Consider the following 128,347-nt stretch of genomic DNA (forward strand, 5'->3'; position numbering starts at 1 on the left):
GACCAATTTTGTAAACACATTGAGGGCTAAGTTTGTTGAATTTTTTATACTTAGAATCAAATTGATAGAATGTATAAACATTAGGGGGCTAATTTTGTTATTAAACCAATAAAAAAAGCCCACATCATTTCAAAGTGACTAAAATATTTAATTTTGGAATGTTTTGTGACTAAATCGAAAAAAATTATAGGTGTGTGACCAAAATAGAACAAAAGGCACAGTTAAGTGACATTTTTATAATTTTCTTATAAAAGAAAATTTCAATTACTATTTAAAAAATAAAATTTAACGGTGGGTCAATTTGCATGTTTCGAAATGTATAAATATTAATTTGTTATTTTTTTCTATGTTTGTAACAACCTAATTTTCAATGGTGTCGGAAACAGTAATTCGAGATCATTAAATCCGACCAATGAGTTAAAATTTAATAAACTAATAATTATGGGTCAAGTGTGAATTTAGAATAATTTTTGAATTAGTGAATTTTGTGATTTATTGAATTTTGTGATTTAAAAAAATTAATAGGTAAATTGGGTCTAAAATGAGGTATCGAGACCTCGAGTTCATAAACCAAGCCATAAATATTTTTAAAAATATTTATGGAGTGTCATTGAGTTAGTATAAAAGTTTCGTTAGAAAATTTTAACGTTTGGATAGTCAATTAATTAAAAAGGATTAAATTGAAAATAGTGCAAAATTTGTTAAATTGTGATTAAATAGCTTAAGTGACTAATAAGGAGGGATTTAAAAGGCAATTAGGCCCAAATTATATGGGCTGGACGGTTGGGCAAGAAAAATCAGCAAGAATGTAAGGAGAAACAACGGCAAAATTAGAAACTTTACAAATTAAATATATAAAACAAAGATAAAAGTGAAAAATCTAGAGATCTCTTTATAATTTATCAGCAAAAACGCCATAGGAGGTCTGAAACAAGTTGGTTTCTCATATTTTTATACCATATCGGGAATTCGAAGATAAACGAGGAAAAGAGAAAGTATCGAACTAGTTTCTGAACTTTTACAATTTCTACGAATTGGCCCAGGTAAGTTCATATGGCTGAACTTTTATGATTAATTGTTAATGTGGGAATGATATAATGTATCAATTCGTATATTGTTGTTAAATTATGATTATGGTAAAAATGAGAATAAGATGAGATCGTTAGTTCAAATTAAGGGATACGTAGGATTGAGTACATACCTTCGGTAACCAGTGATGAATTGTCGGATAAGTCCATGGTGGATCCATGGCAAAGTGTGAAACGTAGGTATGGTATTTCAGTGAAGAAAACCATATTGAGTTGTGAAAAGTAGGTATGGTGTTTCAGTGAAGAAAACCATACTGAGTTGTGAAAAGTAGGTATGGTATTTCCGTGAAGAAAACCATATTGAGTTATAGCAATGTGAAATATTTAAGCAAATCGTGGCACTGGGCAAACGATGTACTCAAATCCGTAAGACGATCCTTAATTTGACAGGTATTTGTAAGTGCAATTGAAGCTAAATGTCGGAATTGAAGTTGACATCTGATATTGAGCTCGATTGGATAGATTCATTGTTTGAGATTGTGGTTGGCAGGAAATGTTGAATTTTTATTTGTTTATTAATGTTGTTAGTGAAATTTTGGTAAGATTTTATTACGAGCCTATGAACTTACTAAGCTTTCTGCAAGCTTACTTGTGTGTGTTTATTATTTCTTGTAGATTGATATATATATTCGGAGGATCGGATCTACATCAACGATCACACTATCCAGATTTACTCCGGTAGATTTTGTTAAACAACTTTTTGATTTATATGGCATGTATAGGGAATTGAAGTAAAAAGTAAAAGAATGAATGACTAAGTAGGCAAGGTAAATCTGAATGTGATGGTTGTGTTAGACATTGAAATATACATGTTTTTAGCTTGAAATGGTTGATTGGTTGAACTTTATTAGTATTTAAGTGAAGTAGTTGAAATACTAAAATTGGTTGTGAATTAAAATTTGCAGGGAATGTTAGATAATTATAAAGGGGTTATATTGAATTTTAAAAGATAAAATAAAATTGCAATGGAACAGTTTTTGGACAGTAGCATTGATGTAATTTTGAAAAATCACCAAAAATAGTGTAAATTGAATTAGAAGCTGAGTGAGATATGAAATTAAAGCTTAATGAGTCTACTTTCACATGAAAGAAATATAGTAAGCAAAAGAGTTATATATTTTTAGATATTTGAATTTTAGTGAGACAGGGTAAGAATGGTTTTTGAAGTCCCCTGTTCTGAATTTAAAAATTTATTAAAAAATTTACAGAAGGAATTATGAGTTATAATTTATATGTCTAGATTCCTTAATGAGTCTATTTTAAGTAGAAATAAGTGGAAGCACCATATGAAGTCTTTACAATGAGATAATTGAATTTTAGTGACGAGAGGTCAGGATAGTCGATCAGTGAAACATGGGAGACTTTAACTAATAAACTGTAATAATTGGCTGAATAAAAAATTCTGAAAAATTTATGGTAAAAATATATATGAGTCTAGTTTCAGTAAAAATTTACGGATCTAAATTTCGAGTTTCGTATCTTGAGTTATAATTAATTTAGTGACTGCTGCGCAGGTGGACAACCTTATTATAAACAGTGAAATAACTTTTAAAAGTAAATTTTATGCCCCGAACTTTTATGCCCCGAACTCTGGAAACGGGCTCGAGTAAGGGGTGTTACAATGTTAATCATGTAAACCTGAACATAATATCTTCTTTTGGTTATTTAATGTATTAAAATAAGGAAAAGATTATTATTACATAAATATTAAAATAAATTTACATTTTTTAATTTAAAATTAGAAAGATAAGTAAAACTTTAGTTAAAAAAGGTTTATTCAAATTAAATAAAACTTTTTTTTTCGTTACACTAAAAACAAGTTATGCGAGTAATTAAAAAGTATCAAGCAAAATTTTATTATTAATTTATGTAATATTGTTGTTGCAATAATTAAGAGAACGTGGGTTGAACACATACTACATCTTGATTTAAGGGAATTATGAGTGGTAATAAAAATTATATAAAAGAAAGAAACTGACCAAATAGTAAACTAGGGATAAATATTTTCAAATGCAAAGCAGAAATGGAATTCATATATAAAACATATTGTACAGTATCTATTTTACTATTTTAATGTTTATTTAACATATCACATTCTTGTGTTCTTGTATGGGTGTCAAAAAAATATACGTATTATCCATAAATAATTTAAATTACACCCCAACCACCAGCAAAGAACATGACTGCACTCACTGCAATATATGTTGTGTTAGGGCCAGCCTGAAATTGGGACCAAGGATTCCATCAGCAGATGGTGAAGTATGAGCAGCTCCCAGGGCCCGTTCTGTAGAGAAGTTTGGCCGAAACAAAAAGTCGACGCTAAATTATGGAGGTGATATCAATATGTATAATTAAGCTTCCACTTGTGGTTTCTTTTTTGAGAGCACACTAGTAGTTTCTTTAATAGTAAAGCGAGAGGTTGATTTTTAAGGGTAGGGTAAGAAATCCGCCTGTGATGCCAGCAGCTGCGAGGCTTTCGGAGGTTATGATTGACATTGCACATGTTAATCGGGAAGCAGGGGTGGATGAAATTGGTGGGATCCATAGAGATAGCGGAAGCTATAGCAGTCAAAGGGGAATTTTATCATCCTCTTCCTTGAACGTTCCCTGGAGATTTGCTGCGTCCTTTACAAATGTTTGTTTCTTGTTTGCGGTTAGAGAATGGCTGATAAGGTGCCAAAATGTAATATTATATGTAATAACTGTCTCCGACTTTCCACGTCAGTTTTTGATGAACCAAAAAAGATTAACCGGCCTGAAGATTGATGGTTTGTCAGCATCTCCCTCACGATAATAGAAACAAAATCAACTGCAAAGTTTATATTTATTTATCTATACAATTTATGGGTGAAATTCAGTAAAAGATTTAGCTTCCACTTCAAACTTCAGCTCATGCGATAGATTTTTTTTTTCTCAACTTGGAATAAAAGATGAATAATATCTGAAATGGGGGAAAATAAACTCAGTTACAAAATTCTCGTTAAAAAGGAAAGGTCAAAACGTAAAAAGAAAGAAAGATTGTATAATGAAAACAAAATTAGAAATATACATCTTCTTTGGTTTCTACTCTTGTGAGCCAGACGCGGCTTCCTTCAAGCATGTCCTCATCACTTTACCAAGCTTATTGCAAGCATCAAGGCAAAGCTGCATTGCCTGAACCAAACATTACAACTGTTAGCCTCATAACTATAGCAGCTTATGTTATCTAGACAATGAGCATTTTACGGGAAACAAATATTGAAGAGTCCATGGTACTTTTTAAATGACTAGCATTTTGATTTGCAGGAATCAGTTGCCTGAATTTTCAGCAAATCCTGATGAGAAGTAGATCAAAACACATACCTCATTAATATCTGGGGTTGACCATTCTCCTGTAAATGTTAGTTGAGTGACCTCATAACGAGAAGGCATACATGTAAGCATTAAGCTTCCATCTTGGTAGCTTTCCTCTTCGAGAACAGGATCAATCACAAGGTTTTTCCCTAGACAGGACTTGAAACCAAAATTTACACATTAAACACATGTGAAAAGATAAAGTTCTTCAAAGTGGAACTAGATCAGTATTCACTGTTCAACTTTAGAAAGGACAAAACCATTCTATCATGGATTTGAAGAATGGTATGATGCCATGCAGCAAAGAACAAGCTTCTGAATATCAATGTGCCTTTTTGTTTTCCAGTTTGTAGCAATTTGTTATCAATCATACTTTAATTGTCACACAAACTCAAACACCAAATACATTTACGTATAAGACCAAGTCTGTAGGCATGTAACTGATATACTTGCACTAGCATCATAATCATAATAGCATAGTCATAAGATAGTAATGGTCTATGTTACTAGGACCCAGGGAATGAGTACCAGAAATGGGTACATGTCTGACATTGACACTGGCATGCTCTTTTTTCTTATTTTTCTATAATTTCCATATATTTAGAGGACTATCCCTTATGTTTCAATACATGTCAGGCACATGTATTTCAATGAAAATGAAGAATTGGAGTAACGTAGCAGCCAACCTGAACTGAAGCAAAGTAAAATGAGTACAAATGAGCAGGAAGGAGGGCTCAAACCTATGCCTGCATAATGATAACAATGCTTAATGCAAACCAAAGACATTTACCACAGAAACTGCAGCAACAAGGTCATACATCATGATCCCCGCATCTGCAAGGGCAAGACTAGCACATGATATCACCACAGGAAGATCACCTGTAACCAATGTTATGAAGCTTATCAAGAAATGGCAATATAAGAGTTTAGGGCATATCCATAGCCCATAAGAATTTTGATTGATTAGATAAAACTTTTGACGCTCTACAACATTGTTAAATATTTATTTGCTAAAAAGAACATTACGTGAAACACTAGTAAGAATATGAGAACCAATTTTACAAGAGGCCATAAGAAGGTGCAAAAAAATAGATAGGTTAAGAAATGAAAGGAAAAAAAATTACTGATAAAGGCATCTGAATCAGAAAAAATAATAGGCCAATTTCAAGCCTAATTACTAAGGATCAATGAGAAGACTTACTGCCCCCAGATTCCAACACCAATGCAAAAACATCCACGGTGGTCTTGGGGAATGTTTCCAACATTATTGCACCTTCCAAAGCTTTATGAAGCATTGACGAAAACTCTTTGTGATCCGATCCCTATGGAAAGGGAGACCAAGAAATAGAATCAACTAATTTGAAGAAAATAATTAAAAGGGAGATAAAGACACTAAATCAACTACGTTATGCATATAATCTAATAGCACCACTAAAGCTTCACACTTCCAATCATCTCATATACCTGTCCTCGAACTGGAGTGGCAAATGTTGTATAGCTGACATTACAATTTAATCTCCCAGTATCACTGTACATCATTGCTTTCTTACTTTCTCTTGGCCCAAATCTAAATAGTTAAACACAATTAACAGATGAACATGTAAAGCAGTCTCAGTATTTGAAAGAAAATTTTACTAAAGAACGATAAGGATTATAAAATCCCAAAAATAGTATCAAGAAGAACATGACAATTTAACATAGATATGCACTCACACAGATACAATGACCTTGGTACTCCCAAGCTCTGCATAAGCAGATCCGGAAGCAGAATTTACTGCACCTGTCCTGAAAACTACAAATCACCAACATTTTACGATTAATTTCAACTCAGCACAGCAGAATCTAAGAAAGCTTCATTTACAAGAGGATATGATGAATGATCCATAAATTTTCTATGGAAACACATTTTCCCTAGCTCCTAGGTGCCTAAAAACTATAAGAAAACCCATTATCGTGGTAGTAATGGGAAAGATGATCACACAGCATGACAACTATGCCACTGTGGAAACCTAATGCTCTCTTTTATCATAAGCATGAACATTCAATTATATATAAAGTAGTCAGAAGAACCAAAGATAGAATATGCTGGCACAAGTAATAACAAATCATGAAGAAGCATAATCACTTAGCTACTCATTGAAATGGCCTTAATCTAGAGAGCAATGGAGAACGCTAGCCTATTCCTATACCCAGGTAATGAATCAAACTAACATACACAGAGGCACAAAAGAAAAATGAAAAATTTTTCCCCATATGGATGATTACCAAAGAATGGATAGAAAGCTTACTAATATCAAAAAGATATCAAACTTTTCAACTTTATTAGCAAAATAAAATGTAAAATTAAAACCCAAATAAAAATAACCATGGTAATGTTAAAAACAAGAGAAAAATAAAAAGGAGATAGGTTTAAAAATGAAAAGAAAAAAGAAGGAAGCTTTACATGCTGGTCGGCACTGGTGGAAGCCACGGCCATCAGGTCGGACCCAATCGAGATCGTTGTCTTTGAAAATAGGGGGGCGAGTTTTTTGGCCAAGATTCGGCGAATACGTTACCGGAGCTGAACCGGGCTTTGCGGCCATGCTTTTTCTTCTTCTTGTTTCTTTTTCCTCTATTTACTATTTTGGTTTCAGTCGCAGCTCTGCTCTACCTTTTAACTTTCAAGTTGTTCCAGGTTTTATTGCTTCTGATGCCAGGTCAAGACGCAATGCGTTTTCACTAGGAAAGGCAAAACGGTGTCGTCCAGCTGATATTCTCATGCTTACCTTCCCTTTAGGAGTGTCAATGAGCCACGTGGAGCCGAACAAAAAATTTTAAGTTCATTTGATAGGCCTAAATTCCGTTTAAAAATGGACTTAATTGCATAAATTCAATTAAGATAAAAATGTTAAAATCTGAACTTGCCCTACCATGTTTATATTAAAAATTTTTATATGATTTTTTAAAAAATATATAACACATCAAAAATACTAAAAACTAGGGGTGAGTAAAACTCGATTCGACTCGAAAAATTCGAAAAAAAATTTGAATTTCAAGTTAAACGAATCGAGTTATTCGAGTTAATCGAGTTATTCGAATCAACTCGAATTTTTTTTTTCGAATTTCGAGTTCGAATCGAGTTGAGTTTTCAAATTCGAATAACTCGAATAATTCGAATAATTCGAATATAAAACTATAATATTTTACATTTTTACCCCAAACTCCCAAACCTTTTTACTTTTCCCTCAAAACTTTTACTCCTTTCCACTTTTCCCCCAAAACTTTTACTCCCCTCCCCTCTCAACCCCCCAATCTACCCAAAATCCATTTCCCACCAAAATTTTACTCTCCCATTTATTTTTTCTCAAATTTTACTCCCAAAAAACCCTCAAAACCTTTTATTTTCTCCCAAAATTTTTACTCCCTCCCACTTTTCCCCTAAAACTTTTATTCTATTCCCATCCCACCTCTCATCTACCCCAAACCGTCCCCCTCCAATTTTTTTAATATTTTCCCTCCAAAATTTTACTCCCCCTATTTACTTTCCCTCAAACTTTTATTTTCCAAAACTTTTTTATTTTCCCCCTAAACTTTTACTTCTCACCTTTTACCCTCAAATAAAAAATCAAAATTATCCAAAAAAAATTCACTAAACATAAACATAAATAGTAATAATTTTATTTATATCTACTATTTATATTATTAAATTAAATTTCACATTTTATATTATTTATATTATTTATATTATTGAATTGTTTAGTCATATTGAATATTTATATTAAAATTGAATTATTAATTATGCCATAAAATATTCTTGTTAAAATTTTATATTGGTATCAATTTCACATTTTATTTTTAAAATAACTTTTATTAAAAAAATCATATTTTTACATTTAATATATTTTTTAATTCCAAAATACATAGTGACAAGAATCTGAAGATAATTGAAACAACTAAGCAAGCAAAGAAGCTAACCAATATATAAAAAATTAATAAATAAATTATGAGGTGATGAAAGTTAATAAAAAATTTGATTAAGGTGGACAAATTTTATTACGATGGGTGACAGTGGTTACAAGGACCCAAAATTATTTTTTAAAATTTAACTCGAACAAATATATTCGATTCGATTCGAATTCCATCTCACTCGACTCGATTCGAGAAAACTTCAAATAAAGTTAGGATGATAAAATGAGATTCGAAAACTCGATTAACTCGAAAATTTTCGATTCGATTCGATTCGATTCGATCGAATGCTCACGCCTACTAAAAACATTAAAATAATTTTTTTCTAAAAAATTAAAAATAATATGTATACTTAAATAATATTAAGATAGACACAACTCAATAAGCAAATACCTCTAAAATAGTAACAAGATTAATAATAAAATAAGAATTATAAAATATCCAAATAATAACAAAATAGTAGTAACATAATAGTGAAATGGTAACAAAATAGTGAAAAAAACAACAAAAAGTAGCAGCAAAACAGTAAAAAAAACATCAAAATTTTTTTTGCATATTTGAGCTGGGCTTGGGCCAAAAAAGCCTTACTTGAGGCCTGGCCCATTTTTTAAACGGACCTTATTTTTTTTATCCAAATTCATTTTTTAGGTCTATATTTTTACTCAAATCCTCACTTTTCAAGTGGGCCTTAAAGCTGGGCCGAGTGGCCCGACCCATGTACAAGTTTACAACCATTGTTGGAGATTAAAATCTAGCTTAATCCACATTTAGGGTAATTCTAAAATAGCGTTATGTTATTTTAGTCATTCTAGTTTCTATTAATTTAGTCAATCTGATTAATGTAATTATTTGAATTAGCTACTGCTGTTAAAATTTTCGTTAATCTATTAATAAATTAGTGGTATGACACATTAGCTTGTTGAGTGGCTAATATCTAACTCTTATTTTTACCAAAACTTAGGGACTTCCTTATAATTAGTCCAAAATGTTTTCTTTTCTCCTTTCACTTTCTCATTACTTCATTACCACGTGTTAGTCACTCAACGGGCTAATATACCACATCAACAATCCGTTGGTGGATTAATGAAATTTTTAATGACAGTAACTAATTCGAGTAAATATCTTAATTAGAGTGATTAAAATGATAAAAAGAAAACAAATTCTATTTTAAAGTGACCATGAATTTAATTTACCATAAAATCTATTTATCTTTGTATTGTGATATGTGAATTCAATTTTCTACGATGGATTTAATATTTTTTAAAAATTGAAAATTGAGTCTCAATTTAGACTGGATTCATTAAATTCATTAATTAAAACTATATGATAGTAAACCCGGATGTGGATGTAAAATTTATATAACAAAATTTAAGAAAAATTAACATGATAATCAAATATGGTTTTGGTTGAATTGATAAAGTTAAATTATTAAAATTTATGATGTTGGTTTCGAATCTTATCTTGTACAAGTACTTTTAAAAATTTTATATGAAAAAACAAAATTGCTCTCAAAATAATATTTATTGTGTTGTAAAAGTAAGGAACTTTTAATAAATGATCTCTACTATATTGAGACCCAATTGAAGGGTGACTTTAATTCAATAAAAATATTAATAATATAGATCATATTACTATTTTGCAAGTATTATATAGAAATAAGAATCGGGTATGGCAGTATGCAAATGGGAATATTTTTGTTGCATGATATTTTGGAAATATCAGCATTTAACATGATGAATTTAATTATTTAGGTTAAGATTAAAATTTTAAAATTCGAAAAAGTATAAGAGTTAAAATGGATGAAATTAAATTAACTGATAACAAAATTTAGCATAAATAGAATACGAAGCTTAATTTGCTGACAGGTTTAATCAATTGATTCCATGACTATTAACATTTAAACGACATTGTTTTTTATCTTTAATATATTATTGAAGACATAAAATTACAAGAAAGCTATAAATTCATAAATTTTGCAACTCTAATCTCAGTTGCTACATAGATTAGCAGATAATAAGAAGAAGAATGACAAACCACAAGAACCAATCATCATGTTCCAAATGATTAAATCCTTGTAAAATACTCATACATTCCAAAAGAGAAAAAAGAATGCAGATCTACGGAGGAGGTGGCCCTGGTTCAAACAGTGGAGGGCAGCAGCTTCTGAATATTCCACAGCAACACAGAAACCACAAACTGCAAACAGATAGGGAACCAGGCAGCAGCCCTTGAAATGTCAGAAATGTTTCCCTGTTTCTTTCTTCACGCACAAGTAAAATGCAATAACAATGGAGAGAACATCTTACCATGATTCCCATAACCCTCCTTCTGGAGGTGACGGAGCTAGCAGCGGTGTCGTCGGTGGTGGAGTTGGACGTGGAGGAGGTGGATCCATGTTGGTTGTGGAGATAAGACTTTGGAAAGATAGCTTATATCCGGTGAGATTGTTATATAAGTTGATGAATTACCATCCTTTCTCAAAGTCATATGACAACTACCATTCAAAGAGAGATTTCAAGTCTCTGCAATAATAATAATAAATGACACCCAACTAACACAGGAACTTTGTACTGGTTAAAATTATTTTTTTAGAGCAATGGGTGGAGTGAGACGCAATTTAAAACTTGGGAGTTGAATATTTGATGACAACTCATCTGGTTTAAAGCTCAAATGAGGAGAAATATGACAAAATTACCAGTATATATTTACTTAGGAACAAGCTAGTGAGGTCCATCAAGAAAGCTGAAAGAGGATCAATGCACTCTCATCTACAAACTTCATTTGATTTTTCATTTTCTGTACAAACGCATGAAATCCAATCAAGGAATCAACTGTGACCTAGTCCCAACACAACCTACCTATGTTTGGCCTATTCTGCTAAAAATACTCTCCAAAACAAATAAAATAACAAATAAATATTTTCTCAAAAACCCAATGGCTAACTTGTGTATACAGCATGTTAAGCCAATCTGTAGGATTGTTCTTCTCTGAGGGACTTGATAGTTGCCACATCGAACAATTCGAGTCGAGGTTCAGTTAAGTCCACTGCTTCATCATCAGGGACACCCCAACTCCTAGTATTGGAACTCAAAAGAACCAGTCTCTCCAAGCACTCAGCAGAAAGGGTGTCCCTCTGTTTTCCAACAGTTCCAATACCGTCTGTGCATAATGGCAGTGAGTTTTCGGTTGAGTTTGTAGATTCAGTTGGCATATACTCATCTGTGTCGTATAAAGCCTCAATTACACTTTGATGTCTTTCTACAAGAGTTTCATTCTTCATGTTATGGGCAGATGACATCTGCAGAGTTAACAAAAATAGTGGTATTATCGGATCCATTTAGAAGGTCAGCAGATTATGTATCGGCTTCTAAAACCGATTTAAAATCATTACCTGGAGAAAGTTGACATGAACATTTCTTCTTTTAGATTTATCCGGAGCAATAGTTGAGAGGATTTGAACAACTTCACTCATTGTCGGTCGAGCATCAGGGTCCAACAGCAAGCACTCCTTTGCTAGGTAAGCCATTATCTGCATCTCTTCTTCTGGAAAATTGCCTTTCAAACGTGGGTCAGGTAACTCTGGGGTCACCTGCTTACAATCCTGTAACCTAGGGGTAGCCTGAATGGGAGACAAAGTGTAAACAAATGTTTTAAGCATCATATCAACCGACATGCTGGTATTGTAGCACGTGAAAACAAGCTACTATACCCATATAACAAGACTTTCTTCTTTATTGTTTGATTTATGGATGGGTTGTCGACCAGTGATGAGTTCCAGAAGAACAACGCCGAAACTGAAAACATCCGACATAAGTGAGGCTTTTCCAACAATTGCATATTCGGGTGCAAAATAACCAAAGGTTCCCTGCATTCTTGCTGGAGAACTGGAACAGCTGGGAACTCCATCAGCTCTTAAACGTTTGGCCATACCAAGATCAGTTATCTGAACATGTTCAGTTTTTTTATGTCAGAAAAAAAGAAGAGTTTACAGTTTATGTTAGCCTCACATTATCAAGCGTACTCAGTATGTGTTTATGTGTTTATCCTTACTTTTGCTCTCCAGTTCTTGTCAAGAAGAATGTTTGTGGATTTTATATCTCTATGCAAAATTCTAGGAGCAGCCGCTTCGTGGAGATATTCCAAGCCCTTTGCAGCATCGATAGCAATCGAAACACGAGTTTCCCAGGTCAGATTCTCCCCCCAAATCCCATTCAAACATTCCCTCAAATTACCATTATGCATGTACTCAAATACCAGCAGTCTCTCAGCATGTTTCCCGCTGAATTCCAAACAGTAGCCAAGCAAAGGTACAACATGACAATGATGTAGCCTTGACAACAGCTCAACCTAAGCACAAAAACACTGTAAAATACCTTGTTGTGCTGGAAGTATTTTTTTTTTAAATTGAGAGTTTCCATTAACCAAAAAGTTCTAGGAAAACAAAAAAAAGAAAGTTGATATTGTACCTCTGTCGAAATGATAGAATCTGCATCAGGACCTCCTTGAACTTTAAGTCGTTTTACTGCAACAATTCTTCCATCCTTGAGCTGACCTCGGTACACATAACTACTTCCTCCAACTCCTATGAGGTTGGAATCGGAGAACTTATTGGTTGCATTTTCCAGTTCAGAGTAGGCAAACTGGAAAACTGTCCAGAGTACAGTCCCCGGGTTGCTTGGACAAAGGAATGAAGCCTTCTGAAAGCAACCTGGAAATAACCAAGTTCAGAACAAGGTTTAGAAGACAACATAAATCCAGTCAGAGTGATAATATTGCGAAAAATGATAAAATTGAATCATAGCTGAAAGCAAATCATGCTCATCAAAGAAAGGGAAGTTATAACATGTTACAGCTTACATACCTGCAACAGGCCTTGTGGGGAAGCCGATGTTAATCTTAGTTTCCGACAGCAAAGAACTCTTCTGACTTAGTAAGTTGGTAGCACTATTGCAACAAGTTTCTTTATCTGACAAGAATATTGAGGGTTGGATGGGGCATTTCGGACAGTTGTCTTTCCGATAGAAATAGCATGTTACCGAAACAATAAATGCGAGAGTTGTGAGGATTACAGAGACCAATAGAACAATTACTACAACTCTGTTAGCGTAGTGCTTTCTTGAAGCTGGCACCTCTGGAAGAGACCCTATCAAAAAATACAATAAAGTTCCACTAAATAAGCTAACCCTTGATCTCAACACCGGCCAACTTCTTTGAATAACAAGCCATAGTATTTGTTCTAAAAGCTTCTTTTATCTAAATCAGATCAACCGTGAGGTTCACGGCACAAAACAGCAGCTGAACTATATTGGATTCTTCAAAAATAAACATTTATATTTGGACTTCGGAGTCGGAAGAAAATACCAGCAGTGCAGTTGCAGGCTGTAAAACAGGTAGTATCATGATTGTCGACTGCTACTTCGGGAAACCCATTAGTGGCACATACACATGTCCACCTATCTCCACTTGATTCAACTGTCAGGGTGCCACATAATTTGGTGTTTTAGATACAACAAGATGGTGGTAAGATATTACATAAAGCATGGAACATTCTCAACATAAGTATTTATGCTTCGAATCTTATGCAATAATGTTCTTTTCTTTTTTCCATTTTTGCTCAGGCTTATTTAACCCAATGATCTACTTTCATCTGTCAAAATGCTACTACTTCGGCATTTTCATGAGACTGTAACTTGGCAAAGCAAAGGAATAAGCACATGGCTAAGGGTGAAGTAAAAAATGTTTATAAAAGGGGCCTATATATTTATATAAAATAAGCTATTCAAAGTAGGCTCGGCTTAGTATTTTTAAGTTCGGGTTAATCTTGGCATCCAAACTAATATCTAGAGAACCAAATAAGGCGATTATTTAACCTTATTTTAAATTCAAGTTAATCTTGACACCCAAATTAATATCTAGACAATAAAAAAAAGGCTATATTTGTTTGTATTAGTTTATCAAATTAAACTAATTAAAAATGTTATCTAATTTATCATATAAAATTTTATATTCTATTGTCAAAAAAAAGTTTTATATTCTATAAAAGAAATCAAGCTAATAAAATCTTTTGAAAACTTTGACAGCTAGACATAAATTATCATATTTTTAGACATTAATTAGAAGGTTAAAATAAATTTTCAGAAAAAAACTGAGTTCAAATGACAAATATCGTTACAAAATTTATAGGGGCAGGCCCTGCTATCCCCTAAATTCGCCCTTCCTAGCGCCGGCAGAAATATATGAAAGCGGTTAGAAGGTTTCAGAATTAATCTACCAAAATAATAAGAAGATATTACCTGGATTGCAATCACAGGACCTAGAACAGTTAGATTTAAGGATATAGCTCTGGTTTCCGGAAGAGCATGTGCATGTCCAGTTGCTTACACCCGATGTATTAGAAAATTCATCTGCCATTAAGTAATCCGAAAGGAAATTCAGCTAAGCAGCATTTAAATAAATAGCAAACAAACCATGAGAAGCATTTACAATTCTTCAGGTCTGGAAATGGTTAAAAGGAGAGCTAAACTTAGGTTGTCAACACATAACCTAGCAAAGGTGCAGCCAGAACCCAGTGTTTCCAATGGTAATATGGTATTAAAATTTAAAAAAAGAAAAAAGAAAAAAGAGACGAGAGAGAAAGAGATTTAAAGAGAGTTTTATTCATACTAACCACAAAGGCTTTGCTGAATCCAAATCAAACTAATGATACAAACAAGAACAACTTCCACTTCGAGCTTCATTTATCCCGATCCGAACACTAAACTGGAGAAAAAAATCTAGTTATCTCTAGGTTATAAGTCCAGAATGAATGTGGGGTGATGCTTCAACAAGATACAAATTGACCGCAAATGTGAAAGCAATGTGACTAAGGAAGGAGGATGGAATGGGCATATCCGCATTTGAATTCTTGGCGGAAGAAATTAAAACCATAAATCTTGCTTTGCAACGAAGAGACGGGCAGATTTCCCTTAAAAATTCGTAAAACACCGTGCTAAATGCAGCATATTGGTCAAGGTATTCGTTTCTATGCGTGAACCAAATGGTAGACTCCAGTTTCACTTAGACTGTTGGAATGGCCATTATGACTCTACCTAAATTCATGCAAAACCTCAGTTTTTGCATGAAAATAGTAATCTCAACTACGAAATAGGATTTATCTGAAGTATTTCAGATGCGTAACTAACATGAAATAATAAAATCAATAACCACATAAATTTATATATAAACCTTCATTAGGAGCCAGAGGATGGACACTGTTAAACTTCCCTGATTTTTGAATGCCTCCAATCTGCAGAAACCAAATGAGAGAAAAAAGCTTGAAAACTGATGTGACAAATGAATCAAATGATACCGTAAATTTGCAGATATGGAAACAGACACAAGTAGCAGAGATGAAACACAGACTAAAAGATCGTATATGATATAGCATTGAAATCTCAAACCAAGTAAAAAAGATGCCCCCACATTCGTACCCAGACTCTTAAATCTGATGATCAGAATACCAAAAAGAATGCAAATAAATATAGCATGATAGGTACTGCCAAGTTCATGTTTGGCCAACCAACAGCTTACGTTGATAATTCTGTTGTTTCAACCCTTGAGTAAATCAGTCAAGCAAGCAAATAACACTGAATACCGGTATTCTCTACCAAAAATTCTATAACAAACTTCACAAAATTCATTCGTATCTATCTACGGTCCCGGGGAAAGCAACATCGAAGCAAAAGAAAGTAACGAAAAGGCCTCCGTTGCACAGGTGTCCTAAGGGGAAACATACAAGCTCTACGGCTGTTATTTTAGTATGGGTTTTGCTTACGATTGCGGCACTCTTTAAGACTACCTGATATACTATTCATAATAATAATATTGTCTATATACCATTTGCAATACATTTAAGTAAAAATATTATATATAAAGTCCTAAGGCAGTCATGAAGAAAACCCATGTAGTTACTTCAAACATGTGGTATTATTGATTATCAAAGTAATGACATTGAAGGCATTACTTCCCCACTCCACCAGTCCAGCTGCAACTGCATTAATGGAGTAAAAAAGACACATACCTAGCTACAAAACTCAATTATGGCTTGTTTCCAGACCTTACCAAACCCTGAACTCAACATGATACTTCAAACAATAGAATCACCAAACTAAAAGAGAAAAAAAGAATCTCAAAAACTAGAATAAATTGCTTGGATGTTTAAGTTCAAACCTGGGAATATATATATAGAAAGGCAAAAGCTGAAGCAAAAAGAAAAGAAAAAAGCCAGTGTAACCTCCAGAGAGAAGCTCAAAAGAATGGAAATGCTAGCATTTACCAATCAGAATTAATATTTAGTAAAGTAATTAAGTTGAAAAAACGAACTTTGCAAATGAAGAAGAGACAGAAAACAGCACACATAAAAAATGGACAAAGACTGATGATGTTTTGAAACCATCCAGAAAATAGAATAAGAAGAGAACAAATCCATCAACCACCTCTCTGAAAACTATCCATTTGCCAACATGAAAACGACTTCTCACCCATTTTCAGCCTTCAGGTTCAGGATAAGAAAAACTGGGTTCTTTTGTAAAAATTAAAAATATTAAATAAAATTTACAACTTTGCGGAATTTTTTCAACGGTTAGAAAACGGCTTAGTTTAGCTCAAAGAGATAGAATACCGACATACTCTGCTAATGCATACGTTGGGGAGTGCAAGTAAAAGCACGTTTGTAGAGTTAAAACTTGAACATGGTTAGAGGTCCCACTTTTTGTCGAGTGTCGTCGTCCTGATTTTGCATCATTTGTGGGGGCATAAAAGTTGATATAGACCATTGGATCAAAGAGTGTCAATCATTATGATCACGTGGTTTCGATTTCTAAAAAGATAGGATTTATGGGTAATCTATACAAATGTCATTAAATTACTGCTGTAATTACTAAAAAGACTCAAAAGCTAAAAAGTCAAAAAGAAATCATGAAAATTCGGCTTACCTCTACTTTGAGAAAATAATGGCTTTATTTATGTCCTTCACTTCACCTAAAGCAAAATAAAACACTTTCGGGAGAAACCCCTTTTATTTTAATTTCTTGAATTAAACAGATAATAAATCCTGATTGAAATCTCAAATTGAACTAATTTTAATGAAAACTTAATTTTGTTTTCGAACGTTGCGTGTAGCTAGAGACAATAGAAAAGAGGTCAAATTAATTGATCATGTCACGTAGATAAAATCACTTGCAAAGGTGCGGCCTTGCGACTCCTGACCGTAGGATGCAAATCTGAGTGCTTGTGAAAGATTGGTCAACTAATCCAAGGGCTTGGATTAGCCAATTGACCATGTAGTTTGCTGATATTTTACATCATTTCTTGAAGAATTCATTCCTAGAGGAAGAACTTGAAAATGTCTCAAGACCAAAATTTGGAATCAAAGTCGATTAAACATGGCTTGCTCTTTGTTTTCAAGCAAATTCTCAAGGAGTAATACAAAAAGGTTGTGGAAAAGAATAAAAAACAGATATACCACCACCATATCATATATATTTAAGTGAAGAATTCACCCCAAAGTATCCCACAATTACATGGCTATACCTTGTTTTGAGGACAAAGGAAACCATTGCTCCCTATGTACAATGCTCCATTATCAAAATAGGTAAACAACTAAACTCCCAGATTCTCCCTTTTTCTCACCTCCATTAATCTCCCAATCCCAAACCAGTCATTTCAATGGTCTACAAGTTTTTATTACTTCACATATCAGAACAAGAAAATATACCCACCAGTTGAAAAAGACACCAAGCCTCGTTTCTTTCTATTACTCCATTTTACACCCTGCTTTCCCCAAGCCACAAAAATTAAAATGTAAATTTTCCACAACACAAAAAGGTTATTGGATATAGGAAATGATAGGTTGAGGATAATTTTCCAAGACTTCGCCAATGATTTACCTTGGCTGTGGACATGATGGGAATGGACTGAGCTGAGCTTGTCAAAGAAGCTTACGTTTACCGTGGGTGTGGACGCGCTGGGAATGACTGAGCTTGTCGAAGCTTTCGCTGCGGTGGGTTCCCAAAGAACATGGTCTGAGAACGAGTCACCATGTCTGTCATGGTAGGGGTCTGGTAAGCTTGAATAAGGCTTGTACTATCGGTGGAATCGCCTCGTGCAGTCGCTCTTTGCCAGGAATGTGAGCTCAAACCTGACAAAACATAAGCCCTTCCAGATGACTCATACACACGACGGTTTGCCATTCTTTCTTGCATCTCCTTTAGCTCAGCACACAATGCAACACATAGCCTGTCACCAGACCGTGCAGAAATTGTTTCTGATAAAGCCCTGCGACAACTCTCGAGCAGAGAGACTGCACCAGTTAGATCACCATGCTCAGCAGCGGCTCTTGCCTCAGCCATTGCCTCTGCAGCACGGAGCCTGTTTCGCTGCCTGTCTACCTCCATTGACACTATTGGTTGTCCTATTACTGTTGCCCTCTGGATCTTTACTTCATTGTCTTCTTCCAATGACACCATTTCTTTTGATATGGGGTCTCTGTAAATACATCTAACCTTCAGCAATGACATCTCATCACAGGATTCATCAACTGGAACATTGACCGTCACCAAAAAGTCTCTTTCTTCTTCAGCATACAAGTCTCCTACATCAATAGAACCTGCTTTAGCATCAGCCATCACACTGGTTCGATAACTCCCAGCCTTTATCGAATTGATTAGCAAGTTTGGGTGAGCACACTCCAGTTTAACGCATGCCTCCTGCACTACCACACTTAAAAGCCCCCCAATGCATTGAGCAAAAGCATCTTGGATGACACCCTCAGCTTCTATGAAAGAAAAGGTACCCCCAGATATTTCAGAAATCGAATGCATTGAAGCAGCATCATGATCTGCACCAAACCCGAAGGTGTGCACAGGGACACGGAGACCCGTCCCACCATTGCGCTGAATTGAGGGAGGAATAAGTGATTTATAATCAGTCCGGGAATGAGATCCGCTAGGACTTGAGACAGTATAAGTATCCTGCCCATCCGATAACAGTATGATGCTTCCAACCGGGTTCTTCCATTTCCGATCCACTATCAACTTCGCACCTTTCCTAAGCCCTTCAGCAATATTTGTCCCACCATTTGAAGTAAGAGAGTTAACAGCTTGCAACGCTTCCTGCCGTCCAGTCTCAGTCATCCGACGAAGAGGAAAGAGGCGACGGGCTGTGGAAGAGAATGCTATTACAGACAGACGGTCGGAGGGTCCAAGGTGCTGTATCACAAACCCCATAGCTCGTTTTAGCAATGCAAGCTTGGTACCGGCCATGCTACCACTAACATCAAGGACAGTGACAAGGTCAACTGGGGCACGAGAATTTTGAGTTGAGGGGGAAAATATAGTTTGGTTTCTGCTATTTAGCCCTCCACTTGAGTGGGGAGCCTTGAGATGGATTAGTATGGCAAAATTATTGTGACTGTTAGCTCTTGGAACGGCTGAAACTTCGGGATATGTCTTAACTTCTATTGCTCCAATGGAATTATTCGTAGAAGCATCCTTTTCAAAGACATTTTGTTGAGGATTCTCTTGCTGCTGATCGAGGACTTCATCATCATCAAAGGTTCCTGGCTCAGAGGCTTGGAATAGTGAAGAAACGTGCCTAGTTGAATCTAATCTAGGGGAAGGTAGGCTTCTAACAGCCCAGGCGTCATCCCGGGGCCAATCTGCTGGATTGATTCTAGATTTTCCATTGGGAAGATGAGAAGCAGGCCTCTGAAAGGGGATTTCCTTCCATTTTGCTCTGCAAACTGGACAAATCTGATTTCCATGTTTTACATTAGAAGCTATACAGTGAAAGTGGAAAGAATGGGAGCATTCTGCTGTGAAAATGGCATGGCCTTGACCTAGTTCCATCGATGTCAGGCATATCGAACAGGTTTTCTGCAGTTTGAAAGTATCAGCAGGTAAGAAGATGATACAAGCAAGGTCTAAAACGAAAGATTTAAAGCACTTACTATATCAAAATCTTTCTTTACAACATTTGCATTATTCCAAATCATTCTTTGTAACATTTAATTACTCCAAGATTACAAAAATGGCTTCACCTTAAATACAATCACAGCAGAGTAATTCGTGCTTCCTCTTTTTATAAACCATAGCAGCACCAAGCAATATACCAGAAAATCATTTATCTCATGTATTCCCAGCACTATTCAAGTTGTTATCAGTAAGATGTTAAATTAAGTAAAAATGGTGTATCAAATTGCAACAACATTTCGCAAAACAGGATCTTAACTGATGCATAGCCATCATTAACCATCCCCACAAGAGCCCATAGATTTTTAAAAAAGTAGAAAAGGGAGCAAGTGGGAATTCAAGGGCATCAAAATCCACATCTAACATCTAAATACTACTTTTATATAAAATAATAATAATAATATAGTTTGGAGGAACGTGAATATTTCAAAGGTCAATGTACGGTGCCCATCACTGGCTCTTTCTCTCTGTCATCATACAACCCTATTATTGAGACTGACTGGCACATCAAAAGAAGAAATATAATGCAACCTTACCTATCTACATGATAAAGCCTTAGATAGGGGTTAACTTTAACTACTGTGAAATCTCAAAGAAACTAAAGCTAATAAAGTAATAAACCATAAATGTATGTCAATGGTAAATAGTCAAAGCATTGTGAAGGATATATCAGGAACTCAACAAACTAAAAACTAAAGGGGTGACTTCAAAAGGCAAAGAATAATCAGACAAAACCCTCTCAGGCTAATGATGAACCTTTCAAACAAAAAAATAAACCCAAAAAAAGAAATAAAAAAATAATGTAAAGTTCATCAAAAGAAGTGGAAATGATGGGGTTTGCCCCAAAATTTTTAATTTCTATTTCCCATCACTCTTTCTTTTTTCTGAAGCTTATTAGAGCAAAAGCTCACCAATCAACGGTTCACAAGCTTTTACGAAAACGATCATCAAAAGTAGAGAGATAGAAATATTTGTGTGGAAAAGTGGTGTTATGCCGAGCAGACACAGCACTTTTCCTTCAAGGTGGAGAGAGAGAGTACATTGTACAGAGTAGAGACGCAGTAGGGTATTTTGTATTTCCTTTTTCTACTAAGGCAAAGAACAATGGTCCTTAAAGGGACTAGTCCACTTTATCCCCAATTGGCTCCATCTATGGCCTTATTGTTATTGGAGAGTTGAAAACAACACAACAACAAATACACATCCTACTGAAATTTCAGAATCACCACCATCCATCCCTACCCCACATGATAATAACGCCTTCATTGTTCAAAATTATTATAGTGATAAGACAAATGCTTCTTAATAATTACTACAATATTTTATCACACCACGAACCCTCCCAAATTGACACCAACAGTAATTTGTATTTAAATGATGTAAAAGGTAAAACCATTCAAATAAATGATAGTGCTGTGTTAGATTAAGTTAATTAAAAAAACAAATAAGCTAATCACTGACAACCAGAATCTGCTCTAAGATCTTGTTAGAGATCACAAAAACAATAAAACCACAAAACCATAACTGCATCTGCATATGAAATTAAAAAGAATCAACAAAAATTAGCCAAAAAAACACTTTAGAGAATATAAAAGAAGATAAACAAATCCTTATTCCTAACTTTTTTTTAATGAAGATATGAGATTGGTAATGAGGAAAAAAATGCAAACCTTGGAAGATTTAGGGACAGATTTGGAGAGGCGGAGGCCGGAAGAGGAAGGGGTAGGAGTAGTGGGGCGACAGTCGTTGGGTGAAGGAGACAGAGGAACAGCATCTGAAGAAAACCTTGAAGGAACATTAGCAGTATCAGGGTGATGCTTAATGGACGATGATGGTGATGAATCTTCAAGTTTTTGGTGAGGTACATACAAACACATGTTCAAGCCAAGAGCCAACTTTGCTTTCCTCCATTTACTCCCCATCATAACCCCAGAAACACACAAGTTTTTCAAGTTTCAAGATTTCTCCTTTGTTGTAGTACAAACCAGTTGTTGGTTTTTAGGATGTTTGAAAACCAGAGATGAAGATGGTAGGCAGGGGTAGCATTTTGGTTGAGAATAAATGAAGAGATGGTAGTTGTAAGAAGGCAAACATTTGTTGCAGAGGATTTGAGGTGTAAATAAAAATACTATAAGGTTTGGAGTGAATTACAAGTGAGGCTAATTGTAGTACTTAATAGAAGAAGAGAAGAGTTAGGGGAAGCTTTTGACCTTTTGGCTTTGGGAGATTGGTCAGAGATTTAGCAGCCTTTCTTCTATTCTTATTTATCCTTCCATTCATTTACTGAATTTTTTTAATCTGGTTTGGAGATGGAACCAAATTGTAGTTATAAATAGAAAAAGGCATACTTCCCAATAAGCATATTAACCTAAACTATTATTACTCCGTAAAATCTTGCACAAACTATTATTCTATTTCAACTTCCATCAATATTTTTGTTTGAAGTTTAAAAAATCGATTAAATATTTTTTATGGCCTTGCAACCATTTCTTATGTTTATGGCTTTGAAAATTGGCCTCAGCTTTTGCTTCGTTTTCATCATTGCCACTAACTAGTGCAGGCCAGTTCATGCATTATCATATTCCTCTCTATTGTTATGTTTATCAGTTTATGCATCCCCCATATGTATTACAGAATTTACATTTGCATGTCATTTTATAAATAAATCAAACTCAAATTCAACTTTAAAAAAAATACGTGCAGTTACTGTTAATGTAACTCAATAGGCATGGTTAACTTACAATCCCATCAGTCCAAGTTGCTAATTAAGATGGTCCAGAAAATTCCAACCAGTCATTTTCTAAGCTTTATTAGGGAATTGCTGTTATCATTTTACTCTAAAAGAATGCTGCTTTGTCTTTTATGTATATTTTGATCATAATACCAAAATAAAATTCATATAAATTAAAAGTACTTTTAAATTTTGAATTTATTTCTCATTTATTTACTGAGATTATGATTAGTCAAAAACTGAAAGCAAAATCCGATACTTCTCCTTTGTCCAAATCGCCGTTTTGAAAAGAAAAAAATTTGTTGATGACAACAAGATACCATAGTTTTTTACTTTCAAAATCAATTGTTACACTAAAAGTGAAGAATGTTAATCTAGGTTGAATGACACTGTTCAATATGATGTTAAGAAGAAGAAATATTATTAGTCCATTTTTTTTTTTAAGATTTAATATTTCTATTTCTCTACGACTTTGATCCTTATTTTTTTTTCCTTTTTTTTAAAAAAAAAAACGAAATCCGTAATGTAATACGTAAAGCCAACTAAGCAACCCAAAGTCTTACCTAATAAATCACCGTAATAAATAGATATAATTAAAGAGGGTAGATTGGCTCATCCAACTTGGAGGTATTCAAAACCAAAATGTTGGATTTGGGGAAAAGGAAATCCATCAACTCGTAGGCTATTAAAGCACCACGCATCTATTTCGGTTTTTACCCAAACTTTCCTTTATTTTGCTCCCTAACTTCACAATTCATATACTCCTATTTTAGGTCAAACTAATGCTTCATTTTTGCATTTCTTTTATATAAGATTGTACACATACAAACACCAAATTTTGGATTCATTTGAAGATCTTAGAAATTTGGGTTGCAATGATAATATGATAATTTCAATTTTTTTAAGAAAAAGTAGCATAAACCAATAATCTAAAGGCATATAAAGAGATAGATTTGTCTTATCTCACAACTTCGTAACCTCCTTTTTAATAAGATTGGCTCTTTAAATTTCATTAATAATTAAAAAAAACTGCTGGATTATGACTATATGACCCTTGAAAGTTGAAACAAAGATTTTATATTATAACAAAACTTTATGGTGGTCATTATGTCATATGCACTAAACTGTTGAACGCATAATGTGTAGTTGTTCTGGAACCAAAAAAAAAATCCCATAATGTAGTTGTTCACTGTGTTTTTTGTCCTTCCTTGTTAACTCATTTTCCCAGCTTCTTAAGCTTTTAGGTTAGATTTCAATTATCATAATTACTTGTCTATTCTGTTAAAAGCTTTTGCCTTTTAAACGTACATTCTTTAAAGTTAATTAAGTACTATATATTTTAAATAACAGTTTTGTATTACTTCATACTTACTTGGTTTTAATATATATTAGTTTAATCATAATTAAAGTTTTTTATGAATTTAATTTTGCTGCTTATTCATTCTAAAATTTAGGTTCTATTGTTAACATTGTTAAAATATTTTTGTTAAATTCATTGGTGTGATATTTTGAAATAATAATAATAAAACTCACTTAATAACTATGTATAAAAAATAATGTTGTAATAAACTTGAATTTAACAAAAAACATTATAACGATATTAACAATAAAATTTTCATTTTTAAATTCAAAAAGTAAAAATATTAAATTTCATGAAATATGAGTAGAAAATAATAGTAAGGAACTAAACTCCAATTGTAAAAAAAAAACATATTTTAGTATATATTAATTTTTTTATATAAATCTAAAACTATTCATAATCCCTCGCAACTCTTGAATAAGAGAATAAACGCGCTTTAACACGCTCAAACTCACGTCCTCAAATATTGACAACAATCAAGTATATATTAATTAGATATAACCTTTGAAATATTTTAATTGAGTCTTTAAAATATCAATATTATATCAATTAATTTTTTTTTGTCAACCTAACCATTAGATTGAATGTTAAATACCATCTTAAATAACATGAAGTATACTTAAAATATGTGATCCAGCTGCAAACATACATGTATTTACTAATTAAATAACTAGGATTTGACATGTTAAATAAATATATAACCTCCTAAATTTTATTTATAGTATGTTTTGAACATGTTAGGTTCAAATTGTCTATACGGTAGATGCACTATTCGCTTGATTACAATTTGATTCATGTGGTTTAAATGGTCAAAATATGTCATAACTCTTTGTACTGTTTGTAAATTTAGAATTTAATTAGTCTCAATACTTGTATTTTTAAGAATATCATCATTCTACTTTTCACAATTTAAAATTCAAGTCCAACTGTTAACATTGTTAAAATTATTTTGTTAAATTCAATTTCATTACAAAGCCACATTTTTAATTACATGACTAACAAGTACAATGACTAAATTCTAAATTTGTAAGAAGTACAAAAGCTTATGATATATTTTAACCATTTTAAATATGTTTTAAGTTCAAATTGAGCTAACATTTAAGGCTGAAAACTAATGATTTTGAAATTTCAAAGACTCAATTAGAAGGGCAATTTAGAATTTAAGAGATGGTTAGAGGATGTTTGGTTAAATTAACCACAAATTAAACGTATTCTTACAGATATAGGTAACCTACTGCTACCTAATAAAACCATGAAGGGGAAAAAATGGGGTGATTAGGTGTAGGAGTGTATTGGTTATAGTACTAACCCTTTGAGTATAACTTGCTTTTTCATTTAAATTTGGTGAATGCGTTAGTGCGTTTAATTGAAGTCACGTTCGACCTAAAACAACACCATCGCACTGGCATTAACAGTTTCAGTGTAGGTTTAATTTTGGAACGAGAGTGTATGCAGTGAATAAATTTTCATTAATGAACCCATCAATAATAACATAGCAGATCTGATATTTAATTAATTTGATTGGAAGGGTGATTGTGATGATTGAGGACAAAAATGGGTGGTTTCCAAATAATGGCCACTCATGGTAATTGGGTTTTCACTCATTACTCCCTTTGCAAATCAAAGTGTATTCTTTTTTTATATCCTTAACAATTCCTATCACCCACTTTGTCTGTGGGTGATAGTATTCATAACATCATTTTTTTTTATAATTTTTAAATTGATTATAAATTCTCCAAAATTTCAAACTGAAGATAATTTGCAGTTAAATATGTACGAATAGTTACCATAACAACTTAATTGAGTTAGGACTTAATTGATAAGTAATTAATTATTTTAAGTGAATAATAAAATGTTTGTTATTTATTATTATAGATAAAAAGATTTAGTAGGTTGGTTTTTTAAAGAGTGTATAATTCTTTAAAAGCAAATTACATATTTTATCTTTATTGTATTATGTTTATTGATAATTTCACTATTGAGTTGGTGTCAACGAATTAAGTGACACTAAACTCAATCAACCTTTTGCAAATAGCATTAAGTTATGGCATATTTGTAATGTGGGTGACAATTTTTTTTATAAAAAAAAGATATTAAAACAAAATAAAACTTTAGTAAAATTTAAAAAATTAAATATTAAAAATAAAAATATTAACTCAATCAAACATTTATTACATAAATACTTATGCATCTTTTGATTATTAATGTAATTACATGAAAAAAAAAATTACTCCAAGGAAATGTATCATAATATACTTTGCATTCACTAAATGTAGGTTGGACATAAGTTGAATTGGATGGAATCCAAATGCCAACAATTTTTAATATTTATTTTAAATTCAAAAATCAAGTTGGTAATCATTAAAAGTTGATTGTAGAGGCTAATATATGTGATATGTGTTAATAACATATTATATAATCCAATTGTGACATTCAATATTGAGAAATAATTAAAGTGGTGAGTCCCTCGGTCCCTACCGATACCTCGTAAGCTTAGCCAAAGAAAGATGTTCATCTCTTTACTATCACTCGATATACATTGACTCTAGACTTCAATTATTAATTAAAAAAAGATTAGAGATTAAAATTAGAAGTAAATTTAAAATGTGTAAAAAAATACAAAAACTGAGAGCACCGTTAGGTCTTATTAACAACTCATGCAAATCAGTTCATAGTATTATTTAGAAAGAAAAAAAGGTGATAACAAACCTGAAAACTCATGTGATAAAGTATAAAGTTAAGCTTATGTTACGATCTAGTTTTATAATTAATCCATAGGTCTAAAATTAAATGCAAAATTAGGGACACAATTAGGAGGGGATATTTGATTGTCTTCCCTCGGAAAAGCCTGCATTTTTCTTTTTTTGTTGACTTTGCCTCAGAAAGTGTAGCAAATTTAGGGTTACTAAAGACCCACAAATAGGATTCCTTTTTTACTTATTAATGATTCTCTTTCTTTCTCACCCACTCACTGCATATATAGTGTACAAGGGACATGGGAAACGAGTCGGAAAAATAAATGGGATCTCAAAAGGAGTAAAAGGATGGATCCCACTGTCTTGGGTGCCTTGTGCATGTTCGGAGTAGCTTTATTTATACATCTACAATATAAGCCTATTATTTCTCTTTTTTAAGGGCCCCAGTTCTATATACATGAAAACAATTACATAAACAACTTGGGGTTAGGATTATATAAAGTAATCTTCTGCTTGTTTCCTTCTAGACCCCTTCAGACAATCTCACATGATTTCTTTTTCTTTTTTCCTGCTTAATTATTCCAATAATTTCCTTGATTATCGTTTTGACTTAATTGATTACTTCAAAACGATAAGTAGATGTAATCATTAAAATGTCAATTTTATGTTCATTTAAGCTACTAAGAAAATAGTAATATGATGAATGGATGTTGGTTATTAATAGAGCGTTCAATTTATGATTTCATTACTTTTCATGTAAAATAATATTTACTTTGATATTTGTGAGGTGAATAACAATTTTTATTTTTTTTAATACTAAAAAATTATTCACATTTATTTTTAAATCCTTCAAACATTTTTAATACCTATTCAACCGTTGGACTTGATGCTAAGCTTCGATACAAGTACGGGGTTTGCATGGGAGAGCCGAATTAATCCTTCATAGACACGTCCATTTTTGCAAATAAGTGCTAAGAAATCTCACAATTAGTGAGAAAATGATTAGGGACTGTTTCAAGGGCCGAATAGCACAGATAACATGTTGTAGCTAGACAAAGAAGAAATCACCCCTTTTTGGCTAATTTGCCCTTCGTGGGGATCCTCCCCCACATAAGTCTCCACATGGAAAACTCAACCTTCGGAGGAGCTATTCCAGCCCAAATAAGATCCCAAACGGGACTAGATTCATGACCCCCATAGCTACAATATCACAATAATCTTTAGGGGAGTAAGCCCCTGCAAGCAACTATCTTCACAAAAGAGGATTAGATCATCAGCGAACTGAAGATGGGAAATCCTCAGTCCCCCATTACCAATCGGAGCGCTCCTAAATACTCCAATTGACACCGCCTTCAAAAGAATGATATTAAGGGCTTCAACAACAGTATTAAAAAGAAAAAGTGATAAAGGGCACCATTGACGAAGACCCCTTTTTTATGAAAAACGAAGATAGAAGTTGATGAAATGCAACTTCGAATTCAAGCACACCCCTTTAGGTCCAAACGTTGTTCTCTCAAAGATGAAATCGAGGAAATTCCAGTCGACCCTGTCATACACCTTCCTAAAATCTACCTTAAAGACCACCCCCCTTCAAGATCTTCTCCTCTTCAAGTAATCAACTGTTTCATTAGCAGTGAAGAGGAAATCTAGAATCTGCCTACCAGGAATAAAAGCAAATTGGGTCTCCCCTACGACTTCATTAATGCATTTAGACAACCACTTGGCAAGCACTTTTGAAAAGATCTTGTAGGTGCCCCCAATGAGACTTATTGGGTGATAATCCTCGACCGACTCCGGGGAGGCCACCTTTGGGATTTAGGTAATAAAAGAATGGTTAATGTTATTATCCAATATTCAGATGAGCAAAAATTATTCAACAAACGCATTTATCAACTTTCAGCTTACTAATAAGGTTAGTTCTTGAGTGAACCAAAGCGAAAAGATGAAAAAATATCGTATTTTTGTTTCGCTTGGGACCTTAAAGGGATGAGCAAAGTAAGACTTATTGGTGTTTTTGATAACTATTAAAAAATTTCATTTTATATTCAAATTCTTTTAAAAGAAAATATATAGATAATTAGTAAAAAAATTAAATCGATTTTATTTCTAAAAAAATATATTCAAAATAAATTATCTCAGTTAAAAAAAAAAGAAACATTCCAAAACTATAAAAAAAATATATAAAATATTATATTAATAAAATCAAAATTATGAAAATAGTAATTTTCAACAATCAAGATTTATTATTATTAAGTAATATAATTATATTCAATACTTAATTCTTATTGAACTAAACAAATAATTTTATGTGTTGATCGGAAAGAAATATTTAATTTTATATAAGATTCGTCCTTGACGGTCATTAAAACTCTTGTTGTAAATTTAACATTTTTGAGTTTATAAAAAATGTTAATGTTTAATGGAATTGAAGGCGTAGGCGCTGTGTATGTAGTTGATTCATAAAAGATAGTGATATTAATACATTCAGAATATGCATGAGATATGTTGTAATATTTTTAAGTAATACATTTATTTATTGGTGGGGTTTTAGAGAGATTTTGTTGAGAGTAGGTTTAATGAAATGGGAGACTGGGGGAACATGCATATGCGATGCCTGGATATGTGGACGGAAACTTTGAATGCCCTAGCACCTAACTTTTTAATTAAGTGAAGAAAAGTCGCAAAGTTTGAATAGGAGTGGGATGATGACATGACAGTTTGTCACGCATGAATGTAGTGAATACCCCCCATTCCATTTTGCTATTTCTCAACTCTTGGTCGACTATGGAGGCAGCCTGCCTGTCTCTGCCACTTTGTTGCTTCCCAACCAAACCAAAACCCTAAAAGGTGGAGAAGTCAATGGCAGCCACATCCACAAAATTCTTAATTTCTGTGACTCTGAGATTGAAGTTGATAAGGTCTTATTTATTATTTTAGATGATGTTCCTTCAACTCAAATATTACATCTTTGTCAGTCCAAAGTCAAATACAATCAGATTTAAACAATACATCCCAATATATTATGGAATTAGGATACAAGCAACACATCTACAGCTGTTTAGATCTTTGCTTTTGACGACAGCAACACCAATTACCCACTCTGAACTATAATAGGTTAATGGTGTACTCAATTTTTTATAGCCCACAAAAACAAACTTAATACAAATGTTGTTACTTTAATTCAACTTTTATTATAAAAAAATCAATAAACCTTTTTGCCAATTAAATCTTAAAATTTACATATAAAATATGCTTAAATATAGATATTCGAATTCATTTGAATGTAGATATTTATTTGTTTAAGTTACGGTTTAGAATAATATAAAAATATAAGTAATTATAAAAGTGATGAAATTTTATAAAATTATTAATTATTTAAAATAACAACATATATCAAAATAATTTATTGCACATGATCAAATAATCACAGCTGGTGTATGTTGGTCTACAATAAAGCGTGACTTTTGATCCTGTTATGTGCAATTTCGGTTCTGTTTACAATTTTTAATAATTTTATGATTTTTATAATATTTTGATTCTCATCCAAAATAAATTTGTTTAAATGTTTATATGATGAAGTTCATTTTTTAAGTGCAATTTTTTTTTAATTTTTAAATATATATTGATATAGAATGACACGTGTTATTTATGTGTCTCATTGCTTTCGTCAACTACATCAAAACTTGTTAATGGTCAAATCGACCAAACGGGTCAACAACAATTCCCGTTAAGAAAAAAGGCTAATTAATTTTTTTGTCATTAAAAATTCAATTAAAAACATTTTTTTCTTTAAAGACTCAATTGATTTTTAATATTTTAATAAGAGCTTTTTAGACCCTTTCTGTCATATAAATGATTGAAATTTTTTGAAAATAAATAATCTATTTATAAATGTTATATATAAAATGATTAATTAAATTGGTATTACGATCGAAACTAATTTAATTAGAAAAAGTTTAAAGTGAAAGACCACACCTTTTAATAGCTTATATAAAATCTTTAAAAAGGAATACTTAAAAAACACAATACTAGAGTTTGAATCTTAAATATTAAAAGTGATAACAAACCTCAGCCACTAATTTCAAGGAGTTTGAACAATTTTAATTTTAAAAATAGATATATCCATTTTTTTATATTTTTCTTGCATTCAAATTATAAGTATCATGTAATTCATGATTATTTTGGAAGTGATGGGGTTTATTTATGGTCGGGTTAGGTCATGAATAAATCTATTTTGTAGGATATGTTTTGTTTAAATTATCGATAATTTCATGATGAATTGTAATGATATCATGATTTGAATAAAATTTTGACGTATAAGGATTAATTTAAAGTCATTTTTAATATGACTAAAAATGAACTTTATATTGTAGTATAAGAATTTTTGATAGGCTTTCATCATTTTTGTGAGTGACACCAAACTTAGTCAAGAGAATTATATATATAAGAAATTCTATCACACGTGTCTGTATTTAGAAATTTTTATTGGTTTTTTTAAATAAAAAAGACAAAATTATGCTTGAATAGTATAGTTTATTTTAATTACAAAATGATTTTTTTTTTGTAATTTCTCTAATTAAGTTGGTGTCCGGTTGACTCGTGACACCAACTTAATTAGGAGATTAAATAATAGTATAGATAATAAGTATAGTATAAATAATATATATATGGTACTATCAAGTTGAAGATCAAAGTTGTTGTGGACAACTTATTTTAATGGATGTGGATAACTTTTATGTTAAATTATTATATTTTTCGTATCAATTTTAAATAAATAAAATCTGAAAGGGTTATATAAAATTTTATAATTTTTACATGAGAAAATAAAAAATTATGAAGTGTTTCAAAAATATGAAAAAGAAAATAAACATAAGAAAGCGATTCTCTTTTGTAATCTTGTTTTCAAATTATATATACTTTCAAGATTTTTTTGAGAAATATTAAGTAATTTTAATAGGGTATAGTAAAATATTTAAAATAAATATTTAAAAAAAGAGTATATGATAATTTTTTAATATTACTTGTGGAATAAAAAAATTTCCCACAAATGTGCCAAATACTAAAAAAAGCACATATATTATTATTTTTTAAAATTTAACCCAAAAAAAAGATACATTTTAACTCCAGAATTGTTTTCAAATGGAAATACTATTTCAAAGAAATTCTTTTGAATTTTTAAATAATTCCAATATCTTTTATAATATTCTATAATTTTTAATAATTTTTATATTTTTTACAAGTTTTTATTTTTATTTTTTTAATTTTAATTTTTATATATTTTTTAAAAAAATTAATTAATTATTGATGTGGCATACACGTGTATTGCCATATGGATATCACGTCAGCAACGATTAAGCAAATTTAAAACCTAAACAAATAAAAATAAAAATATGAGGGGTGCAACACAAGTACTCTCCAGGAGGTCACCCATCCTAGTAACAAGAAATAAAATCATGGAGCTACTTAGAAAAACCCTAAAAACTTTTCTCTTTTTTTCTCCAAGCCGCCAGCCTCCAGGCTGGGTATCGCCCATCTTTTTCTCCCTCTCACCAACCTTTTTTTTTCTTCTTCTTGTCATCCACTCCACATGTCTTCGTCATTTTCAATTTGCAGATCTATTTTGTGAGTATCTTTGTTGTCTTCATAAGTTGAGATTGACAGATGACAGTGCATGTCGTTCATTAAATCTTTAGCAACCACCAGTTATTTTTCTTAGAAAGTGAGTAGCTCTTCATCAGCTTCTTAATCTATTTTTGTTTTGAGAGTTGAGAATAATAAATGATTTCACTAGTCAATTTGGGCTCATATTATCTTAAGTTTTATATGTTTGTTTTTTCATTGTTTAATAAGTTTTCAGTTTTAAAAGTTTTTTTTGCTCTTGTAGCATTTTTTTAGTTTACTTATGCATGTAACATTAGCTTTACAAGTGATTTTAGAGATCGTTTTGTTGTCGTCCTCTCTAATTTGGTGAATACTAGACTCTTTTGTCGATTTTTGCTCGCCGCTTTGGACCATCTGGGCTGATTTTTTTATCATATTAAGTGTTTGCAATCACTCCAGATATGTCGGGCTTGAGTTGTGACAAAGCCAATTGTCAACGTAACATGATGTTCTATTCATGCTGAGAGTAAAGCCTTTATTGTGTTGATGGAACTTGTCATTCACCATCTATGACAAGTATCTGTTATTTTTTCTCGCAATTGTATCGTTCAATTGAATGAACTAATGAATTAACTTTTTTTTTTAATAATGAAAAATCAAAATAAATTCTTTTGTAAAGTTAGTGGGTTAGGTGTTTTGGAATGGACAAAAAAATGCTTCTAAATTGGATACGAGTTTGGAATAACAAAAATATTATACACATTAATATTACTTTTTGTATTCCTATTAAAAGTATGAAGCACCTCATAGGACCGCAAACAACGGCTACAAAACCAAACGATTTTTAATTCTATTTGTCTATTATGACGATGTTTAGAACTTTTATTTTCTCCAGTTGCTTGTCAAACCGGCCTTTGATTATTCCTGATTTGAAGGTCTCTCAAGTTTTTAAGCCCCCAAGATTGCATCTTTTTTTAAATACAAAGTTCGTCTTTGACATTAATATATATGTCTGTATATTTTCAATAGATCAAATAGTATATATTTTTATTTAAAATAAACAGCCTAGCCTAGCCTTGCCCAAGTAAGCCGAAAATGCATTTGAAACCAGTAATCCAACAAAGACGAAGGAATACAACTGATTTAAGAAATTCGTCTGAGCCCCCGAGAGTAATTAGCAGACACCGCTCTCTCACTCATGCAAATTTCAAACTATTTACTTATTGACAAATAACAGTAACTAAATTAATATATATATTACAAATTGAATAACTATTCACCGCAAATTCCCACTTCAATTTCTGACCTTCAACTACTACCTCTTGACTCAAAATGGATCGGGCATTGCATATAACTGCATCTATGTTATACAAAATTACCTTTTCTGGTTATGGTTAGTCATCATCTGATAAACAAACAACATCAGTCGCTCCTCCGCCTCGCTGTGCTGAGTTAGACCGACTACTTGGCATCAACCTTGAACTAACATTTGGCAGCAAAAAACCTGGTGGATTTGCATTGGCACCAGGTGAGAAAGAACTTGGTGGAGCTGCCAACCCTCCAACAACTTCATGTTGGATCCTACCAGATTGGCCGGTAATTGATGCCTGCCTACGTGCAAGGTGGTTAACATGAGAATGCAATGGGAGACTGCTCGGGGAAATGGATGATGAAGGCCTAAATGGCTGTAAATGTGGGGCAGGAGCACGAATCTCAGTGCCTATTTTAAGGTTTCCAGTAGAAGAGATGTTGCTGATATGGGGAGATCTAGTTGGAGTGCCTGAGAATAATGCCGAAGACTTAACAACCTGCAAATGTGGACCCATGGTTTGTGCATTGACTAGAGCAGGAGAAACAGTTCGCATGCTAGTAGCTGAGCCAGTTGAAGGGATCCCTGAAGCAGTGGAAGGCTGCAAGGTTTCTGCATTGCCTACAGCAGGTGAAACAGTTTGCATACTAGAAGCTGAGCCAGTTGGAGGGATCCCTGAAGCAGTGGAAGGCTGCAAGGTTTGTGCATTGACTGCAGCAAGTGAAACAGTTTGCAGAGTAGAAGTTGAGCTACTTGAAGGGATCCCTGAAGCAGTAGAACGCTGCAAAGTTTGTGCATTGACTACAGCAGGTGAAACAGTTTGCATAGTAGAAGCTGAGCCAGTTGAAGGGATCCCTGAAGCAGTAGAACGCTGCAAGGTTTGTGCATTGACTACAGCAGGTGAAACAGTTTGCATAGTAGAAGCTGAGCCAGTTGAAGGAATCCCTGAAGCAGTAGAAAGCTGCAATGTTTGCGCATTGACTACAGCAGGTGAAACAATTTGCATAGTAGAAGCTGAGCCAGTTGAAGGGATCCCTGAAGCAGTAGAACGCTGCAAGGTTTGTGCATTGACTACAGCAGGTGAAACAGTTTGCATAGTAGAAGCTGAGCCAGTTGAAGGGAGACCAGAAGCAGCAGGAGGCTGTTGTACCATCTGTTGCGATGAAAGTTGAACCTGCTGCGGCATGAAATTAGAATTTGCCTCTGCCAAGGGGAAAAAAAAGGAACTATTTAGTCCTAATTTGTACGGTAAACATTACAGAAAGGCAAATTTTATACATGCATGCATATAAGGCATACGTATTTGTATCTTTGGTTAACTTTTTAGCAATCATTTCTTGCACATGTGGACATTAGCCTATATGCCAGAACTCACGCAGAGAGAGTTAACAGGCACTCTCTTTAAACTTGCAATATAACAAGTAGTGGTAACCAAAGCAACCAAGTAACTGTAAGATTCACCTTTCTTTATTCCTGCTGAACCAGATGCCCTATTATCCATACATTTAGACCTGAAAGCCTCAGCCAAGATCTTATGCAAGAGAACTTTGTTGTAAGTTTCACTGAGCTCCGTTCTATGCAGAAGAAATTCTGCTTCTTTCTCTTTAAGTTTAGCTTCATACTTTTGACGAATCTGAACAATAACCTCCTTAATCTCCTTCTCACACTCCAATTTCAGCTGCAGCTTCTGCTCAAAAGAGAGGAAGTTCTCAGCGGAGAGTAAGCTATATATCACTGTTAGTAGATAAGCAAACAGGAACTAACCATGTCTTCATGAACCTTAGCGGTTTGCTCTTTTTCTTTCAGTATTCTTTCCATTTCATTTTGAAGTGGGTCATGATAAAAAGTCGGATGCATCCGAGATGATAGAGCAGGTTCAGTCTGCAAGGGAAGGCCATTAGAAACAAAAGGGACTGAAGCTGTCCTCGTTTCTGAAGCCTGTCTCACAAGCCTGTCAACAGCACCATCAATGGGTGAATGCAGAGGCTGCAAGACATCTTGATTGGAGAGCTCAATCTGGTTTGCCACTGGTTGCGTTGGAGCCTGAGAACTCTGGTTGGCAGTTTGGCCTTCATTGTTTGATTGATGTTCAACTGCAGTAACAGAAGGTAGATCGGGATGAGAGAGGTTGGAAGTTGATTCAGAGGATCTCAGCTGCTGCATTTGCTCTCTAAGCTCCACACCTGTGGTGTCAGGATTGGACATATTGCAGGTTGCATCAATGGTGCCATTAAATGGTGAAGTTTCAGCTAACTGAGAAGCATTTCGCATTTCATTGTTTGACATGCATCTTGCTTGTGCTTCAGAGGAAGCATATGGAAGAGGACCCACATTTGGGGATACCTGCCCAAATAAGAAATTGTCACTATATTGGCAGCTCGCCATAGCTAGGTATTGAAAGTATAATCTCTCCAAATCTCAAAACAGTCTCCTTACCACAAGTATAGATTAAATAAAACTACAATGTAGGGCAGCCATAATAACAATGCAGATATCCATTGCCTTATTGTTACTATTTTGCTTTACTTTTTTCGGTGAAAAGCTTTCAATAGAAAAAGCCCAATAGAATAGTCCAAAAGAATCTGTACTCAGAACCTTAATATAATAAAAGGTACAAATAAAGATTTTACATACCAGATCTGGTGGCTGCGGACCACCTTGGTCCGAGGTAGGCACGGGCTGCATTGAAGATAGATCCGCCAGAGATGGTTCTTGGAATTCAGCTTCGCAGTTCATTGTGCATTGTATGCCATCCAGCTGGTCATTTTCGATGGGACTTGTTCCATCATTCTCTCTTTGAACACTGATTTCCTCGAGGACTTCACTCGGAACAGTTTCGGGTTCCACCAAAGAGACCTCTTTAGTGGGCATAGAACATGCAGCTGTATCAGGTATTTGTTCTTTAGATGTAGAGGAATTCGTGCAGACAATAATATCCATACCATCACAAGAAGTTGCAATCACAGCTGTGCTCCTTGGAATTTCTCCATCAGGCAGATTCAACGTGGCTCCACCAGGAATCTGTTTCTCAAATGAACAGTTAGCAGACATGATATTCTCCTGACCTTCAGTAGAACCGATAGCTTCAGGTCTACTAAAGGGAAGCTCCCCCTCAGCCATGTTTAACGTGGTTCCACCAGGAACTTCTTCAGATGAAGAGACAACCACCGATGGTAAATTCTCGTAACCTTCACCAGAACAGACAATATCAGGTACTCTCAAATGAACCTCGCCATCAAAATTGCTTAATACAGCTCCATCAGTAGTTTCTTCATATGAAAGTGCTTCTGTTGAGGCAAGGTTCTCCTGACCTTCACCGGAATTGACAGCAACAATTTCTCTTAAGGGAACTTGCACATCAGTTTCCCTTAAATTGGATTCCTCGGGAATTTCAGCAGATGGAGAAGCTTCTAATGAGACAAAGTTCTGTTGACCTTTACTAGAAATGATAGTTCCTGATTCTCTCAAGGGGGTCTCCCCATCAACCTTTCTTAATGAATTTATATCGAAATATTTTTGAGATGATGGTGCCAGCAACGAGGCAAGGTTCTCCTGACCTTCCCAGAAACCAAGATTCTCAACTGATGCTACCTCAGAATTGTCCTTGAAGGGTCTAGCCTTGTTGATGGGATCACCGTATGCCATAACTTCGTCATTCACAATGTGAACAATTTTCGATGGTCTTACCTCACTTCCAGAAGCAGAATGAATAATGCCTGCAGAACTCCTTCCTTCAGAAAGATTCGCCAGACTTACAGGTGGCTTCACTAACTCAACCCTAGCCCAGGACTTAACTGATTCTACCCAACGAGTCTTTCTTTCTAGAAAATTGCTTCTTGCTGCCACCTGCAGTGCCTCAAGATTCTTGAGATGTAGATCCATCTGCTGTTCGAGTTCATCAAACTTCCTTGCATATTCAGTGTCCAAATTATTGAGCTTATCAGTCCTCATAGAAACATTACTATGCAAACGGATAACCGCAGCTTCTGTCCTTTTCTTATTTTCCAGTTGTGCCTTTTCATATTCATACTTCTGGTTAAATTGTTCCACTTCCCGCTTATGTTTCTCAATTAGTTTTCTCATCTGCTTATCACATTTTTTCTCAATTTCTTTTATGCTTTTCAGAAGATCTCTCTGTGCCAATTGAATTTCTGGGGCAAGTCTAGACTCTGAAATGGCCTGTATATCAGAACCTTCTCGAAAATCCGACAAATCTTCAGTCTCTGCTTTTATGTTATGCTGGTAAGAAGCTGCACTGGAATAATCTCTTCCAACAGATTTACCTGGTAATCCAGAAGCTTTAGGAGAGCTTGGGACCTTCAAATACCCTGTACGGTATAGAAACATTCTCTTCAAACACCGCAACATTGAATAAACATAGTCAGCCTCTTCTTTCTTGCAAGTAAAACCTAGATGCTGCTTTGCAAGTGCAAGTGATTCTTTGTGATCAAGTTTCTGCTTCAACAAAGAAGCAGCACTCCAACACTGAATACACAGAGACCAGAAGTATGAGATGTTAAAAAAACCAGAATACCATTAATGTATGCTTACATATAAGCACCATGCAACAGAAAAGGTTTTAGAAATCTAGAATATCTAATAGCATATGACACAAAAATGCAGCAGCAGTACATAATCCCAGTAGGCGCTCAATGTTCAATGAATATTTTTATGCATCAAAGTGAACTCATAGAGGGACATACATAAGCACATATAAATAATATATTAATAAATAAATCCAGACAAGGTGGTTTATATCAAAGGATGATGGGAAGGGAAAAGAGTTACAGACATACCAGCTCATTTGATTATTTTTTAGACCAAAGAAATACACAACCTATGTAGTTCTTACCTCCCTCTCTCCCTCTCTTTCTCTCTCTCTATATATCAGTAATTCTCCTCAACTTAACTTTCACTTGCCTACAAATGAAATACTTGATATAAATCTAAAATAGTTCTCAAGATTGAAGCTCAATGTATCAACTCATTCCAACAAAATTATATTCTGTCTTACTTTTTTTGAGTTGATCACTAGAATTCAATAGCAAAAACTTGGTAGAACATTTTGAGTGCTAGCTCTAATTAAGAAAACGACTTTCTCAAAGGTATGATAGAAGTTTCATCTACTTTATTGTGTTAGCACCATTTCACACCAAGATTAAACAGCAATTTTTTTCACAGAATATTACAAAATAAAAACATTTTCACAGATTGACTACAACAATTGCAAACTCATCAATTAGGAATTCCACCAGGACAATCGCCACAAAATCGAAAACAGATTCAAACATATTACCAAAACAAGGAAAAATAGCTCAAATAAAAATCTAGGCCTGAAAGATGCAAATTCTGAGTCCTAAGCAAGGGGTTCTGTATGTACAGCACTTGCAGTACAAAGACACAATTGCAAATTCTACAAAAGCTGTCAATGAGAAAGATGAGTGGACAAATTTGAGGTCAAATTGCACGAAACTTGTAGAAAAAGGTACAATTGCAAATTCTGTGGAAGCTTTCTATGAAAACTATGAGTGAACATAGAAGTCAAAGTACATGAAACTTGAAGAAACAGACAAGCATAAATAAAAGCAAAACATGATCCTCTAGTGCATACAGGACTGCCTAAAACATTCAATCAAGCATATAAAAGACACCATTATCAACAATTGCAGTATGAATTTAAGAATACAAGAGAATAAGTCTCTAACCAGAGAAATTTGAAATGCCTGTAAAATGGTTGCTGGTTCCTTATTGACCAGATGATTATTCATAACATATTCAAGAAACCTTTCAACCATAGCCTTGACATCCTCCTGCAACACAAATAAAATGTACCATAAAGCAGGCTGCTACAAATACTGCATTCACATAATAGTAAGGCATTGAGGTAAAACCATGGCAGATAAAGAGAAGTGCAGGCCACTATTAAAGAAAATACATATAAAATATCTATAATTACTAGCTCCTTGTATTAGAAAATAGACAAAGATCCTTTTTTTCACCATATCTCCATGGGAAATTGACAAACAGGGTAACTTATGCACAAAACATGATGCTAAACTTTTCTGTATTGCAAAACCCCATTGAAGAACTTTTTCCATTTTTAGTCACATTAAGACAAATGAATGAATTACTCAGCCAGGAATTTTTTGTAAGAAAATAATAGACAATAATAACTGCAGTTCAAGATAGAGAGTATTTATGAGGACTATATCTATAACCAGATTTTTGCTGCCTATTCTTGTTCTACTTTCGGTACTGAGAGGGAACTCGATCTCAGCAAAAACATATTCTGAAAACTCTAACCTCCTGCCAAAACCCTTTCCTTTGGTTTATTTTCATTCCAGTAAACAAAATAGGCTGACAAGGTAAAAAACTAACAGCAAGTTTCGAACCTATTTAAATTTAATCCTTCCAGTGGTAAATAAGGTACATACTGTGAGATGAAGGACTTCACAGAGTTTGGCTATTTGTGGCTTCAAAAGAACATGGAGATTCTTCTGTGAGTCACGCTGTTTTCTTCTCTCCCATTCAACTATTTTTAGAGCTGGTATTTTTGAGACATTATTGTCTAGATGAAGTGAGTTAGAGGTTGCGTGAATTGTATCACTCCCAGAAGCTATTGATCTACTCAAAGGAGTAAAATCATATGGTAGGGTTCCTGAGCTTCCTGCAAAAGTAAAAGAGAGAATTGGAAAGAGTATTTGTGAAGGAGAATTCTCTACTAGCAATACTGCACTTCATTGCATTTGCATTGCCCATTACCTTTCCTGTACCCAGCAGCCAATTTCCCCTCTTGCAACACAGCTTTTGGAGAGGGATGATCATTGCCATCACTTACAACCTTCTTGCGCCTCTTTGCAACTTCAGCACTTTCAGCCTCAGGTTCTTTTTGCAAATCTTCAAAATAATGAACCCTTTTCCGATTCCTCTGAGATGAAGAAGTACAATACTTCCACCTTGGACTCTTTCCCTCTAAAAGCTTTGTCCAAAATGTGTGAGGTGGATCTTCATTCATCACTTGAATTTTCTGCACACCAAACAATGGCATTTCTGTCCTATACATTCCTTGAATTTGTTTGGCTTGTAAAATTAGGGACAACTTGCTTGCATCATCATCAATCCCAGCTTGGTGCAGTATGGTAAAAAATTCTTGAATCACATATTTTAAATGTGATTGCTCTGACAAGATACTTGCATCCGGTATTGTAATACCATGAAACTTATCCAACTGACTAAATAGGTATGAAGCCCCCCATTTAAGCAGCATATGACTACTACTGGGGGATATGTACTCTATGTTGCTATCAATTGTCTTATCTTGTTTTGAAAGCATCAAAAGTTTTTCCTCCACGGTAAATGATGAATATAAGCGAAATACTTTTATTTGTTCGAGCTGAGAATCAAGTGTTATTCTCTGCAGGGCTCTTAGATCATTCATTGGACTCCAGTCACTTCCAAATATTATGACAGTACCAACTGTAGATAACTTGATGCTGGAAAGACAAGCACGGGTTTCTAATAGAAAGACAAATCTCTGCTTCTCATTATTGAATCTGTTCAAAGCAGATTGCTTCTTTGAAGGGGTGACACCACCATCAACACGTTCATAAGAATCTATACCAAATCTTTGACGCAGAAAGTCATCCAAAATATCTCCCATTAAATCCCTTCCAGAGCCTCCAATGTACTGTCAATCAAACAATCTACATGAGAAACATAAAATAGCCTAAATCTGTTCCTGCAAGAGAATTATTAAATTGTCCATATATATAGTTTGGCCAGCTGCAGTATCATCAGAAAATGCAGCTGAAAATACAACTATTCCAAGAGCTGTTATACTAGAATTTATCTAAGATCACTAAAAATATAACTTGTTCATTAAAATTCTCACAAAAATTGTCAATAAGTTTCTCATTGCAGCTTTGCTTTATTGTCAAATTGATCTCTTTGAACTTTATAGCCTCTAGAAGCTCATATTTAACTTCTGCAAAATCTAAAATTTCATGCTCAAGACCTTGTTGGCCACTTCAGCTTCTTGGAGCAAGAAGCTGCTCCAAAAACAAGGTAAAAAGGTACGAAACTTCACATTATTTTTACAAGTTCGACAAGTATCACATCCTTTTTTCCCTTTCTGCCACCTGCCAAAGCTACAAAATAGTGTGGCAGATATAGAACTTGAACATATAGAACCCAGGGTATTTAAGTCATCTGCTTTTTGCAAACTCATAAATGGTGATAAAGGTCCCGGTCAGAAATATTTACAAGCTTTTCGTGTACATTAATCAATATAACTAAATACAATTGGTTCAAAACCAATTGTGATGAAAATGTACCTGGAAAAGAATAAGCACTTTTAACTCTCGTTTTTTGATCTCACAAAGCATTGCATCAAGAAGTTGTAATTTGCCACTCGCTTTTATGCCAACATCCAAAAACTCAACCTCTCGGAGGCCTTTAGTAAGCAACAGTTGAAGGGATTGATCCACAGTATACGGATGATCACAACACTGTCAAGAATTACCATGGAAGGAAGATATCAACCCATAATATGATGTCAAAGTAGTAATTTCTATACAACTTACTCATCCTCATTCTAAGGTATCATGAAAAAAGTTCAATGAAAAAATTATCTAATTCAACAGTACGATAAAAGACAAACCAAGTGGTATTTTATGCTTTTGGACATCCAAAATAAATAAACTAAGTTCAAACAACAGAATTCAAGTGGTAAGGCTGGGGTGAGTATTGGGTATAAGATCCTAGGTTTTAGCTGTCACAAACCATGGCGGTCCAAAATATAAATAAATTGAATTGCATTTCGAGATTTTCCAAAAGCATCATCAGATTAATAACTCCAAATGGAAAACCTTAGTATAACGCGTCCAAAATTTCCAAGATTATAGTTGGAACATAACCTAGTCCTAGTTTCCAAAGTCCATACAGCAGGCAAACACAAAATGTCAGGAACGCAAGATGAATACTTTAATTAGATGACTTGATAGTTAAGGTATAAATTAAGAAAAAGAGCCCAAATCTCACAGAATCATGTGAATGAAGCAAAAAGTTAAGTAACAAAACCTTTCGGTTGGAGATAAGAATGTTACGGAGAACTCCAACAGGATCACTCTTTGAAGGGGAACAAAGAGAGAGAGAATTTGAAATTAGAGTAAAACAATACTTCTCTAGCTGCACATTGGATAAGAGTACAGGAACCCAGTACTCTAGAAACCTAGATGATTCTAGCTTGCGCTCATAAACAACATATTTTGCCAATCTCTCCTTCAAAGTGTCAATATCATCACTTGAATCCGTTAGCAAGCTCTCACTACCATTTGAACCACTTTGAGAATCAAGCAAAGAAAAAAGATTAAGGTACTCAACCACATTATCCTGCAGAAACCATGTAGCATATATAAATCAACCTGCATAAGAATATAACAGCAAAAATAAGCGAAAATGTAGAAATGTCAAACCTTCAGTTGACTGCTGATTATTAGAAGCCTCTTATTGGAAGTTAAAATCTTAATTTGTTCAAAACAAGAAGTAATTCTTGGACGTTGGCACTCATCCACTATTATTGCCTCCCATCCTATACAAGAAAGCAAGTTGAAGTCCTGCAAAAGCACATTAAAATTAACAGCCAAAACCAAGTCGAACAAATAAAAATTGTAACAGATTTTTTTCCCCTAATTGGTAATAGGAAAACTAAAATTCAAGTAAACCCATAACCTAAATAACCCATAACCTAAAACAAGATGCACAGGCAGCACAAACTCTCACACACAAGGATACATTGTTTGATCCTTGCAAAACTTGTCGAAGTTAAACACATGCAACAAACTTCAAAAACTTTATTTATCACAGAAGCAGGGATGTACCTCACTGATAACTTCTGGTGAGGTTATAAGTACTTGAAACATTATACAACCTCCTTCATCATAAAACTCCAGATTCCTAATACTATCCCGAACTTCTTTACTGCCGCTGTAAACTACAATATCAGCAGATGGTGCTAAATGCAGGAACTCCTCATCCCATGAATATTGCGAAGCGGAGGTAGAGATAATGAGAAAAGGACTAGAGATATCACATGGAAAAGCTAGAATGGAAGAAATAACATTTGATATTCTTTCCTGCAAAAATTAGGGATAATTCAGAACCACTAAAGATTTTACAACCATCATGGATTTATACCAAAGAGATAATCAATATGAAGGTCTGAGCAACCATAGACATCAAATAGTTGATGTTTATTATCTTTTAAAACCAATAAATGGTATTTTGAAGATAATGGGCATTATATGACTTGTGCATCAAGAAAAAGCCTAATATAGAACATTATGTTGCTAACGTTTATATAACGTGCAAACTTCTTATAATAGACCATGATGATATATGAAAGCACTTATATGAACACATATACATGTATACTGTGTAATATTGATCTTGTGTGGTATTATATCTTTCTATTTCCAAGTTTGGGTACATAAATGTAACATATCAGATTATGACATGATAACCTAATAACTGCACATGCATACATGTATATGAATACATAAATGTAGCATTATAGGGTGCCTTTTTCATATTTTAATTGATATGCTACGTCAGAAATTTTATAAAGTTAATGAGCGAGTGCCTAGATAAGCAGAGACCATTTTTTGGCCGTATTACCAAGCACAAATAAGATTTTCAAGCAACATATTGATGGGTCCAGTTAACTATCACGATTTAACTCCAAATGCATAACCTTATTTACAGATGCACTACAAACCTAAATAATAATAATAAATAGTTTCAGACATACCTGGTCATCAAAAATAATAGCATTCTGGCCCCTACGCCAATAGTTGCATAGTTTGTTAACAGCATCAAGATTAGCATCCAGTCCAGATGAAACTGCAGCTGGTAATTGAGAAATTTTTAGGGATGCAACAGCTCTTTCCTGCACATGTTCCTAGTTGGTTAGAAACAAACTATTTAAATAAAAGTATGATATGTCTTTAGAGAGGACTACCACCATTGAGTTGCCTGCAACATACTTATTTCACTACAGAAAAAAATGGCGTGAATCCTAAGTTATTTGTTCACTAGTTCAAGCATGCAAATAGTTAACAAATAGGTTATATCAATCTACCATGACAGATGACTCTTCAGTCTTCACTACAGTAATTTACCAACTATATATGCAGGAATGAGTCTGGTAAAATTCAACATATTCCACATTTTTCTTAAGGCACCTTATCAAATTTAGAAGCTTTCTGGGCCTTCTTGCGAGTTTCATATTCTTGTATAAGGTTCTGACCTCCTGGACAACTGAAAAACGAAGCATTCTCGAACTCCCATGAAGCATGTTCATAACCAAGACCACACCATTTCACAAGCCATTCAACATGACAGTTTAACTTATCACCATTGTGCTCTTTATTATGATGCTCATCACACTCCCTGGGAAACATCAACAATCTTTTCTGTAGCAAACGATGTGGAACCACCCACTGTTGCTTCCAAACAGAACCCTGAACAACATAGCCTATCTGAATGACTAAGTGCATTTCAAGTAATCTTTTATGTAATGATACTCTACCAAAGGAATATGACAGGTTGAAATAATCAAATTCAATAACTGCAAACCTGGTTTCTCTGGTTATATTTTGCAACGAGTGATGGAGCTTCAAGCAACACCTGATCCTCTGATAGCCAACGATTATGAACGTGAGCAAGACCTTCATATTTCACAAAATATTGCTTCTGTCTTTGCAATCCTATAACCCAATACCAAATGGAGGGAAATTATTATCAGCAATTACTCATTCATCCTACATGTTAGTAATACAAGGTATAGCAATCAAACAAATGAACTACATATAGCATGCTAAGAACTTTAATAATATAATTCACAAGAGCAGTCACTAAACAACTATGGCACAATTTATAGAAATATGTCAGCAAAGAAAAACAAGTCATGGAAATAAGCTGACTATTCATTGAGCCCATACCATCCTCCGAAGCCTCCAGTTCTCTAGAATCCCAAATTGCTTCTATTCCCTTCGAAACTGAATAAATCCCTGATTCTAATTTTTTCCTCACACATGCTAGACAGTACCAAGCTCCAAGAGGAAACTCCTCAAGGGGAGGTTCAAGACACGAAAGATGGTAGCTTCTTTGGCACCCTTTTCCACAACAACATCTAAAATAGGATGGCAGAGTGTTAGATAACAAAATACATCTAAAATACTCACAAAGGGTGATCCAACATATGAAGACACACTGAAGACAATAAAAAACCCGCAACTGTAATTTTAAACATAAAGTCGGTAGTGATAAATTTAATTAACAGTATGAATCCTCTATAGCAAGGATGGACAAGAAGATACATCAATAAGAGCAACTCAAAAGATTTAGAAGCATATCGAATCCAAATATGCTACAAATAAAAGCATCTAATACAGAACAAAACAACGCACTCTGCCAATGATTGCTCATTAACATATTCACCCATCAACTATATAAAATTACAATATAGATAAAGCAATAGAAAAGAGTTACCCACAAGAGCTTTCCATCAAGTCTGCATATGATGCAAGCATTTCGATCACGGCCTGCTTGAAGATCTGCAGAGGACATACGTTGCTGTATATAGTTACAGGGCTTTTCAACATATCCTGTGCTCATACCAACATCAAGTTTCTCTCTATCCTAATGCAATGCAGCAAGACAAAGGAAACAGTTATGACAAGGTCAATGGCAGCAAGTATAAACATTTAATATTAGATAAAAACATAGTAAAAATGGCAATAAAATTCATGAGACCTTAGTAGAAAACTAGATCCTTATTCCTTGGCGCAGAGATGGACAAGAAGCATGAGAGAGAGATGTGGGTAGGGATGAGGGAGAAGGGAGGCAGACTGGCAAATAAGGAGAATATGTCCAAAAGGTCAGCCAAGAAAGTTTACAGTAAACCTTCCTAAATCGATCATTTATAAGTTAATAATCAGATAGCTAGTTTCTACTTTCTTTAACTTCAATTATTAGACATCCAGCTTTACATTTATGAAAGATAAATCAAACACTGAGACCAACTCAGATAACCATATATACCACTTTAATCAATCAACCTGACAATTCTCTCCGTTTAAGTTAGCTTAGGTAACTCTCCAGCTGACAATATATCAATTAATCAATGGAAGAAGAAAAAAAGTGTGAACTTGGCTGTTATGTCATAATTGAGAATAAAAAAAAGACTGAAAACCCACTCAAGTACTCTCCAATCAAGACATTTTTGGAAAAGATATAGATGTCGTAAAGAAAAATCAAGGCTCTCCCAATTAGTACAACCAAGACAATACTTATTTCAGTTATAAGCTTCCTTTTCTTTATATTTAGTACTAGCTAACTAGAAGAGTCAAATGTTAATCCTACTTGGTTTCTAATGCGCAAAGCCATCCTTAGCCTTACATACAAACATACATAAAAAGGAAAAGGAGTTTCTAAAACAGGTGTGTGAATCCAGACACTCAAAGACAAGAAAGGTCAGAGACAAAAACTAACCTTAATATTAGACGCGCAAATCTCCTGCTTTGTTGAATTGCAGTCAACCCTGCAAAACATGGAGATATATTTTTCTAATACTTTATGCGGCCAAATACTGGGATTATAAAGGCATTCCCCAAATGTTGGAAATGTAAGCTAAGTGCTCATAAAAAAGGCTTCAGCATTATTATGAGTTCTTTTATTTGTTAACAATAAGCATGGGCAGCATTGAAAGAGACATTTAATTTACAACTGCAACTATTTGATAATCAAGTGACCAGGTATACTTTTTCCAAATTCAAAAAATTGAATTGCCAGTACCTCAATCCATGGATGATTGGTTGTAGGTGTGGTAAATTTAATTTTTTTTTTAATTAATTTGTCTAATTAGTTACAAGGAACATTACTAAATTAGCACTAAAAGTCTAAAACAGAAGCAGGTACCATACAAATCATTCACTAGAAGTCATTAAAACTTCTCAAGGTGAGTCATGATATCCATTCAAATTCTAAGATCATTGCAAGATACAACAGAATCTGTTGTATCTACTCTCTTTTTTATCATGCAAGCATAGATACAGAACAAGAAATTTGTCCAGCTCTATCAAGCCCTTCAACTTCTGCTTTTGTTTTAAAGAAATCTCATCCTTAAAAAAACCACAAAAACAAACTAACAAACGGAATAAATCCCAACCAATTGGAATCAAAATTCATCAAGCAGTCGAGCACTTTTATATTGGTGTGATATGCACCAGTCACAAACACCAACAGCCCCTGAACTGAGCATTGATATGCATAATGTTCCTAGCCCAATAATCCCCAGATCTTACAGATTAAACCTGGAAAAGTTCAAATTCCTTTCCCTCTTGCTTAGAAATAAGCATCCCCATAACCTTAAAATCAAGCTTATATGCTCCCAAATATGTATAGCAAAACATCCTATTTAGTATTTATCTCAAAGTTCAGAAATTTTAAGGCAGTTCTACCTCAAAGGTCCTCAACCAATGTATTAACCAAACTAGCATTCTCAATCAACTAGAAAAATTCTAAAATGGCAGGACTCCCCCTGGAAAAGTTAAAAGAAATGCACAAAAGGCACCATTGGCAAAAAAGCACAAATCACTATACAAACTCAGCATCCATGCAGATCTTGGTTGTACTATTTTGCAATGATAAGATGATATAAGAAAAGAAAAAGAAAAAGAAACGCATGACAATTTATGGCAGTTTCAGATATATGTAGGGGAGCAAATAAGTACATTTCAACTAATTTGGACAATTTTGTATCATATAGGTTGTATGTGATGTAGTTCTTCAGGAGGCACTTTATCAAAATTACTCATCTGGGTGATATTCTAATGATAACTTGCCAATCATCATCTAATCCAGGTAAATGATTTAAATTTAGTAGGGATATGATTAGGAGATTCAACAAATCTCCAAACAACTGCAGAAGATGGATGCTCAAAGCACTTAGAGATGTGTACAATTATGATATTTGTATAGGAATAACATAATTAGTTACCAACGAAAGCTGTACCTACATATACAGTAACCAATACCAAAAGCATGATGGAAGTAAAAAAAGAATTTACATGCGTGCATTGGCTAAACGGTATATGCATATGAATGACATCAAATCAAATTGAACTAGGAATGTATTAGTGTCCAAACACACTAATATACAACAATAGCAAGCAAATTATCATTAATCATTTAAGTTTGATGAACTCAATGAAAAACATGTTGAATTATCATAAAACTAATAATAAATCAGTACCTTTGCCTTTTAGAACTCATTCCACAAGTCTCACTGCAATCTTTTCTTTTGCAACTAGACGATTGTGAAGGTCCAGGAGCAGTGCAGGTGGCAATATTATTACTTGAGATTTTTGGAGAAGCAACAGAATCAATGTCCATATCATGACATTTGTTTTCAGAAGGCATGACCATCTCCACACTGATATCACAACCAAGGACCCCTCCTGGCATGATGGATTTTGCCAAATGAGGACTTTGCAGATTATCCTGGGCAGCCTTCTCAGCATTATCATTCATTTCTTCTGCTATCAAACCATTCTTAGGAATTTGTAGATCACCCCCATTTGAAGAGATATCCTTGCAGCTATCCTTTTCGCTAGTGAGAAACAAGTTATGCTCATTCTTTCCTTTAAGTGCTTCCTCCACAGGTTGACTTGTACTTGTCACCTCAGTCCTTTCATGACTTCTCTCAATGAATTCTTCTAAAAAGTCCTCCTCCCTCCTTCCACTATTAGTTCCATTCAGATCTTCATTACGATCTACAAAAAGAAGCACAAACAACTAAGAATGATATATTTAATCAAGCAAAAACCAAGTAAAAAAGAACAAAACAGGAATATCTTAAATAAACATGCAAGCAACAGAAGAAAACTTCATTTACAGAGCAAATCACAAAAAGCACAGCGCATGGTCCCATTTATTTTACTCCTTTATAATAAAAAGAATGACAAAATGAATTCTGTTACCTGTTTCATCAACTTTCTTGGGTTGTTTCCTGAACAATGCTTTGTAGGCACGAGCATCCATTCTTTTCTTCTGTTTCTCATTGGCTTGCTCAACTTCTCGCTCAATTTTGTTATCTTCTACAGTTCCTGGTAATTGTTTCACGCTCTTCTTTTTTTTCTCCTTCTTCCTTTTCGTATTCAACAGATCCAGGCTCTTATCAAACCTCTTTGAACCTGAAGAAGCAGATGAGGAGGGCATCTTAACCCTGTTAGATCTCCTCAAAGGACTCGCATTCTTCTTCTTCTTTTTCTTCTCAATTCGCTCAGATGTCCTCTTACCTGAAGGAGTCATTGAATTCAAATTTGCAGTCTGCTTCTCAAGACGTTCCGACTTCCGTGTACCAGAAGAACTTGGTGGAGTCATGTTTTTCTTAGATACGGTTTCCCTAGGTGACCTCCTAACACCAGATGCTTCTGCTGTAGCAGCACCTGAATTCACAGACTTTTTACCTCTATTTTGACTTCCTTTTAAATCATTATCTCCATCATCCTTAGCTTTCCTACTAGAAGATCTAGTACCATCTCCATCATCCTTAGTTTTCCTACTAGTTGATCTGGTACCATCTCCATCATTCTTAGCTTTCCTACTAGAGGATCTGGTACCACCTCCATCATCCTCAGCTTTCCTACTAGACGATCTAATACCATCTCCGTCATCCTTAGCTTTCCTACCAGACGATCTAGTACCATCTCCATCATCCTTAGCTTTCCTACTAGACAGCCTAGTGCCATTCGCCATACCTTCAATGCAAATAAAAAGATGATCTTAAAAACAACAATGTATATTGAATGAGGCAGAAATTCAAAATTATTTGACATCAAAAGTCAATCTGCTCACAAAATAAACTTGATAGTCGATAATATATTAATAAAACATAAAATCTGCATAAACTCGGACGATTATATGAAAAAGAACAATGTCACAGTTTGTACCTTTAAAAGTAAAAACCTAACCCAAGCCACCAATACACTAAATAAACAAAATCACCAGCAATTATACACAAATTTAGTTATTCCAATCTAATCGCACCCGGTTCAAAGTAAAACCCTGAAAAACTTGACCCAAAAAAAATTAACGCGATTGTGATTTTCCAAATTAGAGAAGTATGGACTTACCTGCATGCGAATCCAATGACGAAAAAGTTGCCTCTAGAATTTTCTTTTTTCTTTCTTGGGTTATTGTTTGGTTAGGTTTTCCATCCAGGCAGTCTTGATTAGCAAGTTAAACCAATTTGTTTCTCGGACAAAACGAATGAGAAAGAAGGCAGGCACTTGAGGTTTTTGCAGATTTTGGAATGAGAGTTCTCCTGGGAAGTTTAATCCTTTAAGGAAGTATTCTCACATTCGGAAGACATAAAACACTGAACAAATTTTAATCCTTATAATTGCCACATTAGACAACGATGGCATTCAAATTAGGCGTGAGTTTATTTCATGAAAAATAAATTACGGAAATTATTTTTTTTACCTATTTGTTTCATAAAATATAATTTGATTAAGTGAAATATTAATTAACTTTTTAATTTTGATTTACGATTTTAAAATATGTAAAAACTATTTATAGTAATTTTATTTTATACAAAAATTCATTTGAACCTACTCATTATTATTAAACATACCTATTTTATTATTTATATTTATTAATATTACATAATTTATTTTTAATAAATTTTAAAAATAATATTTTAAATATATTAATTGAATTTTATTTATAATAATATTTTCCTAATAAATTATATTAAAATTTATAAATTTTTAATAATAAATATTTTATAGTATCAAATATGAATATTTTAATTATATAAATATAAATATTTTTTAAATCTTACTTAGCGTTTGTTGTTTAATTATATATTTATGTTGTGTTTGTTTTATTAAAAACGATTTTTAAAAAATAATTTCAGAAATTTTTACTATAAAATGAAAAATATTGTACAGAGAAACATCTGAATACAAAATAAAATCACTTTTTCAAAAAAAATAATTTATTTTTTAAAAGTATTTTTTATAAAACAAACATTGTGATACTCAAATTAATATTTATTAATAAAATGTTTTTATTAATATATTATTTATATGCCTAAAATTGATAATGACGAATTCTATATTAACATATAAAAAAAAATTTGAAAATGGCTGACATATAAAATTTGTTTTGTGTATAAATCATATCAAAATAGTATGAAACTTATTATTTTTAATATTAATGTGAAATCAAATGTAGCGAGATAAATAAAATGTAATGGAAGTTTTAATTTATTGTATAAAAATTTATCAAAAAATATTATATGAAATAAATTTATTTACTTTTAAGGTCAATAAAAATTAACATTCTAAATAATAAAATAATTAATACAAACTTTAACTTTTTTGTTAATTAAAATTTTATATATTTAGCAATATTTTTTGATAAAATTAAAATTCTTACTTGTACTTAAATAATTTTTATTATTAATAAAATTAAAATTTTAGTGATCAAAAAGTCTATCACATGCTTTTCGGTTTTTTTTTTTAATTTTTAAAAAAAGAGGTATAGCGCTTTTTGTATCAAACTGACAAGTCAAAATAAACGTAGATAACTCCCACGTAAATGCTAAATGGTTTAAATATGAGGTCTTGGTATTTTTTTAAAATTTAAAATTTAATCTTTATATTTTAATTTTGAGACATGAAGTTTTTTTGTATTTTTTCATTTAAAAGTCTTGATCCCTTTGTCCAATTTTTTATTAAAGTTAATGGTGTCAAGGGTGAAATAACCTTTTAGCCCTCAAATTTATTATTCTTTTGTCAATTTAGTCCTTACCTTTTAAAAGTACAGAATCTTTTTAATTTAAAAATATTTTTTCATGTTTTAAATAAAAACATAATAATTTATATTTTAAAAATAAAAATTTATGAAAAATTAAAAACCCTTTAAATTCTCTTTTTATAAAATTTAATTTTAAAAATATAAAAAATTTTAAAATTTATTATTATTTAAATCAGACTGATTAAATCAATAACTAGCTAGGATATCGAAACCAATTTATATCACGACTTACCCACAACACTTAGATTCATTATAGGTTCTATCTCCAACTTAAATTTCTTAAACATCTCCACAAATTTTTGAAATGGTATATTCTTATTGAACTATAAAAGTGGACTGTCAAGGAACTTGGGACTCGTGAACATTGTTTTTCTACTATTAATAACTTATATATATTTAAGCAAACTTGTTGACCATGACAAAATTTTAATAGGAGTTAAAATATAATTTTACTCTTGTTTGATCTTATTGTTTCAAAATTTTTAAAGATTACACTAAATCAATACGCAAACTTACTATTGTATTAAAGAGAATATAATAAGCATAATTGCATGTTATTATTTATTATCATAAAAGATTAACTCAATTTAAGAGTGATCTAATTTGATTAACGTTTATTGAGTTTTAGTTATTAAATAAAGTATGTGTTAAATATGTGTAGATACTCTATTAACAAATTTCTAATTGATGACGACCTAATTAGAAATTAGAGTTAATGTGCAAAAATTATATATTAGGGTTATGGTCTGCAAATTACATATACTAGCTTTTCTAACATCTTATCTTTAAAAAAAAAGTCACATTCTCTGAATTACTTGTGTGCTAAATTTAGAAGTGTTCATGGGTTGGGCCGGGCTCAACTAAAAATTCAGGCCCATTTAATTGGCCAGGCCCAGCCCAAAAGATGGGCCTAAAATTTTACCCAAACCCGACCAGGATAAAAATGATAAAACCTAGGCCCAACCTGGCTTGCTCGTATTAATTTTTATATTATTTTTATATAATTTTAAATATATATAATACATCAAAAATACTAAAAACATCAAAATAAATATTTTCCAACAAATTGAAAATAAATTTTAAAAAAATATGTAGACTTAAATAACATCAAGATAAATGCAACTTAACAAGCAAATGCCTCTAAAATAATAACAAAATTAACAAATACCTTTAAAATAATAACAAAATTAACAATAAAATAAGTTTTATATAATATCCAAACAATAACAACAAAATAGTAGCAATATAATAGTAAAATGGTAGCAAAATAAGGAGAAAACAACAAGAAAATAACATTCAAAAAAAGTAGATTTTTTTTTGTCCTTTAGTGAATACGGGCCAGGCACGGGCAAAAAATGTCTTACCCAAGGCCTAGAAGTGCTCATGGGCCAGGCCGAGCCCAGAAAAAAATTTCGGCCCGCACCCGAAATATGGGCCAGAGATTTTGTCCAGGCCCGGCCCGAGAAAAATTCCTAAGCCTGAGCCCGGCCCGGTTTATTTTTTTAATAAAACACTAAAATTTTATTTTAAAAATAAAAAATTTAAAAAAGTATTTTAAAAATATTTTAAAATTAGAAAAATAAAAATATATATTTATTATATTCGGGCCGGGTCGGGCTCAGGCCAAAAAAGCGGTGCCCGAGGCCCGGCCCATTTTCTAAACGGCCCTCTTTTTTTTGCCCGAGCCCATATTTCGGGCCTATATTTTTACTCAAACCCTCTCATATTTCGGGCGAGCCACTCGGCCTATGAGCACCTCTACCGAGGCCCGACCCATTTTTCAAACGGGCCTTATTTTTTGTCCAAGCCCATTTTTTCAGGCTTATATTTTTGCTCAAACCCTTCCACGTTTTGGGCGGGCCTTCGGGCCGGGCCAGGTGGCCCAACCTGTAATGACCCAAAATTCACGGGCATCAAAAAAGTACATTATCGGGCCTCCGTCTTAACGAAATGGGTTTGTAAATAATTATTAGAAATATTTATGAGCCTAGTATGTTTAATTTGGTTTTAATTAAGTGAATTTAGCTTAATTAAGAGAAAATAGGAAGAAGGACTTGATTGAATAAGGGATAAAAGTTGAATTATAGATTAAAAGAAATTATAAAGGACCAAAATGAAAAATATGCCATTAAGTAATTGTTGAGGCGGCAATACAATGAGAATAATCTAAAGATTTTTAATGATTTAAGTTATTATTAATTAATATTAGAATATAATAGTATAAATTATTATTTAATTGATTGATATTATCTTATTAAATTAATGAAATATGTATAAATTAAAGCCAAATGTATGATAATAAAATATACATGTGTAATAAAAATAAGCATACAATTGTAATTCATGGATTTAAATTACTTATTATTTAAGTAAATATATATTTATTATTTATTATTAAGTAAAATATATTTATTAATTAAATAATTATATTATAAGATTTTTATGTGATAAATAAATTAAAACATGACAAATGTATGATGATGGTATAGTATATGTGTAAATATAAGTAATATTACACTTGTAATAAATATATTGATTATTAAATAGATATTTACTAAGTTATTATATTATTATTAAACAAATAAAGCATAAAAACAAAAGCAAATAAAACAAAGAAGGAAACCAAAACAGAATAGGCTATTCGAAAGTACCAGGGGAAAAAGAAGAAAAGAAAGAAAAAGGAAAAACTAGAGTTTGGAAGCTTTATGCTTTAATTGGTAAGTCAATTAAGTCCTTTTTACTTAAATTTGATGTTTTAGAAGATTTAGAACAAAGTTTTCTTGAAATTAAGTTGAGGTTTTGGAAGTTTTTTAGGTTTTTGAACATAGTTCATGTTGAACAAAATAATGAATTAGGGGTTTAATTGAATAAATTTTAAGTTATAATTGATTAAAGGATCAAATTGTAAACTAGGCTATAAGTTTTGTGTTGTAGGGATTAAATTGAAAGAAGTTTTAAATTAGGGTTTTATTATGAACATTAGATAGTTAAGTATAATATGGAAGGAAATTGAATAGAAATAAAGTATGAATTGAGTTAGAAAAGTAAATGAGTTAATTAGGATTAAATTGGAATTAGGGTATAAATTGGATAAAAATTCAATTATTATTAATTAGTGTAGTATTAATAATGAAAAATTATTATTATTTTCGTAGCTAACAAAGAACCCTAGGCATCGGCACACAAAGGAAAGGAGAAGGCTATCAAGGACTAAAACGAGAAATTCAATGTTTGTATTACTATAATTTAAACTACTATTTATTAAATGTTATATTTAAATTTATGTGTATGGTAAGTAAAAATTTAAGGTAAGTATCAATATTGAAATGAATGAAATTGAGATGAAGTATTATTATGTATGAATATTAATAGTATATTATTGGAAAGTGGAAAATTATATTGAACTGAATTGTACATTGAAAGTGAAATTGAAATTGAGAAAGTGATTTGAATACCCTATTAACTAATCGGGCTTATTCGGATATAATTGGCATGCCATGGGATTGGAAGAGTACGGTAATTTATGGCTTTGCCGATCAGGCACTATATGTGTTGTATTAGGCACCACGTGTGTCGTTTCAGGCACTTTATGTGTTGTATACTGCTTCTGATACGTTGATCAGGTACTAAGTACCGTTTTAGGCACAATGTGCCGTATTGGTGTGTTTGGTTGGAATCCGTGTATCCGCTAAGGCCCGAGTTTGTTAATAGGGTGAATAATCGAAATGTGAGAATTGAATAAATTTGATTGATCGTACGACTAAAAGTAAAAGAAAGAAATTGTTAGTCGAATTGTGAGATTTGAAAACATGAACCTAAGGTTCATGAATTGATCAAATTCAAGTTATTAATATATGATATTATTGATGAATTATTATATATGAAATATGAAACTGAATGTAAATTAGTTCTTATGAGTTATAAAATTTACATGTTTAATGTTATATGATTAATTTTTATAAGTCATTAAAGTTATACAGTTTGAATTATGGTAATACCACTAAGTATGATATACTCAGCGTACGGTTGTTTCCGTGCGCAAGTCAGTGAAAATCAAAGGTCCCGGTTCAGCATCCAGATTAATCCCGACTTCAGAGACAATTTGGTGATGTAATCTTTCTTTTGGTAAAAGTGGCATGTGTAACACCCCTTACCCGTATTCGATGTCAGAATAGGGTACGAGGTATTACGAGAACACATACACTTTTAACCATATCAAACCGAGTTGTAAAATTTCATCAACACTAAAACTTTCAAATTGTTATTCTTGATTCGCTAATTAGGGTTTACGTAGCCCAATATACTCACAATCTTTCATTTCCTCGTCATATGAATTTAAAAATTTCCGCTTAGTTATTGATTTCATCACGAGTACCTGAATCGATCCATATCATTACATATTCTCATGTCGTCATATTTTCCTTTTTAACTATTGTAATATATCAATTAATCAATATCTTATAAGCTAAGTGTCATATATACATTATCCATTCATCTCCCATACAACCATCGATATTAGCCACAAAGATAGTACAAATTTTTCTCTATTCGATGTTAAATCAAAACATGTTACTTCATTACCAACTAACCTTACTAAATTTACACCTTAAACTAGCCCAAATGTTTAACCATTCACCCATGACATAAATATATTTTATCTATTACTGCAGAATATAGATGTGCTACCCAAATCATAATTCGCCTCATATAGTAACCAAGTTAATTTTTATCATTTGTCAAATAAATTACAAAACAAATTATATAACAAAATATATATACTGTAACACCCCTTATCCGAGACCGTTTCCGAAGTCGAGCACGAGGCATTACTTAGCTTATCTTACCAATTCGGAGCATAAAAACTAGGTTTGAAAATTTATTTCATTATTCGCAGCAAATCTGTCCAATCGCGCAGCAGTTACTAAATTAATTATAACTTGAGCTACAGAACTCGAAATTTAATTCCGTAAATTTTCCCTGAAACTAGACTCATATATATACTCACCATAAAATTTTTAGAATTTTTGGTTCAGCAAATTAGTACAGTTTATTAGTTAAAGTCTCCCCTGTTTCACCACCTGACTGCCCTGACCTCTAGTCACTAAAAATAAGTTTTCTCACTGTAGGATTTTCATATGAAGTTCTTACTTGTTTCTACAGAAAATAGACTCATTAATAAATCTAAGCATGTAAATTTCAACTCATAACCATTTTTGTACAATTTGTAATTATTTTATAAACTCAGAACAGGGGACTCCAAAAACAGTTCTGACCCTATCTTACTAAATTCACATATCTTAAAATATAAATTTCCTTTTTCTACACCGTTATTTTTCCATGAAAATAGACTCAACAAGCTTTAATTCCATATATCATTCACCCTCTAATTCATTTTATACTATCTTGGGTGATTTTTCAAATTCACGTCACTGTGCTGCCTGAATTCTGTTTCTTTGCAAAATTTTATCCTTTCATGATTTCCATGCATAATTTATCACCTAATCTTTCATAACAACAAACACCTTCATCCTTAATCATTTTAATAACCATACATCATCAAATACTTACACATCACTCATTAGCAAAATCATCATTACAAACATACAAAATAACTAAATCCCTATACATGTCATAACTCAAACGTGTTTCGATATAAAATACCGAGCAGTTGTAGTTGATAGTGTGGACAATCTCCGACTTCTTTAGGATCCTTGAAGTAGCTTTGCAATACTATAAGAGAAAGAGAAATAAAAGAAGTAAGCATAAAGCTTAGTAAGTTTACTAGCAAATAAATAACAATATTTAACTTAAATAATTAAACTCAATGTCTATATCTCTAGTTTACTCTTTAGTTGATCTCATACTAGTTCTCTTACTTGTTTACTTAGAATACTTGTGTGCATAACTTACTCAATCCTTGCTGCATCGTTGAACATCAATTGATAGTATAATAAGTTCTTAAGTCTTACAACTTACCTGAGCTTGCCATTTATGCTTTAAACTGAACTTTCATGAACATGATTCGTTTACAAGCCCGTTGAGCTACATTGGAATAATAAGGATACTCGGGTCTCTTCTAATAATAACATGCCAAAGCCATGTCCCAGACATGGTCTTACATGGGATGTTCTCGTGATGGTGCCCATGCCATGTCCCAGACATGGTCTTATAGGGGACCTCTCATCTCGGTGCCAACGCCATGTCCCAGACATGGTCTTACATGGGACCTCTCGTCTCGGTGCCCATGCCATGTCCCAGACATGGTCTTACAGGGGACCTCTCATGATCTTAAGGATGCCAATGCCATGTCCCAGACATGGTCTTACATGGGATCTCTTTACCCAAATGTCATGACATTCGTATCCAGTACCATCCTTATGTATCAACGGGACTTTTAAATTTTAATTCTCTATCATTTCATGCTTGGATCATCATCAAATAAATTCATAAAATAAATTCATAATTGCTGGAAATTAACAGCATTAATAATAAATATTGAAATATTGCATTTATTTACCGTAAACTTACCTCGGTACCAATTATAGCCAAATTCACCAACTTAGTCTTCAACTTTATTCTTCCCTTTGTCTAACCTCGAGTTTCGTACTTCTTGATCTAAAATAGTAAATTTAACTTATTTAATAATCACATTCATCAAAACAGCCCTCGACTCTAAATTTTTCAAAATTACAATTTTGCCCCTAAACTTTTACATAATTACATTTTTGCCCCAAGGCTCGGAAATTAAACTTCATCTCTTATTCTAATGTTTTATAACATTCTGAACATTTTTCCCTTCTATGGCAACATCAAATTCCCACTCTAACATGTACTTATGAACATTAGGTATTTTTACCGATTATGTCGTTTTACTCGTTTTCACTTAAAATCGCTTAGCAAAAGTTGTTTAACATAATTTCTACCTTCATATTCTATCATAAAACATCAAAATAAACACTTTTCACCTATGGGTATTTTTCCAAATATAAACCCTAAGTTAAATTATTGCTAGAATAAGCTAAATTAAGCTACCGGGATCTCAAAAACGTAAAGAACATTAAAAACGGGACTTGGGATCACTTACTATGGAGCTTGGAAGCTTGAAAACCCTAACTATGGCTTCCCCCCTTGCTGATTTCGTTCATATGAAGAAGATGATGATTTTTGCCATCTTTTTCTCTTTTAATTCATTTTAATTACTAGATTACCAAATTGCCCCTAACTTAAAAATTTTCTATTTCACTTATCTCATGTCCATTTTTGTCTACCAAGTTACCAATGGTATAATTACCATATAAGGACCTCCAATTTAAAGTTTCATAACAATTGGACACCTCTAACATGTAGAACTCAACTTTTGCACTTTTTACAATTTAGTCCTTTTGACTAAATTGAGTGCCCAAACGTCAAAATTTTCGAACGAAATTTTCAAAAAATCATTTTGTGAAATTGTAGACCATAAAAATATAAGAAAAATAAAATTTTTCTCATCGGATTTGTGGTTCCGAAACCACTGTTCCGATAACCTCAAATTTGGGCCATTACAACTCTCCCCCCCTTTTTAGGATTTTCGTCCTCGAAAATCTTACCAGTAAAGAGATTCGGGTATTGCTTCCTCATTGTCTCTTCCGGTTCCCATGTTGCTTCCTCAATCCCGTGCTTTTGCCATAGCACTTTCACCAGATTTACCTTTTTGTTTCTAAGCTCCTTTGTTTCTCGTGCTAATACTTTAACCGGTTCTTCATTATAACTCATATCCGGTTGAATTTCTACTTCTGTTGGAGTAATAACATGTGAAGGATCTGATCGATACCGTCGTAGCATAGATACATGAAATACATTATGAATTTTGTCGAGTTCCGGTGGTAAAGCCAATCGGTAAGCAACTGGTCCAATTCTTTCTATAATCTCATATGGTCCGATAAATCTTGGGCTCAATTTACCCTTTCGACCGAACCGGAGAACTTTCTTCCAAGGAGACACTTTTAAGAATACTTTATCACCCACCTGAAATTCAATCTCCCTTCGTTTAAGATCGACGTATGACTTTTGACGATCGGAAGCTGCTTTTAAACTATCCCGAATCAGTCTTACTTTTTCTTCTGTTTCCCGAATCAAATCAACCCCGTGTATCTTCTTTTCACTGAGCTCTGTCCAATATAATGGTGTTCTACATTTTCTACCATACAAAGCTTCATACGGAGCCATTTTAATACTGGACTGATAACTGTTATTATAAGCAAATTCAATCAAAGGTAGATACCTTTCCCAATTACCTTGAAACTCTAATGCACAACATCGGAGCATATCTTCCAATACCTGAATTACACGCTCAGATTGGCCATCTGTCTGAGGATGAAATGCAGTACTGAAATACAACTGAGTACCCAAAGCTTCTTGCAATTTGTTCTAGAAACGAGACGTAAATCGGGGATCTCTGTCTGATATAATGGAGACAGGCACTCCATGTAGTCTAACAATCTCAGATATATACAATCCAGCCAATTTATCTAAAGAATAATCCATACATACTAGGATAAAGTGCGCGGACTTTGTCAATCGGTCGACAATTACCCAAATGGCATCTTTCTTACTTGGAGATAACGGTAACCCAGATACAAAATCCATAGTGATTCTTTCCCATTTCCATTCCGGTATAGTGATTGGCTGAAGCAACCCCGAAGGTACCTGATGTTCAGCCTTAACCTGCTGACATACTAAACATCTTGATACAAACTCAGAGATATCACGTTTCATACTCGGCCACCAATACATCTTTTTCAAGTCATTATACATTTTATTACCTCCCGGATGTACGGACATAATACCACTGTGTGCTTCGTGTAAAATCTTCTGTACAAGTTCTGAATTCTTCGGTACACATACTCTGCCTCTGAATAATAAACAACCATCAGTTCCAATCTGAAATTCTGAATCATTACCTGACTCACAATGCACCCGTTTAGCCTGTAATTTCTCATCATTCCTCTGAGCTTCACATATTTGTTGACGAAATGTCGATTTAGCTCTCAATTCAGCTATGATTGAACCATCATTAGACAGTGACAACCGGGTATTCATAGCTCGTAAAGCAAATAGAGATTTTCGGCTCAAAGCATCAGCTACCACGTTAGCCTTACCCGGATGGTAATCAATAACCAAATCATAATCCTTTATCAATTCAAGCCACCTGCGTTGTCTCAAATTCAAATCTTTCTGTGTCATCAAATATTTCAAGCTTTTGTGATCAGTATAAATATGACACTTTTCACCATACAAATAATGCCGCCATATTTTCAATGCAAATACAATAGCAGCTAACTCGAGATCATGTACCGGGTAGTTTATTTCATGTGGCTTAAGTTGTCTTGAAGCATAGGCTATTACTTTATCTTCTTGCATCAAGACACAACCCAAACCATTTAATGATGCATCACTATAAAAAATAAATTCCTTACCCGATTCAGGCTGTACCAACAAAGGTGCTTTCGTTAACAACTCCTTCAATCGGTCGAAACTTTGCTGGCATTTTTCTGTCCATTCAAATTTAACATCTTTCTGTAATAAACGGGTCATTGGAGAAGCTATCATAGAAAACCCTTGTACAAATCTCCGATAATAACCAGCTAAACCCAAGAAACTTCTAACTTCAGAAACATTCTTCGGTGGACTCCAATTGACAATAGCTGAAATTTTACTCGGATCTACCCTGATGCCTTCTGCGGATACAATATGTCCGAGAAAACCTACCTCTCGAAGCCAAAATTCACATTTACTGAATTTAGCATAAAGTTTCTTTTCACGCAGAATTTGAAACACTATTTTCAAATGTTCTGCATGCTCAGTTTCATCCCGAGAATAAACTAAAATGTCATCAATAAAAACTACTACAAACCTATCTAGATACGGTCTGAATATCCGGTTCATCAAATCCATGAATACTGCAGGTGCATTAGTCAACCCAAACGGCATAACCAGAAACTCATAATGCCCATACCTGGTTCTGAAAGCTGTCTTTGGCACATCTGACTCTTTTACCCGTAACTGATAATAACCCGATCGGAGATCAATCTTTGAAAATACCGTGGCACCTTTCAGTTGATCAAATAAGTCATCAATTCGAGGCAATGGGTACTTATTCTTTATAGTTACCTTATTAAGCTGCCGATAGTCAATACACAATCTCAAAGACCCGTCTTTCTTTTTCACAAACAGAACTGGAGCACCCCAAGGTGAATGACTCGGACGAACAAAACTTCTGTCAACAAGTTCTGTAACTGTGCCTTTAACTCTTTTAATTCTGTAGGAGCCATACGATACGGAGCTATGGAAATTGGGGCAGTTCCCGGAATCAGATTTATAGAAAATTCCACTTCTCTTTCTGGTGGCAACCCTGGTAACTCCTCTGGAAATACATCAGAAAATTCACATACAACTGGCACTGCCTGTATCTTTGACTCAGATACCTTAGTATCCAACACATACGCCAAATAAACATCATACCCTTTTCTAACACACCTCTGAGCTGTCATAACTGAAATCATATCGGATAATCCCTTTGTCTGATTAGATTTAACCCAAAGTAATTCTCCATTCTGGCATTTCAACACAACATATTTTTGTCTACAGTTTACTACTGCATCATGCTGAGTTAACCAATCCATGCCCAATATCACATCAAACTCATGAAAAGCCAATAACATCAAGTCAACCGGGAAACAAATACCTTTTACCATCAGTGGACAATTTTTACAAACTTTATCCACTATCACAAACTGGCCCAGGGGGTTCGAGACTTTAACCATAAATTCAGTAGGTTCAACAGACAAATTTTTAACAAATGCTAATTTTGTGCATATATATGAATGTGTAGAGCCAGGATCAATTAATGCAATAACAGTAGTATCATAGAGAGAAAATGTACCCGCAATTACATCAGGAGAGGACGCCTCTTCACGAGCTCGAATAGCGTATGATCTTGCAGGTGCTCTAACATCTGATCTAACCGCTGAATCTTTGAATGCACCCCTATTACTTGCCCCCACTCCTGGGTTTCTCTGCGGTCTACCTCTGGTAGGAGCATTACCTGATCTCGCACTCGTTATTTCTTCTCTTTTAGTTGTTTCAGGACAATCCCGAATAAAGTGATCGGATGCTCCACATCTGAAACAAACATTTTCACCTGCTCTACACTCTCCGGGGTGGCGTCTCCCACATTGAGGACATTCCGGTCTAGGAGGTCGAGTACTGCCAGTACTTGCAACTGTAGTGGTTTGAGCTCTAAAACCCTCGAATCTTCTACTTCTGCTTCGGCCAGAATATATATGTGGAAAATGTGATCCGCTAGAGAGCTCCCTAGGCCTCTTAGATGTAGACTGAAATGATTTACTCATTTGCCTCTTCTTTGTATCCTGCGCTCCAACTTCAGCTTCAGCTTTGCTCTTCTCTTTTTCTTTTAACAAGTCTTCTACTTTACAAGCTCTTTCTACCAGAACAACAAACTCTCTGATTTCCAATACACCCACTGATAGTCGGATGTCATCATTAAGCCCATCTTCAAATCTCTTGCACATGTTGGCTTCGGTGGATACAAATTCCCGAGCATACTTACTAAGTCTGACAAATTCGCGTTCATATTCAGTCACGGGCATCTTACCATGTTTTAGCTCAAGAAACTCCTTCCTTTTCTGCTCTGTAAATCTCTGGCTGATGTACTTCTTTCGAAACTCCTCCTGAAAGAAATCCCAAGTAACCCTCTCACTCGGTACGATAGACACGAGAGTCTTCCACCAATGATAAGCGGAATCTCTGAGAAGTGAGACCACACACTTCATACATTCTTCCGGTGTACAAGATAATTCTTCAAAAACCCTGATGGTATTCTCAAGCCAGAATTCTGCTTTTTCTGCATCGTCATCTTTGGTAGCCCGAAATTCTTCAGCCCCTTGCTTCCTAATCTTATCAACAGGTGGTCTCTCCCTGATAAATATACCTGCAGCTGGGGAAGCTACATGGGGAACCTGTGAATCTTGAGGGGGTGGAGGTCTTACAGCCGGATTCGTACGAACGAACTCGGCAAACCAATCAGTCATGGCTTGGAAGAAGGCTTCTCTAGCTCCTCCTCCCTGTCTATCTGATGCAGGTCTTTCACTAACATTAACATCTGATGGCACCGTCCCTTCTACGGGAATAGGCGCATTACTCTCTACTTCATCTGTACTAGCTCGTTCAGGATCCATAACTATAAAAGAAAACATTTTAAAATCGTCAGGAGTCGTCACACTATCAAAATATATAAGTATGGCATGTATAGGTAGACTCTTATTCTTACTGAGTATTTCCGAGAACCGACTAAACCTGCTCTGATACCAATAAAATGTAACACCCCTTACCCGAGACCGTTTCCGGAGTCGAGCACGAGGCATTACTTAGCTTATCTTACCAATTCGGAGCATAAAAACTAGGTTTGAAAATTTATTTCATTATTCGCAGCAAATCTGTCCAATCGCGCAGCAGTTACTAAATTAATTATAACTTGAGATACAGAACTCAAAATTTAATTCCGTAAATTTTCCCTGAAACTAGACTCATATATATACTCACCATAAAATTTTTAGAATTTTTGGTTCAGCAAATTAGTACAGTTTATTAGTTAAAGTCTCCCCTGTTTCACCACCTGACTGCCCTGACCTCTAGTCACTAAAAATAAGTTTTCTCACTGTAGGATTTTCATATGAAGTTCTTACTTGTTTCTACAGAAAATAGACTCATTAATAAATCTAAGCATGTAAATTTCAACTCATAACCATTTTTGTACAATTTGTAATTATTTTATAAACTCAGAACAGGGGACTCCAAAAACAGTTCTGACCCTATCTTACTAAAATTCACATATCTTAAAATATAAATTTCCTTTTTCTACACCGTTATTTTTCCATGAAAATAGACTCAACAAGCTTTAATTCCATATATCATTCACCCTCTAATTCATTTTATACTATCTTGGGTGATTTTTCAAATTCACGTCACTGTGCTGCCTGAATTCTGTTTCTTTGCAAAATTTTATCCTTTCATGATTTCCATGCATAATTTATCACCTAATCTTTCATAACAACAAACACCTTCATCCTTAATCATTTTAATAACCATACATCATCAAATACTTACACATCACTCATTAGCAAAATCATCATTACAAACATACAAAATAACTAAATCCCTATACATGCCATAACTCAAACGTGTTTCGATATAAAATACCGAGCAGTTGTAGTTGATAGTGTGGACGATCTCCGACTTCTTTAGGATCCTTGAAGTAGCTTTGCAATACTATAAGAGAAAGAGAAATAAAAGAAGTAAGCATAAAGCTTAGTAAGTTTACTAGCAAATAAATAACAATATTTAACTTAAATAATTAAACTCAATGTCTATATCTCTAGTTTACTCTTTAGTTGATCTCATACTAGTTCTCTTACTTGTTTACTTAGAATACTTGTGTGCATAACTTACTCAATCCTTGCTGCATCGTTGAACATCAATTGATAGTATAATAAGTTCTTAAGTCTTACAACTTACCTGAGCTTGCCATTTATGCTTTAAACTGAACTTTCATGAACATGATTCGTTTACAAGCCCGTTGAGCTACATTGGAATAATAAGGATACTCGGATCTCTTCTAATAATAACATGCCAAAGCCATGTCCCAGACATGGTCTTACATGGGATGTTCTCGTGATGGTGCCCATGCCATGTCCCAGACATGGTCTTATAGGGGACCTCTCATCTCGGTGCCAACGCCATGTCCCAGACATGGTCTTACATGGGACCTCTCGTCTCGGTGCCCATGCCATGTCCCAGACATGGTCTTACAGGGGACCTCTCATGATCTTAAGGATGCCAATGCCATGTCCCAGACATGGTCTTACATGGGATCTCTTTACCCAAATGTCATGACATTCGTATCCAGTACCATCCTTATGTATCAACGGGACTTTTAAATTTTAATTCTCTATCATTTCATGCTTGGATCATCATCAAATAAATTCATAAAATAAATTCATAATTGCTGGAAATTAACAGCATTAATAATAAATATTGAAATATTGCATTTATTTACCGTAAACTTACCTCGGTACCAATTATAGCCAAATTCACCAACTTAGTCTTCAACTTTATTCTTCCCTTTGTCTAACCTCGAGTTTCGTACTTCTTGATCTAAAATAGTAAATTTAACTTATTTAATAATCACATTCATCAAAACAGCCCTCGACTCTAAATTTTTCAAAATTATAATTTTGCCCCTAAACTTTTACATAATTACATTTTTGCCCCAAGGCTCGGAAATTAAACTTCATCTCTTATTCTTATGTTTTATAACATTCTGAACATTTTTCCCTTCTATGGCAACATCAAATTCCCACTCTAACATGTACTTATGAACATTAGGTATTTTTACCGATTATGTCGTTTTACTCGTTTTCACTTAAAATCGCTTAGCAAAAGTTGTTTAACATAATTTCTAGCTTCATATTCTATCATAAAACATCAAAATAAACACTTTTCACCTATGGGTATTTTTCCAAATATAAACCCTAGGTTAAATTATTGCTAGAATAAGCTAAATTAAGCTACCGGGATCTCAAAAACGTAAAGAACATTAAAAACGGGACTTGGGATCACTTACTATGGAGCTTGGAAGCTTGAAAACCCTAACTATGGCTTCCCCCCTTGCTGATTTCGTTCATATGAAGAAGATGATGATTTTTGCCATCTTTTTCCCTTTTAATTCATTTTAATTACTAGATTACCAAATTGCCCCTAACTTAAAAATTTTCTATTTCACTTATCTCATGTCCATTTTTGTCTACCAAGTTACCAATGGTATAATTACCATATAAGGACCTCCAATTTAAAGTTTCATAACAATTGGACACCTCTAACATGTAGAACTCAACTTTTGCACTTTTTACAATTTAGTCCTTTTGACTAAATTGAGTGCCCAAACGTCGAAATTTTCGAACGAAATTTTCAAAAAATAATTTTGTGAAATTGTAGACCATAAAAATATAAGAAAAATAAAATTTTTCTCATCGGATTTGTGGTTCCGAAACCACTGTTCCGATAACCTCAAATTTGGGCCATTACATATACATTTTAAACCTCACCAATAAACAAATTCTCATGGCATTAAATAATCATCACGCACCAAAGACAAACGTACTTGACATTTCCATCACATAAACTGGATTAATCAGTGCAACCTCAATGATGTAATCATCCTTTTAACTTCCTTAACCAAGCCAAATTACACCATCATCTCACACATAGAATGATCCACCTATCATACTTCTCAATTATGTCACTTAATAGACCAAATATACCTAACATTTATCATCATGATCAATCCACAACCAAAATACTTTCATATATCAAAATTACCACACACACACACACACACACACACACACATATATATCATGACTAAATTTCTTAAACATTTGATCAAATGCTTTTCAATACTGCAATAATTCTTTCAATACCAACACGTATTTACCATTCAATTTACCATTGGCCGATTATAATCGGGCATATAACCATTTATACACAATGCATTCATATATTTTATTGTCCTCCTCCTCCTCTCCATTCCACATCATTGATGCATGTAACACACTTAAATAGCATTATACATAATTTCACTATTCACTTATATTTAAATTCAAAGCTGTCTAGTCGAGTTACAGTCACTAAATTATTTTTATCTGGAGCTACAGAGCTCCAAATTAAGATCCGTTAATTTTTCCTGAAACTAGACTCACATATCTTCTTACCATAAAATTTTCAGAATTTTTAGTTTAGCAAAATAGTACAGTTTATTCTTTAAAGTTTTCTCTGTTTTGCTGTCTGACAGTTCCGACCACTCTTCACTAAAAATGAATTATCTAATTGTACAGAATTCTAAGCATATGAATTGTAACTCATAATTATTTTTATTCAATTTTTGATGATTTTCCAAAGTCAGAACAGGGGAACCCGAAATCATTCTGACATTTTCTCACAAATTTTATTATAACTCATAATTTACAATTCTATTGCTTACACCGTTTCTTCTATAAGAAACTAGACTCAATAACCTTTAATTTCATATTTTACTCATCTTCTAATTCGATTCCCACGATTTTTGGTGATTTTTCAAAGTTGGCACACTGTTGCTGCCCAAAACTGTTTTAGTGCAACATGTTGATTACCATTTTGACCCTAAACTTTTAACATATGACAATTTCGTCCCTAGGCTCTGAAAATGAAATTCTTGCAATTTAATCCTTGATCCAAGCCTAATAATTCTCATACATATCAATAACAGCCCATGGATTCCATGAAATTTCAGAATTTTTCCACAACTTCAATACTTTAAAACTTAATCCCTAAAACATGTTTTCATCCAAAATTCTTTAATAAAACACCTTTAAACATCCATTAACATATCAATTTCATCATCAAATAACAAAAATCATATGAACTTATCAATGGTATCTTTCTAAACTTTCAACAAAATGAGAAACTAGTAGAATACTAGGTTGGACCTAATTGAAAAAGTCTAAAAATAGAAAAATTTCAAGGAAAAAGTAAGAATTACACTTACTTGAAGCTAAATTATGGAATACCAGCTCTAAACCCTCCTCCATGGCTGTTTCCCACCGAAATTTCAAGAAGAAATGGTCTTGAAATCCTTAAAAAAAATTTTGGCCACATAAACTTTATTGTAATTCCAATTTTGTCCTTAAATACATAAAAATCTTTGATTTTTTTAACTGTATGCCGCCTCTGCCACTTAAGTTGGTCCATTTACTCATTTAGTCCTTCTTATTTAATTGTTAAGCTATTTAATCACTTTAGCAAGTTTTGCATCTTTTCAATTTAGTTCTTTTTAATTAATTGACTGCCGAAACGTTAAAATTTTTCTGACAAAACTTTAACACTACCATATTGACACTCTGTAAATATTTATAAAAATATTTATGGCTCGATTTATAACATCGAGGTCTCGATACCTCTTTTCCTCAATTTCTTAACTTAATAAATTTTTATAAAACACAGATTACTAATTCAAAAATCTCTTAAAAATCATATTTGACCCTCAATTATTAAATAATAAAATTTACAAACTTATTTTCTGAATTTGGTGGTCTCGTACCACTATTTTCAACATTTCTAAAAATCGGGCTATTACAGCATGTACTTAGGTATTATATAAATTATGTACTTAAGTCTTGTAACTTTGGTTGTAAAATGATGTCTAATATGGATTATAAGTATGAAATGAAATAATATGGCATATTTGGTAAATGTGACATGAAACTAAAATGGAAATGAACGAAATTATTAGTTCAATTAAAATATATTTATGAATGATCAAGTAGATAAATTGTTAAATTAATGTTGTAGGCATAATTAGGCATGTTTGTGTGTGGAAATGTATAGGTTGTTATATTGGTTGCAAATTGGTTGTGGTCTGAAATTGTAGGGAAGGTTAGATAATTATAAAGGGGTTATATTGAGTTTTTTTTATTATAAAAATTTCGGAGTACTCGAACAAGTCCCAATTCACTTCTAATATGTAATATGGGCCTCGAAAGTCCATGAAAGGGACTAAATCAATAAATTATAATATTTATGTTATTTATTTGTGAATTTAATCGTAAATTATCCGACATGTTCGGTAATGCCTCGTAACCCTGTTCCGGCGACGGTATGGGGTTAAGGGGTGTTACACAACCTATGATTAGATATGCTTCTACATTTAATTTTATTATTAATGGTTTAACATGATAGATCTTAGTTTATAATTTATTAAGTTTTATATCAAATTTTATTTTACGATTGTAACAATAACGTCATTGATTAATAAACTATAATAATTTAAAAACCTAAATTTTCAAAACATCTTACTTACTTGATAAATTTTTTTGAGAGTACTCTATATTAAATGCTTATTTTATGAGCATACAATTTGTTTTATATAGGGTAAATTACACTTTTAAACACTCGATTATTAGTAAATATTTTTTTTAGTCACTGATCGTTAAATAGTTGGCATAAATATCACATGACAATTTTTAAAATTAGCATAATAATAATTTTAAGCCTCAACACGTATACATTTGTGTCAATTTAGTCTTAATTCTAAAAAATTTAACCCCCAATATTTACACATAGTGTAAATTATTATTTTTTATTTTATTTTTTCCTGTAACTTTTTCACCTAAAAAGTTTTAAAAAATAAATTTATCTACTAAATTTAATCAGATATATACAAAAAATAGAAACACCGAAAAATCTAATATAATAATTTTCCTATTTTCTCATTCTTTTAAAATTAACCCTTAATGTCATAAAAAAAAAAGAAGAAGACAAACTTACATAATGTGTAAATTTAGAAAATTAATTGTTTTGGAATCAATACTAAATTGGCGCATTATGTAAATATTGAGGGTTAAAGTAATAATTATGTTAACCTTGAAAGTTGTTAAAGTTATATACTGGTTAGTACTTTAAAGATATGTAAAAAAATATAGAATATTTGAATAACAACATGGAATAATTAAATCATCATTTTACAATAAATGAGATTACATATTACCACGTCTCCATTACTTTCCCGTAAAACCCAAAATCTAAGGAAAAGCAATTATTTTTGCAAGAAAAAGCAAAAGAATATACGAGTCTGAAAAACCAATGAAAATGGTGCTCAAATTAATCTCAAAATTGGCTTCATATTTCAAGATCTTACCTCAACCATTTAAGAGAAAAGACCATCAATTGTTTGTTTGAGTTTTATAATTTCTTTCAATTCTTTTTGGAATAAATTTTAACTTGTATACTTTTGTTGTTTATTGCAATATAGGTATCATAATAAATTATATATTGATGATTTAGGTATTATATTGAATATTTTCAAAGTACAATATTAAATCGGATATCTTATGAAAGTACATGTACCATAATAAAAACATATATTGATAATTTAAATGCCACATTAGATACTTTTAAAGTACAAATATAACATTAAATATTTTATGAAAATACAAACACCAAATTTGATATTATCCCAATAATATATACTTAAAAAGCTGTTGTAACTTTTTTAAAAAAATTTCTAAGACATTTTGAACATGTTTTAGAAACTGGTCAAACCCTTTGTATACTTTTGAGTCAATATATTGAAGATGAGGAATTAACTGCAGGTCGGTGAAAATAATGATCTACCTAAAAAGCAAAGCGGCTGAGCTTTTTCCTAAAGAAAAACAAATTTGGATGGATGATCAATGAATGACAAGAAGAAAAGTTCCAAAATTTGTTATTGAATCATATTTTTCAATGAACATCCAGTTGGCCACTAGTTCTTAGGCCGGCAGTTGATTCTGATTCCAAATTTGGTCACTGGGTTTTTCTTTTTAAGTTTGGTTTTTTGTAAAACCATTGATTTTGACAACACCCCACGCGATAAAATAAAGTAACTATTCCTTCATCACCATTGTTTTTTGCTCCAATCATTTGAAGCGTCTTTTTTCGAGTATATTGAGGTTAGGTCTGGTTTTCCTTGTTGCTTTGAAATGTCACATATTCTTTACCTGCAAGAATGATTTATGCCTTGTTTCTCATCTGGGTTGCTGTCAGTTCAAGCTCTGCTCAACAGTTTTATGACCCATCTGGTTGTTCTTCCGATACCAGTAATCAAGGTTCAAGGTACACCTGCGATTCTGCCCAACAGCCATGCAGAACATTCTTAGTTTTCAGAGCCAACCAACATTTCGGACACCAGAACCTGCTGAATATCTCTGCCTTGTTTCAGGTCGAATCTGACGAGTTGCTAGACTTGAACAACATAGCTTCACCTTTAGAAACTCTGAAACGAGGTAGAGAAGTTCTTGTCCCAATAAACTGTTCGTGTTCTGGAGAATACTTTCAGGCTAGTTTAAGCTACATAGTCTCTGAAAGAACATCATTTCCAGAGATTGCTTGTGGAGTGTTCGAAGGGTTATTGAAATCCTTAACGCTGCTCCAGGAAAACCCATCTCAAGGGACTGATGTCGAGACTGGTGTTAAGCTTGATGTTCCTTTGAGATGTGCCTGTCCTGGTGGTTTTGCTCGTTTTAATGGAGTGAAATATCTTGTAACATACCCTATCCTGGAAGGAGATGGAATAACCCCATTAAGCATGAAGTTTAGCATCGCTCCTGAAGATTTATTGGCGGCTAACCATTTGGAACCCAAGTCGACTGTTTATCCCAACACAACTGTTTTAGTTCCTTTGAAATCAGATCCTGTAATAAACCTCAACGTACCAGATTCTCCACCTCCAACTCCAGGTTTTCTTCCCACCATCACAGTTGAAAAAACAAAGAATACAAAATTGAGGAAATTGTATATTGCAGGATCAGTTGTTGGGTTTTTCCTGATTGTTGTAGCATTGCTTGCTTGTGGGTTTTATGTGAAGGCCGTAAAGAAATGGAAGGGAGAGAGACTACAGTCTTTTACAGATAGAAACTCTGTACTCTCTTGCTCAACTGCCCGAAGCTCTCCTCGATCCGGACAAACTGGTAGAAGCTCTACAAATTCTTGTTTATCACCTGATCTTCTAGCCGGGATTAAATTTTCTTTGTACAACTATGGCATAGAAGATATAAAAAGAGCTACAAATGACTTCAATGAAGATACCAATAAGATTGGAGAGCAAGTCTACAGGGGATTGATTGACAATGAAAGTGTAATGATCAAGCAGATGAGATTTGAAGACACCCGCCAGGTTATAGATATGCATTCTAAGATAAATCACGTTAATATTGTGAGCCTCCATGGTGTTTGTTATGGTGAAAATGACTTTGCCTGGTCATATCTGATTTTTGAACTCCCTACCAATGGCTGCTTAAGGAACTGTTTGTCGAATCAGGCTAATCGGCTCAGCTGGCGTCGAAGGACTCAAATAGCTTTTGATGTAGCAACCATTTTGCATTACTTACATTACTGTATTTTCCCTTCGTACGCTCATATGAGTGTAAATAGCAGGAATATTTACGTGACATCGAAATGGAGGGCAAAGCTAGCAAATATCGGATCGACTCTTGCTATCAGCGCATCGACAATGAATGACAAGGTTGTTACTGTCAATGGGTTGGTTGCACCACAGAATCCCATGAATGAAGCGGCATCAGTGAAAGTGGATGTTTTTGCATTTGGGGTTGTTTTGCTTGAGCTCATCTCAGGGAAAGAGGCCGCTCAAGGAACTTTCCTTAAAGATTCAATTCGATTTTTGGGAGGGGGAGCCAATGAAGGAGGTTGTTTTGAGCAATTGAGGAGTTTCATCGATCCATGTCTGAAAAATGAATATCTGATAGCTGAAGCTTTATGTTTAGCAATTTTAGCCAAGGCTTGCTTAGAGGATGACCCTCTCAGAAGGCCATCCATGGATGATATCCTCAAAGTTCTTGGAAGAATGGTGTAATAATTTGTAAGCAAATATGGTAGAAAACATCAGAAATATTATATTTTCTACCAGGAATTTAATTTTGACTGGTCTTCTTGATGGTAGCTTGTATATGAGATAATTAAAATTTTCCCCCAGAAAGCTTAATTGGCGAATGAATTCCTGAAATGTTGAGCATCTTTCTATTTTAGCTAAGATTCTTTTATTACATTTACATCTAGAAATCTTATATATATACATGTATATGTATTCCTAAAATTATTTCAACACTTTGTACTTTTGAACTTGGTTACTGTCCTCAGCAGGAAGCATATATCTTGTAGATGTAGAGTCATGGAAGAAGAATTATCGTGAACATACAGTTACGGTAAATTATTATTAATGACCTTGCAAGTTACAATAAGAAGAAATACAGAAAACAATAAATAAAGAAGAAATAAAAATCTTTTAAAAAAAGAGTTGGGAAACTCAGATTATTTACCCCTAAACATATAATCTGCATAGTTCCTCAAATCCTCAAACCGTGACATGCACATATGTTTGTTTAATATAAGATTGATCTTCTAATTCTCAACCTTATCGTCTGGTCTAAAGAGTTGAATTGATCGTTTATTTATTGATTGAAGCGGTCTTGCATTACTATCCCACTCCTGCAAAACCAAGATTGAATACATCAGAACCGGCTTCTCCATAAATATTATTGATGCAGATCATATAAATTTGTTCTGACAATTTATCTGGGAAATTCAAGTAGATTAAATGGAAATAAACTCACATCATGAACAGCCACACGAAGAAATCTCACTTGCTCCCTGGTTACAGTCCTCACCTGATAAAGAATGGTTAATTAATGAGCATTAGCCAAGTTATAACGTATAGCTACACACTTCATATTTAAATTAAGAAAGGTCACGTAGAGAGCAGGTTAATCGAACAAACCTTTCTGACAATGCTCCACACCACGTTTTCAGTACAAGGAGGAATTGTAAGAGAGCCGATGTATCTGTAATATTTTCTACTGCCAAATTTAATGTGCCTTGGATCGATCACCCCCACCGCTCTCTCTCTGTCTGTGATATCAGTAATGGCTTCTAAATGATCCATCAACTGGTAATCCACAAGTCCATAAGCAATTAGTCTTACAGTATTAGATTAAATTAGGAAAAAAGAAGTTCAGATATCAAAGCACCCAAACTCCTTTTCGTTTCAACTTACTAGTGACAGGAAAGAATCTTGTCTTCCAATCTTGAACATGATACCTATTACAGCAACCTTGCCATCTGCACTTTCATGAACCATGTGTAGCTCTAAATCATACCTGAAAAAATTATAATAGATGCCTATATCATATATTATTAAGAAAAATACAGTTTTCTCATTATGGATATGGGATCGATGCACAACATGCATGATTATGTTCTTAGCTTAATGTACATCCCCCCCAAAAAAGTGTAACTTAATCCTCGTCTGTATTATTACCTCCTTCCGTTGATAGTGTGCTCGGAAGGTGAGTGCCAATGGCACTGGTGGAGTACATACTCTGTACCCTTTATCTCTATAGCTCCTGCTTCATCTTCCCATCTCAACTGCATACACAAATTGGGTTCAGATCATTGGAAAACTTTGATAATTTAGTAATATGATCTTTAGCTGTAAATGACAGAGAAAATAGGCAGATTTTGCACCATGAAACATCAACATCTCACCTAATACAACTTTTTTCAAGTCATACTTAACAATGATTATATATGAAAAGAGAACCATAGCCTTTTAACAACATCTGATTAAACAACGACTGTGGGAAGAGAAAGGGAGTAGTTGAAAATTTTGAGAGTTCAATTACCATCATATCATGGCCCCTGTTTCGTAAAGTGGCATTGCTGGGCTTGTAGCTTTTCTTAAGCCTCCCTAAATGGGAAACAATGTTAACTCTTTCATTGGACATATCAATGGGAGATTGCATGGTCCCATTGCTACAAGCACCCCATTCTGCATGAATCTCTCCCCATCTTGCTGGCCCTTTCGTACTATTTGCTCCATAATCAAACTCACTTTCATCCTCTGCAACAACAACAAGAGTTCAAATGAAAACTTAGTCTGGTTCTGATGTAAATGTGGGAATCAGAAACGAAACGCCAAAGTTGCCTCACGTACCGACTTCTTGAGATCTTACCGAGAATGGATGCAAGGCAAGAAGAATGAAGAAACTGCAAACAAAGAACTGGGTTGGTAGCTTTTCCATTACCCAAGAGAAATGATTTGTGGTTAAAGAATGAAAGGGGGGAGACTGCTTTATATAGGTTGAAGTTAATTCATATCGTTTGGGGGGGTTAATTTAGATTTAAACGTCATCCTATTTTCATTTCATATTTTAAGTGCAAGTATAATATTTGCTTCTTCTTTTTTAATAACAATTACTACTTTTTAGTCGTACTTGTATTACGCATAAAAAAAGAAGTTGGAGCTGCCAATTCCCAACTCCAATACTTAAATTAACATGTCTTGGGTTCCCAATATATATATATATATTACCAAAGTCTCGATTTTAACATTTACATCTTTGTAATATTTTATAACCAAAGTGATTATCAACTCCCCCTCTCTCCTAACATTTAAATTATTTTAGTTTTTTATTTAATTTTTTCGTTTATTAAATCACTTTAAAATAGATGAAAAAGTTAACGTTTGTTAAGTGATATGACATACACGTGGATTACATATCAGCATTTAATGAATTTTTTAAATTATAAAAAATTTTAAAAAGTTATAAAAAAATATTTCTTTAATATTTTAAAATTTTAAGTAAATGTTTATGTATCATCCATGTGGCAATCCACATATATACCATGTCAGTAATGTTAAAAGAACATTAAATATTTTCATCCATTTTAAGATAATACGACAACAAATGCAAATTCAATAAAAATAAACAAAAATAAATAAATAAAAGACTAAAAAATATTCTATAAAATTAAATGACCAAATAAGCTATTAATTACTCATTTATTTAACCTAATTGGATGTAATAATATAGATTAAAAACATTCACGATTTATCAATTCAAACAATATATTAGATATGGAGAAACTATGCCTCGATGTATAAAAGACAAATTCCGCACATTTATTTTTGAAGTCTAACATGGGTGTTTCTTAAAAATGATTATTATTTGGTAAAAACGTTACCTATATTTATATATTTATTTTTTTAAAATTTTAAATATATCTTCATAAACACACGTAAATTTTATATTTTCGCTTATAATGTATTTTATAATAATCCTTAAATCTTAAATAATTAAAAAAATAATAACAAATTTTACCTTCCAATATTTACATATTTTATTTTAATTCTAAAAATATTAATTTTTAACTTTATATATCCTATTAATTTAATCACAAATCTAAAAAATTAAAATAAACCCCTACCGCTTGTTAATATTTTATTGTGGTTAAAATTCTTACAGCATAATTTATGTATTTTTATCGAAAAGGAAGTTTTAAATATTTTTTGTTTTTATCAATTTTCTAAATTTTAAAAACTATGACTAATTTGAAAGAATATACAAATATTGGAGAGTGTCAACAAAAAAGACCACATCAGCAATCCATTACTAATTTAGCGGAGGAGTAACCAAAATATCAAAGATCGATAACATTATATAACCGGTCATGTTTTATTTATACATTAAGTATTTAACTAATTTGATACCACGAATCACTTGAGTAATAATAAAAATACTCTTATTTTACAAAGTAAATTATATTTTTTGAATACTTTCAAAAGAAATATATTATTACGAGGGTTTTTTACTTTGTGTATCTTTCAAATAGAAAAATAGAAAATACACACACAAAATAATAAATATACCATCAGAACAAAGCTTAATTTATTAGTTATATCAATCTTTTAAAATATAATTGTTATATAAATTTGTTTTTCACCCATATTGTGGGTGCCCCGCAATCTAGTATTCTATTTCTTGTTTGGAATAAATTAAAGCTACTATTTAACACTTAGATAATATAGTTCAAGAAATTTTTTTCCAATATTATAATGATTAAAAAACTAAATATACCATCACCGTCCCACTTTTTTTTTTTCAATATCCCAACTTTTTATGTAAATAATATCTTCTAAAATATTAAAATATACTTCAAGCTCTTGTACTTTTCATATGTTTAAAATTTAACCCTCTTATTTTTATTTTAAAGAATCTAGTTATTTTACTTTTTAAATTTAAAAATAAAAATTTAATTATTAACACCAATAAAATTATTTTGTTTAATTTAAATTTATTACAATATAATTTTTTTAGAATACAATTTTTTTAAAATATAATTAATAGTGTTAATAATTAAATTCAAATTTTAAAATATGAAAGATATATAACCTAAATTCTTAAATATAGAAAGGTGTTCTAAAATATTATAAAGCTATAAAGTCAATGCGGGATGGATGGTCTGAAGGAAGCAACGGTGGAAAGAGACCTTACCGTATATAATTTATTGTGCAGAATTATTAGAATTAGGAAATAGGGACAATACAAGTATTTTAAGATTTATCCACTGCTGAGGTATCTACAAATACGACAGATGTTTATTTTAGGCCAAATACATAGGATAGAAATCCATTATTACTATATATCGGTTGAGTCTTAACTTGATTGGTATGAATATTATTGTTACAAAAATATGTAGTTGAGTGTGCTTCAGCGCATGTCCTCCTATTTATGAATTGGGGATGAATTCTAGGTATTTTATTAAAAAAATAAGTATAACCAATATATATAATGAAATTATTTAAAAAAATCATTATTAGATGCACCATATCTACATTATAATTTTTGTTGAGATATCAAATAAACAAATATATTGTTTAATGAAGTCAAACGGGATGAATTTAAGGATGTCACATCATAGTTTATTTGAGTTTGAAGGAATAGATTTTTATTTAATGCTCATTAATTTTAAATTTACATATTTACTCGTTTGTTTATTTAAATTAATTTATAAATATTAAATAAATATATTTATAAATATATTCGTGTCAACCAACAATAAACAAATTGTTTTCCATAGAATAAATAAATAAACTCAAACAAAAAAAAATCACATACAAACAAAATTTTAGATAAAAAATAAAACATAAATATTATTAATTATATAATAATCTATCAATAAATAAGTTTTAAACAAGGTTTAAAAACATGTTTTAAATTAACCTTAAACAAGCTTATCATATCATATATATTATATAAAAGAAGAAACGAAAGCATACATATAAAAACATTGAATCAAGATTAATTCTTTGATTTTGGATTTTTTTATTTTTATACTTAAAGTGGATGTTGATTTTAAAATTAAGTTTTAAATATTGTTTTTTTTTCTGTCATCAGTAATAATGATGTTTTATTACATTAATTATAAATTTCAAATCATTAAACATTCTTAATAACTCCTCAATAATTTTTTTGTATTTGCATTAATGATCCTTAGTACTCTAATTTGATTTGCAATTTACTACTAACACAATTTATAACTAAGTCGATTAATTACCATAATAATAGATAGGGAATATATTTACTACTTATAATGTGAACAATTGTTTTCATATTAAACCTTAATTGCTGCTATCTTTGTATTTGAAAACAGTCAAATATTTTTTAAAATAAATTAACGTCATATACAATAATAAATATATTAAAAATACATATCTATTACCCTAAAAAAATATTTACTTTTAAATGCAAATGTGAAAAGGTAATACAAAATCCTTAATATCTGATTATGAAAATTAAGGTAAAATTTAGGGGAAATAAAACCACAACAATTAAGAAATAATTTATATCAAACAAAAATAAGTATTCAATTCACTCCTCTTCCATTTTATGCATGTATAAAGGCTTATAAATAGGATTTGTGTAGAGATGATGAAACGCAATAAAGAATTATAATAACCTAATTAAATGTTATTATTCATGATATTGATCCGATTCAAATATTATTTTACTTTATACCTTTTAACTCTTTTTTCCCTAATTAATTTTAATATTATTTATTCTCTAATTTTTTAGATTAAGGTCATGGACGGGGATTTGAATAATGAGTTCAATGAGAGAGTGACTAGGTTGAGATATACGGGACATTATATACAAGCAACTTAAAATTAATGAAAAAATTTGTTAAAAAACTTGAAATGGACGAGAACATTATGAAAATTTATCAAGAAGATTTTATTGATTCACCCAACTCGTGGATTGAACAATAGGCTATATTATTTCATACTATTTGTGAAAATATATTATTTTTAAAAAAGTTAAAATAAATTGAATGGATTGTATATTTTTTGAGAATTAATACATATGAAATAAGAAACTAGTTCATAAATATAAAGTAATTAAAAATGTCTTATTTATGATTTGATTCATTTCTTTAGCGGCGAAAAATTGAACATTGTTTCCATTTACGATCCAAATAGTGGTTGATTTTTCTACTCGTGCCCATATTAGTGAGTATCTAATTGGAAAAGAAACTCCATGTTTATCTGTTTTTAGAATTAAACTATTTATTAATTTATTACTTAAAATTCAAACAAAACATAATTTATAAAAACCAATTGAAATTAAAAATAAAACAACTTTTACAATTAAATACAAACAAAAATGAATTATAAATGTTCAACAAATAAATTTCATAAAAGAATTAACGAAAAGACAAATTTCTCTATAATCTTTATAATTTTTTATTTCATAGTTGAGAATTTATGTTATTTACATAATCGAATTTTGACACTGCCCAAAAGTATTCACAAACAACTTAGTTTGGCTCTTTCCATACTAACATGTTTTAATGAAATTGGATAATGTTTATATATAGTGGCAGAGTGAGGAACAATATTTTGGGGTTAAAATTAATTTTTATATTTTTATGATAGTCAAAATGTAATTTATATTTTAATAATTTTTAAAAAGTTAAATTAATTTTTATCATTTTAAAAAAATAAAAATACAATTATACCATTACTAATTTAAAATTTTATAAATTATAAATAATTTAAATAGAAAATTTTCATTCAAGAACACAAGGGGCCCGCCACTGTTTATATGGTGATGTATATGCCTCAATCGAGGATGTTTTATATATATCATTATGAATACATTTTCTTATTAATTATATTATTAGGCTAATTTATTTTATTCAGGGTTTGGAGTTTACTTCTTATGATAACTCTTTTCATATTTAAGAAGATATTAAATATGCAATTAAAATAATATACATCAAAATCACGATAACTATTTTTCGCTGTTTAGCATTAAATAACAATTATTTGCTTCCTTTAATTATCTATAAATTTGTCTAAGTCAATGGGATGAGATTCTAAATGAAATTTCAATATAACTATATATATAAAATGATCCTACACCCATGCTCTTTTATTTTTCATTTTATAAAAATAGTTTAATTTTAATTTTTTTATTATATTTATTTTTGAAATTTAATCATTATACATTAATTCCTACCATAATTCAGTCCTATAATTTTTATAATATTATTAGTTAGTCTAAACAGTTAATATAGTTAAAATTTCGATTAAAATAATATATGATTATGTATAATTTGAATACTTTAAGGGTTTTAGGTACAGACACATCTTTTGAGTTTGCCTTGCTTCTTCTTCTTTTTTTTTCACATTACGAGACAATGATAATTTTTTAATTTTGGCCCCTATGCTATGCTAAAACTTGGATTAAATCCATATACTTTAAATTTTGACATATTTTAATCCTTCTGTTTTTATAATGTCATTAACTAGTCTAAATAGTTAATATTGTTAACTATTTTAGTTACATTGCTGTAGTCTTTTTTTAAGAACACTATTCTAACAAAAAATATTCTGTCATGACGAGTTTGAATATGTGTTTTTAAGAAAAAAAATTCACATAAGCATTTTCGACATGAATTTTATATTACATCACTATTGAGTGATTTTTTTTAAATTTTAAAATGCGACACTATTGAATTTAACTGAAGAACTTTAATGGTAGTAACAATTGAACTTGAATTTTTAATTTTGAAAAGTAGATGAACTAAATTCCTGAAGAACAAAATAAGGAGACTAAATTTAATTTAAATGTATGAAGTGTATAAGGACTTAAATCATATTTTAACTCTATAAATTGATACAAACAAATAATCAACCTATTTTAAAATACCACACGAGTGAATTTAATAGGAGCATTTTAACAATGACAACAATTAAACCTAATTTTTAAAACTCAAAAACTAGAGAGTCTAAATCTTTAAAGATAAAAGTAGGATTAGAATATATTTTAACTTTTTAAATTTTCACTTCATAATTTAATACAAATATATAATCAACCGAACGCAAAGAGAGAAATCATACTAATACCTATATATTTTGACCTTCCTTCTGCCGACTAGTGGCTCTCTCACCATACTTCTTTTTTTTTTTTTCATTTTAAAAGAATTGATTAAATTTTACATTTGGTCCCTCTAATATTTATATAAAAGGGTGGTCATCTCGCGGCTCTCTTTTTTATTTTATAAAAATAATTAATTTTCAGTTTTACTCCCTCTAATATATTTAAAATTTATATTTAATATATATACTTTATTTTTTAATATAATTTAGTCTTTATATTTTTATAGTATTGTTAATTAGCTTAAATAGTTAATATTGTTAATTTTTTGTTTTTAAATAATATTGAAAACCATTGGTATTATAGAATTTATCCTAATTCGAGTCTTTCAGGGAATAAATAGTAAATTTGTATTTGAAAGAAATATATACGTGTGTGGTATAAATATTAACTTTTAAATTATATCGTAAAAAAATTAATATTTTTGATTTTCCATTAAAAATCAATTACTTTCAATAGTGTCACCAAAAAAATTAATCTTAATAGTCATTTTAATGTTTTTTCATGTGTGTATTAAGGTTACATAGTGTAAGCTAATTCTTTTTATAAAAAATAAGTTAATTTTGTTTTTGAAATTTCAAAATTTCAAAAATAACATAAATTCTCAACTATGAAATAAAAAATTATAAAGATTATAGAGAAATTTGTCTTTTCGTTAATTCTTTTATGAAATTTATTTGTTGAACATTTATAATTCATTTTTGTTTGTATTTAATTGTAAAAGTTGTTTTATTTTTAATTTCAATTGGTTTTTATAAATTATGTTTTGTTTGAATTTTAAGTAATAAATTAATAAATAGTTTAATTCTAAAAACAGATAAACATGGAGTTTCTTTTCCAATTAGATACTCACTAATATGGGCACGAGTAGAAAAATCAACCAATATTTGGATCGTAAATGGAAACAATGTTCAATTTTTCGCCGCTAAAGAAATGAATCAAATCATAAATAAGACATTTTTAATTACTTTATATTTATGAACTAGTTTCTTATTTCATATGTATTAATTCTCAAAAAAAATACAATCCATTCAATTTATTTTAACTTTTTTAAAAATAATATATTTTCACAAATAGTATGAAATAATATAGTCTATTGTTCAATCCACGAGTTGGGTGAATCAATAAAATCTTCTTGATAAATTTTCATAATGTTCTCGTCCATTTCAAGCTTTTTAACAAATTTTTTCATTAATTTTAAGTTGCTTGTATATAATGTCCCGTATATCTCAACCTAGTCACTCTCTCATTGAACTCATTATTCAAATCCCCGTCCATGACCTTAATCTAAAAAATTAGAGAATAAATAATATTAAAATTAATTAGGTAAAAAAGAGTTAAAAGGTATAAAGTAAAATAATATTTGAATCGGATCAATATCATGAATAATAACATTTAATTAGGTTATTATAATAGAGTTTTGGTTTAGTTGTAAAATTAGTGTTTTATTGATGTAAGCATGGATTCAAATCTCACCCACGCAAATTTTTATTAGTTCATTTAAATAAAAAAATTATAGTACCCCAAATATTATAACTTATTTTAATCATAGAAATATATTTTTGTAATTTTCCTAATTAAGTTGATGCCCGATTGACTTGTGACACCAACTCAGTTAGGAGTTTAATAATAGTAAATATATAGAATTAATGGAGACAATTAAGTATGCATAATACAATTAAAATGTATGTATATAATAAAATAGAGCTTTGGTTTAGTGGTAAAATTAATGTTTTATCGATGTAATACCACATGTAAATTTTTTATTAGGTTTTTAAAAAAAAAATAAAAATGCTAAACAACCCTCAAATAATATAACATAATTTAATTATGAAAGAATATTTTCGTAACTTTTCTAACTAAGTTGATGCTCGATTGACTCATGACATTAACTTATTAAAACTTAAATAATAATATATCAATTTAATATATCTCAACTTAACTAACATTTTTATAAAATCTATCAATTTAATTATATTTAACATAATTTTATACTTTTACCTCTTATATAAAAATATAAAAGTTAAAATCAATAGCAAATAGGAAAAATATACAATATATCTATTGTTCTATACTATTATATAAATTCCTAATTGAGTTGGTTTCACAAATTAATTGTTTACCAACTCGATTAAGAATATTACGAAAAATGACATTCCATAATTAAAATAAGTTAGATTATTTGAGGGTATTTTAATTTTTTTATTTTAAAAAAATCCAATAAAAATTTACATATGATATACAATTGTAACAAATACTAGCCCTTAGATTATTCAATGGTATTTTAATTTTTTTTCTTAATACATTAGGTTGACAAGTGTCCTATAAAAATATAATAAAATATTAAAAAATTATTTTAAAAAAGAGACACATGAGAATTTCCTATAATAAAAATATATACTAATCCTTATACTATATTCATATAAGACACTTGTAAACCTGTTTTAATCAAGGCTTGCATTGAGGGTGACGCTCTCAGAATGGTGTTAGCTTGTATACGAGATAAATAAAATATTTCCAAAAAGCTTAATTGGCGAGTGAAATCTTGGAATACCGACAATGGAATTTGGTTGGTTGCTATCCAATTTAATTTAATCAAAAGCAACCTTACAATTTGGTTGTCTCTACATGTAGGACTGCTAACAACATATCATTTTGCTAATTTTTGTGATCGTATATAAAGTGGTTATGTACCCATAATTTCTTTATTAATTGAATGATTATGTATATTTAAAAAGAAAAAACACAGAAGAAGAATATTTATCATTAACATTCAGCACCACGATACAATTAAATCTAAAAAAATGTTGGGAAACTCAGAACACATGCTCCTAAAATATAAATTGAAGTGTATATATGAATACAATATATGGTATCTCAGCCTAAGCTTGTTAATCCGTCAGTATATAATCTGCATAGTTCCTCAAATAATCAAATGGTGACATGCACCTATGTTTGTTTAATACATGATTCATCTTTTAATTCTCTTCTTTATCATCTGGTCTATAAAATTGAATAGGTCGATTATTTATTGACTGAAGTGGTCTCGCATTCGTATCTGAATCCTGTAAAATAAAAATATATAAAATTTCTGTTCTGATAATTTATCTGGAAAATTCAAGTAGATTAAATGGAAATAAACTCACATCATGTACAGCCACACGAAGCAATCTCATTTGCTCCCTGGTTACAGTCCTCACCTGATAAAGGATGGTTAATTAATGAACATTAGCCAAGCTGTAACGTATATCTACACACATCATATTTAAATTAAGAAAAATCACGTAGAGAGCAGGTTAATCGAACAAACCTTTCTGACAATGCTCCACACCACATTTTCAGTACAAGGAGGAACAGTAAGAGAGCCGATGTATCTGTAATATTTTCTACTGCCAAATTTAATGTGCCTTGGATCGATCACCCCCACCGCTCTCTCTCCGTCTGTGATATCAGTAATGGCTTCTAAATGATCCATCAGCTGGTAATCCACAAGTCCATAAGCAATTAGTCTTACAGTATTAGATTAAATTAGGAAAAAAGAAGTTCAGATATCAAAGCACCAAAACTCCTTTTCGTTTCAACTTACCGATGATAGGAAAGAATCTGGTCTTCCAGTCTTGTACATGATACCTATTACAGCAACCTTGCCATCTTCACTTTCATGAACCATGTGTAGCTCTAAATCATACCTGAAAATATTATAATTGATGCCTATATCATATATCATCAAGACAAAAATACAGTTTTCTCATTATAGATATGGGATCGATCCACAACATGCACGATTATGTTCTTAGCTTAACGTACATCCCCCCCCCCCCCCCCAAAAAAAAGTGTAACTTGATCCTCGTCTGTATTATTACCTCCTCCCGTTGATAGTGTGCTCGGAAGGTGAGTGCCAATGGCACTGGTGGAGTACATACTCCGTACCATTTATCTCTATAGCTCCTGCTTCATCTTCCCATCTCAACTGCATACGCAAATTGGGTTCAGATCATTGGAAAACTTTGATAATTTAGTAATATGATCTATAGCTGTAAATGACGGAGAAAATAGGCAGATTTCCATATAACATCAACATCTCACCTAATACAACTTTTTTCAAGTCATACTTAACAATGATTAAATATGAAAAGTGAACCATAGCCTTTTAACAGCATCTGATTAAACAACGACTACGGGAAGAGAAAGGGAGTAGTTGAAAATTTTGAGAGTTCAATTACCATCATATCATGGCCCCTGTTTCGTAAAGTGGCATTGCTGGGCTTGTAGCTTTCTTAAGCCTCCCTAAATGGGAAACAATGTTAACTCTTTCATTGGACATATCAATGGGAGATTGCATGGTCCCATTGCTACAAGCACCCCATTCTGCATGAATCTCTCCCCATCTTGCTGGCCCTTTTGTACTATTTGCTCCATAATCAAATTCACTTTCATCCTCTGCAACAACAACAAGAGTTCAAATGAAAACTTAGTCTGGTTTCTGATGTAAATATGGGAATCGGAAACCGAACCCAAAGTTGCCTCACGTACCGACTTCCTGGGATCTTACCGAGAACGAATGCAAGGCAAGAAGAACGAAGAAACTGCAAACCAAGAACTGGGTTGGTAGCTTTGCCATCTTTGTGAAGGTACGTAGCTTACAATGTCCAAGAGAAATGATTTGTGGTTAAAGAATGAAAGTGGGGAGACTGCTTTATATAGGTTGAGTTTTATTTCATATCGATTGGAAATGTTGAAAAAAGGGGGTTTCTTGGGGGTGGGTTTAATTTCTTTCTAGAATTGTGCCGTATGAACACAAGAAATCAACAAGCTGATAGCAAGGCCACCCCTGTTACATTAGACAGTCATAGTACAAAATGGAATTCAATTTTGAAGTAAACTCAGGTGGTCTTTGGCTGTTTGCGTGGTACCTGCCTTTTTCTTCTGTTTTGTCTTAAAAAACATATTATATCTTTCGGTTGACGTGTTGGATGACGGTTGAACCCACATGGGTTTTTTAATCCATAAAAGTTTGCATATTTCCTTTCTTGGTCGTTTAAAATTAAATGATGGCCTAACAAGTACAAAGTTTGAGCAAAACTTTTGATTTGAGGCTTTATGCGTTGAGGTGGAAGTTTCATCCTATACAAATATCATATATCAAATTTTCTTTTAGATTATTTTTTATTTAAAATTTGTTATGCGTAGATTTTATCTAAATTTATTATGGTTTGAATTGAAATATAATCATTTTTCAATATATTAATAATTTTTTTATTTTTTAATTGTAGTAACTTTATGGGTCAAAAAAGAAGTAGGAGCTGCCAACAACAAATATAAAAATTTGAATTTAATTTCAAACAACATTACTTGTCATCTCTGGATCTTAACCTTTTGTATATTTTGATTGCTAAAGTCATTACCTACTGCAATTATCGCATTTATTTAATCTAATTGTATACCATAATATAGTGTAGAAACATTAATATATTAGACATGGAGAAATAGGACATCGATGTATAAAAGACGGATTCGTTGTGTTTATTTTTTAAGTCTTTGAATATTTGATTTTAAAATAAAGTAATATCTGGTAAGCTGCGAGTAAAAAAATAAAATAAAAAATAGATTGAAAGAGCAAAAATAATCACGTGTTTTATATATTTAGTCCTTGTGAAGCTTTTTATTTACGTTTGCAATGCATCTTATACCAATATTTTGGGTCAAATAATGCTCTTTCAACACCGGATGCTGCAAATTATTTACCTATTAATAAATCAATACCCTGTTATAACATTTTGAATGAATCGTGGTAAATATCATATCCTCAAGAATAATCCTCAAATTCTGCTTCTTTCAATATCAATTAGCTTTCCCCATTGTACGAATTCAAATACGGTGTGTTGTATACATCAGCATTAAATAGTCAAAAAAATTGTATTTTTGCATAAAATTTATATGTAATTATAATAAAATAGTTTATTGAGATAAGTTACATCAATGTTTGTCTGACATCGGTATTGTTGTCAGTATAGGAATAATTACATTGTCTTCCTATTTAAGGATTAAGAAAGAGTAAAATTACGAACATGATATGTCAATGATATAGAGAAAATTTTAAAATAGCATTAAACGAATCTGAAAACCAAACTTGGAATGATAATATAGTCAAAATGATGAACAAATCCGATTATTTATGACAAAAATGGTGGATTCAAAACCCTTAAATTTAGCGATTCCTGAAATCTTATTTGAAAATAAAGTGGTGATGATGTTATAGTTGACCAGAAGAAGGGAAAAGGTGTTAATATTTAAATACCTCATTAATGAATTCTTCTTGTGAGTGCAGGTAAATGACATCAGGTTTGGAAGCAAAATGGGATTCGCCTTTGACGTTAATCCAGTCATTGCACACGTTTCAAACATTGGGGTTGGAGCATTCACCTTCAAAGTTTCTGAAATAATTACCCCACTTTTTCTCTCTCTAAACAAGAAAATAGTTTATCTATTTTTCCTGAATTTGAAGATTTCTAATAAAATTTCTAGTCGTCGACTAAGTCTGCTTCAAATCCCTTCATTCATATATAATATGCCAAGTTTCCTGCAAAGAAACTACATCTTTATCTACCAAAAGCCACTTCTTTTTTTTTTGGATTATAATGCTGACAATGTCGCAGGTTTATATTAAAAAAAATGACTGGTTAAAAATAATTAAAAAAAAAATTTAACTACTTGTCTTCAACAACCGCCTTAACCAAACAATTGCTGAGACAGTAAAAGAAAAATAAAATATTAGGTTGAAAATTACAACATTGCCTTCCTCATGCTTTTGACTTTTATATATAGACATATTCTATCATGTAATATTGAGTTCTTGTATGATGATTGTGTTACAACAGTAAAACATTGATATAAAAGTTAAAAAATTAAAACTTGTCGCATCATTAATAACAAAATTAAATGTAGAAACGTACTTGAATTCATGGATATATTAAAATCTTCAGAGATTGTAGTTTTGATATTTAAAATTTACACACAAGTATTTTGAAGTCATTGATTCTCTTTTCTGAAGATGAGATGTTAGAAAAAGTTACTTATGTGTAATTTAAAGACCATATGTAACACCCCACACTTGATCCAATAACAGATCCGAGCAAGAGATGTTACATTTAAGCACAATTATCTTTTAAAATCACATTCATACATTTGCTTTATAACATTTCTAATATACATTTAAAGGTCATATTTGTAACAACTTAATTTTTAGTGGTGTTGAAAACAGTAATTCGAGATCACTAAATCCGACCAGTGAGTTTTAAATTTAATAAATTAATAACTATGGGTCAAGTGTGAATTTAGAAGAATTTTTGAATTAGTGAATTTTGTGATTTAAAAAGAATTTAATAGGTAAATTGGGTCTAAAACAAGGTATCGCGACCTCGAATTCATAAGTCGAACCATAAATGTTTTTATAAATATTTATGGAGTGTCATTGAGTTAGTATAAAATTTTCATTAGAAAATTTTAACGTTTGGATGGTCAATTAACTAAAAAAGACTAAATTGAAAATAGTGTAAAATTTGTTAAATTGTGATTAAATAGCTTAAGTGACTAATGAGGAGGGATTTAAAAGGAAATTAGACCCAAATTATATGGGCTGGACGGTTTGGGCAAGAAAAATCAGCAAGAAAGTAAGAAAAAACAAGGGCAAAATTGGAAATTTTGCAAATTAAATATATAAAACAAAGACAAAAGTAAAAAATCTAGAGATTTCTTCATAATTCATCAGAAAAAATTCCATAGGAGTTCTGAAGCAAGCTGGTTTCTCATATGTTTACACCATGCGAGTTCAATTCTTGCTTTTTCTTTTAAAATTTTTATGTTTTGTGACTTTTACAACTAGGTCCAACTATTGAATTCATTAGTTTTTGATTCCATGGGTGATTTTGTAAGTTACCATGAATAATTTATAGAATTTTATGATGAATTATCATATATTTGAAGCTTTAATTTCATTATATTATGATTTTATTAAGTGATTTTAGTAGAAAATGATTTTTAGGATCTAATTGTGAAAAAGCTAGGAATTGGGGTTTTATACTGAAATTATGAATACCAAAGGCTGTATAATAGCCTAAAATGATTAGATAAAATATTATTTGAGGAAAAAATTGTTCAATTGAAGTGTGAATTGAGTAGGGACTAAATTGTAAAAAATTATAAAGTTTGGGGGTAAAAGTGTAATTTTGAAAATTGAAGGGCATAAATTGCGAAGTGAATTAGTATTGAAATAGATGCTAATGAATGGAAAAAAAATATATTATAGATCGGGAATCCGAAGATAAACGTGAAAAGAGAATATCAAACTAGTCTCTGAACTTTTACAACTCCTACAAATTGGCCCAGGTAAGTTCATACGGCTGAACTTTTATGATTAATTGTTAATGTGGGAATGATATATTGTATCAATTAGTATATTGTTGTTGAAATATGGTTATGGTAAAAATGAGAAAAAAAAATGAGATTGTTAGTTCAAATTAAGGGATATGCAGGACTGAGTATATACGTTCAGTAACCAGTGATGAATTGACGAATAAGTCCATGGTGGATCCATGGAAAAGTGTGGAACGTAGGTATGGTATTTCATTAAAGAAAAACATACTGAGTTGTGAAAAGTAGGTATGGTATTTCAGTAAAGAAAACCATACTGAGTTGTGAAAAGTAGGTATGATATTTCAATAAAGAAAACCATACTGAGTTGTGAGAAGTAGGTATGGTATTTCAGTAACGAAAACCATACTGAGTTGTGAAAAGTAGTATGGTATTTCAGTGAAGAAAACCATACTGAGTTATAGCATTGTAAAAGATTCAAGCAAATCATGGCACCGGGCAAACAATGTACTTAAATCCGTAAGACGATCCTCAATTTGACAAGTATTTGTAAGTGCAATTGAAGCTAAATGTTGGAAATAAGTTGATATCTGATATTGAGCTCAATTGAGTAAATTCATTGTTTGGGATTGTGGTTGGCAAGAAATCTTGAATTATACTTGTTTATTAATATTGTTAGTGAAATCTTGATAAGATTTTATTATAAGCTTTTTGTAAGCTTACTCCTGTGTGTTTAATGTTCTTTGTAGATTGATGTGAAATCGGTGGATCGAATCAACACATCAGGGCACACTATCCATATTACTTCAGTAAATTTTATTGTGCATCAGAAGATTTATATGCCATGTATAGGGTTTAATTGAAAGGAAGTGAAAGTGTTATAAACTTGGTTATTAACATTTTGTTTACAGTGGTTTTGGACAGTAGCAGTAGTTCAATTTTTAAAAATCACCAAAATAGTGGAAATTGAATTAGGACCTGAATGAGATACGAAATTAAAGATAAAATAGTCTATTTTCACATGAAAGAAATAGAGTAAGCAGCAAAGTTTTATATTTTTAGATATTTGATTTTTTGTGAGACAGAGTAAGAATGGTTTTTGAAGTCCATCAAAAAAAAAATTGAGAATTTATAATAGGATTATGTTGTTATTTAAGCTAAAGTGATATTTTCATTGCAAAATTGAGAATTTCATAAATGTGTTATTGAATGGTATAATCGATAAACATTGAGATAAATGGTAAATACGTATTAGTGTTGAACTTAATGTCATTGAATTGTACGTGAAGTAAATGGAAATTGCTAGTGATATGATTTAATTTGTGAGCATGAGAAATTGCGAATTGAATGAAATGGAAATGAAGCATTGAATTGCATGAGTATGTATCGGGTCTCGTAGTCCCTAATTATTATGATTATAATATTTTGAGGATATATTGTGAAAAGTCATAAAAGCATGTTAATTATTTTGAAAGTTTTAATTTAGATGAAATTTTATAACTCGGTTTAATACGTTTACAAGTGTATGTGTTTTGGTAATGCCTCGTACCCTATTCTGGTGTTGGATACGGGTAATGGGTGTTACATTTCCGGTTATTTCCTTTGAAAATAGATTCATTAAGGATTCTAAGCATATAAATTATAACTCATAATTATTTTTCTTCAAATTTTGATTATTTTCCAAAGTCAGAACAAGGGAACCCGAAATCATTCTAATATTGTCTCACAAAATTTATTATATCTCATAATTTACAATTCCATTACTTACATTATTTATTCTACGAGAAACTAGACTCAATAAGCTTTAATTTCATATTTTATTCACCCTCTAATTCAATTCCCACAATTTTTGGTGATTTTTCAAAGTAAAACCACTGCTGCTGTCCAAAATTGTTTTAGTGCAAAATGTTGATTTCCATTTTCCCCCAAATTTCACAGTTCATACAATTTAGTCCTTGCTTAATTAACCCCTCAATTAAGCTAATTTTTCTCAATTAGTACTTTACCTAGAAATTATAAGTTATTTCACAACTATTGAAATTAAGAATTTCCACATATAACCCTAACTTCAAACTCTTTTACTATTAGGTCCCAAACATTCACTTTCTATTCAATTCTTTCAATAAATCAGCATATGAACAATTTGAAGCTCTAATTCCATGCTAAATCATCATATACTTCCAGCATGTATTCATAGTAATTTTCAACTTCTTTCATAGAATCAAAAATTAATGAATACAACAAGTGGGCCTAGTTGTAAAAGTCACAAAAACACAAAAATTTCAAGAAATAATCAAGAATTGAACTTACTTGCAATAAAAATATGAAGAACCAGCTTAAGGAAACCCTTCTATGGTGTTTTAGCTGATGAGAATGCAGAAAAATAAAGAGAAATCTAGATAATTCCACTTCAATCCTAGCTTTATTAAGTAATTTTTGTAATATTCCAATTTTGCCCTTAATTCTCCTTATTTTCTTACTGATTTTGTACCTTTTCCGTCCAGCCCAAATAGACCTTAGGTCTATTTGCCTTTTAAGCCCACTTACTTTTATCATTTATGTAACAACCCGATTTTGATCCTAATCGGAATAGTAGTTTTGAAACCACAAATCCGAGTTAGAAAAATTTTTAAATAATATTTTCTGTGTTTATAATTTTTGAATTAATATGTGTGAAAATTTCGTGATTTAATTTTTACTGTTTGTGTGCTTAATTTGATAAAAGGACTAAATCGCATAAAGTGTAAAAGTTCTATTTTACAATCTAAAGGTGTCTAAAAGCTATAGAATATTACTTGGAGGTCCCTAATGTGAAATTAGGCCTTTTTTAGGGTGGTGGCCGGCCATAGGGACAAAGAAAAGATTTAGTCAATTGGTTAGGTAAAAATTTGGTGACTAAATTGATTTTTTATCATAAAATAAAGAAAAGAGTGATATCATCTTTTCTTCTCCATCTTCACCACCGAAAATAAGCAGCAAAATAGGGGTTTGAGAGCTCAAAAATTTCAGCAAGCTTTTCTCCTTACAAGTAAGTGTTTTGATGACCATTCTTTGATAATTTTTATACTTTTGGAACCCTTATAGCTTGAGCTAGCTAATGAGGGGACTATTTTGCAAAATGGTTGGAAGTATAGGGTTTTTCCATGTGAGGTTGCTGCATTTTTATGGAAGAAAATGAGTCTTAGTTGTTAAATAAACAACTTTTGTGAAAGGTGTTACCATGAAAACACCTAAAAGGATCATTTTGTAAAGGTTATAAAATAGGTGTTAAATATGTGAAATAAATGACATGTATGGACTTATATGAGTCTAGGGAATATCCGGCCAAGCTATAGTGTGGTCAAATTTGGAATATTTTGTATTTTGTGAAATAGGGACTAAATTGTGAAAAATGTGAAATGTTAGGGGCAAAAGTGAAATTTACTTATTTATGCGTTTTTGAATGAATTGAATGAAATTATGTTTGAATGAGTTTAATTTGAATATGTTTAGATCAATAATTAAAGAAATCAGACTTGGATCAGGGGAAAACAAAAGTCGTCGATTAATCGTTCCGTTCCGGTTTATCATTGTCCGAGGTAAGTTTATAAGCAAATAGATGATATAAATTCTAAATAAACATTAGTTATATATATTCTGAAATGAAAACATGCATATATATATATGTAGCTGAATGTATTTAAGTTCGGGTAACAGAAATAGACGTGGATGTGATTTACCGATATTTAGCACTAAGTGTGCGAGTATGGAATAGCTATGTCTATACGAATGGCACTAAGTGTGCAAAATTAAAATGACAATGTTGAATAAAGGGCACTAAGTGTGCAAAACAAAAATAATGATGTCAAATAACGGGCACTAAATGTGCGATACCAAGATCAATTTGGTTAAATAAGAGAGCACTAATTGTGCAACGTCATTATAGCTTTGACAAATTATTTAGCACAAATTGTGCGGATCCAATGAATGATGAATGTGACATATAAGTACATGATATTACAAGTATGTAATAGTTAAATAATATATGATATCAAGGTAAGTTGGTTATTTCATTTGTGATACAAATTAGATGATGCAAATGAAAGTATGTGTGTGTGTGTATTAAAGACTATATTTGGCCAAATGGTAAGGGTATGTGATATCACAATTATGTTTTTTTTATGCTTATATATATATGAATATGAATTGAATAATTTGTTTATGTGATATTGAACTATTAAAAACATTGAATTGTTTATTTGCTTATGACTTACTAAGCTTTGATAGCTTACCGTGCATATGTGTTTGCCTCGGTTTTGTAGATTTTAGAAGTTAGTTGCGGGATCGGGGATCGTCAACGAAATCAATCACACTATCGTCCGTTATCGGTATCTATAAAAGTTAAACTTAAACTTATGACATGTATAGTCTATACTACTTTTTGGAATATATTTTGAATGATGTATATATATAATGAGCCATGCAAAAATGGCTTGTTTATTTTGATATGCATGGTTTCATGCTTGATTAAATAACATGGTTAATTGTTTGGATTGTGTTTCGAAAAAGGTTGAAATAGGGAAGTAAAGTTATTTGATAATGATTAGCTATTGAGATGGCTAATTAAGAATATGTTTAGTGTTATGTATGCCTAAATGCTAGTTAATACAAAGAAATTACGAAAGAGTAAAAAAAATTTGCAATGGAATAGTTTTTTTTTCTTGGACAGTAGCAGTGATGTGATTTTGAAAAATTCACCGAGCATATAAGTGCCTGATCAGTAAGAGTAACAGTAGTTGGCACATAAGTGCCTGGTCAGTAAGCCGGCAAAAACTCGTACTCTTCCATATCCTATGGCATGCCAACTATATTCGACTAGTCTGACTAATTAATAGGGTTTTTAATTCACTTTTCAGTATAATTTTCGTCTTATTTCAGTATTAATTATAATTCCTTATTTCAATCAGTTTCACAATATTGCAGTAATTCGTAACTTCAGTAATTTCACAGTTCAATGCAGTACACATAACAATATTCAATAACTTCACAATTCAACTCAGTACTCAAAACAATATTCAATATTTCATAATTCTGTTCAGTATCAGTCTCAATTTCAATACCCAATCATAAATTTATCACTTTATTAAACACTTACCTTAAAATACTTACCACACATAATTAGTAAATTAAACACATAATAATAAAGTTTGAATTATAGTGATACAAACCAGAATTCTCTTCGGATTTAATCCTCGACGATCTTTTCTTTTCCTTTTTGAGCCGATGCTTCAAACTCGATATTAGCTACGAACAATTAAAATAATTTCACAATCATTAGCACAACACAATTTAATTGCTGAAATTTTTATCTAACTTTTACTTTAATTTCAATTTAATCCTAACTAAACCTATATAATTTTCTTTCTCAATTCATACCTTTTTGCTACTCAATTTCTTGCCAGACTCACATTTAACCATCTAATTTTTATCATATTTTCATAATTTCGAATTTTTCCTCAATTTAGTCCCTAAAACATGAAACTTATAGCTTACTTCACAATTTATTCTATCTCCCACTTCTAATTAGAAATTCTATTAATTCAATCCCCAATTCACACTTTTATTCAATAAAATTTAATGTCCAAAAATCTAATATGTTCCAAAATTTCAGCACATACTTAATAGCATTTTGTTCTAGTTTCATAAAAACTCAAAAATTACAAGAAAATGACTTAATTTGACTTACCAATTTAAAATTGAACCTTGAAAACCCTAAATTTCTTCTTTTTCTTTTCTTTCTTTCTTTCTCCCCTGTTTCTTCTCTGTTTCATTTTAATTTCATTATGTTTCTTACGTTTCTTTACCTATTTGTATAATATAATATAATATAATATAATCTTATTTATTAAGTAAACATACATATTTTAATCATAAAAATCTTTGATATTTATTTTTTTATACGTATACCGTCTCAACTATAAAGAATAGTATAATTTCCTTTTTAGTCCCTTTAGCTTTTATTTTAATCTATAATTAGACTTTCACTCTTTATTCAACATGATCCTTTTTCCTAATTACTTTCAATTATACTAAATTCACTAAATAAAAATTCAATTAAACACACTATTAGACTCGTAATTACTCCTAATAATTATTTACTAACTCGGTTTACTAAGACGGAGGCTCGATAACACACTTTTCCGGTGCCCACGGATTTTAGGTCGTTACAATAAGTCATTTCATAAGAAATTTCATAAATTAAACCTTACCACTCTTTCATGAGCACTAGCATATTTTCATTTGAGTATTTACCATTTCAATGCATCATATAAATAAACATATTATCATTCAACCAATAGCTTGGCACTTGCTTAAGCATCAGACAACAACACTTGTTAGTGTACTTAAACATATTTCATACAGATTCAACATTGATAAACTTATTTTCTCAACATGTCACACTTGAGTTTATTACTCGTCTCAACTTACATAATTTCCATGTATCAACATATCAAAGTTATTCATATATGTACATGTCATGATACATATCATTCTCTTATCGTTTCTTCATATACATATATCATCCGATTCATTATATCAATATATCATGTACCATCATTTTTCATGAATTTCATATATATGTATACATGTATTAGTTTGTATCGAACTCATATCGTCACTTAACAGAACATTTCCCGTTGAACCATTTAGAATATTGTTGGATAACTTTGAAATTAATTAAATAAATCACTTTACCAAGACTTTCCCAAATCGGAGAACGACTTACGTATAAGAGTACATCGTTAACAGAAGCTCATAAGAGCTGGGCCTTCCAAATACGCCAATAGAAGCTCGAAAGCTGAACAGAAGCTCATAAGAGTTGAACAGAAGCTCGTAAGAGTTTAACAGAAGCTCGTAAGAGCTGAGCAGAAGCTCGAAAGAGCTAAACCGAAAGTAAATCATGAGAGTTCGCAACAAATGCTGAACCCCGATTTACTTGGGTAATTTGTCGATATCTTCCTTCAATAGCGTCATACGCTAAATAATTAATGTACTCAAATCCCGCGTTCCATTCAACCCGAATATTCAATTCAATCTTATAATTCCAACAATAATTCATTTTCAACAATAAAATAACTGCATAATACCATTCATCAAATTAATACAAATATTAATTTTTAACCGTACGAACTTACCTGGATAAATTGCAGAAATACAAAGATTCAGGGATATTTTAGGAATTTTTTATTTTCCTCGATTTTCCACTCGATCTTGATATGAGGCAAAAATATTAAAAACTAGCTTGAGCTCTCTCCCTTGTCTGTTTCTTTTAAAAAAATCATATTTAACTCGTAAATATTAAATAATAAAATTTACGAGCTTACTCACTGGATTTGATGGCCTTGAACCACTGTTTCCGATATCACTAAAAATCAGGTTGTTACTATACTGATGACCCTATGGTATACCAACTATACCCAGCTCTGCCCGAGACACTTTATAGGGTAACCAATGAATCAATACACACCATAATCACATAACATAGTTCATATCATGCTCGTTTTTAACTATATTCAATTCAATTCTCGACACTTGATATCATCATGTATAAACCGAGACATGCATTACTAATACGCTTACCTTGGTAGGTAGTTTTGCAACAATCATATATGTATGTATACATATGTATATGTGTTAATGTATTGAACTCGAATCATAAAAATACATATCGAATTTTTTCGTTAATTGTTTACAACTCTCGTTTTTCTTTTCTCTTGAGACAACACAATGTCGTATTTAGCTACGTTCGATAATTTAATCATAAAAACGATATTAGTTCATATTCAAATCATATTCAACACATAATCACATATTTTACATTTTATTCATTTTAGCCTCTATACTCAAGGTACACACATTTTTCCATATCTAACATCCAATTAAAATTCGATTTCACATCTTTTAATGAGGGACCTCATACTTTCTATCTATACTATTATTTCATGACAATTTTTAATTTATTCAATTTAATCTCTAATGTCTTAAAATCTTTCAACAAGTTTAACTTAATCCTTAACATAATTTAAGTTCACTATCTAATAATCTCTTCAATTTCATTCTAATGGTTACTTGTTAAAAACTTAACAATTCAAGAAATTGATACATGGATTAGCTAAATCAAACTTTCATGATCAAGAATCTATAAAAAAATCAAAGAAATTGGTCATTTACCTTAGCTAATGTTGAACCTAAAATTGAAACGGAGACGGTTTTCTTCTTTAGCTTGGACGGTTGGAAGGAAGAAAATGATATATTTTCACATTTCATTCCACTAATTTTTCTATTTACATTATAATTAAGAGAATTGATTAACTTAATTAATCATAGTTTATTCTTTAATTAATCATCTTTATAATTCTTAATTGCAATTCCATCCACTAATTGACTTTCATAATCATTTCCCAATAGCTCATAAAAGAAAAATAGTTTAATAACCATTTTGGCCCTTTGAATAATTGTTAACTAAGCCCTCAAGCATTTACTAAATTAAAACTTAATAGCGAATGGACTTTTACAATTTAGTCATTGAGCTTTAATTAACGATTTTCTCGATTAAATTACTTAAACGATCATCAATATATTTTCATATGAACTTCGTTCATCTTCCTATTTTATCTTTACGGGCTCGGTTTACGAAAAAGAGATTCCAAAATTGCATTTTTTGGTCCCTATACTACTTCAATTTTTCATCGTTTCAATTTTCTTGTCACTCTAACAAAGCCTTAAAGTCTTGACATTCTCGTTTATATAAATATATTATTCTAATAAAAGCCCTTCTATTATGTAACACTTTGCGCTGAGTTGATTATTTATTTGCATCAAATTATAGAGTGCTCTAGGCAAGGTTTTCAGAATCGGACTAACAGATCAATCTAACCATCGGTTCGTACGTTTCAATTAAATAATTCATTAAATTTCATAAAAATAAAAATAAAAACTCGATTTAATTGGTTTTTGCATCAATTTAAACGGTTCGTACTAGTTCACGAGTCAATCGGATTAATGCCTCTCCAGATCGACACCCTGATGGATTCTCAATCCAAATGTTCCAATTGTCTTTTTCGATCCGGTCTGATTGAAACAATTCTCTATATACTTTGTACAATTAAAATTTAGTCCTACTTTTAATTTCAAAAATGGAATCCCTCTACTTTTCATATTTGAAATTCTACTTTCAAGTTATATATAACCACATAACATTTTAATCGAAAAGTTAATGAAATTAACTATTTCGGCTAATTAATAACATTATAAAAATATAAAGATCAAATTACGTTAGAAATTAGAGTATAAATATTAAAGCACAAATTTAGGCATAATAGAAGGACCAAAATTGAAATTAACCACTATAAAAAAAAAGCGCACCACTGATAAAGGTTTTGCACGACCGAGTTTCTCTCCTTGGGGTGCACCACTTCTGTTTGTGAAAAAGAAAGACGGAACGATGAGAATGTGCATTGATTACCGGCAACTCAATAAGGTGACTATAAAGAATAAGTATCCGTTACCACGGATTGATGATTTGTTCGATCAGTTGAAATGGGCTACTGTGTTTTCGAAGATAGATCTGAGATCAGGCTACTATCAGTTGCGAGTTAAAGACTCTGATGTGCCAAAAACTACTTTCCGTACGAGGTACGGACATTATGAGTTTCTTGTTATGCCTTTCGGACTTACTAATGCACCTGCTATTTTCATGGATTTGATGAATCAGATCTTTAGGAAGTATCTGGATCGGTTTGTGCTAGTATTTATTGATGACATTTTGATCTACTCTCGAGACGAAAATGAGCATGCCAAACATCTGAGACTTGTATTACAAACTTTGCGAGATAAGCAGTTGTATGCAAAGTTTAGTAAATGTGAGTTCTGGTTACGTGAAGTCAGTTTTCTGGGCCATGTTGTATCAGCATCGGGTATTCGGGTTGATCCGAGTAAAATTTCAGCTATACTTGACTGGAAACCTCCGAGGAATGTTTCGGAAGTTTGAAGCTTTCTGGGGCTCGCTGGCTATTATAGACGTTTTGTGAAAGGGTTCTCTATGATTGCGACCCCGATGACAAAGCTACTACAAAAAGACGTTAAGTTCGAGTGGTCAGGAAAGTGTCAGAAAAGCTTTGATCAGTTGAAAGTTCTTTTGACCGAAGCTCCAGTCCTAGTTCAACCCGAATCGGGTAAAGAGTTTGTTATCTATAGTGATGCATCTTTAAATGGTTTGGGCTGTGTATTGATGCAGGAAGGCAAAGTTGTAGCCTATGCCTCGAGACAGTTAAAGCCGCATGAAAAGAACTATCCGACGCATGATCTGAAATTGGCCGCTATTGTATTTGCTTTAAAAATATGGCGTCACTATCTGTTTGGCGAAAGATGTCATGTTTATTCCGATCACAAAAGCCTAAAATATTTGATGACTCAGAAAGATCTGAATTTGAGACAGCGTCGATGGTTAGAATTGCTGAAAGATTACAAGCTTGTGATTGACTATCATCCGGGAAAGGCTAATGTTGTTGCTGATGCCCTAAGTAGAAAATCATTGTTTGCTTTGCATGCAATGAACACACATATGGCTATGTCTGATGATGATGCGATAGTAGCTGAGTTGAAAGCAAAACCGTTATTTGTTCAACAGATTTGTGAAGCTCAGAAAACCGATGATGATTTAATTGCAAAACGAACTCAGTGTGACTTAAATGTTGATTCAGAGTTTCTAGTTGATATTGAGGATTGTTTGAGATTCAGAAACCGATTATGATTTTGAATGAAGCCCATAATAGTCGATTTTCTGTTCATCCGGGTAGCACGAAAATGTATAATGATCTGAAACAACACTATTGGTGGCATGGAATGAAACGAGACATCTCTGACTTTGTTTCGAAATGTTTAATATGTCAGCAAGTAAAGGCCGAGCATCAGGTACCTTCTGGATTACTTCAGCCGATCATGATACCTGAATGGAAATGGGATAGAGTTACGATGGATTTTGTATCCGGTTTACCGTTAACACCCAGCAAGAAAGATGCAATTTGGGTTGTTGTTGATAGATTGACAAAATCGGCTCACTTTATTCCGATTCGTACAGATTTTTCGCTCGATAAACTTGCGGAATTGTATATTTCAGAAATTGTGAGGTTGCATGGTGTACCTATTTCTATTGTTTCAGACAGAGATCCGAGATTCACATCGCGATTTTGGAAGAAAGTACAAGATGCTTTAGGTACGAAACTACATTTTAGCACAGCTTTCCATCCGCAGACAGATGGTCAATCTGAACGAATCATTCAGATACTTGAGGATATGTTGAGATGTTGCATTCTTGAGTTTGAAGGTACGTGGGAACGATACTTACCTTTGATTGAATTTGCTTATAATAATAGCTTTCAATCTAGTATCAAAATGGCACCTTATGAGGCTTTGTACGGTCGTAAATGTCATACACCACTGTTTTGGACCGAGCTCAGTGAAAATAAGATACACGGGGTTGATTTGATTAAGGAAACCGAACAGAAAGTGAAAGTGATTCGGGACAGTCTGAAATCAGCATCGGATCGTCAGAAATCTTATGCGGATTTGAAAAGAAAGGATATAGAATTTCAGATCGGGGATAAAGTGTTTTTAAAAGTCTCACCGTGGAAGAAATTACTTAGATCCGGTCGTAAAGGCAAATTGAGTCCGAGATTTATTGGACCGTATGAGATTACAGAGCGAGTTGGATCGGTTGCTTATAGATTGATGTTACCACCTGAGTTAGAAAAGATTCATAACGTATTCCATGTTTCGATGCTCCGTAAATACCGATTTGATCCTTCACATGTGATTAGTCTGACGGAGATTGAAATTAACTCTGATATGTCATATGAAGAAGAACCGATTAGCATTCTGGCTCGTGATATCAAAGAATTACGAAATAAGAAAATTTCGTTAGTTAAAGTATTGTGGCATAAACACGGAGTTGAAGAAGAAACTTGGGAGTCAGAAGATACAATGAAAGAGCGTTATCCAAACCTATTCACCGGTAAGATTTTCGAGGAGGAAAATCCCTATGGGGGGAGAGTTGTAACAACCCGGTTTGACTCTAATCGGAATAGTGGTTTCAGGACCACAAATCCGAGTCCTAAAAATATTTCAATATTATTTTGTGTGTTTACTTTGTGTGCATTTGATTGTGTGAAATTTTCGTGTTTTAATTTTGTTGTTTGAGTGTCCGATTAAATAAAAGGATTAAATCGCGAAAAATAAAAATTTAGGGGTTAATTATAAAAGCACCTAATTGTTGTTGCCTTTTTAAATGGAAGGATTTATGATGCAATAAGACCATAAAGTAGTGAGTGGGTGATAATGGTAAAAAATGACCTTATATTATAAGGTTTATATATTTTGTATTAAAGGTTAATATAGTAAACTAATAATTAAATAAACATATGATATAATAAATCAATTGAAGCCATTATTTTCATTCTTCCTTTGCCGAAACTTAGAAAAACAAATAGGGTTTAAAAGCTTTGAGGTATTCGGTCATTAACAAGCTTAATTCAAGGTATGTTTTACTTCGGTTTTTGATAATTTTTACGTTTTTGAGATCGTTGCTTCGTGTTCTTCAAAACCCATATCTTAATTTTGTGAATTGTGGATGATTTTGAAATGTGCCATTGATGAATGCTTGAGTTTTATGATGTTAGTAGGTGAAATATGAAATATATTTGTTAGATTAATATATTTTGTATTGGAATTTTTAGTGAAATTGAGTAAATAGGGCTAAATTGTGAAATTAAATTTTTGGGGGACTAAAGTGTGAAATAAATGCAATGTGTGGACTTGTATGAGAACCATAAATATTCGGCCCTTGTGTGGTATGGGCAAATTTTGTATAAATTGTGTTTTATGCAATAGGGATTAAATTGCAAAAAGTGTAAATATTAGGGGCAAAATAGTAATTTGCCAAATTATGTGTTTTTGGATTAAATTGAATGTGTTAATAAATAAATTATCTTATTTTGAATATATTTAGATCGAGAACTAAAGAAATCGGAGTTAGATCGGGGAAAAGCCAAATTAGTCGAATAATCGTCCGACTTCGATTTTCCATCGTCTGAGGTAAGTCTATTAGCTATTTAATGTTATTAAATCAATATATATATATGTATGAATATCTATTATGTTGTTGTTGAGCTATAATTAAAAGTAATTTAATTGAATAAATTCAAATTATAAATGGTATAAATATGTATATACAATGTTCAAATATATAGGTATATGCTTATATAAATTTTTGAACTAAGTTAAAGTATGAATGGTATAAAGTTATATATATAAATTCAAATAATTATATATGTATCTATATGTATACATATACTTGAATTTGGTTGGTTGTATGAGAGTTATATATATGTGCACTTAAGATTCAAATATATGTAAGTAAATACATGTATAAATTCTTGCTTAAATTAAAGATATGTATAATACATATGTATACATAAGTTTCGAACATATAGATGTATGTAAAAACATTTGGGTTTGATTAAAAGTATGTATGTTGTAATTGTACAGATAATTTCGAATAAGTAAGTATATGGAGTTGGAACATCTATATATATATATATGAATAAGTCTTAATTATATTTTAAGGCATAAATGTTAAAAACGTACTTGGGAGTTCGAATATATCTAAATGTATATTTGTGTACAGATTCTTGAATTGAATCGAATGTATGATTCGCAAACTCTTTTGTGATTGAATATGAACTACAATGAATGTGTGTTTGCTGTTAATAAGTATTTGAGGAAATTATTCTGTATATGGGAAAATTGAGATTTTCAAGCATAGCACTTAGCAGACTTATTGCCGGTGAAACACTTCAGACTATATGTCTAGCAGGCTTAATGTCGGTGAAATATTTCAGACTATATGTCTAGCAAGCTAAGTGCTGGTGTACTGAATCAGGCTTAAAGCCTAGCAGGCTAAATGCCGGTGAATCTGTTTTAAGTATGTGATTAGGTGTACAATTATATGATTTTGGATATATTTAATTGATAAGTATATTTATATATATACATTTGGCTAAGTGCGTTTGATGATTATATATATATCCGGCTTATACAATTGAGAAATATATATATGCTCTGGGATTATGCATTTGATAAATATATACTTTTAAATATTCGGTACACATATTTGATTAGTAACTATATATGCATTCGAGATATATATATACCTTGGTTTATAAGTATTTGATGAAAATGAATGCATTCGTTCATATGTATTAGATTTGTATTGGTTTAAAGTTTAAAATGAGTATTCATACACATTCGGTTATGATATGTGTATAATATATATATGCTCGGTTGTATACATTCGTTGTAATGTTGTTTGGTATAAAAATATATATATTCAATGATCGCTTTCGACAAGTATGCATATCTGTCTATAAATGAAATGGTCTGAGTACAATAATATATAAATATTAGTTATTCGTGTTAATTGAAATCTCAGTGAAATAGATTAAAAAGTAACTTTATTTATATATTTATATACATTTAGTTATGCTGTAGACTTACTAAGCTATAAAAGCTTACTTTGTTTGTTTTCGTCCATTTGCTTTTATAGATTTTGGAGACGCGTTACGAGCTCGGGGATCATCAGCATAGTCCATCACACTATCGACTTCTTTTGGTATTTTGTTAAATATTTGAACTCAATCTTATGGCATGTATAGGTTTGAGTACGATGTTAATTACATTTTGATTGTAAATTATAATAGCTATGTGAAAGTAATTAAATTTTTACGTTGTGATCAGTTCGGTTTTAAAAATGTTGAATTTGTTCGGTAATGCCTCGTAACCCTAATTCGGCGACGGATACGGATTAGGGGTGTTACAGAGATAGTTCTTGGGTTTAAAGTATGGGTTATGTAAATCGTGTTAGACCCAAAAATATGGTCTGATCTCCCTCTATTTAATACCAATACACGATTGGCGCAAGGCTAGGAGCGAGGGCGGGTTAGAGCCTGCATTGCCCCTTCGGCTGAGTTCGACCGAAAAGTTTGGGCTAGGCCTAGGTTTAGATTTTGATCCTCAATCCTCTCATCTAATTATAAGCATTTTTTTCGATAGAAGATTTTACTAAGTTCATAACTTCCAATCAAGTTATTTTCTTATTTATACGATTTTAGTTATTTTTTCAACTATTAAGATTATAGAAAGATTAGAAATTTGGTGGACTAACTTTTTATTTAGCTCAATTATTTGGTTAATGAGTACATATTTTATAACAAGAATAATATAGTAAAAATTGCTTTTAGATAATCTTATATTCTGTCACCATAATACTTGAAAATTACATTATAACCAAATGAACCAAACAGGATTATCTCACATTCTATCCGTAATCTTATATTCCCATAATATTATCACAGAATGTAATCTAAAATTCAGTGAATCAAATGCCGTTTAATGTTTGCAGTTTGAAGTGAATTCGTTAAACTATAAACTATAACATTCTTGCTAATTCTATTTCATAATCAAATAAATTGATTAATTCTCCATATCACTTTTTTTCATTATTCACCTCATCTTCTTTTTCATTATTTTTATATGACATACAATCTAGTACTTAATAAATACAAACCCAAATATGTTCAAAGAAAAGAAAAGAAAATTGGTTAAACGTATTTTTTTACGTTTGAAGAGGGGAAAGTGGTGTCCAGTATAGTCATGAGAATTAAAATTACCGTTAAATAATGATAAATGATTAATTTTGAGCTTTAATGGTTTGCGTTTGTTTGAAGAAGAAAACACTTAACATTAAAAATGATGTATTTAGTATTATTTATAACTTAAAAAAAAAATTCAAAGGCAAAGTTAAATTTGGTGATTGAACTACTACCACATCACCAGAGTCATTCTTGCTAGTGCATATCAACATTGGAGAAGAAGTAATCCATTCTGATCAACAAAAATCAAAATCGATCCATCATGGTTTTGGGAGCTGCATCACGCAATCTAATTAGCCTACTAGTGGTAAGAGTAGAGGCATAATAATTGCCCGAGGATAGAATCAACATTGTCGATCATTATTACAGGAGTGATATAACAGTAGTTCACTTTAATTAATTACTGGAATTGCCATTTACCAATCCTTGGATTTGCCAGCTAAGGGCAACTAGGTAACATCAACTCGACCAAAAGGCGCTGCTTAGCGGATCCGGCCACGTGTCAGAACCACATACTCCCACACACCACAGAAAACAAGCTAATCTTTCTTGCTTCTTGATTATGCAGTTTTCTCCTATTGGTGCAAATCCCTAATTGAAAGATAAAAAGTTTAATGACAATAGAATGATGGAGAGCTGAGAATGTTTTGTTTGTTTTTGCGCTGTCTTTTTTTTAATTTTAAGTTAACAGTATCAAATCTTCCAAAGTTCTTAAAGGTCATTGATTAAGTAACTACAGCATTGCAATTGGCTGCAATAATTCAGCCCATTTCACTTTATAGAAATCTTTTATGACTTTAAAGTGATAATTTTCTTTAATATATCAGTTGTGGATGATATTAATTAATAAAATGAAAACTTCGAGAACTAACTTATGATATGATCCCGCCATGCTTGCAGTGAGCACTGAACTTCAGCACAATTTGCAGATAACATTTTTTTTCTTTTAATTTAATTTGGGGAGCGGAAGTCGAACCCTACTGTTTTATCTGGGTGATATATAAAACTAGCTCATGTAATTTCTCAGTTGAAGCCTGGAAATAAGAGAAGATTGTAGTTACAGGCAATATTGATGATGAGGAAAGCTATATATATATGTTGCACATAAGGCTGCCTGATGGTCAGATTGATACTCAGATATGTAAATAATAGATGGTTTTAAAACCGACTGGTTATCAAGTTCAATCCAAGCTTCTCTCCCGAATTAGACCTAGGCTCAACTTTTTCAAGCTTCAAGAAACTTCAGGGTTACTGTTTTTTAGGTCGCTACGCTAAATTTGACATCACCATTCAGCGGGCAATAGAACACCCACTGCTTATCGTGCTTCATTGACCTTTTGCAACCAAATAAATCCACTCCTAATGTGGAATTTTCCTATTTATGGCTAGTGCCAATGTGGACAAAAAGTTTCTTTCAATCTCATCATTTTCATCTATTTTTCTAAAAACTAGAATGAGACAATAGGGTCATCCCACTTAATGTTGCCTCATCTGGTGGACATCCCATCACCAAATTTACATTAATTCTCTCAAATATCAATGACATGAACCTACCTTGTCTCCATATATAAAGCTTAGCTTTTCTCCCCTCCTCCAGGCTCCCCCCAAGCTGATCAACTAAATTCTTCTTTCATTTTCTCTACTTGGGTAAGTAATCGTCTCTCTAAATTAATCGATCCCATTAAAACATTTCGAACTTTGATATATATATATAGCTGATTTGGATATCTCAGTTGAATTTAATTTGTAGGCAGGAAAACAGCAATGGCAAGAATGAAACTTATGGCACTTGCTTTAGTAATTTTGATGATGGGGAATTGCTGCTTGGCAACAAATAGGAAAGTTATAAAAGTAGAAGGTGATGGGCTCAAGCATGAACAAATCAGTGTCCATGGCCGTCAGCTGCTTGATGACAGTGGCAGTGACAGAGCCAGCTATCCATCGAGCAGTATAAACAACCATCATTTCCGGCCTAGGCAGGATTTCCCCGGTGGTGGTACTGGAGATGGAAGCGGTTCAAATAATTAGATCAGTATTGCTACGCCTATATGGTCATGTTAATATGGAATAATTATCGACAATGATACTACGACGCTGTTTCATGTTTAATTAGGTTTTCTACATATATGTGTGTGTGATCTAATTAGCTTCTCTTTGTAGCTTTGTACTATTGTTCTCTTTTGCTATTATATACGAGTTGTTATAGTATGTAGAATTTGCTAAATATTGCATGCATGCATGGCTAGCTGCACTGCATTGCAATTTGCATGAGATGACCAAATTTACATCAACTACCAAAAGAGGGTCGGAGAAAGAAGGGTTTGCTAGGGCCGCTTTCATGCTTGGGCCTCATAACTTCGATGATCTGCCATATATGATTGGATAGGCACTAGATTGCTTCAATTACGAGCCATTTTGTCAGGCCCATAATATCAAGCAGCAACAAGAAGCCTAAATATCAGCTGGTCTAAAAGCCTAAGAAAATCCCCCCGCTCTCAAAATATTCGTCTAAAAATAACTGATTTATATATATATCTCAAAGGCATTTTCCCACACCTTTTACAAGTTTACATGCAGCGAAAACCACAATTTCTTCACCCAAAAATAAACCACAGTTTCGGCTCAAAAATCGAAATTCGGGTCACTTTTGTTAGCAACAGTTCTCTTCAGGGCGTCTGGTTTACCAGGCAAAAGACAAGTCCAAGTTGATTGCCAGTAAAATCATAATTTCTAGAGTGCAACTTATTGATGACGAATCAGGGAAGTCGAAACCATATGACCCTGGAAATTAAAATTCTATACATTTGTGCTTTAACTAAATCCTACCAACACAAATCCAAACAGAATCTCACAACAAACCACCACCATACGTTTATTCCCAATTACTCTTGCCATGTAAATACCAAGCAGTAAGGACGGTGTTGTGCCATCACTTTAATTCAACATTGAACGTGACAAAGAAAATCTGTGAAGGTGACCCGCATAGCAGGATTTTTCGTCTAAAACATTGTGTCACAAAGAACAGCTACCTCATCACATGCTCATTTCAACTTCAATAAAATCAATATAATCTCAACCGGCAAAGTCATGAATCAAATGACCTCCAAATTGCCGCCTCGAATGATGCTCCTGCTGTTGATATTGTTGTTGTTGTTGTCGCTGCTGCTGCTGCTGCTGCTGTGCACTTTCTACACCATGCATAAGTCCTAAGGTCAGTGAGACGGCTCCAAGCCCCCCATTCTCAAGCCTGCTTTGCTGGTAGGGTGCAAATCCCATCAACGAACCCTCCATACTAGTTGGAATATGAAAATCCATGCTTGAACGTTTCTCATGATTCCAGTGTTCCAAATCATGTGCATCAGCTACGAGCATATCAGCGCAGGCCAATTGCTTGTCAGACAATGCATTTACACATGACCTGTTGATAGATTGGCCATCGTTAGGACAACTAATACGTCCTTCACTAGTAGACTTTCCCTCACTTTTGCTCAAGTTTTGGTTGCCTTCTGCCAAGCATTTGCTTTCAAGCATATGTATTTCTTCCACCATCGGTTTCCAAACCCGAACACGTGCATTTATGAACCAGTTAGACACCTACGCTAACAAATAAAAAATGTTCACATAAACTTGATATTTGCAAGATATATTAATTGCAAATTTAAGGAAAGATGCTTCAATCAAGGCATTAACTGTACTACATTCGAGTCGAATCACATAAACAGTGTCGATCTAAATAATTAGACAGAATTAGATAGAGATAGCTCACCTGATTTCGAGAGAGACCAGTTTGAGTGGCCAACATGTGCTTATCCGTGTCTGTCGGGTACCTATACAGAAAAAATCACATCAGATTACACATTTAATGAAAGGAAACAAAAATAGAAAGAAGGCCAGGAGACTTACGGATGAAGAAAATGCTCAAAGAGCCAAGCTCTAAGAATAGCCACCGAACGTTCTGGTAGGCCTCTCTGGGGCCTCCAGCTATGTTGTTGGGGTTCAAGGAAGCCCATGTTAACCCCACCAGATTTCTGACCAAAACACTTTAGCCTAGACATATTTATATCACCTTTACTGCCGCTAGTACCGGTAGTTGGGGACAGTAAGTCCTCCCCAAGAGCTCTAGATACGTGCTTAATCTGGTCTAGTATAGCAATCCGTAGGCACCGAAAGTTCCTAGCCACTGTCTTGAGAGCCAAGGGAACGTAGGGAGTCGCAGCTCCAAGTCCAGCTACCGACTCAAATGAAGAAACCACCATTTGCATCTGCTGATGGTATAGCTTGTATGTTCTGCAAACCTTTCCATGGCAAGACCCAGACAAGTCAATCCTCAGTTTCGACTTAAAATAATATTACCCATCAACAAAAAATACAACACACATAGACAACTTTCTGATAATTGAGAAGATTATTCACAAATTTTAATTTACCATGATGAAAACTGATGCTTTTTGGAGTAAGACCAATAACAATAATGATTCAGAACAAGGAAAACATGGTGGGAGTTATTGGAGAACAGCAACATTACTGTAGTCTTCATTATCTGATCATGCAGCTTGGCCAAATTAGGTAAATCAATTGTAACAAAGATACAAAACACGAGTGTTTCGGCAACTGCGCAACTTATTGTTTAGACCTATGATTGGGACCCTCGGGCAAAGCAAGGAACAACCTATTCGTGCTGAAACTTTTTTACAAAGTAGCTTTGAAAGAGTGGTCTGCACTGTTAACTGAAATGTAACTTGATTTGAAATGGCAAGATGATTATTGTATAGACATCCAACAATTAACTGTCGTTCCTAAATTAGGACACACATCCTTGGAATTTATTGGACAGTAAATGAAAGCATAGGCTCCCGCATTCATTGTCTGTCCTTGCCTGCGGCTAAACTCCAGCTTCAGAGTTATTCTTTGGAAACAAAAAAAAAAAAAAAAAACTGTAAGTTATTCAATGCGGACTACTTTTATTGTTTCAAATTCCAACCCTTGTATAGCAGCCTGACACAAGAAATTTAAGAAAACAGCGGCACTATGCCAACAACTAACAGCAGTAGCAACACCAGTCCTCTTCACTATTCTAGTGCGGATTAGAGGTTAGATACTTTGCACATATCATCAACCCTTACTTGCATGAAATTAGTTTCCTACCAGAAAGGGAAAAAAACTAATAGCAAGCTAGAAAACACCCTTAAAAAATATAAGCACAAAAGGTGAACTTTTTTGATAAAAGTAGCAGCATTTGAGATTGCATTAGAAAAACCTAACAAGCAAATCACCAAAATGGAGAAGAAAAGAACATAACATTTATGCACCAGACAAAAGAAGTAAAACTATGTAAAGGAGTAGCATGTAGCTTTGACCATTTCACTTCCCAAATATCAGTTAGCAATAGCATTACATTGCACTAGTATTATTAGTTTATGCGGGCAAACATCAGAAGCATGAATTATTTACATACATTTGGCACCAAATCCAAAAAAAGTTTGATACTCGTTACCAGGCGACATTCGTCAAACAAGAAACAAACAAAAAAAACCAGTATTTCAAAGACAATTCTATTAAGGGTTGGTCAATAAATTTTCGTGGGCAAATAGAAGCATGACTCACCAATCCCTAAATAATTAGACATTACACGAAGGCTTTCCTATATCAAGTTCTTGGTGATCTGTACCGTGTTTGCATTCTGAACTTGCTTCTAATTAATTAAAGTTTTATCGCAAAGAGGATACAATACAATCTATTTATTCTGAAGGTCCAGAAGTGGGGTTACAAAAGTAGAGGATAGGTATATACCTAGAGATCTTCAAATACAAGGACCAATACTCGCCTAAAACAAAATAACACCAATCTTTACAAACACCTAATTGGACAACACCGATACTCGCCTAGCCACTTTATTTGTATATACATATATCTGCACGTATTTTGTTCTCATATCGATAAGATTTACCTTTCCATATATAGAGAGTGAGAAAGAAAGAATAATGAGTCAATTCAACTTCCAAATTCATGATGCATTTTCTTTTTACAGACATTTACACGAAGTATACGCGAACATGCATTTTATATATCATATCCCCAAAATACAAAATACATATCTAACCATGCTTAGGGGCATATTTTCCAAAACAAGAAAAACTAAATACTATCTCTAAGTGATAATTGCGTAAACTTGCACGAATACAAATCCTTAGCAAGTAGAAGAGGCAACTACAGTGCTTGGGGGTAGGGGTCAAACTACATGCAATATCAGCAACTTCACTGAAAAGGCAGCAAGCTATGCACAGCCCTATACGTGTTTGAAAAGACAATGCCTAGCTATATGAGATTTATACAAATCCCAAGACCCTACTTGCGTTATTAGTGGACAAAACTTTGTGACCAAATCTTAGCGAAATGTGAAACAAATACAATTATAGAAAACCATTCATTTCAAACAAGCTTGGAAAAAAAATGCAATATGTGTTGCAAGGTTTTTGACAGGACTTGTAGTTAGAACAAACGCCACACAAGAGAAATGGAAGAAAATAGATATCATGGAACAACAGAAATTAAAACTTCATAGAAGAGGAAATTAGAGATAAAACAAATATGGGAGAGCTAAAGGTTCATAATAAACAATATTAATTGCCAGTGGGACAGCACTACACCAATAAAAGGACATCATAACCTGTCCACAACAAATTGAAAAGATAATTGCGGATTAGACAAATAAATATTGTGGGAAATGACTAATGTGGTGATTTTAAAGACCCATTCATAGGTAAGAAGTTAACGGTTCACCCAATTATGGCACCCTACAATTCTCTCTCTATAATCTCCACCATACCAATCTCGAAACATGAGTTATGATTTCACTTACTACATTAAGTTTAAAGTTTTTTTATTTTTGAAGGTATTGAGTTTAAAGTTTTACTAAAGTAAAATCATTTATTTGTGATGATTTACCTCTATCATTTCAATTGGCCGGTGACATGATCAAACATTGAAGGTTTTTCACCTTCCACATGAATTTTTAGTGGTATGTATATAGGCATTGTAATCAATACAAACAAAGACCTTACCTTATGCTGGAGGAAAAATGGAAGAATATAGTAAGAGAGTAAAACCAAAATGAAAAGGAAAAGAAATCTATTATAAAATTATACATTTCAAATTAAAATGATAAAATGAGAAAATAATAAGAGAGATAAGTTAGCTCAACATTCCGCAACTTTTTAAAAATTCCATTTTCTTTCGTCTTATTTTCTAACTCTACAAAAAAAATGAAAAGAAAATTACTCATATTTTCTTTTAATTTTTCTATCTTTCAATTTTGTTCCAATCTACAAAGCTTTATATATGTTAAATTGCGTATAATAAACCTAAGTCATAGCATCCCTATTCCCTAATTAACATTCATTAAAATGCACATAAAATTAACTACAATACAAATTAATTAGAAATGGAAAAGGAGAGACAATTACCAACCTCCTCATGCATGTATACAAGCTTTGCCTTCTTTTGTTGGTACTCGTGCTTACAAGATTCATTAGAACTGTAAAAAGTAGCGGAAGCCCCTGAATTACTTTCCTTGCAAGCACTGACTTCGCCAGGGTTCCCCTCGCATGTGTCACAAACTTTAACAGGCTTTGAGTTGGATAAATGGCAGAATTCATCCAAAAGTTCTTGTGCGGGCTTCAGGAATCTTGAATTCTTAAGAATAGTCGCATATCCAGTAAACGGGCCAAGGGGAATCGTTTGACGATGAACGTAAGCTGAAGTTCCACCCGCATCCTGAAGGGACTTTCCGTCAGCCTTACTTGTTGAAGATGATTTTTGCATCGAAAAGAAATGACCCAGATTTGAAGTTTTAGAATCTCTAAGTTCCTTGAATTCACCAGGCTTAGAGTGAAAGCCATCAGAACAATACTGACTCCCCGTGAATTGAACCGGATCTGCACCACAAATTTTTGGTGTGGGGTGCGATGAAAGAGAAAGAGATAGCCCGTGAGTAGTTGCATCACTCGCAGCGGCACCTAGTTCTACGCTACTCTTACTAGCCAAAAACCCCAACTCAGCACCCCATTGTTGAGACTGCTCCCCCAGTGGCGTATTCATCCAGGTACCGGCGTTACCAAAATGCAAAGGGTTTGCTTCATTCCCGCAGTAATCAATCCTTAAACCTCTGGCAGCCTCTCTAACATTTTGAGGCTCATGAGAACCAACTTCAAGTCCCTGAGCTGTAGTAACAACATCCTGTAGAGAATTCTGATAAAGTGAAGGTGACACAAAATGCAAATTCCTCTCCAGACAATAAATTTCACTCCCTGGATTGGGGTGAGTAGACTGAACATCTTGGTACGCACTGTTGAGAATCCTTGCATTATTTGATATGACTTCCCCAACAAACCTAGGGTCCTGATTACTCTCACTACCAGCTAATCCACTTGCATAACCCACCATCCAATCACAATTATGCTCTGAATCAACACCCCTCAAATTACCACAATCATGTGGATCACTGGAGACCTTAGATGAAGCATCGAATTTAGATAAATTTGATTGTGACATACCGGGAAACGAGGACTCCTCGGCAAGCAATTGCCTGTTTTCTGGAGCTGTTTGCATTTCCTGATGTAGAATTGGATCTCTTTGCGAAGGTAAAACAGAAGAGTTTGATGAGACGTGGATGATGTCTGAAGAGAAAACATCTGGATCGTATAACAAATTATCATTTCGAACATTTCGAACATGAACAAGACCTGGGTTTAGGGCCGGATGAACTGAGGAACACCCGTCTTCCAAATTGTTAGGAAAGTCCTCTAATTGCTGAACCAGTTTGGAGCTTTGCTGAATCCTCAACTTATCTCGTAGGCGTTGCTGGGCTACATGCGATTCAGGTCTGAACTTACTCATATCCATAATGATGATAACAGTTGCTCCTTTGATTTAACTAAGATAACAAGGAGCACACAGTAAGCATCTCTCAAATCATCAGACAAGTAGATGAGGCCTTTTCAAGGATTTGCCTACCCTAGAAATTAACTTGGGCAACGCTAGCTTTTTCAGAAGAAAAACGACGCAATTCATCGAGCTTAATAATATTCCATTTCAAGATCAATGACCTGCGAAAGAATGACAGATTTTTTATACGTACAAATAATTGTCAAAGCAGAAGGCCACACATTTCAGACAAAAAACTAAGCTAGCTAGCCCTCGACGCTATGGGGGGGAGAGAGAGAGAGAGCTTGGATGCTCGAAAAGAAGTACCCGCAACATGAACAGAAATTCATGTTCAGTTATAGAAACAGTGCAGACAAAGTTTTACTGACGAAACCAGAAAATAAATAGTATCAACAAAAGGCATTGAAAGCGAAATCTATGGTTTAGCTATCAAATTTACTTCACTTCTCTACCATTCCTCAGATTTTAACATCTTACATTTCTTTGGGTGATTATGCTTTTTGAAAGCAATCTTCAGAATTAAAGAAGCCAACGCTTAATTGTTTCCATTGCTTCACATGAAGCAACTAAACAAAACTTAGCCATCCCGAAATAGGAGAAAAAGACTAAGTAAATACTTAAATAAATAAATAAAACACAAACAAAGCTAACTCAGAGACTAGATCGGAGACTTACGGAGCAGCACAGTAATCAAAGCAAGCTATATACGCTTTTTTTACAAAACAGCTAAAGCTTACACCCCAAAAGTACATGTTTATAGCAATCATAAGCTTCACGTCAACCTCACTGGAAACCCTAAAATTTCAAAGTTGACGAACCCAGAACCCTAGCCTCCTGTCAGTTTCAACTTTCAAGCTACTTAAAACACCCAACGTATAAAACTTAGCTTTGATAAAATAAGATCAAGAGAAGCTTCCTACATGGCATTTTTCAGTTCTGTATGATTTTTTTATTTTTTATTTGGTAGGAAGGAAACTGTCTCATGTGGGACAATAACAAAAGTTCAAGAAACACTAATAATAATGTTTGTTTATATAAAAATAATGAAAAATATTAATTCATATTGTTAAAGGTTTCGATATATGTCATGATTCAGTAGGTTCAACTTAAAAAAAAAAAGTTTAACTCAAGCTTCACCAACCAAGAAAAAGAACCAACAGCTCCCCTAACTTGAAAGTATTTAAAAAAAAAACTATATAAATTTTTTGATTATGTTCATAAAAAAATTAGGTTACCTCTTATAAAATATCTTTTTGAGTAGCTGTACAAAGATCTCAAATATGAAACGAAAATTTCTCAAAGTTTGGAGAGTATTACAGCAAGAGAATGGTGAACATGGGTAGTTTTAAGCATGGCTTTTTAGGGTTTATAAGGAAAGGTTAGATCTAACAGAGAAAGGTGAAGGTGATAAATTGTATGTGTCCCCTCACAGGGTCCCTTGGAACCTAATTTTCCCAGCTTAAAGCTAAATACGTGGGGGCGGGTTTAGAAGGAACAGCCTTGACTTAATCAGTTTAATTACCAATCAAATCATTGTTTCAAGAGTCAGATCTCACCTTCAATAATGCATGCAACCTTTTACAACTTTTTCTTTTTTTACCAATTTTTTTTTATTTAGTGAAAAGATACATAAAACACATTAAAAATACCCCACCCCTGCAGTTGCAAGTCGTCTTCCTTCCCATTGGTTTTTTTTTTGTTATAAACACTGAACTGTAATCACCATGGATTATATGAACCGGTAAAAAGCTCTTCACAGTGTGTATACAAATTTCTATATATAGCAAACTTAACAGCCAATGGTTGTGTCTATATTGAGTCAATGATAGCCACTAAACTAGAATAAAAGCACAAACAGCACTTTCCTCCTCATAAATGGACAAGACTATTTGTAGACTTCTTTTCAATGAATTCATATTTTAAAATAGCCCATATTGAACTCTTACTTTCCACACTTAAACATTAGGTTTCAACATACTTACGGAAAGGTTATCATTTTTCCTATTAGGCTTTTTTTTCTCATTCAAAATGTAGTGGCATTTTAAGTTGAAATCTCCCATTCACCGTGGTCTATGCATGGTAAAGCATAAAAATGATACATAAAATAAGAAAATTTTCTTTCTTTAAAAGATTCAAGGACAAAAATCTATATTTATGACATTAAGTTATGAGCATTTATGTAAATTTATTCGTGACACGTACGTAAAACAGTCATGTATTACCCAAAAATTAATAAATTGGATATTAATACATCGATTTTATATATATTTAAAATAAAATGATTTTATTAAATTTAATTTCATGACCTTCACATAACATTAGTCTTAGATTTTATCCCGAGCTTCATTAAAAATTAAACAAAATAGTCGGAAAAGAAGCCATTGATTGGATAGGAATTCATTGAATAGAGTTCAATTATCTGTACGGAATACTGGAGATGATATCAGCAACCGGTGTTTCTCCTAGGAACTGCCGCCACTGTCCGCCCTTTTTCCCTCTCCCCTCCCGCTTTCGATGCCGACCACTACACATATCTTTTGCTTATAAACTCTTCCCTCTTACCGATTACCGATAAAAGCAGTCAGTAATTGAAGGGAGGGAAAAAAAGCCCACCCCTAAATCACAGCCCCTCCTAGTACGGCAATAGTAAGCCCCTTTCAGTCTACTCTCTCTGTTGCACATGCGTCAGCATTCTAATCAGATTATAGAAGCCATATCGGCCGTCCGATTTTAATGCGGATATTGAGTGATATCAATGGACGGTCGTGATGCCATGGTTGATTGAAGTTTACGGCCATAGCTTTTCTCTGGATAACGGTCTAATCAAAATCAAAGAGATTAACAGGGTTGCCCATTTTGGGTCTAAATTATTTATTTAATTGAGCAGCAACACCTTTTTAAAAGACTGCTTCACAGATTGACATCCCAAGGATAGAACCGTCATTTCGCGTGGAACCCTCAAGAAAAACAATTTTTACGAATAAGAATTAACCACTACTAAATTTATTCGTATTAAAATATATGTATACAATTGGACAAAGTAAGCCTAAGATTTCATGTCATGTAATCTAAATTGCAAACATTACTGCATCGGTGTTCATGAAGTGATATATAATGTATTCACTCAAATATGGAATATACCTATCGACTTGCAACTGATCCATATAATGAAAAACACAAAAGGCAGAAAGAGTTCAATCATAAAAAGAAAATAAAATACAAGAAGAAAAACTTACGACATTGAAGGAAATATATCTGTGATTTGATTTATAATTAAAAATCCCAATAAAATCTTCTGCCATTTCTGTCCGGTATTTAGACACTCTCAGCAGAACAGGGACACTTTATATTATGGTTTATCATATGAAGTATAAACAGTTGAGTTACATAAAATCTTTCTCATTTAGAAACAACTGTCATGTTTTTGTTTCCAAGTTTTCCACCGTATACACATATTGGAACCAAACAGTACTCCGGCGACCGCGAAGCCCGAGTTACGGCTCGATTCTCCATAAATATCTTAAGTTTTTTAGTGAATGAAATATATATCAAAATAATAATATAAGGATAGAGAAAAAGCAAGTGCGAAAGGAACAATCGGCAGCTTGACGATATCCCTTGAAGTTTGACATCAGCCTGACCTATGCGGTCAGTGCACAGAAACTGGTTTTTAGGGTCCCTAGGTTTCTTTTCCTTGTTGCTTTTTTTTCTGTTGTAAGGGTTGTCTCCGCGGTCACATCATTTGATGCCCTACAGCTTTGTTTTTATCTTTGTGGGGGAATAATAACGTAGCTGCCCTGCCCCTTCTCTCTTGTTCCTCAGTAAAACTCACACTATGTTTGGTTGGGTGTATTGGCATAGTCAATACACCCCTAATCAGTGGCCCCACCTAATCCCCTTATTCCTATGTTTGGTTCATGGTATTGCTAATACCATTGTAATCCATTACTGACTTAATCGGTGAAATTCACCGATTTGTAATCCATCCCTTTTGCCCAGATTAGGCGCCGCTTCAATAAACCATCCCTGTTTTACCCTCCCATCAGCTTCCCCTTTGTTTCTCTTCTGTTCCTTCTAGCCTCTGCCGATTTGCTCCCTCCGTTTCTTTTCTTTTCTGCCCTCTGTTTATTTTCTGTTCTTTTCTTCCAATTTGCTCCCTTCGTTTCTTTTCTTTTCTTTTCTGCCCTCTGTTTATTTTCTTTTCTTTTCTGTCGATTTGCTCCCTTTGTTTCTTTTCTTTTCTTTTCTGCCGATTTGCCAGTTTCTGCTGATTTCTGAGTTACTGCAACTGAAAGGTAGGTTTATAACTCTCTATCAACCTTGTTACTGTCTTTTGTTTTTTCTGCATGTTAGCAGATTTGAATCACTGCCTTGTTAGTGCCCTTTTCTCATTAATCGGTAACTGCATGTAATCGGTTTCCCCTTTTCTCATTACAAGCTCTTTTTCATCTCACTGTGCCCTGATTTTCTCATTTACAGGTTAGTTTTCCATGGTTATTTTGTTTGTATTGCATGTCCGATTGAAATGTAGTTTTCCCCGATTGCATGTATACTCTTCTGCATAGGACAGCATTCCGTTCCGAAGAAACAATTTTTGGATTAGGCTTAAGAATTGATGATTGTTGTTTGTTGATAAGGTGCCTTGGCTTAAGAATTGATGACTGTTGTCTGTTGTTGGTTAGGCTTAAGAAATGCATACTGTTGTTTGTTGATAGTGTTGTTTGCTTTAATATGGATGGATGGGGCTATTGAATTGTAGTGTTATTATGCATATTGTTGATACTGTTGTCTGTTGTTTGTTGATGTGTTTTGGTAATGCTGGCTCTTCTATTTTCCTTATTTTTAATGTTGTGCTGATTTCCTTAATTTACCTTTTGTTGTTCTTTGAATATTCTAAAATTTGGCAGTCAAAATATGCTGGAGCTTCTTCAAAAGGTTGATCAACCTAGGGAACCTGGTACTGCAACACACTTAAGCTCTTCTGAACGCAATCAATCATCTGAAATGCCAGATGCAGAAACTTCTGATGGAACAGTACGGGGCATTTAAAAAGGGGCAAATGTTGCCTATTTATGATGCTCAGAAAATTGCCACAATGAAGGCTGCAGACAAAGGATTTATCGTTGGTTGGCCTTCTGATAATTTGCATGCTCTTGATTCTAGTGAGCAGGTTAATGCTGCTGATGCTAGTCAGCTGGATGGTACCCGGCAAAATTCAAACCTCATGCCAATAGCAAGTGGACATATCTCCTGTCAGTTACTTCCTCCCGGTATTCCAAATCAGAACTTGATTGTTATGAGAGCAAAAAAGCGTAAAAGTATGACATTTGAGCTTGTATCATGGCATAGAGAAGTGACACAAGGTCGTTCAAGACCTCAGGACATCAGGTATTTGGAATAATTTTCCAATTTGCTGCAATTTTAACAGCACATGTAATATATGTGTCTCTATATGTGTGTATATACTATATCAATAACCAAAAACAGAAATATTTCCTATTAGCAATTTGCTGAAGTACAGAAATTATTGCTCTCTTCTCTCACTTTCTTTATGCTTTCCTCTTCATTGGAATTATGTTGAGGTTTTCTTTTGATCGCAGTGCGGCTGAAGCAGGATGGGCACATGCAGCAAATCGATTGATTGAGGTGTGTTTGGTGTCAAACTACCATACTTGATCTTAGTTTATTCCTTATTTGAACTATGACAGTTCTCACTTAAGGACATTGATCTTGATATCACAGGCTGAAAACGAACCTGAAATGATTGAAGATTGGCCGCCTGTGCTTAGATCAAAAAGAAGGCTTATCTTGACAACACAGCTTATGCAGCAACTACATTGTGCTCCTCCAAGAGCAGTTCTTTCTGCAGATGCTATAAAAAACTATGAGACTGTGGTCTATTTTGTTGCCAGATTAGGCTTAGGAGAAGCATGCAGCTCAGCATATATATGTGAAAGTGATAAAGCTGTTCCTTCTGAGAGTGGAAGCACGTAAGAACATGTTAATTATGTTTGAAACCCCTGAATCCTGTTTTTTACTGTCAACTGGGGATTTTTTTTTTCTACTATCGTACTGATGCGGCTTTTGTTTTTGTTTTTGTTTTTTTTTTCCTGCTTTTAGCCTCCCTGAAAAGGTTAAGAAGAGAAAGCAGTCCATCTTAAAGGCTGCAGAACAGTTTGTCATCGCTGCGGAACAGTTTGTCATCACTGCAAAGAAGCTGGAAAATGATTTACAGAGGTAACCCAGATCAAGTTTTTACCAGTATGTTTTATGCATAATATCTTGTCTTCAATTTTTTTAATATACTTACAAGTAATGTATAAGTTGGAAGCAAGGTTTTGCTTTATATCACTATTTATTAGTTACATTATATATATATTTGAAATCCTTTGTTTGCCCCATGGTGCTCCCGCTATTGGTTTTACCCTAAGCAGCTGTCATGCTGGTTGTCTTCTAATGTTCTTCATTTTGTTATGTAGTCTGGACAAGAGATCCTCAATCTTGGACTTAAGATTGGAATGCCAGGATCTAGAGAAGATCTCACTCATCAATCGTTTTGCCAAGTTCTATGGTCGGGGACAAGCTGACAGGGCCGAGACCTCATCGACCTCTGCAGCAATTGCTAGCCCTCCCAAATTCTTCATCCAGAGATATGTTTCTGCAGTACCGATGCCTAGGAATGTTCCTGATAAGGTACAATGTCTTCCACTTTGATGATTAGCTAATTGGTTTTTTCCAGTTCAAGAGTTGACTGGATACTGGCTGACTTATAGGTGAAATCTTCTGAAGACTCTACTTCAGCTATGTTTGCATGCCATATACTGATAAAAAAGGACAAATCTCAGCTGACTAAAATTGATTGATTTGCTGCTTTAATACAGCTGCCAATTCAGCATTCATCTCCTTTGAGCCTGCCTTGTTTATATATTTGTAGGTTGATAGCTTCTGAAAGTTGAATTCTAGGGGTAGATTTGTAGGTTTATGTACTAACAACGAAAGGAGCTTGAGTGCATTGTGGGGGAAGCTTGCTGCCGAGATACTGATGCAAAACTGGGATATTGCTCTTGAAGAACTTAATCGTTTGAAAGAAATAATCGATTCCAAGGTTTTGGTTATATCCCCATTGATTATTCGGTTTTTATTTTGACAATTTGCTTTCCGATTATTCGTTGACTCATTTATTGGTCTTTTTGCTGCAGAGCTTCTCATCACCTTTGAACCAAGTTCAGAGTAGAATATGGCTTATGCATTGGAGCCTCTTCATCTTTTTCAACCATGACAATGGAAGAACACAGATCATTGACCTATTTAATCAAGACAAGTATGTCACTTTAACAACTAAACTTAAGGTTTCCATGTTTTGTTACTGATGTTGTTAGTTGCATCATTTGTGTGGTAGTCACATCTGTGTTTATTTGTTCTTTGTGCATTTTCCTGTCTTTTTATGCCATGACTTACTTCTGTTTCAAGATCCTGTTATGTTCACATGCTTCGGTTTTGATTGTGTTGGAATGGAACATGTTTAGAAACTTTGTGGATTTCTTTTATCATTTGCATGGTTTTTTTAATATGAAAAGTTAATGCACTGCCTGCCATGTAATTTGCAAAATGTTTGTTCAAAGATTTGAGGCTAAAGTAGGTGATATCTTCGCATTGACAAAGAAAGTATGTGTCCCATAAAGAACTGCAATCAAACCAAAAACAAAGAAAGTAGTGTTAAACCTCTAATGAACATGTCTAGAAGTGTGTATATGGTATATGCCCCATGTTTTGAAGTCTTTACTCTTTAGCATGTCTAAGAGAATGTGTATAGTATTTGCATGTTGAATTTTATATAAGCAAATTAAGTGATCAATTTACTAATGCAGGGAAGAAGTAGATGAGTTGTGCCGAACATTGGAAGAGAAAGAGGACAGTTCATGTACTGCCTCAGATCAGTTTTCTTGTATCACAATATAATGAACTTTGCTAAACAAGTTATGCGTGCAATTTAGTTGGAGAGGTTTTTTGTTAGGTCATGTAAGACTTTTGTTGGTTAAACTATTAGAAATTCAAGAGCAAATTGGGTCCTCTAATATAAAAATGAGCAATTTAGTCCTTATATAATTCGTTTTGAAGCAAACAAGTAACTTTTGAATAGTTTTAATATTTTTCTTATCTAAATGCTCGTGGAAAAAATTGAAAATAAACATGTCTAAAAGTTTAATCATAAAAAATCCATCTTTCTACAGAAAATATAACAAAAAAAAGTTAAAATAAACGAAGAAAACAACATTGAAGACCAAAATTGCTGCAAGTCAAATCTAGAAACAAAAATGAAATTGAATACATAATTCATTACTGGGAAACAGAATACATAATTGGGAATATGAAGAAAAACCCTAATTCATTATATTGTTAAGTAAATTTAACTTGGGTTGCTGATGGTAAAGTAACAATCATAAAATCATTATTCAAAGTCAAGTTCAAATAATTTAATATTTGATAGAAGAAATTGATGAAGTTTGTTGATACAATCATAAGAATATTTAATTTTATTAAATTATATATTTTTGTTAAATTATATTTAATAATAATAATTTTATAGTATTATATATTATGATTTTAGTAAATTATATATTTTTGTTAAATTATATTTAATAATAATTATTTTAAATTATATTTTATAATATTATATATTATAATTTTAATAAATTCATATATTTTATCAAATTATATATTATAAAAAATATATTTAATAATAATTATGTTAAAATATGATTAAATTATTTATTATTTATATTAATAATCTTATTAAAATTTAATAACAATAACAATAATCAGTTACCTAAACAAATTTATGCTAAGGGTATTCTAGTCATTTTAGTTTTTTCCATTATGCTATTACACCTCTATTCCATTCAACCAAACACAAGATTACTATTACGCCTCTATTCCATTACATTCAACCAAACAGTTGATTTGCTATTACACCTCTAATCCAATACACCTCTATTCCATTACACCTCTAATCCAATACACCTCTAATTCAATACAGCGAACCAAACGTGCCCTCAGTTGCCCACTATTTTCTCGGATTGCTTTCAATTGACTCAACTGCCCTCTACGTGCGACTCTCTGCCTTTCATGGAAACTACTCAACTACCATGTGTTGCCCCTGTCTGATCATGCGCCTCCTCTGTGTAAATCATTCAACCATTTATCTAATTCAATTGCTGGCCCGCTAACCTATTTCTTTTCTTTCCTTTTTTTTACCTTGATATGAAGATTCATTGTCCAATATAGCTGAAAATTCAGTGCAGTTGCTCAGTCACAAGAGACAATACTAATTGCGGGGATGCAACGAAGAAAATGATGAGGTCTAAGTACATGATTTATTTCAATGTTCAGAACAACGAAAAATATGTAAAAATTAATTAAATAGCCTAAGTACCATGAAATTAGAATAGTTCAGATTCAAATTTTAACGCTGGCTTTTTCTTTTCTTTTTTTTGGGGCGGGTGGGGGGGCTACTTTTCAGTCATCATTTTAGGCTTTGTACATTAGGTTAAAGGAGTAATATATTGATCTTACAGATCAATCATAGTTTATCTTTTTATCATCAGAAAAAGGAATGTTTAGTGTTCCCCTTTTCTTGGTACAGATCAATAGTAGTTAATTTATCTATGAACAGTGATGAATAAATTACCTTGAATAATCATAATTGTCCTTGCGGAGCATCTAAGCTGATCATGATGATAGTTATTTCATTTCATTGTATGGTTTGGGGAATCAAATACTATTCTGATTCAAGCATTTTGTCACTGTGCTTTCGACTTTTTTACTGGTTTCCCCGTGAAAGGAAAAAAGATTTGATTCCGTAATCACATGATAGAAATCTGTTAACTTTGTAACCACAAAGATATGTAAACTTGAAATTTCTTTTTTTAATGATTGATTCTAAATTTTAATTATAGCATAATTCAATTTCTGCACCCACCTGGGTTACTATAGAAAGTTAAATTGCTGGTTTTAGATTTAAAAGAAGTAGAATATTCTATGTTGTGAAAGTATAATTTCAGTTGCAATTATAGGGCATTAAGAGGTCACAAGTCAGATTGACCATTCATGTGCTTGATGATATTGATATGAGAGGATCGCAAAAAGGAAATGAGAAAGTCCCTAACAAATTAAAAATGGACAACCACATACTAAATTCAGCAAAGTGATGATATAAAATCCAAGAGGGATAGTGAAAGTGTGGGTTTGGGAGGAATGAGGCACACATTTGGTAGTTAAAGAGAGAAAGAGGATGAAAATACAGGTCCTATCCCATCTTGGTCTGCGTGGGGAACAAGATGGAGAATCAAATATATACTGAAGAAATTTGCATTTGCACGCTCCAAATGAAGGGAAAGGGTGGGCTATGGCCCCACCCTAATGCCCTTTTTTTCTTATTAATGGAATGACAAAATAATGAGGTGCTGGTTGTGGGGGAAAGCTAAGGGGGTTGGGCTGACTGGCTGGCAAGCGTGAAGTGAAATAGGATCTGATGATAGTTTTGATTGGCTATAAGGTTTTGCCCCAGAATTATGAGATGTGCACCTAACGGGAGAAACAAAAAGAATAGGAGTAGAAGGTAACGACGCCAAGTAATAATTGTTATTTTATTTATATATATAAAACACTACACATAGAAGAAGTAGTGGAGTCATTAAACGGGTTCATTAGTTTAATTTAAATATGATAACACCTGTTGGTTTTAACCCCAGGAGGAATCTCATGTCTGTAGTTGACTGTAAAATTCATCAACCTCCCATCCATTACTTTTGTCTCCATTATTTGATTAATATAATTTAAGTTTGATTTTAACATTTCATAAATGAGTCTTGCGCATCTAAATGTGTTGGAAAGCAATGAATAAATAATATTAAATAATATTTCATCCTGCTTGAAATTTAATTAAAATATTATGTTTGTATTATGATCATAATCATAATGTTGTTTTACCTAATTTCAAGTTGTAATTCTAAAAAAATGCACTAAAATTTAGAGACATTTTTCAGAAGGGCCAAATTTTTTCTATACACAAACTTTTGAATGAATCAATATGCTTTTTATTGTTCATTGTATTATTGATTTATCATATTTATAAATAATATTTTTTATTTTATAAAAATACTTTAAATAAATTTATATCATAAGTTCCTAACACATAAAAGGGTTAAACTATTTTATATATAAAATGTTGGTTTCATTTACCAGTAAGTAAGAAAAATGATATTGTTATAGTTTTAAATATCAAATTTTATTTATATAATAACTTTATATTCAGTGTGTAAAACTTTATAGATAATGCATTTATCTAATTCAATATAATATATTATATTATTCAAGGTTAAATTTTAAAACTACTAACACAATAACATTATGGCACCATTTCTAAGTATACATATTACAATATAAATAATTATATATATCTTATATAGAAATATTTGATGTATTTATTTAAATGTGTACAATTGAATCCAAATTAAAGTTTCATGTACACATTTGAACCACAATCAAAGTTCCATGTGTATTAATTGCACTAAATCAAATTTCATATCTAATTTTGAGATTTATCAAAGTTCCATGTGATGGCTTGAGGGTGTTCACCGCCTCAAGTGTGACTTGGGTTTGAGTTACGCTAGTCGCGCTTGTTGTTCGGACTTTGCCCTATTATTGTAATTCACCAAAAAGAAAAGAAAGAAAAATGAAATAAGAAGATAAACACAATTTAAGGTGCTTGAACTCACATACTTTTAAAAATATAATTGCACTGTAGAAATATTTAATTAACAATTAGGAGTACTTCTTTTACTATAATATTTAAATTATTAAAATAATTGATTTTTTTAATCGTGTTTATTAATTATCTTTTGTATTAATTAGTAAACTACTAAACTTAAACACATCAAAATGCGTGTGACACTAAAAGCTGGTTGTAACAAAATAAAATTAGTAGCAGCAAAAGACGTGAGTTGAAATCATAATTCTGGTTAGTACCAAATTCATGGTTGAAATTTTGGATAATTACTTTTCTTATTGGATGGGTTTATTAGGATCCAAAAAGTAAATCTAACTCCACTTATTGTCTATAATCCAATTGGGTTTGGGCTGTTTCAGTTCTGCCTAGGTTTGAAAAGTTTCTTGGCCCTACATGAGAAAGAAGTTTGTTTTTACCTTTTTCTTATTTCTCCATCATAAATCACCCATTCCCTATTCAACCTAAATTTTAGCCTACGATAGAATAGATCAGATAATTTCATCAGAACGGCCACTTCTAGCTACTTGGTCAAAGGTTTCGGCTGCCAAACAGTCTTACATTTATCACAAATAATGGCCTAAACAAGGTGTCAAAAGATTTCATAAGAAAGGCAA

The 128,347-nt window shown here is 32.5% G+C and overlaps 10 protein-coding genes, 2 long non-coding RNA genes and 1 pseudogene across 31 annotated transcripts; 5 read left to right on the forward strand and 8 right to left on the reverse strand.

The window, feature by feature from the left end:
* Positions 1 to 3,882: 3,882 nt before the first annotated feature.
* LOC107906248 (exosome complex component RRP41-like) lies at positions 3,883 to 7,107 on the reverse strand. Of its 2 annotated transcripts, XM_016833202.2 has the most exons (8): positions 6,865 to 7,107; positions 6,135 to 6,213; positions 5,886 to 5,988; positions 5,623 to 5,743; positions 5,212 to 5,300; positions 4,431 to 4,580; positions 4,138 to 4,241; positions 3,883 to 4,029 (listed from the first exon to the last, which is right to left on the reverse strand). In XM_016833202.2, exons 1-7 carry the CDS (start codon positions 7,001 to 7,003, stop codon positions 4,152 to 4,154), a joined length of 771 nt encoding a protein of 256 aa, XP_016688691.1. In that variant the 5' UTR covers positions 7,004 to 7,107; the 3' UTR covers positions 3,883 to 4,029; positions 4,138 to 4,151. The 2 variants fall into 2 exon arrangements, with proteins under 2 accessions (XP_016688691.1, XP_016688690.1); XM_016833201.2 differs by having other exon boundaries at positions 3,883 to 4,241.
* Positions 7,108 to 10,256: 3,149 nt separating this feature from the next.
* Positions 10,257 to 16,859, reverse strand: LOC107906246 (receptor-like serine/threonine-protein kinase NCRK). Of its 8 annotated transcripts, none has more exons than XM_016833195.2 (12): positions 16,841 to 16,859; positions 15,591 to 15,651; positions 15,034 to 15,125; positions 14,660 to 14,770; positions 13,728 to 13,838; positions 13,228 to 13,509; positions 12,833 to 13,074; positions 12,417 to 12,713; positions 12,076 to 12,309; positions 11,758 to 11,985; positions 10,673 to 11,664; positions 10,257 to 10,562 (listed from the first exon to the last, which is right to left on the reverse strand). In XM_016833195.2, exons 3-11 carry the CDS (start codon positions 15,101 to 15,103, stop codon positions 11,326 to 11,328), a joined length of 1,914 nt encoding a protein of 637 aa, XP_016688684.2. In that variant the 5' UTR covers positions 15,104 to 15,125; positions 15,591 to 15,651; positions 16,841 to 16,859; the 3' UTR covers positions 10,257 to 10,562; positions 10,673 to 11,325. The 8 variants fall into 8 exon arrangements, with proteins under 8 accessions (XP_016688684.2, XP_016688687.2, XP_016688685.2 ...); XM_016833198.2 differs by lacking the exon at positions 16,841 to 16,859 and adding an exon at positions 15,936 to 16,372 and having other exon boundaries at positions 15,034 to 15,120; XM_016833196.2 differs by lacking the exon at positions 16,841 to 16,859 and adding an exon at positions 15,936 to 16,372.
* Positions 16,860 to 17,852: 993 nt separating this feature from the next.
* On the reverse strand, positions 17,853 to 22,674 carry LOC107906245 (E3 ubiquitin-protein ligase WAV3). Of its 4 annotated transcripts, none has more exons than XM_041093549.1 (2): positions 22,045 to 22,674; positions 17,853 to 20,278 (listed from the first exon to the last, which is right to left on the reverse strand). In XM_041093549.1, exons 1-2 carry the CDS (start codon positions 22,297 to 22,299, stop codon positions 18,350 to 18,352), a joined length of 2,184 nt encoding a protein of 727 aa, XP_040949483.1. In that variant the 5' UTR covers positions 22,300 to 22,674; the 3' UTR covers positions 17,853 to 18,349. The 4 variants fall into 4 exon arrangements, with proteins under 4 accessions (XP_040949483.1, XP_016688680.1, XP_040949484.1 ...); XM_016833191.2 differs by lacking the exon at positions 22,045 to 22,674 and adding an exon at positions 20,353 to 21,971; XM_041093550.1 differs by lacking the exon at positions 22,045 to 22,674 and adding an exon at positions 21,286 to 21,968.
* An 11,164-nt stretch (positions 22,675 to 33,838) lies between these two features.
* LOC107906250 (helicase protein MOM1) lies at positions 33,839 to 51,516 on the reverse strand. 6 transcript variants are annotated; one of them, XM_041093556.1, is made up of 21 exons: positions 51,267 to 51,516; positions 50,112 to 50,891; positions 49,385 to 49,904; positions 47,623 to 47,671; positions 46,625 to 46,770; positions 46,071 to 46,261; positions 45,706 to 45,836; positions 45,312 to 45,590; positions 44,879 to 45,016; positions 43,950 to 44,204; positions 43,545 to 43,685; positions 43,150 to 43,461; positions 42,405 to 42,578; positions 40,834 to 41,758; positions 40,506 to 40,738; positions 39,777 to 39,881; positions 36,706 to 38,556; positions 36,255 to 36,414; positions 35,836 to 36,164; positions 35,533 to 35,758; positions 33,839 to 35,274 (listed from the first exon to the last, which is right to left on the reverse strand). In XM_041093556.1, exons 2-21 carry the CDS (start codon positions 50,887 to 50,889, stop codon positions 34,157 to 34,159), a joined length of 8,061 nt encoding a protein of 2,686 aa, XP_040949490.1. In that variant the 5' UTR covers positions 50,890 to 50,891; positions 51,267 to 51,516; the 3' UTR covers positions 33,839 to 34,156. The 6 variants fall into 6 exon arrangements, with proteins under 6 accessions (XP_040949490.1, XP_016688693.2, XP_016688692.2 ...); XM_016833204.2 differs by having other exon boundaries at positions 35,836 to 36,414; positions 50,112 to 50,324; positions 50,430 to 50,891; positions 51,267 to 51,515; XM_016833203.2 differs by having other exon boundaries at positions 35,836 to 36,414.
* Positions 51,517 to 59,487: 7,971 nt separating this feature from the next.
* LOC121217677 (uncharacterized) lies at positions 59,488 to 65,181 on the reverse strand. Its single transcript, XM_041093557.1, has 2 exons — positions 60,549 to 65,181; positions 59,488 to 59,574 (listed from the first exon to the last, which is right to left on the reverse strand). Exon 1 carries the CDS (start codon positions 65,049 to 65,051, stop codon positions 63,165 to 63,167), a length of 1,887 nt encoding a protein of 628 aa, XP_040949491.1. The 5' UTR covers positions 65,052 to 65,181; the 3' UTR covers positions 59,488 to 59,574; positions 60,549 to 63,164.
* Positions 65,182 to 72,374: 7,193 nt separating this feature from the next.
* Positions 72,375 to 74,595, forward strand: LOC107906251 (lysM domain receptor-like kinase 4). Its single transcript, XM_041093558.1, has one exon. The coding sequence runs from the start codon at positions 72,599 to 72,601 to the stop codon at positions 74,459 to 74,461; it is 1,863 nt and encodes a 620-aa protein (XP_040949492.1). The 5' UTR covers positions 72,375 to 72,598; the 3' UTR covers positions 74,462 to 74,595.
* A 171-nt stretch (positions 74,596 to 74,766) lies between these two features.
* On the reverse strand, positions 74,767 to 76,725 carry LOC121217678 (alpha carbonic anhydrase 7). The gene is made up of 7 exons (XM_041093559.1): positions 76,598 to 76,725; positions 76,287 to 76,504; positions 75,923 to 76,029; positions 75,659 to 75,761; positions 75,383 to 75,550; positions 75,219 to 75,272; positions 74,767 to 75,093 (listed from the first exon to the last, which is right to left on the reverse strand). Exons 1-7 carry the CDS (start codon positions 76,683 to 76,685, stop codon positions 75,007 to 75,009), a joined length of 825 nt encoding a protein of 274 aa, XP_040949493.1. The 5' UTR covers positions 76,686 to 76,725; the 3' UTR covers positions 74,767 to 75,006.
* Positions 76,726 to 85,634: 8,909 nt separating this feature from the next.
* On the reverse strand, positions 85,635 to 87,685 carry LOC107906252 (alpha carbonic anhydrase 7-like; annotated as a pseudogene).
* A 6,525-nt stretch (positions 87,686 to 94,210) lies between these two features.
* Positions 94,211 to 95,901, forward strand: LOC121217679 (uncharacterized). Its single transcript, XR_005913846.1, has 3 exons — positions 94,211 to 94,284; positions 94,749 to 94,834; positions 95,558 to 95,901. It is a non-coding gene; the product is annotated as an uncharacterized lncRNA (long non-coding RNA).
* A 12,609-nt stretch (positions 95,902 to 108,510) lies between these two features.
* On the forward strand, positions 108,511 to 109,210 carry LOC107906255 (uncharacterized). 2 transcript variants are annotated; one of them, XR_001686691.2, is made up of 2 exons: positions 108,511 to 108,649; positions 108,753 to 109,210. It is a non-coding gene; the product is annotated as an uncharacterized lncRNA (long non-coding RNA). The 2 variants fall into 2 exon arrangements; XR_005913847.1 differs by having other exon boundaries at positions 108,522 to 108,649; positions 108,736 to 109,210.
* Positions 109,211 to 109,511: 301 nt separating this feature from the next.
* On the reverse strand, positions 109,512 to 117,363 carry LOC107906256 (BEL1-like homeodomain protein 4). 3 transcript variants are annotated; one of them, XM_041093560.1, is made up of 6 exons: positions 117,181 to 117,363; positions 116,015 to 116,106; positions 114,470 to 115,934; positions 110,906 to 111,297; positions 110,769 to 110,829; positions 109,512 to 110,596 (listed from the first exon to the last, which is right to left on the reverse strand). In XM_041093560.1, exons 3-6 carry the CDS (start codon positions 115,901 to 115,903, stop codon positions 110,075 to 110,077), a joined length of 2,409 nt encoding a protein of 802 aa, XP_040949494.1. In that variant the 5' UTR covers positions 115,904 to 115,934; positions 116,015 to 116,106; positions 117,181 to 117,363; the 3' UTR covers positions 109,512 to 110,074. The 3 variants fall into 3 exon arrangements, with proteins under 3 accessions (XP_040949494.1, XP_040949495.1, XP_016688701.1); XM_041093561.1 differs by lacking the exon at positions 117,181 to 117,363 and adding an exon at positions 116,621 to 116,922; XM_016833212.2 differs by having other exon boundaries at positions 114,470 to 116,106; positions 117,181 to 117,362.
* A 3,475-nt stretch (positions 117,364 to 120,838) lies between these two features.
* LOC107906257 (uncharacterized) lies at positions 120,839 to 122,745 on the forward strand. Its single transcript, XM_016833214.2, has 5 exons — positions 120,839 to 121,333; positions 121,546 to 121,591; positions 121,688 to 121,935; positions 122,066 to 122,182; positions 122,425 to 122,745. Exons 1-5 carry the CDS (start codon positions 120,957 to 120,959, stop codon positions 122,657 to 122,659), a joined length of 1,023 nt encoding a protein of 340 aa, XP_016688703.1. The 5' UTR covers positions 120,839 to 120,956; the 3' UTR covers positions 122,660 to 122,745.
* Positions 122,746 to 122,929: 184 nt separating this feature from the next.
* Positions 122,930 to 124,046, forward strand: LOC121217680 (eukaryotic translation initiation factor 3 subunit E-like). The gene is made up of 3 exons (XM_041093563.1): positions 122,930 to 123,050; positions 123,145 to 123,266; positions 123,814 to 124,046. Exons 1-3 carry the CDS (start codon positions 122,988 to 122,990, stop codon positions 123,902 to 123,904), a joined length of 276 nt encoding a protein of 91 aa, XP_040949497.1. The 5' UTR covers positions 122,930 to 122,987; the 3' UTR covers positions 123,905 to 124,046.
* Positions 124,047 to 128,347: the final 4,301 nt, after the last annotated feature.

The sequence above is a fragment of the Gossypium hirsutum genome, chromosome D05 (assembly GCF_007990345.1).
Source record: "Gossypium hirsutum isolate 1008001.06 chromosome D05, Gossypium_hirsutum_v2.1, whole genome shotgun sequence".
Taxonomy (NCBI): domain Eukaryota; kingdom Viridiplantae; phylum Streptophyta; class Magnoliopsida; order Malvales; family Malvaceae; genus Gossypium; species Gossypium hirsutum.

What these genes read in the sequence shown, in the direction of transcription:
- LOC107906257 (XM_016833214.2), top strand. Translation starts at nt 120,957, where the DNA reads ATGCAGAAACTTCTGATGGAACAGTACGGGGCATTTAAAAAGGGGCAA. An exon ending in TCAAGACCTCAGGACATCAG is followed by an intron (nt 121,334 to 121,545) that starts GTATTTGGAATA and finishes TTTTGATCGCAG; the next exon opens with TGCGGCTGAAGCAGGATGGG. An exon ending in CAGCAAATCGATTGATTGAG is followed by an intron (nt 121,592 to 121,687) that starts GTGTGTTTGGTG and finishes TTGATATCACAG; the next exon opens with GCTGAAAACGAACCTGAAAT.
- LOC121217680 (XM_041093563.1), top strand. Translation starts at nt 122,988, where the DNA reads ATGCAAAACTGGGATATTGCTCTTGAAGAACTTAATCGTTTGAAAGAA. An exon ending in AAGAAATAATCGATTCCAAG is followed by an intron (nt 123,051 to 123,144) that starts GTTTTGGTTATA and finishes TTTTTGCTGCAG; the next exon opens with AGCTTCTCATCACCTTTGAA. An exon ending in GACCTATTTAATCAAGACAA is followed by an intron (nt 123,267 to 123,813) that starts GTATGTCACTTT and finishes TTACTAATGCAG; the next exon opens with GGAAGAAGTAGATGAGTTGT.
- LOC107906248 (XM_016833202.2), bottom strand. Translation starts at nt 7,003, where the DNA reads ATGGCCGCAAAGCCCGGTTCAGCTCCGGTAACGTATTCGCCGAATCTT. An exon ending in CCACCAGTGCCGACCAGCAT is followed by an intron (nt 6,214 to 6,864) that starts GTAAAGCTTCCT and finishes GGTGATTTGTAG; the next exon opens with TTTTCAGGACAGGTGCAGTA. An exon ending in GGTGTTGGAATCTGGGGGCA is followed by an intron (nt 5,301 to 5,622) that starts GTAAGTCTTCTC and finishes CATTGGTTACAG; the next exon opens with GTGATCTTCCTGTGGTGATA.
- LOC107906251 (XM_041093558.1), top strand. Translation starts at nt 72,599, where the DNA reads ATGATTTATGCCTTGTTTCTCATCTGGGTTGCTGTCAGTTCAAGCTCT.
- LOC107906245 (XM_041093549.1), bottom strand. Translation starts at nt 22,299, where the DNA reads ATGATGGGGAGTAAATGGAGGAAAGCAAAGTTGGCTCTTGGCTTGAAC. An exon ending in CTGTCCCTAAATCTTCCAAG is followed by an intron (nt 20,279 to 22,044) that starts GTTTGCATTTTT and finishes TTCAAACTGCAG; the next exon opens with AAAACCTGTTCGATATGCCT.
- LOC107906256 (XM_041093560.1), bottom strand. Translation starts at nt 115,903, where the DNA reads ATGGATATGAGTAAGTTCAGACCTGAATCGCATGTAGCCCAGCAACGC. An exon ending in TTGTATACATGCATGAGGAG is followed by an intron (nt 111,298 to 114,469) that starts GTTGGTAATTGT and finishes TGCCATGGAAAG; the next exon opens with GTTTGCAGAACATACAAGCT. An exon ending in CTGGTCTCTCTCGAAATCAG is followed by an intron (nt 110,597 to 110,768) that starts GTGAGCTATCTC and finishes TTGTTAGCGTAG; the next exon opens with GTGTCTAACTGGTTCATAAA.
- LOC121217678 (XM_041093559.1), bottom strand. Translation starts at nt 76,685, where the DNA reads ATGGAAAAGCTACCAACCCAGTTCTTTGTTTGCAGTTTCTTCATTCTT. An exon ending in ACAGGGGCCATGATATGATG is followed by an intron (nt 76,030 to 76,286) that starts GTAATTGAACTC and finishes TTGTGTATGCAG; the next exon opens with TTGAGATGGGAAGATGAAGC. An exon ending in TTCGTGTGGCTGTTCATGAT is followed by an intron (nt 75,094 to 75,218) that starts GTGAGTTTATTT and finishes TTGGTTTTGCAG; the next exon opens with GAGTGGGATAGTAATGCAAG.
- LOC107906246 (XM_041093552.1), bottom strand. Translation starts at nt 15,792, where the DNA reads ATGCTATATCATATACGATCTTTTAGTCTGTGTTTCATCTCTGCTACT. An exon ending in AGCCTGCAACTGCACTGCTG is followed by an intron (nt 13,510 to 13,727) that starts GTATTTTCTTCC and finishes ATTTTTTGATAG; the next exon opens with GGTCTCTTCCAGAGGTGCCA. An exon ending in AAGAAAGTCTTGTTATATGG is followed by an intron (nt 11,986 to 12,075) that starts GTATAGTAGCTT and finishes TCTCCCATTCAG; the next exon opens with GCTACCCCTAGGTTACAGGA.
- LOC107906250 (XM_016833203.2), bottom strand. Translation starts at nt 50,889, where the DNA reads ATGGCGAATGGCACTAGGCTGTCTAGTAGGAAAGCTAAGGATGATGGA. An exon ending in TTTGCGCGTCTAATATTAAG is followed by an intron (nt 46,771 to 47,622) that starts GTTAGTTTTTGT and finishes GCATTGCATTAG; the next exon opens with GATAGAGAGAAACTTGATGT. An exon ending in GGCTGCTGGGTACAGGAAAG is followed by an intron (nt 40,739 to 40,833) that starts GTAATGGGCAAT and finishes TTACTTTTGCAG; the next exon opens with GAAGCTCAGGAACCCTACCA.
- LOC121217677 (XM_041093557.1), bottom strand. Translation starts at nt 65,051, where the DNA reads ATGACTGATTGGTTTGCCGAGTTCGTTCGTACGAATCCGGCTGTAAGA.